This window comes from Eulemur rufifrons, chromosome 5 (assembly GCF_041146395.1).
Source record: "Eulemur rufifrons isolate Redbay chromosome 5, OSU_ERuf_1, whole genome shotgun sequence".
NCBI classification, from domain to species: Eukaryota; Metazoa; Chordata; class Mammalia; order Primates; family Lemuridae; genus Eulemur; species Eulemur rufifrons.
Genome location: NC_090987.1, coordinates 33,514,533 through 33,658,711, shown reverse-complemented (window position 1 = coordinate 33,658,711; position 144,179 = coordinate 33,514,533). Strand labels below are relative to the sequence as shown.

At 36.7% G+C, this 144,179-nt stretch overlaps 1 protein-coding gene across 1 annotated transcript; it reads right to left on the bottom strand.

Moving 5' to 3' along the window:
• Positions 1–54,618: 54,618 nt before the first annotated feature.
• On the bottom strand, positions 54,619–139,052 carry TRAPPC8 (trafficking protein particle complex subunit 8). The gene is made up of 29 exons (XM_069468500.1): positions 138,529–139,052; positions 130,555–130,749; positions 120,025–120,114; positions 119,031–119,205; positions 116,265–116,418; positions 112,737–112,830; positions 111,648–111,904; positions 111,175–111,290; positions 110,314–110,464; positions 108,038–108,138; positions 103,029–103,134; positions 96,097–96,228; positions 90,238–90,462; positions 88,601–88,709; positions 86,625–86,819; positions 86,074–86,204; positions 83,878–83,952; positions 83,011–83,137; positions 80,829–80,983; positions 73,478–73,920; positions 71,711–71,858; positions 69,878–69,974; positions 68,360–68,428; positions 68,211–68,269; positions 65,911–66,084; positions 62,965–63,066; positions 59,720–59,865; positions 56,518–56,607; positions 54,619–55,692 (listed from the first exon to the last, which is right to left on the bottom strand). The coding sequence occupies exons 1-29, from the start codon at positions 138,683–138,685 to the stop codon at positions 55,458–55,460; spliced, it is 4,308 nt and encodes a 1,435-aa protein (XP_069324601.1). The 5' UTR covers positions 138,686–139,052; the 3' UTR covers positions 54,619–55,457.
• Between the last annotated feature and the right edge of the window lie 5,127 nt (positions 139,053–144,179).

Sequence of the window (144,179 nt, the reverse complement as noted above, 5' to 3'; positions counted from 1 at the left end):
ATGGGTGCCTTCCATGGAAAGGAGTGATTGTTAAGCGCCCAGCAGGGTAAATGTAGGAGGCTGCCTTCACCTGCCTGAGGCTTCAGCTGTCTGGGCCCCATGCAGTCACCCCCAGAAGGCTGAAGGAAATCAAGTTTTGGCACATGTGTAACCCAGACCCACAGGGTACCTCAAGCGTTGTGCACACCAGCTGAAACTCAACCGTAGAGAGGAAGTCCGTAAACTCGGCTGTTGAACAGACAGAAGAGTATCCATAATACTAGGGCTCCCTTGAGTTCTAAACAGTGGTTAGTCCTGGGTATCTCTGAGAGATACTTTCCTTATTGACACATATATCCTTATTAAAAAGAAAACAAGAACTCTTACTTGTTACAGTTCAAAATAATTGACTTATGATGACCAAAATAGTCTACCCTCAGTCATTTATTATTTTAAGAAGTCATTTCCTGAACACAATTCTATTTTGATGATATGTATTAGAATCCCAGAACCTAGTAAAAAACAGAACAATAAATAATTATTGAATTAGCGGATTAACACACTCTTAATCTCTTGCATAATTATGTATATTCCTTTGGGTTTAGTGTAACAAGGAGTACAAGTTAGCTCACCTTATCTCGCCCAGAGTATATTATCAAAAGCCAACTGCGTAGGCAAATGACTCATAAAAATAAAAGATAAAATATATAGATGAAAGGTAAGTATGTAATGAAAGTATTCTATCTTATCAAGAATGTTTTATAACTGTGGCCAACAAAAGCAATCCAGGAAATGCAATTATGATACAAAGTAACTTTTAATGAAAAATATTTATAGGCCATTTTCTATCCATTTATTATCATATTTAATGTCATAAGGCTCATAGGATTTTCTCAGTCTGTTCTTTTAGTGACTAAATCATTCTGGGGGAAAAAATTGGTTTCTGAGTTTTAATGGCTTAGTATTGAAGTAAGAAATAGGATTCAGATAAATCCAATAAAGGATTTCTGGAATACCAAGGTCCTCACTTAAGCTAAAGTCTACAAGTTCATAATCACAGGAATGATTTTAAGTTATTATAAAAAGACATGTAAAAGATAAGAACTTTAGTTATATCAGAGCTATCAAAAACAGAGAAAAAAGCCAAAAACTTTCAACCTGAAAAGTATGAATAACACCAATTCACCATGAGGTGAAGGAACGCCCCAGAAATTCAAGCACCTGGCATCATTAGGCAAATTATTAATGTAATCCAACATATTAGGTCAAAGAAAAGAAAATACAGTATCTTTCTTTTTAGAATAGGTGATTGTATACATATACCACAATTTACCCATCCTATTATTTGTTAATGGACATTGTTTTTCAATTTAGGTCAATAATAAATAAAATTAGTACAAACATGCGTGTATATATATGCACTTCTGTTGGTTATATAACTTGTAGTTGAAATTCTAGATTTTATGATGTGTATATTCTCAGCTTTAAGAGATACTGGCAGACAGGTTCCCAGAGTCCCAGAGTCCCAATTTATACTCCCACCGGCAGCATTTGAGAGTTCAAGTTGCTCACATTGTCACACTTACTATAGTCGACCCTATTATTATTGGCATTTCAGGTAGAATGTAGTGACGTCTCATTTTGGTTTCAATTTACATTTTCCTGAGAGCTAATAGGATTGAGCAATTTTTTGTACATTCATTGGCATACAGTGCCTTTTATAGAAGCCAGAAATGCATTGAATACAATTAAACAATTTCTGGTAAAACTCTTCATAAAATAGGGATAAGAGGATATGTTCTTCTTTTGTAAAGAGCTATCTCAAACAAGTTGCATCAACATGATTAATGTAGAATCCTCTCCATTCAAATCATGAAAAGGCAAGAATTAGCTAAAGTACTTGGTTACAAAAATTACGAGGTAAAAGTAGTAGAAAGAAAGTGATAAAGATCATTATTTGTAGGTTACGTGATTACACCCCACACACAAAAAAAGTGTTAACTGGAAAACCCATTGGAACTAACAGAGGAGATTAATAAAGAGCCAATCAAAAAATATATGTACACTTATCTACTTTAGCATGGGAAATATTTAATACATTCCTAGAATTAGAGCTCTAAGAGAACTTAGTTATATGAGGTCCTTTGGTTCCTATGGAGAAGTATTTTAGGCATTGTACTTAAGTGATTGCTGAATCCTCAGTTTATCACATATGGCATGCTATATATCACATACAGCCATGCTATACTGTGGACAAGGAATATTAATGTTATGAAGTATAAGTCACTAAAATAAGGTAGAGGGTGACTTTTTTCCTACCTTTAAGAAAAATTCTATCCACTGCCAACAGAGAAAAGGGGCTAGAACAAATATATTATACATATAGCAAGAGGAAAACGTTACTTATTTTTTTGTTGTTGTTGTTGGAGACAGAGTCTCGTTCTGTTACCCAGGCTAGAGTGCCATGGCGTCAGCCTAGCTCACAGCAACCTCAAACTCCTGGGCTCAAGCGATCCTTCTGCCTCAGCCTCCCGAGTAGCTGGGAGTACAGGCGTGCGCCGCCATGCGCAGCTAATTTTTTCTATATATTTTTAGTTGTCCAGCTAATTTCTTTCTATTTTTAGTAGAGACGGGGTCTCGCTCTTGCTCAAGCTCAAAGGATCCTCCCACCTTGGCCACTCAGAGTGCTAGGATTACAGGCGTGAGCCACCATGCCTGGCAGGAAAACGTCATTAAAGGCGGGACTGGCAGAAGGTGGTTTCCAGTTTAAACTAATGAAATACAAATATCTCTGCCACCTCCCATCCCTGAAATTAACAAAACATCTCCAAAGATGCCAGAAAACACCTAAAACCCTGAGCAATAATACATGAAGAAAGCCTGGGAATATTGTCCCACAGTCAGGGAAAATGTCAGAAGAATATTCCCGCTCAGCACTTTTAGGACAGAGCTGTCAGAGGGAAGAATTCTCTGAAGTAGTGGAACTTCCCAGAGGCAAAACAGCCACTGCCTAGAGAGCCTCTCTTACCTCTCTTGCCTCTTTTGACAATGTGGGAGAGGAAGAGGTGTTCAAGCAGCAGTGCACAGACACACCATTTCTGTAAGAAGCAGGCTATCAATGTGGCATGTGGAGGCTAAACCTTGGAGGACATGCAGCCCAGAGCTGCCAATTTTTATAATCTGAAGAGTAGTGAAAGCTAAATCCGAAGGTAAACATGCTAGAAAACTATATCATATGGAGATTCATTGAAAATCAGCACAACTTCTCCTAATCTGGATTAGAATCATGCCACAAGGCAAAATACCAGGTTTTTTGCATTCAGAGGCAACATCTTGTAATCCAGCTGTTCCTCAGGTGCGCTCCCTGGCCCATACTCCCTAATAGACCAGGAATAACTCCATTCAAAACAGAAATAGTTGAAAAGGAGCCAGGATAAAACACAAAAAGAACAGGAAGAAAAAATATGGCATACAAAAGGTAGATAACCATGTACCAGAAAGATTATACTAAGAATGAGATTAAAACTTCAAAAGAATTTTTACACACACACACACACACACACACACCCCTAGTAGAAGGGCTCAAGAAAGCAGACACAATATGATCTGGCAGAGTTCAGGAATAAAAATGAAAGAAAAGAATAATATTGTCTCAAAAATCATGATTACATGGAGGACAGAAATAAAAAGATAACAGACATTGCTGAAAATATAGTCAGAGATGTGAGATACCAGGCTTGAGAAAACCAAGCAAAGTAAAACGATAGAGAAAAAAATATGGAAGACTGGCAACACTATTCATTATATACACATTTAGTATTGCTGAAGGAGAAAACATAATTAATGCAACAGAAAAAAATTCAGAAATATAATTAAACAACTAAAAAGGAGAGGCTCTATTCAGTATAGATTCTCTCAGCTTCTTTTATTCTTATCAAGTCTTACATTTGATTAATCAAGTGTTATTTCATTGTGTTTTTATCTTTACTGTTTTCTATATTCTATTTCTGTTATTTTATTGATTATCCTCAAATTTTACCATGTGGAGTTAAATTTTTAATATTTTTAAGTAATTCTTAAATTATCAGTGTTTTTTCTCAACAAAAGATCTAGAACAATTTAGCTTCTCCCCAGTCTCCATTCCATATAATTTTCCATGCCTACTATTTTACTTCAATTTGTTTTAAACCCCATCAAGTTGCTTTTCTAAAAAATTGTTGTTGCTGTTTCTTTTAGGATTAATACTTGGATAGATTTTCTAAGATGTTTTACCCATTTTTCTTCTCATTATGGCCTCTTGCATCTGTTGCATTGTGTAGGCTTATTTCCTTCCTTCCTGAAGTAGTTCCTTTACAGTTCTAACAGTAAGGGTCTGCAGGAATTAAACCAAATCATTGCATATACAAATTTGTCTTTATTTTGTCCTCACTACTAAATGATTGTTAGCTTAGTATAGAATTCAAGGTTGACAGTTTTTCCCCCCAGCCTTTAAAAGTATTATGTAATTGTCTTATGGTTGCTATGGCTGCTGTTTGTCTAATTGTCATTCTTTTGTAGATAATTTTTTCTCCATCATGATCACAATTTTTTCTTTTTTCTGATGTTCTGTGGTTTCAATATTATGTTTCCGAATAATGTGTTTTATTTATTCTGGTAAGGATTCAGTGTTATGATGTCTTTCTTAAGTTCTGGAATGTTCTCAGCCATTAGTTCTTTGAATATTGCTTTTTACCCGTGCTCTCTAGGTGCTCCTTCAGGAATTCTGTTTGGCATGTTGGATTGTCCCATTCCTTCTGCCTGTTTTTTACCTTCTTCTTTAATTTTCCATGTCTTCATCTCTGTATGCATCATTCTGTGTTAGATCCTCAACTGTATATTTAATTCAGCTATTGCCTCACTTTGCTATCCTTGTTTTTGATCTTTTCAATGTGTTTACAATGGAAGGGAGGCTTCCCTCTTAAAAACCCAATCTACCATTTTACAAGGAAATTGAAGGCTTAAATCAATAGTATAAATACATATACTCTTTGGTACAGCAATTACTGTTTTTAAAAATCATCCTGCAGTTCTGTTTGTACATATGTGCAAAGATATAAGCACAAGGATATATGTTTGCAGCAATGTTATACATAGGATCATAGGGTAACTGGAAACAACCTAATTGCCACCAAGGACCGGGTAAATAAATTATAACAATGCAATTGAAAATTAGGCTTGCAAAATTATGCTTGTAAAGGGCTAAGGTAGATTTTATGTGAGTTGATAAAGCCTGACATCTAAGCTCCAGATGTGTTCCCATTTGTATCTTTGGGATTCCTGCAGGCAACAGATAGCACAGTCAAGCTGATAATCTGTGTTTTAAAAGGAGACTATAAGTTCTGGGGGAGGTGTGGAGACACCTCTAGAGATAGTATGAGATACTATAACCAGAAAAAGGCCTGAAGAGGTGAAGGAAAGGCACAATTATCAGAACTGGAAGGAGAGGGTAATTGGAGAGAGCCACCAGCAGGACCTCAGGAAGCCGGGCCAAAGTCCCACCTCTCTCTTCTCATCCTTATATCTTCCAACATGAAGCCAGAGGGGAGAGAATCTGAGCAGGGGAAGAAAGGTCTAGAGTGGATACGGAGGGGAAGTGGGAGGTACACAGCACTCTGGTTTTCAAATAATGGGGATATGTTTATACTTATGTACCCAAGAAACTGCATGTGGAGATGCCCTTGGGAAAGTGAAGCATGAGAATTAGGGTCTTTGCAGTATGGGGTGGAAAATCACACTTTCTCTGCATTCTCATTTTTACTGTTAAAGTTTCTTTTTTAAAAAAAATCTTATCCATATATTATTCTTTTGATTAAAAAAAATAGCTTGTGGCAGAATTTCTTTTTTGTTTAGCAGAGCACCTTAGTAATCATCCTAGCTGAAGAGAAGGAGGTCTGAGAAGCAAAGGAGCAAAGAAAAGGGGGAAAAATCAACTCTCTTTTCATAATAAAATTATAATTTGTAGAAGAGTAAGGGACCCAGGAATGGGTAGAAAGTGGGGAGAAGTAAAAGAATTTGAGGAGAGATAAAAGAGATCCAGAAATGATGACAAGCTGAGACCTGCAGAGAAAAAAGACAACAAGGATGACAGATTTCTAAGAACAGACTCTAATCCTCAGTTTTGTATCATGCCAGTCCTTCAGAAGAACCAGCTACTGCCTTGTGTTTGTGGTATGAGGTTAGGGTGGGTGGAAGCGATGAAAGGAACAGGGACTCTGTTTCCTGTTTGGATTGTTTCAGGACTGGGAATCAAGAAGAGCTACGTTAAATAAACACTCCTAAACCAGAAATTGGGACAGAACCTGACTTGAGAAAACATAAGCCCCTAGAACGTCTTCAGCATTACAGGAGAGATGCTGATTTTTGCCATATTTGAGGTCAGAGATCAAACCAGTATTAAGAAAAGAGTGAGCTTAAATAGCTGGAGCTTTGAGCATGCCTGGGGAGCTGTGTGACATATATAGAATTAAAGCATCCAAGGACATATCTGACTCAGGTATTCCTGCAGATGTCTAAGAATCCATATGGAGAAATATGTAAAGCTCTGAGCTCAACTACTTTGCATTGGCTCTTTTGCAAATCAGCAGGGTTAAGAGATTTAAATATTACTTTGAAAGCTAATAGTGCTTTATGATTCAGACAAGGCTATCAGACTTTCTCTAATCATAATAAATCATGTGTCCAAGCCCCAGATTTAAATCCTTCTTTGTTATCTCCATTTTCAACAAAAACAATATTAATGACAACAAAAAAAAGCTAAATGCAAAAAATTGGTCCTAGAACTTTTGCAATAAATGATAAGTCAAAACATCAAGTACAAATAATAATAATTTTACAGATAGTGACCAATCTAAAGAACCTAGAAGGTTTTAAGATATCTAGGAGTAATAGAATTGGTTAGGCAAAATCATTATCTTTTTATGAAAGAGCATAAGAGATCTTTCTTGTATCAAAAAAGGGTCTGGGCCGGGCGCGGTGGCTCACGCCTGTAATCCTAGCACTCTGGGAGGCCGAGGTGGGCGGATCGTTTGAGCTCAGGAGTTCGAGACCAGCCTGAGCAAGAGCGAGACCCCATCTCTACTAAAAATAGAAAGAAATTATATGGACAGCTAAAAATATATATAGAAAAAATTAGCCGGGCATGGTGGTGCATGCCTGTAGTCCCAGCTACTCGGGAGGCTGAGACAGGAGGATCCCTTGAGCTCAGGAGTTTGAGGTTGCTGTGAGCTAGGCTGACGCCACGGCACTCACTCTAGCCTGGGCAACAGAGTGAGACTCTGTCTCAAAAAAAAAAAAAAAAAAAAAAAAAGGGTCTGCATCTATTCTTACTACAACTTTTGTCATGCCTTATTCCAAAGATACAAAATCTTATAAAACAAACAGATGTTTGGACTTGTTTTTCTAAGAGTAATGAGTTCTGTTTTTAAAAAATACAATATGTAGGGTTTGCTCTCTCCTGATCTACAATACATAATTGTGAATTAACCAGTTGGTTTAGGGATGCCAGCAATGGCCATCAAAGAGTTTTTTTTTTTTTTCATATTAAAATTAAACAACCTTGTAACAGCCTCATTTGTACAATACATACAATAGCCAACTAAGATAAGTAGCCTATATTCTTAAGAAAATGAAAAGGCTGACATGATTGATAATTAATTTACAATTTGAGAGATATATAGAGAGAAATGTACATAGGCATACAAAGTTAAATCTATATTGATATAACTCTATATTAATATTTTGTCTACCTACCAAAAGAATTTGGTATGACCTATAATTTTAAAAAGTCACATCTACAATGCAGTGCCAAATCAGCCAAACAAGACAAATAAGGCAAAAGTCAGGTAACAAATATGAAGTCATGTAATAAATATGAAACTATATGAATGTAGTTATTCTCAATTTATAGATAGGAACATACAGTAGAGAGGACTTTTTTACTGCTTTATAAAATATATGTTATTTAGCATATTTAAATATGATCTATTTTCTTAACTCTACCAAATTCAAAAGGATAATAAAAGTACTTACACAATAGGGTATGTTATCTAAAACTTGTATATAAGGCACGGAGAGAACAGCATGTGCTGTCAATGTCATCCTGGGCATTGTTTAACCAGCCCACTCATGGATTACTTAATTATCTAGGGCAACTTTCCTTTGACTTTTATACAGACCTTTTTGTGTGATTTGCATGCAAGAGTTTAGACTCTATCATTTTTATGTTAATTTGTAGGTAGATCCAGTGGAGCTAAAAGTAATTTCTGTAACGGCCTCAAATGTTATAGTTTTTTATTGTCCTATAGAACAATCTTATTCTAACATTCCTCTAAAATACCTATAAACATCCAGTTCCTCAAAATACTCTTTGAATCACTTTGTCATCTTGCTGATTCCCTCATTAATGAGTTAATAAATCTTTAACATGTGTTCTTTCTATATTGGAATGAGAATCATATTTTCAGCTTTTTGAGAATTATATTTAGACAGGTAGTTATGATGGCAAAATTAGAAAACATGTCTAGAACATAGTAAATGCTCAATAAATATTAGAATTTATTAAGTTTCATGCCCTAATTCCTCCAAATTATAAGAAAAAAATGTAGCATTATTCACAGAAGGAATAAATGCACACACGTGTATACAAATGTTTTTGTATATATACATAGATATATTCACATATACATATAGGCAAAATGAGTATATGTATATAATATATAGAGATGTATATATCATATTCATCAAACATTTACTATCAAAAATATCCTATAACTTCTAAAGAATCTCTTTCATATTCCTATGATTGACTATAATATTATCTAGAAAAATATAACATTAATAACCAGAAGTAATATATTCAAGCCCGTTTTGGCTTAGGATCTCAAACTGAAAGAATGAAAACAGACCAAATCAGAAACAGCAATAGCAGTGTCATAAAGATAATTTCCGGAGAATTGTACTAATTCAGTAAGAGAAGCTTATCAAGTGCTCTGTGAGAACTCTGAGACATTAACCATGTTAACATACCTAAATTGCAAGAGTTGTCATTCTATATGCGTCGTTAGGAAACAGGAATGCCTGGTTTAAGTTAGTTTTCATTTCATAAGCACTTCTACCTATGTACTTAATTTTCACAACTGCTGCAAATTGCAAATGTGATTATAATCAATGCAGGTGGATGGGACACTAGACTCCACTGCGCTCTCTCTAGTCGTGTGAACTTTGACATGTCAATTTTTTACCTGTAAAATTTGTGAGCTAGATTAATCTACAATCTTTTTCAGCTCTATCATTCTTAAATTCCATGAAGGAGCATTTTGTTTCATTTTGTAACCGAACCCATTTCAGAAAAAGCACCTTGTTTTCTGAAATGAGCATTCTGCAGCCCTTAAATATATATCCCTGGGCCAAGCATGGTGGTGTGTGCCTATTATACCAGCTATTCAGTAGGCTAAGGTGGAAGGATGGTTTGAGCCCAGAAGTTTAAGACCAGCCTGGGCAATATAGTAAGACCTTGTCTCTTAAAAATTAAATAAAAAAAATTTAAAAATATAGCCTGCTGTAACCTTTTTCATCCAACATGCATCAGATACCATATGTTGCTCTGAAACACAGAGTGCCAAGAGATTTCATCGATTATATGAAGGTGTTAATACTTTAATGGAAATCAATCTGCAAAGACTGATAAGTCAGGAAACGATGTCTCTAGAATATCAGCAATTGAAAACAAGTTGCAGACAAATAGAAAATTGGATTAGGGCAATTAGAAAATTGCCCTAAATCCAATGACAAAGTGTCCTTATAACAGAGAGTAAGACAATGTGAAGACAGAAGCAGAGATTGGAATGATGCACCCACGAGCCAAGCAGTACCAAAGAATGCCAGCAGCTAGGAGACCAGAGCTAGGAGATAGGCGTGGAAAGGACACTCCCTCATAGCCACCAGAGGGAGCCAACCCTGCCAACACTTTGACTTTGGACTTCTGCTTTCTGGCCTCCAGAATTACGAGAGAATAATTTTCTGTTTTAAACCATACAATTTGTGGTAATTTGTCATAGTAGTCCTAGAAAACTAATACATGTTTTGAAAATACAGTTTCCAAAAAATATCAATCTGCTCAGAGTTCCCTGAACACACTGTACATAGGTACACATAATTCCCAATTTTTTTTTTTTTTTTTTTTTTTTTTTGAGACAGTCTGTCTCTGTTGCCTGGGTTAGAGTTCAGTGGTGTGATCATAGCTCACTGCAACCTCAAACTCCTGGGCTCAAGAAAGCTTCCTGCCTCAGCTTCCCAAGTAGCCAGGACTGCAGGCGTGTGTGTGCCACCACACCCAGCTAATATTTTCTGTTTTGGGTACAGAAGGGGTCTTGCTATTGTTCAGGCTGGCCTCGAACTCCTGACCTCAAGCGACGCCCCCACCTCTGCCTCACAGAGTGCTAGAATTATAGGCATGAGCCACTGCACCCAGGCTTAATTCCTGAATCTTTTAAGGATTAGGTGATAATTGGCCTAAACCCTCCTTCCATGACCTATGACAGTCAAAACCTCTCCTCTATGTGTCTGGTGAATTTCCACACTCAAGGTTGGGGCCGCCACACTGAGTTGTACAGACTCTCTGGCTGAAAGACCTTAGGTAGCGCATAGCCTGCAATATACCAGTGCTCTACCCTCAAAGCTATACACTCTGCTATGGGGCTTCAGTGCCTCTTTTTGCACAAAGGTATCACCCAGTCCCAAGGACGTATGTCTTAAAAATTTGTACAGAAATGGCATATTGTCAGCTGTGGTTATGGTAGTTCTCTCTGCCCTCTTGCCACTGGTCCTGGAGTCTCAGCTCTCCCAGGACTGGTATCCACAAATAATTCCAAAACATCAAGCACCTCTTAGATTACTGAAGGTGGGGTAGCACAGAGAATAAATTACATCACATACCACACAATTTTACCATCACGTTCAGTTTTTCATTCATGTTCTCCTCTCCTTTCCAATGTTCCAAAATCCTTATACACAACTCTGCTACTGACACAAGCCACACCACCAACCCTCTCTGTGCCCCCTATGCTGGAGAATAAAAATTTCCTCATCTTGAACTATTTTAAGTCTCTGAAACTTTGAACATGTGACCTCTGTGCTTGGAATCCCCATATCCCTTGTCTACCTGGTAAACCTTGTTTTTCTATTCATCTTTCAAACTCTATTTCAAAATGAAAAGAAAGCGAAGATCATACAATCCTCCAAATTCACCAGTCATTGTATATCTCCTACAGATTAGCCTCTGCTCTCTCCTTCCTCTCTCCAACTGGATAATAACCTCTTTGAGAGCAGAGCCCTCACTACTTGTTTCCACCATCCTGCATTTAGCATATATTCAAATGTTTGTTTTCTAAGCATTTTTCTCATAACCAAATATCCTAAGAGGAATATAGTCATTTAAGTTTATATTCCTGTCATTTTCCAAACATCAATAACATCAAAAAGTCTGACCAGTTCTACTGGCCTCAACTTCTTCTGATGACTTAGACACAGGCTACGGCTGAAAGTCTTTTTCTCATTTACATTTCAGCAATAGTTTGTGGTTGCCACTGTTTGGGGCACTTGTGTTGATACATCTTCTTTCCTTTTGCTTTCTTCACATAGTATCTTTCAGGAAGATCACTTTCACTTACTCCTTCCTAATTCTCGTTTTGTTATGCTCACATTTTACATTCACTGCCCTCTTTTTAAGGACTCTGGTGATGTTATTATACTCCATCTGAATTTGATTTCTTTTTCCATTTCTGGTTCCTTTCCAATTCCAAATTAAGAATGCCACTAGCCAAGGAACAAAGTGTTAATGAGCCTGTCATCTTGACAGGCTCAAAACGCAATTATTTTCTTGTGTGGTTTATTAGATTATGAACAATGAGATTAATGCAGAAAACATGTGAAAGCAGTCTTTTATTTTATTCCCTCCATATAGGCTGCAGCAATTTATTTTTCATTTATTAATAAAAAAGATGCATTTTTTTCTTTGCACTCTTTAGTTCTCACCATTTTCTTTCCAAAATTGATGTTCTTATCTAAATATAAAAATTATGGATCAAATGAAAATAAGTTACTTTCTAAATTTTAAGTTTATTACTAAGTATGGATCCTAAGTGCTTTATACACCTCATTTCATTAGGGACTCACGAGGTGGGTACCATTATTGGCTTCATGTTCCAGATGGAGAAATTGAGTTTTTTAGAGGTGAAGGGACTTGCCCAGATCTGTCCACTTAGGATGGATGGATCCAGCATGCAATCCTGCTCTGACAGAGTTTGAAGCCTCTTTCAAACTCCTGTATTTGCCCTCTTTTTTTAGTCAGTCTGAGAGAGGTACCTTCTAATTCAGAAGTTCTCAACCTTTTTGGCACCAGGGACCATTTTCATGAAAGACAATTTTTCCATGGACCGAGGTAGGGGATGGTTTCGGGATGATTCAACTGTATCGCATTTATTGTGCACTTTATTTCTATTACTATTACATTGTAACATATAACAAAATAATTATACAGCTCACCATAGTTTGGGGACCCCTGTTCTAATTGATATCTATATAAGGTACCCTCTAAGGCCCAAACTGCTGAGGTAAAGTTAGGAGTTTACTCTTTTTTATAAAGGTGAAACTGAAATTTTTTTCTCAAACATACTTTCCCAAAACCAAATGCTTGTGGCAGCCAGGCAGATAAAATACAAGGGTAAAGCAGGCAGTGTATAAAGCAAAACAAAAGCAAAATAACTGCTGATAAACTCAAGTTTATTGGCATCCTGAAGGAGTGTTGACCTGGTGTTGTCAGATATCCTGTTATTTTCAAAAGAAGCCAGAAACTGAAGTGTTCATTTAAAATCTCCCAAGTATTAACTGTTGGTTGGTTGGTTTTTGTAACTGTGCAAACTAAATATGTCTGTGTAGCCCACAAATTGCCAGCTAGTGAGTGACTCTGGTATAGACTGGCCTTGGCCCTTAAAGCACATGTCCACTGTGATAGCCACAGGTCACATGAGACTATTTAAATTTAAATTTTAATTAATATTAAATAAAATTAAAAATTTGATTCTTCAGTTGCACTAGCAATATTTCCGGTGTTCAGTAGTCACATGTGACTTGTGGCTACTATAATGGACAGTCCAGAACATTTCTATTATCACAGAAAGTTCTATCGGACAGCACTGGACTAGAGCAACGAGGAAAATCAGAGCTGTTTTTCTGTCCTCCATTGTGACTCACCAGCTGGTATTATAATGCTAAAATTTCTGCTCTATCGGGACATTACTGACACTTCTCTTCTACCTGATCGGAGAGAGACTGCACAGACAACCCACCTGGCTGGGCTGCGCTATCCCTGAAAACAAGTCAGACCCAGGGCAAGCCTGGGACGCAGGCAAAGCGTGTCTTTAGTATCCCCCACATTCCTGCTCTGGGACTTACAGCCAGGCCACCACCCTCCCCTTTCCACAGAAACCAGGGCCTCATATTCTCTTTGTCCACCCTGGAAAACTTATTTTTAGATCATTCAACTTTATGGTAAAGTGTAAATAATAGAAACTTACCTGAATTTTCTACCCCTGCCTTGGGTGTTTACATTTACAATGTGTAAAATTCTAAGAGTAAAATGTCAAGTCTAGAGGAGACGGTGAAGCAGGATTTTATATTCTCAGAAGAGAAGACCATGATCACCTCCCTGGAGCATCCAAAATCGTGCCATGTAAGCAGTCAGCCCATTTCCCTGGTTTTAAGGCAAGCTCTGCTCAGGATCTGGGTCAGCAGTTTCAAAAGCAAGTTGTTCATGAACATCACCTCTCTAGGGTTGCCAGCTTTAACAAGCAAAAATACAAGACTCCCAGTTAAATTTGAGTTTCAGATAAACAAGGAATAATGTTTTTAGTATAAGTATGTCCCATGTGCTATACAGTATGTATTTTATCTGGAAATGTTAACACCTATGGCCCCCTTTAAAAAGCACTATTTTTTTTGGACCCACTAATTGTCCTGCTTACTCAGGTTTAGGAACCTTGATCATATTTAATTCACCTGCCTCTGGGCAGTGTTCCATTTCTTAGCCAATTTTCCACCTCCTATAAAACTGTCTTTTAAAATGGGATCACAGTCTCCTGTCGTGGAACATCAAGCTACACATGACTGTCGCCTTCATTATGTTATTCGACAGTCACACCACCCTGTGAAGTAAGAAAGGCTAAGAATCTCCCCATTTTGTCAATGAGAAAACTGAGGCTCAGAGACAAAAACATTTTTCAGGTAAAACTGGTCATAACTGGCAAACCTAGGCCTCAAATTCAGGTCTTCTGGGTTCCAATTTCAACGTTTATTCAGCTATTCAGTGCTGTGAGTGAAAGAGGATGGCAGTAATGAGAGAGAGATGAGAATTTCTCATCAAAAGCATGGCTGGCTGGCTACGACTTACACCTCTCGACCCACCAGGCAATTTTGAAGCTGAAAGGGAAGTCCTGGGACCCAGAGTTCAAAAGGCCCCAAGTCCCCAGGAATCTAGGTGTCTGAAAGAGTTCAAACTGGGTAGTGCACTCAGAATAATCTAGAAATTGGCTTTTGGACTGGTAATGGCAGTGACAACAGAGAATGCCTGAAAGGATGTTTTGTGCTAAGAACTGTTGTTAAACTGAATTATGAGCTACTATACCTGTAATTTACCTCAACTACCTAGTTCATGCCCTGGAATTTCCTCACAGTAACATAATGACTATGCCTGATCTGGCTTCATGTGTTGCATTGCAGTGAGCAGGGTCAGAGAAAGGTCACCACTATAAAAGGGGTGAAGTAGGAAGAAACCTTAAAACCTACGCTCTACACAACTATAATCCTAGCAGTCTGGGAAGCCAAGGCGGGAGGATCGCTCAAGCTCAGGTGTTCAAGACCAGCCTGAGCAAGAGTGAGACCCCCGTCTCTACTAAAAATCGAAAAATTAGCCAGGTGTGGTGGTACAAGCCTGTAGCCCCAGCTACTCAAGAGGCTGAGGCAGGCGGATCACTTGAGCCCAGGAATTGGAGGCTGTAGTGAGCTATGATCACACCACTGCACTCTATCCAGAGCGACAGAGTCTCTATCTCAAAAAAAAATTTAAAAAAAAAAAGCAAATTGAACTCCGTTCCTCCCTATCCCCTCCCCCTTTCATATTTTAAAAAACAAACAAAGAAACAAACAAACAAAAACCCTATGTTCTAGGTGCCAGAGGAGAGATAACTAACATGACCCAGGTGAATGCCTGGGGGTGGTGGCCAAAGCTGAGCTGCCCCCAGAACTCATCTCTATAAGCTCTTTGCTGCTGAGAGCGATTCCTTGGAAGTACCTCAAGTCATCACACTTCCACAATCACGAGACATTGGTGTGTTACCAGAATAGATTCTTTCAATTCTAAGAAGTAAAAGTAGTAAACTGAATTTCCAAAAGAATTACAGGAGTTGTAGCATCATCTATCCATTTTAGTACATCTCATGTTTAATATTTTCTATGAGCTATTAATAATTACTGAATCTTGTAATAGCCCTGAATACTGGCACTTGATTAAAAGGTACCCACTGCAGACACTTAAGGCAAGATGTCATGCTCAGCCAGCATAGGATGCACGGGATGACAGCATGTAGGGCACCATGTTGTAACGCAATCAATGTTCTTAATAACTTAACAATCCTTATTAGGCTAGAGCAGAGTAAATGAATTATTATTATAAACCTTTGACTCTCATTAGAAAGGCTTAAATATGGAATCATTCTTGGACTTTAGTAATCTGGAAAACACCTGAACAGTGCTCCTGAATAACATATATTAATACTATCATATTTCTTGGCAAAATGCACCAAATACTCAGCTTTGTCACTCTTTCCTGGTAATGAAATTGAGAACTTTTAAGTATACCAATAGTGTGAGGTACAAGAAGCCTGAAGCATTATTTTCCACATTTGACCATGGGAAAGAACCTAAAAAATTATTTCTCAAGGAAATCTTTTGAGTGAGACTCAAAACATCATGTTATTGCCTTTAATAAAATATCAGATTTGGTAGAAAGAGAGTCCATGAGCTCATGCAGTGATCTAAAATAGTCATCTTACGTGGAACTTACAGGGTTAGAGATTGTGTGACTTCGCGGTTTATTTCCAGACCCATTTACAATAGCAGATGTGCACTTACCAAAATAAAATATTTAAACAACAAATATTTGTTCCTACCCCTAAGTTGAAAGAAAATAGTAAGTGTGTTATCTTTTTTGAGGTCAATTTTTTACTGGATCCGTTCTGGTGTTGTGCCAAGAATAATTCTGATGGTGACGACTTGTCAGCGGGTCTCAGGATTGGCCGTGGAAGTCGCTGGGTAGCAAAGAGCATGCGCACAGGCAAGCGCAAGGTCAGCCATGCGCACAGGCAAGCGCAAGGTCAGCCGTTGGCACCGTCAGGGCGTGACCTGCGGTGTGCGGTAGGACTGCGGGAACCCAGGCAGAAGGGAGAGAGCGGGACTTTAGAAACCTCCAGGCATAGAGGCCCTGATATTTGCTGGAGATAAACAATGGCTTTTATGTTGGCACAGCTCGGGCTTACTTATTACCTCTCCGGCTGTAACACTTATTTTCCTTTTATAAAAATCACTGCCCAGGGTGATCTTGTTTGCTATCGTGGATGCCACTGTTGTGCTGCTGAAGAAGAAAATATATGTTGGGATCCGCTGTAATAGTTTTCCTTCTGACTGTCATTTCTTCTAGAAGCTTGAATCTTCTAGAATCTCAGTCACATGACCTACCTAATACTTCAGATGAAATGCAAATGCTTTATTGTTTAGAACGAGGATGGCAAACAAATGTTGTCTCACATATACATCTCTGTCAGGCTCAACAGGAACAAGTGCCATGAGGGATTAGTGGCTCTGTCGTGGGTATGGGAGGAGAGAGCTGGAATAGGGGCCTGGGATTTGCCTTCCCTGTGTTTAGAGTGAAATCAGACCTGAAGCTAAGGATGCATTTAATGGTGAAATCTCAAGGCATTCTTTTTATAGTGCGGAACAGGAAAACGAAGGAAATGCTCACCAATAATACTCAAGACTTTCTGAAATGTTTTAGCCAAACAACATGACAGAAAAAGCACTAAGAGCTAAAAATACTGAAAAGGCAATGCCAAAAATTATCTTGATTTTCAAATGACATACTGCCTCCCTACAAATCTAGAAGTACAACGAACGACTGTTAGACTGAATGAGTCATGAAGTTAAAACCTGGCACAGCATTGATACAAAGATAATAAAAGGAAAAAAAATGTGGAAAAGACCAGTAAAACTTAATAATAGATGAAACACACGCATCAGAAAACTATTCGTGTGACGCAGCTGAGACTTGTAATCAAAAATATAAACATGAATTTTAAAAACTTAGACAAGAAGTTGCTGCTATGACGGAATACAACAAAGCAGAAACTACAAAAACCCAGTGAAGAGATATAGATAGATAGATAGAGATAGATAGATGATAAATAGGACATGAAGTGGAAGAACTTAAAAGAGAAGCAGAAGAAAAAAATCATTACAGAAACGAAGAATAAATTTAAAGGAGGATAAAATAATAAACAACAAAAAATTTTTAAACACTAAATGGAGATAGAGGAAAATATGGTGAAAATTTTTATAATCTTGGTATGGGAAAGGGCTTCCTTAACATGACTCAAAAAAAGACAAAAACACTAAGGAAAGTATTGATGAATCTGATGATATTAAAATTTACATATTTCTGTTTTTAAAAAATAAATTAAACTCTGGGGAACATTTGAAACACGTGATAAAAGTTGATATTCTTTAGATATGCACACATATATCTTATGAGTTAATAAGAAAAATATAATATCTCAATATTAAAAACAGTCAAAGAATGTGAACAAACAACTCACAAATAAGAAATCCAAATGGCTAGAGAGGATATGAAAAGATGTTCAGTTTCACTAATACACAAAAAAAATGTAAATCAAAACAATGAAAGAGCATAGCAGATAATAGAGTGGCAACATTAAGAAGAAAGTACCCAGTTAGGTAAGAGTGTGGGGAAAAGGACACATACTCAATTGCTATAAATTTATAAAAATGTGCATATTATTTTTCCTAGAAATTATACATCTTAAATTTTCCTAAGGAAATAATAGAATAAATGCAGGAAGATCCATTAACCAGGAGTTGTTTTTTTTTTCAAATGTATTGTTTATAATAGCCAAGAATTAGAAAGAAATATATCAAAAGAGAATTGATAATTGTGCCTATGCTTAACATTATTATTATGCATTTTAAAAATTTTAAAGGAAGAATAAATAAGTAAGGGAACCTCAATACAAAAAGAAGAAGATATGCAAAAACTCAATAATCACATTAAAAGGTGTTCAACAATATAAATCATCAATGAAATGTAAATTAGGCTGGCTGTGGTGGCTCACACCTGTAATGCCAGCACTTGGGGAGGCCAAGGCAGGAGGATTGCTTGAGGCCAGGAGTTGGAGACCAGCCTAGGCAACACAGCAAGACCCTGTTTCTACATTTAAAAAAAAAAAAATTAGCCAGGTGTGGTGGTTTATGCCTGTAGTCCTAGCTACTCTGAGAGGCTAAAGTGGGCTAAGGTAGCAGGATTACTTGAGCCAGGAGTTGGAGGTTGTAGTGAGCTATGATCATTCCACTGCACTTTAGCCTGGGCAATAGAGTGAGACCTTGTCTCTAAAAAAAAAAAAAATAATAATAATCAAAACCACAGTGAATTCACATCCACTAGAATGTCTAAAATCAAATGTACTGAAAATACTAAATGATATGGACTATTAAATGGTACCGCTACTTTGGAAAATTTCTAAGGTTTCTAATAAACATATGAGTACCCTAGAACCAAAAAATCTACTTGTAGATATAAGATCAAGAGAAATGGAAGAATATGTGTACACACAAGTGTGCATAGAAATGTTCATAGCAGTTTTATTCAAAATAACCAAAAAAATGGAAACAATCTAAATGTCCAACATAGGAGAATGGATAAACAAATTGTGATATTGACATACAAAAGAATACTATTTAATCAATTATACCTTAATAAAGCTGTTAAGAAATAAAAGGAAACTATTTAGCAATAAGAAGCAACAAACTTGATGCCAGCAAAAACATGTAGAAATCTGAAATACTTATCAGTAAGAAAAAGAAACAAAAGAATATGTACTTTATAAATCTATTTATGCAAAGATCAAAACATCAAAATAGCAGTTGCCTCTTTGAAGAGAGCCACAGTGTGGAATTTACTGGAAAGAGGCATAGGGAAACTTCTAGGTTATGCAAATATCTGTATCTTGATTTGAGTTGGTCACTTGGGTGTATTTATTTGTGAAAACTTATCAAACTGCGTATGATCTGTACATTTTCTGCATGTAAAATATATACCTCAATAAAGAAAATAAATGGCTATTTAAAAATCATAATTGATGAAATTATGACATTCATATAATGAAATGCTATATGTTTAAAATTATGAATGTAGATCTATATTCATTGACATGGAAATATGCATACAATATATTATTAAATATAAAAGAATCCAAAACAGAATGGAGAATATCATTTTTGTAAAAAAATAATAATAATTTAAATATTTATATAGGTATGGGCAGGGAAAAAAAGCCATATACAAATGAAGCTGCCAAGCTTTTAAAACTGGTTACTAATATTTTATGATGAGTTTAATTATTCAGACAGAAATAATTAAGATATTTTCTCATTTTTAAAAAGTGTACAATTAAAGCATTGCAGCAACATCAAAATAAGACCAAAGTCTAAATTAGTGTTTCTCAACACAGGCAATTTGCCCCCAGGGGACATTTGGCAATGTCTGGAGATATTTTTGGTTGTCTCAACTAGGAGGAAGTGATATTAACGTCTGGTGGGTAGAGGCCAGGGATGCTGCTACACATCTTACAATGCACCGGCCGGCTCCCACAACAAGGAGTCATCCGGCCTAAAATGTTATTAATAGAGCTGAGGTTCAGAAACCCTGGTCTGTCTAAATGGAAGTAAGATAAGACCTGTTTCTAAGACAGAAGTAGTAAGAATATGTAGTGTTGACTTATTTCTTCTGATCAGTCCGTATCAGAAATTTCAAGGAACTATTTCAAACAGTTCAAACGTTGCCTCCCTTTCAGAATCTCCATAAATCCCACTGGCAACCAGCCTCCTACTGCACCGAAAGTTCCCAAAAAGCTGTGTTCTTTCCCTATTTTATATCAGCCGCAAAGAAAGAACATCCAGTTGGTAAGGCATTCAGATTTTTAATTCTTTGACCAAAGAATGAAGAAGGGCACCTTCTCCCTGAACAAAGGGAGATGTGGGAGTTTGCAAAGGTTAAATACAGGCCAGAGGAGGTGTGTAAGCATGTACAGGGGCGAGTTTCAGACACGCAGATGCAGTTCACGTACATGCTTTTTCATACATCACGTGTTCAGAAAATGGTGGTGATTCTGGGGGAGTGATTTTAGTATTATAATGATATGTTAGTGAATTAAAGGTAACTGGAGGTCTCCTGCTCTGGTCTCCACCGGCTTTGCACAGGTCCAGACTTCCTCTGACATCTGGCGGGGGGGGGGGGGGGGGGGGGGGGGGGGGGGGTCACATGGCTATTGGTAACATTTGAGCCATCGGGTGTCCTGCACTTCTAGATAAGGAGACTAAAGAAAAATTGTTAAAGAAAGGAAAGAGAGAAGGAAAAACCTGTTAAAGTTTTTCATCCGCTTTGTCGGGGCCGTCACAGTGACACCAACACAACACTCGCCATATATCTGGAAGGATGGTGCTTTCAGAATCAGCTGTGCAAAGCCACCAAGAGCCAGCCGGACCTCCATGTCACAAGAGGATACCTGTAGAGGTAGAAAGCTCTGGGATGGACATGAAGGGCCATGAGGGTGAGTGTGACATTCCAGTCCCTGCCGCCTCTCTGTTCCTGAGGGAGGAAGCCGCTGCCAGGAAGGGCACTATTTCCCGGAGAAACCAGTTCCCTCCCATTAACCTCTTTGTGGACTCTCATAACCAACTGCTTCCCAGAAAAAAGATCCAAATGTTGGGTTTCTAATAACCAAAGTAGCTTTTTATGAATCCTAGCAAGACGTTACCAAGATAAGGATTTTGGGGAGAGAAATGGTTTTCTATATTCCTTAAGTTCCAATTAATATATGAAGATTCAGGCCTTGCTGACTTCACCGTCAAGCCAGGCCTAGGGAGAGCTACGGCTGTGCTGGGAGGGAGACCTCTGCCGTGTGGGAAGGGTAAAGCTCACATATTCCATTCCCAGAGAAGGTGGGAAGGACAAAAGAGACGAAGGAGCAAAAAGATACATCCCTTCCGGAAACTGCTCCAGGCCACATTCCAGGGGGGAAAAAGCAACGGACACATCTAGACAAATATGAGGGAACCCTGAAGCGAGTTGCTTTCTTCACCATACACAACCTGCGGGAGCTGAGTGCCTCCAGGAAAAGATCATGTTGTATCTGATGGGAAGAAAACCAGGTGAGTGAACCTGAAATACCGCCCCTGCTGCCTTGCTTCTGAGCAGGGTGTGCCGTGGATCCAGGTACTGCCGTGCGCCTGGGAAAAGGCAAAGAGGCACTGAGATGAGTGAGCTTCCTGAGGCCGGGGGTGGAGAAATGTCAAGGGTTTCAAAACTGAGGACAAATGGTGGGACTTTGACTGGGGTGCCATCGCAGCATCCAACACCCCCGGGTATGACCAGTCAGCAATACTTCAGAGGACACCAGGCCCAGAGCAGGAACCAGGGAGAGCCCAGAAGGACGGTCCCCACTTCACGTGGATCAAAAGTCCCTCAATTCCTTGTCACCATGAGGCTCTTGAAGATTTCCCCAACCCCAAATGTATCCAGATGCCATTTTAGGGAAGAGAAAGGGGGAGAGGGAATTTACCTGAAAAAGACTGTGTGAATTGAAAAGGACTGAAATAATCTGAATTAGCGTGTGTGTGTCACCCTGCTCACCTTCACTACCCATGGCATAGGGTCCTCAGGACTAGGATTAGGCCTGTCAACCTAGAAAACAGAGATTCTGCAAAGATAACAAGTTTATTTGGGAGTGCAGAGGGGATTTGCAAATCTGGAATATACCAGGCTTCAGGGACCATAGGAAAATCCAAAGAGGTTGAAGCAAGGGGAACAGTCAAAGGCAAAAGAGAGAAACGTAGATAATTGCCTTGAAACAAAGAGAACATTGGTTACAGGGGCTTATCTCAGGAGTTGATGCCAGCTCATTAGTGGAGACAGCGTGCCAGGCAAGTGTCCTTGTGCATCCGGCCAGCCATCCTGTGACTCATGTAGCACATGCAGTTTGGAAAGTCCTTGGCAAAAGTTCTTGTTACAGGCATACGTGCATAAGAGCCCTTCAGGGAGTCTTTATAATAGTGTCAACTTGTTTAGGCTATGGTGTGCAGTTGTCTGGTTAAACACTAGAGTTGCTGTAAAGGTATTTTGTAGACATGATTAACATCTACAAGCAGGTGACTTTAAGTAAAGCAGATTACCCTCCACAGTGTGGATGGGCCTCATCCAATCAACTGAAGGCATTAAGAATAAAGACTAAGGTTTTCCAGAGCAGAAGGCATTTACCTCCAGACTATAACATAGATATCCTTCCTGAATTTCCAGCCTGCTAACCTGCCTACAAATTTCAGACTCAAGACTACAATATCGACCCTTGCCTGAGTTGCCAACCTTCCGGCCTGCCCTACAGATTTCAGACTTGTCAGTCCTCACAATTGTGTGAGGCAATTCTGTGTGTGTGTGTGGGTGGGTGGGTGTCCTCTTGGTTCTGTTTCTCTGGAGAACACTGATTGATACACTTGGCAATATTTATCAAGATCGCAAAGGCTTATACCCTTTGACTCAGCAATTCTTCGCTAAGAATTTAACACTCAGATGTCCTCATGCATAAGTGAAATTATACGTGTACAAGGTTCTGTAGTACTGCAGAAACAACTAAATGCCCTTTACTGAAGTATTAGTTTAAAAATTATGGTACACATATAGCTAGAATAATTTGCAACCATAAACAAAACAGCACTCTATCTTCTTACATCAAATTTCATCCACGATAATGTTAAGTGAAAAAAACAAGATACAGAATTGGGTGCATGGATACTACCATTTGTATAAAGGGAAGAATGTTAGGGTATTGTGTACACACACATACATGAACACACACACAGTCTCTGGAAGGCTATATACGGAATTGGTAATATTGTGTAGTATTGATTGTTTCTGGGGAATAGAGTATCCTTTTGTAACTGTGGGACTTGGTACCATATATCATGAAAACAGATCAATTGGAAATGAGATTAAAAGGCACACCACGTAACATTTTTGTTAAAGGATGGGAACGCTGAGTGGCTGTTCATATTACAGTGAGTCCTCCTCAGTGGTACTCACAGGTTTGTGATTGCTCTGCTCTCTAGAGGCTGCTTTGAGAAGAGCTTGAGATGAAGGTTTCTGTGACCCCCTCATCAGGAGGCTCCACTTGGTCTAGAAGCACAGGCCAGGAATGGGTGCTCACAGGATGGTTTTCCTCTGGCTACATGCCTTCATTTCATCTGGCAACAGTGGTTCCTATAATTTTGGCAGTCAGTGGCTATTACAGTGGGAAAAATCAGAGCATGAATGAACCACAGCGCTATTGAAATCTCTTTCTTAGAAACAAAATCACATACATTAAAACAGAATTGAGGCCAGGCAATGGTAGCTCACGCCTGTAATCCTAGCACTTTGGGAGGCCGAGGAGGGGAGATCATTTGAGGCTGGGAGTCTGAGACCAGCCTTAGCAAGAGCGAGACCCCATCTTTACAAAAAATACAAAAATTAGCCAGGCATGGTGGGATGCACCTGTAGTCCCAGCTACTCAGGAGGCTGAGGCAGGAAGATCACGTGAGCCCAGGAGTTTGAGGTTGCAATGAGCTACGATGATGCCACTGCACTCTAGCTGGGGTGACAGAGTGATACCGTCTCAAAAAAAATCAACCCAAAGTGGAGTAAAGACTTAAATGTAAAACCTGAAATTGTAAAACTACTAGAAGAAAACATAGGAAAAAAACTCCATGACATTGGTTTGGGCGATGATATTTTGGATATGACTCCAAAAGTACAGGCAAAAAAACAAATATAGGCAAATGATATTGCATCAAACTAAAAAGTTTCTGCACAACAAAGAGAACAATAGAGTGAAAACGCAACCTATGAAATGGGAGAAAAGACTTGAAAACCATACATCTGATAAGGGGTTAATATCCAAAATATATGAGGACTCCAAACAACTTAATAGGAAGAAAACAAATAACCTGATTAAAAAATGAACAAAGGAACTGAAACGTGTTTCCCAAAAGAAGAGGTACAAATAGCCAATAGGTATTTAAAAAGTGCTCAACATCACTAATTATAAGAGAAATGCAAATTAAAACCACAGTGAGATATCACCTCACGCCTGTTAGAATGGCTATTATCAAAAAGACAAAAGATAAGTGTTGGCAAGGGTATACAGAAAAGGGAACTCTTACACACTGTTGGAGGGAATGTAACTTGGTATAGCCATTATGGAATACAATATGGGGGATCCTCAAAAAATTAAAACTAGAACTATCATATGATCCAACAATCCCACTTCTGGCTATATATCCAAAAGGAATGAGATCAGTATATCAAAGAGATATCTTTACTCCAACATTCATTGTAGCAATGTTCATTGTACACACAGAGAACAACTGAACATCACTTTTAATTAGGAATATAGATCAGAATTTTTTTTTTTGAAATAGCAGATCAAATCTATTATACTACCACTAACAGTCAACAGATGCAGGTGAATATTATAGATGATGCCATAAGATAAGAAAGATAAATATTCAGTCTAAATATGGAGAAAAACACTCTGATATCTTCTTCTATTTTGCTTATAAGTGTATTCAGGTTCTTCAAAAGATGGGATCTGAAGATAGCACATATTACGGTCATGTCTTATTACCACAGGTGGTCTCAGAAAGACTGGCCATTGGGTTTTCTCTATTTATGGGGACAGGTGGATATGATCAGAAGAGAACGGGCCAAATGTGTAGGGCCTGCATTGGGAAGACATGCCTTTAAATATAGGAAGTGAAAATCCAGTCCCATGTTTATTTAGCAAAGGTAGCATTGGCCCTCAAATTCGAACTGCTACAGTATACTCTAATTGCTTCATATTAGCTAATTTTGGGAGCAGACTGATGACCAAAGAAAGTTTTATTATAAAGTGATATTTATTAACAGAGCTCCAGGCCCCAAAGTGGAATTTCCAGGGTACCCATAATAGGAGAGAGGGTAACCTAATAATTCTGCCTCTTAATCACATACCTATTTAATCTAAGGTTTTTTTGCAAATTCATTTACTTAAGGAATTAGATCATTCATTGCAATTAATTTGCCAAGGAAAGACAGCCAGCTGCTCAAATTTTCTAACAAATTGAAGACACACTAATTTGTTTGTTTGTTGATATGATTATGTAATTAGCAAAATGGCCTGTTCCTTAGCATGAAAAATTAAGGTCCAAATTATTTCATTATGGCTTATTTCTAAGTTAAATGAAAAGGATAATCTGTGATTCACAAACTAAAAGAAAATCATTGTTAAAAATAGACCATTTGAATTCACAATTTCAAAGATATGGAATCAACCTAAGTGCCTATCAATACAAGAGTGGATACAGAAAATGTGGTATATATATACTATGGAGTACTACTTAGCCATAAAAAGGAATGAAATAATGTCATTCTCGGCAACTTGGATGGAACTAGAGACCATTACCCTAAGTGAAATATCTCAGGTATGGAAAAACAAACACCACATGTTCTCACTAATAAGTAGGAGCTAAACAATGAGTACCCACAGACACAAAAAGACAAAAATACATTGGAAACTAGGAAAGGGGGAGGGTAGAAGGGGAGTGAGGGATGAAAACTTACCTACTGGGTACAATGAACACTGTCCTGGTGACAGGCACACCAAAAGCCCTGACTTCAGCATTATAAAGTGTATCCACGTAACAAAAACTTTCGTACCCCCTTAATATTTTGAAATTTTAAAAAGTAGATCATTTGAACATAGTTTGAAACTTCTAAATGCAGTTTGTGATCTCCACATGGTTCCCACTATTTCTCTCTAACATAGAGCCCACATCCTACTTTATTTTTTGTTTTTCTTTTTCTTTTTTTTTTTTTCTTTCAGAATGTTACAGGGGTACAAACGCTTTGGTTACATATATTGCCTTTGCACCGCCCAAGTCAGAGCTATAAGCGTGCCCATCCCCCAGACGGTGCGCACTGCACCCATTAGGTGTGAATTTACCCATCCCCTCCACCCGCCTCCCACCTGCCGGACACCCTATGAATGTTACTTCTATACCACATCCTACTTTAAATGGTGCTCATCCAGCTGAGACCTCTGTTCTCAGATTGCCTTCCCCCCAGTGTAGGAATCTTGTTTTTAATAGGATAAATTCTCATGAAGACTTTATATCGTATACCCTCTATACACATTACCACTATTTGCAACAGGCTTTCAAGATTCCAGGAAAACGTAAAATAAGTTTAGCTTTATCATTTTCTCATCATTTAAATTTAAAGGAGATTAATGTACAGGAATGATACCTTTTCCTCAGAAGAATACCTTGTGTGCAGTCGGGGAAAGAAGAACACTTATTTTCATGCCCATAAAGAGAAGGAATAGTATTGGAGAATATTTCAAACCTCCTTCAATGCTCCTAACTCCCTGCTTTCCTTGAGACAAAGACAGATTTACTTATTTGAAGATAATGGGGGCAAAGAAGGGGCTCACGTTTGGTTCTTTCTCAGTCTTTGCCCAGGTTTTCTATTTATTCTTTTGCTCACTGTTGAGCCATGAACAGCGAGCTACACAGTGAGCTGCTGTCAGAGGCGGGCCAGGGGGCCCAAAAGTGCAGTGGCTGGGCCTTGGGGCAAGCTGGGATTCTCCATCTGCCTGGAGAAATGAGTCTACACCTCTAATCAGTGGCAGTGGGTGAGAAAGCTCTAGATTTGGGGTAGGACAGAAATATAAGATCTCCAACTTAGCACAGGTCTTATAGTTTGGGAAAATTATTTGATATTGTTCTTTAAGCCTCCTATAACTCCTACATCGATTTTTTTTCAAATTTATTAGAAGGCAAGAAAAGATATAATTATATTTCTTGAGTTGGCATCCTCCTGTCACCAATCATCCACATCATAGCTTTGAAGACTGGATTAAAAGACTACTGGAAATTATTTCTCTGCATTTTACCTTAAATAACATTGGCCAAGGGAGGGGAAAAAAAGATTACCAAAATTCTGAGTAAGCATCTACATTCAACACTAGATGTCACCATCCTGATATTTTGAATTATATATACAACCATTTTTTTCCTAATCTGTTTGATGTTCTTCCTAAAAAATAATAGTAATAAATACCAAATGTTTTACTCCAAATAATCATGAGTCAGATGACTGTTTTTGAATGCTTCTCTTTGCCCACTCGTCTAAGCTCTGAGAACATCAAGTCTGAATTACTGCAACCATGTTGTGATCTAGAATAATGACGCTCAATCTTGGTTACACATTAAAATCACCTGGAGGCTTTTAAAAAATAGGCTGGGCACAGTGGCTCATGCCTATAATCCCAGTACTTTGGGAGGCCAAGGCAGGAGGATTATTTGAGGCCAGGAGTTCAAGATCAGCCTGAGCAACATAGTGAGAACTGTCTTTACAAAAAATAGAAAAAATGAGCCAGGTGTGATGGCATGTGTCTGTAGTTCCAGCTACTTAGGAGGCTGAGGAAGGAAGATTCCTTGAGCCCAGGTGTTTGAGGTTGCAGTGAGCCATGATAACGCCACTCACTGCAAGACCCTTTCTCCAAAAAACAAAATAAAACAAATGCCTGGTGCCTGAGCCTCTCCCAAAGATTCTGATTTAAATAGCAGAAGGTGGAGTCTGAGCAGCAGCATTTGTTTAAAGTTCTTCAGATGATTCGGATGTGAAGCAAAGGTTGAGAGTCTTGGAACTGGTGGTAAATGGCTCCTAACTTAACTATACAACAGAATCACCAGTGAGGCCCCTCCCCGGACCAACAAAAACAAACACTGTTTATTCCTTCCACCACATTCACACTCAGTGAATTTCTGTGACCCAATGTGTGTTTTTTCCCCACACTGACCAATTCTCTAACACCAGCAGGGTGTTCTACAATTCAATTCTGACACTAACTGGAGTTTGTGCGGACACCACAGGTGAAGAGTTGAGTCCCACCGTCCCCCACTTCAGATGCCAATCGCAAGTAGTAGGTCCCCAGGTGACCCACAACTTCTGTCTGATTTGGCTACAAATCAGAGGTTCCCACAACCCCCTTCTTGGGTTCAATAATTTGCTAGAGCAGCTCACAAAACCCAGGAAAGCAGTGTACCTACTACTGCCGATTTATTACACGGGGTATTTTAAAGAATATAAATGAACAGCCACAAGAAGAGATACATAGGGCCCAATCTGGAAGGGTCCCAAGCATAGGAGCTTCTGTCCCCAGGAAGTTGGGGCGCGCCACATTCCCAGCATATTGGTGTTTCACCACCCAGAAGTTCTTCAAACCCCATAGGTCAGGGATTTTTATGGAGGCTTCATCACATAGGCATGATCGATTATTAACTCAATCTTCCTTTCCTGGAGGGGTTGGGGCTGCAAGTTCCGAGCTTCTAATCATGGCTTGGTCTTTCTGGTGACCGACCAGCCCCCATCCAGGCGCCCACCAAGAGTCACTTTGTTAGAACAAAACACACTCCTATCACCCAGGAATTCCAAGGGATTAGGAGCTCTGTGTCAGGAACCGGGGTCAAAGACCAAATATTGGCACAAAAGCTGCACCGAGCACCACTACTGTTCAGGAAATTGCAAGGGTTTTTAGGAGCTCTGCGCTAGGAACGAAGGGCAGAGAACAAATATATACATTTTTCCTGTCATACCTACTCACTCAGAATTTCCATATGAAATGCAGAAATCTGTATTTTTAAATGACCCAACTGAGCTATGGGCCAGCATTTGGGAGTCACCAGACATTCTCCTCTAACAGAGCCTCCATTGATCTCTTCAGACATGCTGTTCACGCCACCTGCTGGATTTCCAATTTAAGCCCCAATCACTTAATATCTAGATAATTCTTACCTCAGAAGAGCAGTTAAGAAAAAATAAATAAATGAATAAAGATTATTCTAATGAGTCTATCTTTTTCCCTCCTTCAATCCGTCTTGAATGCTGCCACAAGATTTGCTCCAAAAATGTGATTTTATACAGGAAAAAAATTGTTAAAGGAAGTTTTTCAGGAAGGTGGAAATTCAGATCCACATGAAGGAATGCATAGCCCCCAAAATAGAAAGTATGATGGCAAATATTAAAGCATTGTTTCTTATTTCCTTTAAGAGATAACTGATCGGCCGGGCGCGTTGGCTCACGCCTGTAATCCTAGCACTCTGGAAGGCCGAGGTGGGTGGATCGTTTGAGCTCGGGAGTTCAAGACCAGCCTGAGCAGAAGTGATACCCCATCTCTACTAAAAATAGAAAGAAATTAACTGGACAACGAAAAGTCTATATAGAAAAAATTAGCCGGGCATGGTGGCGCATGCCTGTAGTTCCAGCTACTCGGGAGGCTGAGGCAGAAGGATTGCTTGAGCCCAGGAGTTTGAGGTTGCTGTGAGCTGGGCTGACGCCACGGCACTGTAGCCCGGGCAACAGAGTGAGACTCTGTCAAAAAAAAATATAAAAAAACCATACTATAAAGCATTTCATACCATAGTTCAATGTTACAAATACAGCATAAATTTTGTGAGCCCAAGCACTAAGAGAAGCATATTTTTATCTAAAATACGTCAATGCTATTTCCCAAGTAATATTCAAGGGTTATAAACCTCCAAAATTACCAGCAAGATTGACTGTGGAATATTAGTCATTAAATTTCTCCATTATAAATGCACTTCATTATTAGATCCCACAATAATTGCTCTATGACATTCTATAATTAAGTGCCACATGGATAATAATACAGAGCCAGTATGTTAGATGTAAATCCTCATGAACACTACTATAATTTCACACCACAGCAACTTAAATTGACATGCAGTTGAAAACAGACTGCAAGTTACTTGAAAAATATAATGATCCCTAACAATGTTCACTTCTTAATAAACTTTGAGAAAAAAGCATGAAATGAAACATCTTCCATTGTTGCCTGGTACATAGTAGTCACTTAATAATGATTAATCACAAACGTATTGAAGCCTCATGCTAGCTAGCTAGCTCTGGCGTCATTTCATTCTTCCTAGAATAGTAATATAAGCGTTTCCTTTTTCTGGGACTAAAATGAATTCTTCAAGCAGGTGACCTAATTTTTTCCTAGTTAACTCCCTTCTTTAGATGTCGAGTAATCACAGGTAATTTGTTTTTTTCAGTTCTGTCTGTAAGTGTAGAACTTTAGGCAACTTTTCTGGGTCTCCTAGATTAAACAAGAAGGCTCAACTGAAAGGTCGTAACTCCAAGCTTTAACATGCTGTATGACTTATGCTATTTTGATAATACCAGTAAGTACCACGCTCATCTACCCTTCTGAGTTCACTCTACCTCTTCCTTCCTCTTCCAAACCTTCATGCTCATGCCCTTTCTTCCCACTTTTCCTCACCCCACATGGATAGAGCTAAAGTTTTAACATATTGTTAGCAGTGCAGATGGGCAAGGCCCTGAGTTCTTCTGGGCATGAGCTCTGAGAAATCACAGATCAGAATTCCTGCTGTGAGTCCTAAGATTATATAGCTGTTATAAAATCAAGAATTTGCTCAGGAGTGATGAAATCATTAATGGGGTGATGGTGGGAGAGGCACAGAAAGAAAAATACCGCATGATCTCACTTATATGTGGAATCTAAAAAATCAGACTCATAGAAACAGAGTAGAATGATGGTTACCAAGGCTGGAGGTGGGGAGATGGGGAATGTTGGTTAAAGGACACAAAATTTCAGTTAGACAAAAGGAATAAGTTCTATTGTACAACATGGTTGATTATATAGTTGATCCTTGAACAATGTGTGGGTTGGCGAACCAATCCCTGGGCAGTTGAAAATCCATGTAGAACTTTTGACTCTCCCAAAACTAAACTACTAATAGCCTTACCAATACCATAAATAGCCAATTAACAGATATTTTGTATATACATATATATATTATATGCTGTATTCTTATCATTAAGCTAGAGAAAAGAAAATGTTATTACGAAAATCATAAGATAAATATATTTACTATTCACTAAGTGGAAGTGGATCATCGTAAAGGTCTCCATTGTCTTCACATTGAATAGGCTGAGGAGGAGGAGGAGGAAGAGGAGGGGTTGGTCTTGCTGTCTCAGGGGAGGCAGACGCAGAAGAAAACCCATATATAAGTGAATCTGCACAGTTCAAACCCTTGTTCAAGAATCAACTGCATAATCACCAAGCTGTGCAATTGATCCTTTGGACTTATTCCTCTTGTCTAACTGAAATTTTCTGTCCTTTAACCAACATCTTCCCAATCCCCTTACCTCCAGCCTTGGTAACTTTGAAAATTGCTGACAGAACATTTTAAATGTTCCCACCACAAAATAAATAAATAAGTTATGAGTTAAAAGATATGTAAATTAGCTTTCATAATGTATAAACATCAAAATATCATGTACATATGATTTTTATTCACAAATTTAAAAAATAAAAATAATTTAAAAAAACAAAAAAGAGGAAGTAAGGCCAGGTATGCTGGCTCACACCTGTAATCCCAGCACTTTAGAAGATTGAGGAGGGAGGATTGCTTGAGGCCAGGAGTTTGAGACCAGCCTGGGCAACATATCAAGACCTTGTCTCTACAAAAAAATTTTAAAAATCAGCCAATGTAATGGCCCACACTTGTAGTACTAGCTACTCGGGAGGCTGAGATGAAAGGATCACTTGAGCCCAGGAGTTGGAGGTTGCTGTGAGCTAGGCTGATGCCACGGCACTCTAGCCAGGGCAACAAAGAGAGACTCTGTTTCAAAAAAACAAAAAAAAAAAAAAAAAGAGAGAGAGAGAGAGAGAATTAATGTGTACACAAGACAGAGAGTAGACATAGAGAATCTAAGAATGGCTGAATTTTTCCACATAAGAGTGAGCATGGAGATACTCAAAGAAGAAATATGGGGAATGGAGAAAGAAGAAAGAGTTTGGCAAAGTGGGTACTGGGGAGTCAAGAGAAGAGCTAGTTTGGTGGCATAAGGGGAGAATGCAGAAAATAGAGAATAAGGCAGGAAAAGGAGTGGATTTGAGAGCTTCTGTGAAGATTGGAACTGAGGGGAGAGTTTTCTAAATATGAGTATTAGAAAGTTTTTGTGTTTCTATATGCATTATACAGTATTAATTCTCTGCTTCCAAATCCTCAAGAAACGTTTGGTAAAGACGCGTGGAGTCTAATTTGTGTTTCTTTTGTATGTATAACCACTCAGAGATTGGCCACCAGGGGGACTGGGGGATCCTTTAAAAACAGTAAGGGGCTGGGGGTGGTGGCTCACGCCTCTAATCCTGGCACTCTGGGAGGCCGAGGCGGGAGGATCATTTGAGCTCAGGAGTTCAAGACCAGCCTGAGCAAGAGGGAGACCCTGTCTCTACTAAAAAAATAGAAATAAATTAACCAGACAACTAAAAATATATAGAAAAAATTAGTCCGGCATGGTGGTGCATGCCTGTAGTCCCAGCTACTCAGGAGGCTGAGACAGAAGGATTGCTTGAGCCCAGGAGTTTGAGGTTGCTGTGAGCTAGGCTGACGCCATGGGACTCTAGCCCAGGCAACAGAGTGAGACTCTGTCTCAAAAAAAAAAAAAAAAAAAGAAAACCCACAACGCATTCATCCAAAGATCCTAAAAATCAACAAATCTCTAGATATTTAATGAGATAGACACTATAAGTGCTTCTCAAATCACATAACCTTCTCTAAGGATACCATGAAGACATGTTCCCAGTCATTTTCCTAAGAAAGTGCCACCGAATTGTTTTTTAATTATTATTTTTTAAAGTTAGCATACAGGTACCAAGAAAAGTGGATTTTAGTGTAATCTTTCCGGAGAACAAAAAAAAAAACATGATATTTAAGAGCACAAAAGCATAGAAGTTGGGAGATCATGGTCAGCCATGCAGACCTTAGAGTACTGTATTTTCTTTAAAAGAAAAAAAGTAGGTAGTGGTAAGGAAAAGATGAATAAAAGGTTTAAAAAAAAAAGTTCTATATACTGAATGGAATTTTTCAGGGGAGAAAGTATCTGGGGTTTTAAGAGGGATAAATTAAAGAACCTTGAAGTCCATTTTGCTCTAGGGCTATCCAGTGTTTTCTGGAGCGAAAGATGTGTATAGTCCACGTATGTGTGTAAGAGATGAAAGGAGACAAAAATAGCCTCCCTCCCAGGGACAGTGGAAGGCTTCAGCCAATAAAGTAGGCCGTAGCACCAGGCTACCTCCCGCGGATGTGCACTGCCTCACTTTGAATGGAGTCAAATGACAACTTACTTGAGATCAAATGACAGCTTCCCTGTCCATCATCCTAAAGCAATCCTCTGGTGGATTGCTCCAGAAGGAATCCTAAACCCCCGGTTGTCTTAAAGCTTTAGTGAAAAGAAATGAAAAGAACATCTCATGGAAAGAGAAGGGAGTCTCCAACCTTCATACTGACTAATTTTGGCAGCAATGACTCTCATCAGAAAGGTTAACTGCTGTGTAGGCAAAGATTAGCACTGTTGGGGGCTAGAAGGATCTCTTTTGTTTTCTTTTGTTTTGCTTTGCTTTTTGCCTAATACTGATGGTGGTTTCTCAGTTTTACCGTAGCCTTTCTGTCAAGACACAGGCAATCAGAATGTCATGAAAAGCAGAATGCCCTGTCTAGTGTTTCTTAAAAAGAGATTCTCATGGCCCCATGACAAAGAGAACATTGCCCCTTCTCCATCCATCTTCCTCACTGCAGTGAAAGCGATCATCTCAGTAACAAATGTGCCCACATTTCCCCTTCCTTAAATCTTTAAATGATTTTCCACCTAAAGGATAAAGATTCCTTATGGTCTGATATTTTCCTACCCTTGGCCCCATCTGCCTTCATATTTCCAAAGGCACCCTCTGTCCCAGCCATAGCAAATATCTTGTGGTCTCCAGAATGAAGAATAAGGTTTTTTTGCCTTCATGCTGTTATTCTCTCTGCTCGGAATGTCCTTTCTTCTGGCCCCTACTGAGCTCCTGGAAGCCTTCCCTAACCCCTCAGTCTAAATGAGGGCCTCTTCACCGCATGACACTCTACGCACACCACAAGTGTGGCACATGTCATACTGTTATACCCACAGTTCACTATGTTTAAGGCTTCTGGGAGACAACGTCTACTTTTAATTCAACTTTGTGTGCCCGAGTCTCAGCACATGGTTAGGTCTTCATGTGCTGAAGAATGTTTTTTTGTTTGTTTGTTTGAGACAGAGTCTCACTCTGTTGCCCGGGCTAGAGTGCCATGGCGTCAGCCTAGCTCACAGCAACCTCTAACTCCTGAGCTCAAGCGATCCTCCTGCCTCAGCCTCCCAAGTAGCTGGGACTACAAGCATGTGCCACCATGCCCAGCTAATTTTTTCTATTTAGATTTTTAGCTGTCCAAATCATTTCTTTCTATTTTTAGTAGAGATGGGGTCTCGCTCTTGCTCAGGCTGGTCTTGAACTCCTGACCTCGAGCCATACGCCCACCTCGGCCTCCCAGAGTGCTAGGATTACAGGCGTGAGCCACCGGGCCTGGCCGACTGAAGAATGTTGATGGCTCCTGTATTACTCATGGGTCTTGGCCGCAAGAGCCAAAAATAGGATTCTAATTGACGCAAGCAAACCTAGGGGTGAGGAGAGGAGAAGAAGGAGAAAGAGGAGGAGGAAGAGATACCAAATAAATAAAAGAAAAGAAAAGAGAAGAGGAAAGAAAGGTGGCAATTGATCAACTTCCAAAGTACTTGTCCAGTTCCCCTCATCTGCACCAATGGGAGCAGCTGTGCGGCCCCCAGAGGGGGACACTTCCTAATGCCCTTCTAGGTCCTGGTGGGTTGTAGGGGTGCTTACTTCTCTCTGCCTTGACTTTTCACTTTACCTTTTCAAAGGTCCTATCTCCAAATATAGTCACATTCTGAGCCACTGTATACAAATTGGGGGAGGGGCACCACTCAGCTCATAAGTTTTTCAGTGACAAAAATGCCACTCAAACTGGCTTGAGCAAAAGAAAAGAATGTGTTGTCTCCCATAACAGAAAAGCTGGTGGAAGCTGGGCTTGGCCGGACGCAGGCTCACAAGATGTCAGCAGGAGCCCTCTGCCTCCTGCCTTTGATTACATTACCTGTGTTGGCTCTCTCCCCATGGTGTAGTGATGGTCAGAAGCAGCTCCAGGTGGACAACCCATTGGTTTGGTGATATCATTTGGCATAGATTCTCTTTACTAATAGTTCCAGGAAAGTCTTGGGGTTCAGACCCATTGGCCTAACTTGTGTCATGTGTCCAACATTGAACCAATCCTTGCCGCCAAGGGCATGAAATTTATCAATTGCCCATGCCTGAAGAGAGGGTGTCAGCTTCGTCCAAACTACATGTGCTCAGATGAGAGGCTGTAACATGTAGAAGGATAACATCACACACTCTGGAGCTTGACTCCTGGGTTCTAATCCATACTGACCAGCTCTGTGACCTTGAGCAAGTTGCTTAACCTCAATTTTCTAAGGTGGGACTGATAGGAAATATGCACACGTATGATAACCCACCTCTGTATTTCTTATTATGCAAGATAACAACATACTTTCTCTTCTTCTAGACCACAAGTCAGAAATTATTTTAACCCAGAATGTCCTTACTGAAAAAAAAGCAATAACTTTGGAACCTTCTGGATGTTACCGCCAGGAGAGGAGAAAGAGAGGAAGAGAAGAAAAAATATATCCATTGGAATGTTTTTGACAGCAAGTAACAGAATACCTGCTAAAGTGGTGTTGCAACAAAAATATTAGTGTCTCACTTACCAAGAAGTCAAGAGCAGGACTGCTCCAGAGGTCAGACAGTCCTAGCAATGTCAGAGCTCTGACTCAACATCTCTGCCACTCTTTTGGCCTTCTCCCCGTGAAATATGGCAGCTGCAGAAAATTCAAACATAATGTCCTCTGATGACATTGTTTGAACTGCAAAGGAAAATAGGTTCCTCTTTGTAACATGCTCTTTTTCAGATGGGAGGAAGACATTTCTTTGGAGTGCCCAGCAGACTTCCCTTCCCTCCCCTTGGTTGCATGCCCACTCGTAGATCAATCACTGGCACGGAGAATGGAATTACTGCATTAGCTGAGACCAGCCTGGGCATATGGCGCTCCAAACAAAATTGGTGTCCTGTTACCAGGAAACAGGAGTAGCAGATGGGGAGGCCACCAATGGTGTCTGCTAATGAAACAGAATAAGAAAAGAAAGGGATGGAGAGAGACATCAAAATGAAAAAGAAAAACAGAGATTATACAAAGGAGGCTGAGGAATGAGACCACACATGCTGCAGGGACCACTCTGTGAAGGAGGTACAGAGTCCTCTCCCTCAGACACTTCTTCCTTACCATCTGTCCTCAATTCCTCAGCAGTGTCAGGGGCTTTATGATTCACACCAAGGGCAGCATAGCACAAGGACGCGGATAAGCCCTGGGCTAGTGCAAGAGCTATCTATGGCTACATAACAAAAATACTCCGAAGTCGAGTGGTTTAAAACAACAGTAAACATTTATTATGTCTCACAATTTCTTGGGCAGGGATTCAGGAGTAGCTTGGCTGAGCAGTTCTAGCTCAAGATGCCTCGAGAAGCTCTGATGTTGGCCAGGGATGCAGTTATCTGGAGGTCCTGTCTCCGAGACGGCTTATTCACATGGGCTGCAAGTCAGTGTCGGCTTTCAGCAGGAGGCCTCAGCTCCCCTCCCCATGGGCTCTCCAGAGGGACACCTAAGTCTCCCTGCAGCCTGTGGCTGACTTCCTCAGCCTGAGCCATACGAGAGAGAGGTAGAAGTGATATCTTTTATGACCTAGCCTTGGAAATTATACATCTCCACTTCCGCCACATTTCATTTATTAGAAGAAAGTATATAAGTCCAGCTCACATTCAAAGGAGGGGGAAAAGCCTATTGAAGAGAGGAATTTTGATGTATATCAACAAATTTGTGGACATATGTTAAAACCACCACAAGCAGCTCCCATTTCAATCCATCATGGACCACTTGGCATCGTCACATTTGGAAGGACTCAGGTTTAACTACCTTATTACCTCCAGTCTGAGACTCCCAGTTTGGCTCCTTCCTCAGTAATTCCATTGTTTCTAAATTGCTCGTTCTTGTATACTACCTTCTCTTTGCTGGAACAGTGCATGGCTACATTTGACCATTCTTTTGAGGTCCCTTCTCTTCCGGAGTAGTTTGAAGTTTATTTATTGATTTTTTTTTTCTTCCTTCCTTCCATCCTTCCTTCCTTCTTTCCTTGATCAATTATCTGCATCCATGCGCTGTGATGGGTACTGTGGAGGATAAAAATATATATAAGACATGCTTAAGAGGTGTTCTGATTTAGAAGTTTTCATTCATAATATCGTAATCCCACTTCTCAGCCAAGCAAATTCACCAAGTATCTGAATCTGGTAAAAATAAGTTCAGGTTTCAAGATATTTATATTATAGTAACACTATGCATTGACAGCATCAAAGCCTATTCTTCCAGAGTGAAAAGTCCTAACAAATTAAGTTCTTTGTAACTTAGTAACAGATACAGACAAAGAGAAAGAAGAGGAAGGGGAAAAATTGAGTTTAGGGATTTTGTGGGGTGCTGCAAGGAGGCTGAAGGAATCCTTGGAAATCAGAAAGGGAAAAAGTTTTCAAACAAGCAGAGAAAACTTCTCTGATTAAAAGAATGTTCTAAGACAGTGTGGTATTGGCAGGAAAATAAACAAATAGATCAATGAAACAGAATAGAGAACCCAGAAATAGATTCGCACAAATGTAGTCAACCGATCTTTAACAATGGAGCAAAGGCAATTCAGTGGAGGATAGTCTTTCCAACAAATGGTGCTGGTATACCTGGACATCCACATGCAAAAAACAAATAAAAATTTTAAAAAAAATCTAGACGCAGACCTTATGCTTTTCACAAAAATTAACTCGAAATGGACAACAGACCTACATGTAAAATGCAAACTATAAAACTAGATCACATAGGAAAAAATCTAAATGACCTTGGATTTGGCAATGATTTCTTAAGATATCAAAAGCATAAAAGGAAAAATTGATAAGTTGGACATCACTAAAATTAAAAATTTCTGTGCAAAAAAAGTGTTAAGAGAATGAAAAAACAAGTCATAGGCTGGAAGCGAATCTTTGCAAAACACATATCTGATAAAGGACTGTTATCCTAAATATATTAAGAACTCTAAAAATTCAACAGTAAGAAAACAAGCAACCCAATTAAAAAATGGGCAAAAATCCTAACAGATACCTCACCAAAGAAGACATACATATGGCAAATAAGCATATGAAAGGATTCCCGACATCCTGTCATTAGGGAATTTCAAATTAAAACAACAATGAGCTGTCACTGCACACCTGTTAGAATGGCCAAAATCCAAAACACTAAACACCAAATGCTGGCAAGAATGTAGAACAGCAGGACCTCCTATTCATTGCTGGTGGGAATGCAAAATGGTATAGCCACTTGAAAGACAGTTAGGCAGTTTCTTACGAAACTAAGCATACTTTTACCATATGATCCAGCAATACTCCTTGGTATTTACTCAGATGAACTAAAAACTTATATCCACAAATAATCTGCACACAAATGTTTATAGCGGCTTTATTCATAATGGCCAAAATTTGGAAGCAATCAACATATCCTTCAGTAGGTGAATGAATGAATAAACTGAGGTACATCTAGACAATGAAATATTATTCAGAGCTAAAAAAAAATATGAGCCATCAAGCCATAAAAAGGCATGAGTGAACTTAGGTGCATATAGCTGAGTTAAAGAAGCCAATCGGAAAAGTCTATATACTATTTCCACTATATGGCATTCTGGAAAAAGCAAAACTAGCTAGGCAATAAAAAGATTAGTGATTCCCAGGAGTTGGTAGAAAGGATGAATAAGTGAAGCACAGAAAATTTGTAGGGCTGTTAAACTACAATATTGTAATGATAAATACACATCAGTATACCTTTGTCAAAACTCATAAATTATACAACACTAGGAACAAACCCCAATGTAAACTATGGACTTTAGTTAACAATAACGTATCAATATTGATTCATCAATTGTAAAAAATCCACAGTGCTGGCCGGGCGGGGGTGGGGGGTGGCTCTCGCCTGTAATCCTAGCACTCTGGGAGGCAGAGGTGGGAGGATCAGTCGAGGTCAGGAGTTCGAGACCACCCTGAGCAAGAGTGAGATCCCCGTCTCTACTAAAAATAGAAAGAAATAACCTGGACAGCTAAAAATATATAGAGAAAAAAATTAGCCGGGCATGGTGGCACATTCCTGTAGTCCCAGCTACTCGGGAGGCTGAGGCAGAAGGATTGCTTGAGCCCAGGAGTTGGAGGTTGCTGTGAGCTAGGCTGATGCCACGGCACTCTAGCCCAGACAACAGAGCGAGATTCTGTCTCAAAAAAAAAAAAAAAAAAAAAATCCACAGTGCCTTAGCAGCAAGAATGTCAAAATCATACCCACACAAAGAGAAAATCTGGATAATAGCTTGTTTTTTTTCACTGTGAAGCAGACACTGGTTTGAATTTGTTGATCTGGGAAAGAGCTCACAAGGCAACCTCATCTAATGTTGCTCAAACTTGTGGCCTGCATAGCAGTCACTTGGGGTGCTTGCTTAAAATGCAGATTCCAGGTTCTGCTTTCGGAATTCTCATTCAGTAGGTCTGGGGTGAGCCCAGGAATATGACTATTTCACAAGCCTCCCCTGTTGGGTAATCGGAGATGCTCTGAGTCACTAGAAACCTTAGAGATCTTTCTAGACAGATCTTCACTGTCTTCTAATTGAAAATATTAAATGTAAATATAAGCAAAACACTTTTCTTCTGACACTTCAAGACTCAGCTCCTCTTAGAGCTAAACAAGTGGTCAAATGGCAGATACTACTTTCCCTGCATGATAGGACTAGGTTTTTGTACCTACCTCGTAAAGAATTTGGATGAAAAATTGCCTAAGAATTCGGCACAACCTCAAAAATAGAAAGAAAAAACACCCCTATAATTTTAGAGCATCTGCTGGGTCTAAAATAGCTTAGGAATGAGCATCACTAGGTGCTTTGCTCTTTAATATTATATATTCTGAGGCAGAGTCTGAAATGAGCAAGCAGAACAAAGAGAAACTGCCTCCATTGTTCACCCTTTACATGGCTGTATTGTAGGCTGGGGCAAGCATGCTGAGTATTTTGCAGATGGGAAAAGGTATATGGATTTACACTGGCATATCTGTGAGAATCCATGTTTGTCCTTGGGAGACACACATGCATGTGCATGTACATACGTGTGTGTGCGTGTGATATAAGAGAGAGATTTACTAGCTGCCCATTGGAAAGTCTGGAAGGATGAAGAGCCATATGTGTGTCTGACGTTGCCATGGAGACCACAAAGGGGAGCAGACTTGAGGCAAAGCCCACAATGGACGGTTGTGTGGAGCTGAGAGTTAGTTGCAAGTGCACCTTGATTTGAGCTGTTCAGATCCCAATATCCCAGCTCCACCCCTCATTGGTGTTGCTAAAGACTAAGTGAGTTAGACTTGGGGGGTTCTCCTGCTAAGGATTTCCATATCCCACAAGTTGCTCGAGATGTTGATGGAGTTCAGGACATGCTATTCCAAAATATGGCACCTTGGCATTTGAGGAAATGGCAAAAGCGAGACAGTCACTCCAATCTTCTCGTGCCCTTCTCTCCTGAAGCAGGCCATAAATATTCTCTGGGCTTCCTCTGAAGTAGATCGTAAGACTCTCAAGTGCTCTAATCCCAGAGGAAATGAATGCCACACAGAGAAAGGACGCAGAGAAGAATCGGATCAAGCAGGCACTAGCTAAGTCCTCCCCAGTTTATTACCATGAGATCATATTCTTTTGAAAGTCGCAGATACCAGGATAATATCACTTTCATCAGACTCAGGCAAAATAGGGCCAGGGGAGCCCTGACGGAGAGGAGGCTTACATGGCTGAGATAAGAACTGTTTCCAAGGACTTTCTAAACGCTTCATGCATCTCCTGCTTTGATAAGGCTTATCACTAGACATCCTTTAGGACTGCAGTAATTCAGATAAGATATTCTTGGAAGAATATTTGCCCAGTAGTGGCATCCTCACCAATGAACTGACAACAATTCTGGCTTTGAACCTCTGGAACCGATGAACTCTGTTTCTAACCAGCTGACATCAATCTCTTTTTGCTAATAAGAGCTCCTCCCACGCCCTACCCTTACCCATCATCGTGATCACCTGGGTTCCAGCCTCACAAAGCCATCAGCAGAGAACCCAGTTAAGCTGTGCCTGGACTTCTGACCCACAGAAACTGTGAGATAATAAAATGAGTGCTGTTCTAAGCCGTTAAATGTGTGGCAATTTGTCGCACAAGAATTCTATGCAGCAACAGAAACCTAAAATATTTACTAAACTTTTTTCCTACCAAATCTAATCTGCTATTAAGCCTAATGAGTGAATTTTTCATTTCAGTTGTGCTTTTCCATTCTATAATTTTTATTTGGTTCTTTATTGTTTTTTCCATTTCTCTGTTTATTAATTAAGGTCATATTTTCTTTCTTTCTTTCTTTTTTTTTTTTTTGAGACAGAATCTCACTCTGTTGCCCTGGCTAGAGTGCTGTGACGTCAGCCTAGCTCACAGCAACCTCAAACTCCTGGGTTCAAGCCATCCTCTTGCCTCAGCCTCCCGAATAGCTGGAACTACAGGCATGTGCCACCATGCCCGGCTAATTTTTTTTTAATATATATATTTTTAGCTATCCAAATCATTTATTTCTATTTTTAGTAGAGATGGGCTCTCGTTCTTGCTCAGGCTGGTCTCGAACTCCTGACCTCAAGCGATCCTCCTGCCTCGGCCTCCCAGAGTGCTAGGATTACAGGCATGAGCCACCACACCCGGCCTGGGCTTAACTCTTAACATTCAAAATGGCAACAGTATAAAACCATGTACTTTAAGAAAATTTAACAGTGAAAATTTGAATTAAATCAACAAATCAGAGAGCTCCTTTTGTACAAAACTTTATCATCAGTTCCATCCAAATAGATTCATTGTTTTGATCATTGCAAATAATTTTAATTTCCAAAATAGCTATTTTTCTGAATGACTAAATATACACATATGTGTATTTTAATGCTACAAACTAGAAAGTGTATATCACACATATTTTCTAATCACAAATGGAGGAAATATAATTTTAATTCCTAATGCTACTGAAGGAAATTAGAAATATTTTGCCCACCCAGGCACAGTGGATCATGCCTGTAATCCCAGCACTTTGGTAGGTTGACAGAGGGATTACTTGAGGCTAGAAGTTCAAGACCAGCCTAGGCAACATAGTGGGACCCCCCCTCATCTCTATAAAAAATTTTAAATATTAGCCTAGGGTGGTGGCAAGCATTGTAGTCTCAGCTACTCAGGAAGCTGAGGCAGGAGAATCCCCTGAGCTAGGAGTTCTAGGCTGCAGTGAGCTATGATCACACCACTGCACTCCAACCTGGGTGACAGAGTGAGAACCTGTCTCAAAAAAAAAAGTTGACATAAAATTCAGAGTTTAATTTTTTTTCAATTAAGGTCAACTTTTCTCTTTCTTTTTTCAATCATATCTTTCCTATCTTATGTCATTCCATCCCAGAAAAAAAAAAAAAAAAAAGAAAGAATTAAAAATAATACAAAATGGGAGAGTTGTGATATTTCTGTCATAAATAAGAGACCAAAAGTAAAGCTATGTTCCTGGCAAGAGTTAAAAATCCTCTATAACATCACACCGTCTTATATGGGGAAAGAGTTCCACTAAATTTGGAACATTTTGAATGCATGCAAAGCCAAAACGGTGAGTAAGAAAAAGGAAATAACAAGCTGTGAACAGGTGTCAGCCTCCCCAGACAGAAAAGTTTGTGTGACTATTGGAACCCTGGAATTGGTTTATCAGTCATTTGAGGACATACAGGATGCAGAACAATCGTCTTTATCTGAAAAGAATTTCTGCTTAGCGTCAGACAATTGTGGCATCAAATCAAGAAAGAAATGTCTAGCACAGACTTTCTGTATATGATGTTACACTAGAGGGTATAAATATGGTTTCTAAGGCTATTCATAGTCCTTGGTTCTTGGTTAGCAATCCTACCAATTTCGTGATGTAACACGTCTTTTTCCTTTCAGATTATACTCTAAGGATAATTTTCCAAGTTACTTGCATTCTTTCTAAAAGTGTTTTGCTACTCTTGACATGACTCAAGAAAGCTTCTCAAATGTTCAAAGGTATCCTCAAGGGACATCTGGTTGCTTTATGTTGGAAGAAGATTCTCCATGAGTCTCTTGCATTTCTGCATGTGTTGTGAGCTGCAGCATTAACTTCCCTTTTGTTTTAAACTATGATTTTCTGGATGTTTGCATAGTAAACAGCCTTGGGAGATAGAGATCTGTCTCCCTCTGAGCTGAGAGCCGGTTACTTCCCACCTAACAAAGTTACTGTTTCCCTCCTCAGTGAAGGTGGAGCAGGTTTGCTTACAGCCCATTATAAAAGATAGTTTATAAATATTTTATAAATCACAGTTTGAATCTGTGTTGCTGCACAATCAACCAGTGAAAGCCCATTGAGACAAATGGATCAATGAAGACTGAAATTTAAACTTCTGTTAAATTTCTCTGTTTTAAAAACAGACTCTCGTTGGTGCTCTTGTTAAGGCCAAGCCTTCACTTAATTCCTGTTCCATGCTGCAGCTTGTAATATTAGCCGTGCTTTGGGGCTCAGGGAAGGGCCTGGGTTGGCCCACAGGTGGTGCAAAGCAGCATGGGAGAAGCTGCGGCCTCAGAGAAGCCTGCCAATGGTGAGAGATGGCCCTGGAAGGCAAGAACAACCAGGATGGACTTAAAGTAGGGCGAGCATCCTGGGGGTAAAGGCTGGTCACAGACTAAACTTTTTAAAAAATGACTCTGGGCTGGGCACAGTGACTCACACTTATAATCCTAGCACTCTGGGAGGCTGAAGTGGGAGGATCGCTTGAGGTCAGGAGTTCAAGACCAGCCTGAGCAAGAGTGAGACCCTGTCTTTAGTCAAAATAGAAAAAGTTAGCCGGTGTCATGGCGTGCACCTGTAGTCCCAGCTACTCAGAAGGCTGGGGCAGGAGGATGGCTGGAGTTCAGGAGTTTGAGGTTGCTGTGAGCTATGATGATGCCAGTGCACTCCAGGCTGGGTGACAGAGTAAGAACCTGTCTCAAAAAGACAAAAATAAAATAAAATAAGCCTGAGAATGAAGAGCTTGTCTATCAGGACTTTGGATTTTCTTTTAAGGAAAATAGGGTTCAAACAAGGGAATAACTTGACCGTATTTGTACTTCAGAAGGATACTCTGGCTGTCATTTGGAAACTAAATTGGAGGTGGAGTAGCTTGAAGGTTAGACCCTTTAGGGAACTTTTGCAGTAAACCAAAACTAATAACCACAGAAGCCCAAACTCTGGTAACAGCAATGGAAAAGGAGAAAAGGAGACGCATTCACGTGACAGGAGATAGTAGCGACAGAATGTGTAGTTAGCTAGCTGTGGAGAGTGAAGAGGGGACGGCGTCAAGGACACGCTTCCGTGTCCTGGCTTTGGTGCTCGGCTGAATGGTAGTGCCGAGTCCTGAGATAAGAAAGTCAGTAGGAATATCAGAGTTGGGGAGAATGAGGACGCGGAGAACAAGTCAAGTCCAAATATCTGTAGAACATGTAAGTCATATCTGGGGCTAAAGCTCAGAGGGAGATTGTGGTTGGAGTTATCAATTTGTGATGGATCGTCACATTCAAAATGGCAGATCTAAGCTTGCATTTAACACATTGACTGCCAAACTAGGGAAAAAAACTTTTTCCTTGGAGTCACGGTGTTTTATTGCAAAAATAGAATAAGAATTTCAAAAACAAAACAATCCTTTCCAATTTAATGAAAAATTTCTTATTTTTTATTGTTTTCTGTGTGTGTGTTATATGCAACTTGAAAAATAGTTCACGTGGCTCCCAAAGTGAAGAGATATGTGAGTTACATATGCTTCCCAAGGCCCCAGGCTCAAAACTAGCATGAGTTAAATACAACTCACATGGCGGTTAATGTGTTAAAAATAATTATAACTGGTAAATGTGTGTTTGCAAAAAGTACCCAATTCCAAGTTCCTATATGGTAGATCTAAACTTACTTTTTAAAATAATTGTAATAGGTAGGTGAGTGTTTGCGTTAAGTGCCCATTTCCAAGTTCCTGTGTACAAGAGCATAGCCATTATTACATTATTGATTATAGTGGTAACAATAGTAATTTATTTTACAAATTGCACCTGAGTTGCAGTTATGCATTTTCTGGGTGACTCAGTACATTAATATGAAATATGCAGCATAAAAATTTAACTGCCAGGCAGATAGTCCTAATTTTTAAAATATTATACTTAACGAAGAGTTTTGAATCTCCCCAAGCTGCAATTCATTTTAGACTAAGAGACATTTCTTAGATTTTAATTAACTTTCCTTGAGTCTGCAATTCTGTTTTTCATAACAGAGGAATAGCTTTCTAAAGAATAGCATTAGGCTTAGCTTTCATTTATTATACAAGAATATTTTAAAAATTCCCTTTATCTTGTTATGCCAGAATCTTTTTTCTATTATACTGCTATATCTTTGCTGTCTTCTTTATTAATTTATCTAGTCCTTGAGCACAGTTCATTTTTAAATGCTTAATGATGCACCCCAAAAATTCAGAAGAAAAGGCATTTTCTTTTCTTTCTTTCTTTTTTTTTTTTTGAGATAGAGTCTCGCTCTGTTGCCTGGGCTAGAGTGCCGCGGTGTCAAGCTCACAGCAACCTCAAACTCTTGGGCTCAAGCAATCCTCCTGCCTCAGCCTCCCAAGTAGCTGGGACTACAGTCATGTGCCACCATGCCCAGCTAATTTTTTTCTATATATATTTTTAGCTGTCTAGATAATTTCTTTCTATTTTTAGTGGAGACGGGTCTCGTTCTTGCTCAGGCTGGTCTCGAACTCCTGACCTCAAGTGATCCTCCCGCCTTAGCCTCCCAAAGTGCTAGGATTACAGGTCTGAGCCACCATGCCCAGCCTGTTTTCCCATTCTTTTAACAGGAAAATAAATTCACATGCAAATAAAAATGTGAATTCAGTTGTAAAAGCTCACTGTCTTTAAAATACATATATAAGGATTATAAATATTTATAATTTATAAAGCGTTACACAAATGTTATATTCAAGCCATTAAAGAACTGTTAATCACAAAATTAATTCAGCTTGTCACATACAAAAACTAATTCAATCAATTCAATTATTCTATTCAACTCAAGAAGAATTTCTAGTGTGTGTCCTGCATTGTTCTAAGTATTAAGGGATAATATGAAGGAAGTGAATCTCATGGTTAATAAAAGAACAAGGCCCAAGTTCACAATCAAAGCCTAGAATCGTGAGCAAAATTGGAAACTTAAAATAGCGCAGTGATTGCTATAGACTGTCAACCTTAAGAGAGTTAGAAAATATGGTTAAATATAGAGTTTATTCGAGCACAAAGTTTGAGGACAGCCACCCAGGAACACAGATTCCAAAGTGCTCCAAAGTAAAGAAGGTCTGGAGGTTATTTCTACAGATAAGATTTGGAAGCATGACAGGTTTCAGCACTTTCCACACAAGGCTAGCACATAATGGAGGTGGTGTTCTTTCCAGGGAAAGGTATATTTAACATTCAATACTGAGGATGTAACAGTCATGGGGTCTTTGGTGCCATCTGGTCTGAGTTATGTGCAAGGTAATACAAGAGGAAACGTCAGCAATCAGGAGGGGAGGATGTCTTATCTCTGGCACCATTTAGTCTTTCTTAATCAATTTACAGAACAAAAACAAGGAGAAAGAGTTAATCTACAATCTGAGAAACAGAAGTTGCAGCTACCAGTTGCAGGTCTCAGCCCACATAGCCACATTTCCTTCTAGGCTCAACATAATTTTTAGGGTTTCAAAAATTATGATTAAGTTTCAATTATTTATTTTTACAAGAGAGAATTGATACGGGCTTATGTTTCATACAGCCATTTGAAAACGCGTCTATTAGAGGGATTAACAAAGGGAATGTTCAAATGGAATTTCAGTAAATCGTATTCAACTGTAATCTCCCTGGGAAGCCATGGTGGAGGATTCCTTGAGGCCAGGTGTTCAAGACAAACCTGAGCAACATAGCAAGACCCCATCTCTACAAAGAAACAAAAAAATAGAAAAATTAGCTGGGCATGGTGGTGCCTTCCTGTAGTCCCAGCTACTCCAGAGGCTGAGGCAAGAGGATCACTTGTGCCCAGGAGTTTGAGGTTGTAGTGAGCTAGGCTGACGCCACTGCACTCCAGCATGGGCAACAGAGCAAGACCCTGTCTCAAAAAAAAAAAAAAATTTTATGTTAAAAATGATAAATATATTGAGCACTTACTACATGTCACTGAGCAAAGGAATTTATGGAATTACGTCATTTGATCCTACAATGATCCAGTGAGATGGGAACTACTGCTGCCACACTACAGATGAAAAAATTCAGGTGGCTTGTTAACTGTCCCAACATCTTATATTTGGAGAGAAGTAAAGCCATGGATTCAAGCCCAGATAGTGTGATTTAGGAGCCATTCATACTCGATCTTCCAAGGCAGTCTTCTTTGCAGAGATGATGACCTATTATTCACAAGGAAACTCTTATGTCCAAAAACATATACCCTTATTTTATTGCTTAGAAAATATAACCTGCCTTTAAATAGTTAAAATAAGTATTTTAAATACACTTGATACATTAATCCCTGTATTGATTTTGAAATTTAAAGGTACCAGAATATGCCACTCCAAAATATGCCACTTTGGCATAAGGATTATTTTAAGTTAAAGGCAACTGAGAACCAGCAGATGCAAAGAAAGCTCTTTACCTCTCCCCAACTGCCCAAAAATAAAGCAAAAAATTTCCCTTTTGCAAAGGATATTTATATTTAATAAAGGAAGTTTCCATTGTGAAGGTGTCTCCATTTCAGGAAGAGAGCTACTCCTGGAGACAGCTCTTACCACCCTAGAGACTCTTATCTGCATAACAAGACAAGCCTATTTGTCATTCATTTCCTCCCCTCTTTCCCAGAACTACTCCCACCCCTGGTCCAAATCCCCTTTTCTTTTGTTTAGCCTATGATGATAGATAAGCCACCTCCTTGGGCCACATTTTTATTTGTGAACTCCCCCACCTCCACCAAGTGTTACCTCACATGATGCTTATTTCAACATTTTAAAGGCCAATGGTACGCACAGCGCTGATGCAAAAGTGCACCCCCACTGCCCTCTAGTGGATATAGTTGGTTTCAGGACTCTCTTGCTAGGTTTTAGCAAAACCTTCCCTAGAAAGCAACGCTCTGTCACTATATTCTGTCCTCTCTTTTCACCTCCTTTATTTTTTGGTCTTGTCCATGTTCCCAAGATACACTGACAATGTCACTCAGTGTTAATGCTAATACAACTCTATTTACAAAAACAGGTATTTATTTAGAAAAACAGCCACCCCATCATTTACATATTGCGGTGGGTTTTGTGCTGCAACAAGAGTTGAGCAGTTGTAACAGAGACTGTATGACCCACAAGGCCTAAAATATTATCTGACATTTTACAGAAAATGTTTGTCAACCTCTAGTCTAGGAACATATCTTAGAATCCAAGGAAATCTCAAAACAATCTTACTCTTTGGAACTATTGTTATAGCCCAACCAAGTTCATTGCCCACTGCTGGAGAGGAAGCCAATATACTGAGACAGAGGTGTTGCAGCAGAGAGAGTTTAATATCACAGGCACCATATGAGGAGACGAGAGGAAAGTCTCAAATCGTCTCCCTGAGAATTTGGTAGAAAGCATTTTTAAAGATAGTTTTGATGGACGAAGGGCTAAGGCAGTTGGATCTGCTAATTGGCTGAGGATGAACTCATAGGGTCGGGAAGTAGAAATTGTCCTCTTGTGCTCAGTTAGTTCCTGGGTGCTGACAGGCAAGCTGGGATTGAATGTCAACCCCAGCCTTAAGTGTTTACCTTAACTAATTGAGCAAAGGAGCTACTAGAAACTCAATTTTTATTTCAAAATCCTTTAAGTAGAAAATTAATCTTTGAACAGGCTGCAGCATCTTAGGGGCATGTGCTTAAAGCACTGGCCTCCCTACCCAGAACTTTTTTTTTTTTTTTTTTTTTTTTTTTTGTTGAGACAGAGTCTCACTCTGTTGCCCGGGCTAGAGTGAGTGCCGTGGCGTCAGCTTAGCTCACAGCAACCTCAGACTCCTCGGCTTAAGCGATCCTATTGCCTCAGCCTCCCGAGTAGCTGGGACTACAGGCATGCGCCACTATGCCCGGCTAATTTTTTCTATATAGATTTTTTTAGTTGTCCATATAATGTCTTTCTATTTTTAGTAGAGACGGGGTCTCGCTCAGGCTGGTCTCGAACTCCTGACCTTGAGCAATCCACCCGCCTCGGCCTCCCAGAGTGCTAGGATTACAGGCGTGAGCCACCGCGCCCGGCCCCTACCCAGAACTTTTAAAGAATAACATTTCTGTGATATGCCTGACAAGTTAATAAAAAGAAACCTTACAAAAATCTGCAGCTAACTAGACACAAAGTGTTTCTCAGGCTTTCTGGAGCAATGTTTCTCAAAGTGTGGTGTGCAGCTCCTCTCTTTAGAATTGGGGTTTATTGGCCGAGACTAGCCTGAGCAAGAGCGAGACCCCGTCTCTACTAAAAAATAGAAAGAAATTATCTGGACAACTAAAATATATATATAGAAAAAAATTAGCCGGGCATGGTGGCGCATGCCTGTAGTCCCAGCTACTCAGGAGGCTGAGGCAGTAGGATCGCTTAAGCCCAGGAGTTTGAGTTGCTGTGAGCTAGGCTGATGCCACGGCACTCTAGTCTGGGCAACAGAGCGAGACTTTGTCAAAAAAAAAAAAAAAAGAATTGGGGCTTATTAAAATCCCAAGATTTAAAAACAACTCACAAAAATAACAAGAAATTAACAACAAAATCAAGATTTCTCCCCCATACCAGACTGACAAAATTGTTTTTTTAATGAGGTAGAACCTCTGGAATCACATTTTTAATAACTACCCTAATGTTTATGCTCATACCTTTTAAGAATCACTGCCCTACAAGGTTCTAAAAGATTCCATAAGATACCTTAGCTCTTGGCTAACTGAAATGTAGATGTCAGAACACTTTTTCATGATCTATGCTCAGAGGTGTGCTGATGAATGTTAATCAAATTATTCTCCAGGAAAAAAAAAAAAGCTTTTAAACTGATAAAGTCTGTATAGCACACAATTTACAAGTACTCTTTTTTTTTTTATTCTTATCACTAAGCTTGAAGGTATACAAGTACTCTTTATTATAAATTACATGTAGCCAATTCTCAGAGTGCTTTCTTTGATTTTTTGCTGAGCTCTTATATAGATAACCAACCTATGTTGCAACTGAAGTGAGAATAACTCCAGTATAAATGTTGGCTGACATTTTTGTTTACTCTAAGGAGGAAGAGGAAAGTGAGAAGACACATGGCGGATCTTCACTAGTTCATCAATGACATGGGCAACTTCTTTGCTGACTTGGATAGCAGTTTTCAGCTACTGGAGGAATATTTCCTCAACTGTTTGTGCTAATCACAATGTAATAGCTATTAATACAAACAACAAACATGAAACTTAAGTTTAATATATTCTTTTGGGGGGGTGGGGGAGACAGAGTCTCGCTCTGTGTTGCCTGGCCCAGAGTGCAGTGGTGTCATCGTAGCTCTCTGCAACCTCAAACTCCTATAGGCATGTGCCACCATGCCCAGCTAATTTTTCTGTTTTGTAGTGACAGGGTCTTGCTATGTTGCTCAGGTTGGTCTTGAACTCCTGGCCTCAAGGGATCCTCCCGCGCTGGCCTCCCAAAGTGCTAGGATTACAGGAGTGAGCCACCATCATGCTGGCCTAATATGCATTATTAACATTTTCTCCATCACTTTCTTAGGCGTAAACAACAAAAATCAGTAAAGCCCTGGTGTGTAGCATTTACTGATTCCCTGAGGCAAATATTCCCACTATAGTAAATTCAAGCTACCAGTAAGATGTCATTGAATGCAGAGTCAGGCAGAGATAAGCAATACTACACCATTATGTAGTATTTCCACCATACAGAAACAACAGACACACATAACCTCAGGAGTACCTATAGGTAATAGTGAAATATTTATGAAGTGATGAATTTTGAATATTTGTTACCTTTGCTTATACTATGTTCACAGTTGTAAATTTATAAAGTTTAATTTTTTGTTAGTGTCTGTGTTTAACAACTGGCTCAAAGAATTCCTGAAAATTTAATGATCAGCTGAGTGATGTTCGCATGCTCCAGGATACCACTGTGATAATAATTTCTCCTAATTTCTCTTCTCCAGACTTTCTTATAAGCCCATGGTCCTAAACTTTCAAGAAGGAATACTTCGGCCCACACCCCCTGAGATGCAGGGCAGGAGTTGGGAAGCCCCAGACCCACGGAAGATCCAGACGCACGAGCAGCAGTTGCAGAGCAGCACAGACTGGCAACCTCTCTCTCAGGAAGAGTTGTTCTGTGTACAGGTGTGGAATCTTTAGTCTTCTTGAACCTGGAAAACAAGGCCTTTTGATCTCTCCTCACTTTGGTGCAGTCTCCCCCTATCCCCAGGTTGCTGGGATTCAGACTGGAACCATGTGAGCCAATGGCACGGGGCCCCACCTGCTCCAGCCTTGGCTGAGCCGGGCTCCCGCAGCCCCTGCCACCCACTACCACACCCTGTCCTCCTTCTCCAATTTCTAAGGGGCTTGCCTTTCAAACACCCTCACTCTATCTGCAGCAGGGCTGTGTTAAAATTCCTTACAGTTCTTTCTTGAAGCCAAGTGTCCACTCTCTAGGTAAAAAGGAATTTTGAAACCAGACTTTCTAATCAACAGATACTAACATTCTTCAAAGGATTTCAGATTTTTAAATATATCCTGGTGGAATGTTTATTGAATTGACATACCACTCATATGCACAAAACACACTCATTTTTAACACTGTCCTGAATACTCAAGTCTCAGATGTGCCCCTTCCTGCTACCCAAGTATTAATTAATTGTACACTTACACTCCAGCATAATTAACTGAAGTAGGTAAGGAACTGAGGAAAACTGCTGGAGCTGGTAAAGCTGGTATCTATCACAACTTAAAAGACAAAACAGAAACATATGGGGGGAGAGGGGCTGGCATGCAAACCTCTCCTGAGGTGAAAATCTATAGCCCGGTAATCTTGGGAGCAAGCGATGGAAAATTATGAAAACAGTGTTGACCTTGAGCAAAATTATGACATGGGCTAAGTTTTTCTTTAACATCCTGTCACTTCCTCCGGTAGATCCCTGTCCCCACTCCTGCTCCTCCCACCAGCACTCCTCGCGGCCCTTGTAAGCACGTTTTTGTGTTCTACTCATTTAAAGCCGCCTTCTTACAAGCTGCCTCGCAAATCTTACATTTAAAAGATTGATCAGGGTGCAATTAGGGTACTATAGGCATTTGCATGTTAATGGAGACTTCTGAAAATCAGGCCCAAGGGTATGAATCTTAAACAGAAAAATTCCAGGTCCAGATGAAAGTTCTTTGGGCTGCAAAGCCTCCAAATATTTAATACTGCACTACATAGCCAATCTATAAGGTAATTTCTGTTCAGAGACATTTTCTTAGCTGCAGGAGGAATGGACCCTGTTCCTTGCTATTCCCACAAGGCCCCCTGCAAAGCCTCAAATGCCTTGCCTGCCACCAGTGCTCAGATCTACCAGATCCCTTGATTAAATACTTTTATATTTACAGTAGACAGTCTCTTTCTCTAGAGGGGATTTCAGCTCACCCTTCAGCCTTCTGCTCTCTTATCTCTTTTCCAGTCTTTCCGGGTTCCTGTCTTTTCCGCTGCCACTCTCTACAAACACTTTGCAGTGGTAGAAGCTTGAGATAGTCTGTCACAATTGAGTGAATTTTCCATTTACAGAAAATTTGTAGTTAGTGTTCTCTTTCTGATTATGCTAAAAGTATGAGTTAGGTGTAGTTTCATTTGCTCTTATCGTTGATTTGTATATTTTTTTGGAGAATGAATGGAAAGACTTAGATTTAGGTAGCTGCCATTATCCTAGGGCCACCTGGAAGTGAACTCTCTAGTTTTATTTGAAAATATCTTTGTTTTGTTTCCATTCCTGAAGGGTAGTCTCACTGAATTTGGAACTCTGACTCAGCTGTTTTCTTACAAGCTTTTGAAGATATTCCACTAAGTTCTGGCTCCCATTATTTTTGTGAAGAAGTCAGCTATCAGTTAATTATTCCTACGTTAAAGTTGTCTTCTGGATTCCAGACTGTTTCCCCCTTTGTCTCGAATTTTCAGCAGTTTCATTATGATGCATCTGGATGTGTTTATTTTTATTTCTATTGCTTGGAATTTACTGAACTTATTGAACCTGTAACTTAATGTCCACCTCCCCCTTTTCTAGGACTCAAATGTAAGACTTTCTTACTGAATCCAGTAATTCCCTCACCTGATGTCTATTTTCCACCCGTTCTCTCTCTTTGCTTCCATTTAGATTATTTCTCCTGACCTATACTTCTTGTCTTGAAAGTATGTCAAATATTGGGCTCTGTCACTCAGCTGCTTCTTCCTAAGTGAGCAAACAAAACACTCCCAAGGCAAAGTAGTCCCAAACAATGCTGGCCTCAGCTCTCTGGACTCTCTTCTCCTGTACTTTGGTCCGCTAAAGGCTAACTATATTGGTAACACTTGGTTTTTAGGAAAACATTTTCTTGTATTTTGTTCAGACTTTTTACTTTTAGCAGAAAGGCTAAATTGCCTCATCTGCCATAAGCAGTATTGGAATCTGCAACATGGTTATTTACAACAGCTTCAATAAGCTTTCATCTTCCCTTCTACTAAGATATAAATGGGTTATCCAGTTGTGTGGCCGGGCATCAGACATGACATAAAGACAAAATTCATTTGCTCATGTATAATGAGGCCAATAAAAAACTTCAAGAATAAAAACTGTATTTCACTTTTGGAAACAATGACAATAAACCTTTTTCAGGCAATTGGGCTAGTATTCGCTATAATAATATGGTTGGCATTCATTTTAAATAAAGAATACATGAAGTCCTCAGAAAACCAGGTTGTAAAAAAGGCACGTAATAAATCTATACAGTGAATAGCATGTCTTTATTCTATTTACAGTACATTTGTTATAAATATAATACATTTTTGAAAAGCTTATTTTTAATTAACTTGAGTAGATTTATATTTTAAACAGGTCAACTCAATTGTTAAAGTTATATAATAAAGAATATGATAATTTTTAATGACAAAAATCTTAATTGTGAAATAGTGCACTCTATACTGAGATGAATGAGGAAAAAAAAGTCAAACTCCTTTCAAAACTATATTCAAAGCATCAGAAAAAATTTTTTTCTTTTTACAAAGTTATGTATAAGCCATAGGGGCCACCAGATACTGAAATATGAAGACTCTATAACCAAAGTTCAAAACTGATTTTAGAGAATTGTGTGAAACAGGACAGGAGAATTTGTATTTAACACTCTATAGAACTTCACAGTAAAGCTGGAATTTATAGACTAATGGCTTAACAGGAGTATCGCCAAAAAGGCCTTTCCTTCCTCAAAATCATCTCCTAATATTCATATACCATTGACAAATTGTAACAGCAGACTTAGACGTTGTTTTTTAAGACGGGGCTTAATAAGGTGCATGGGTATGTTGAAATTCTGTATTATGAGCATGTAAATTATTATCAGGGTTTAAAGAAACACAAAAAAAAAAAAAAAAAGAAGAAGAAGAAGAATGTAAGTATTCTCAGTCCAACGTGCTTTGCATCATCAACAAAACGACAAGTCAAAAGTATTTTGCAGTGGTCAGATACCAACCTCCAGTAGCAAGTTAGGTATTTCAAATACTGATGTAAAACCCATTCAGCAAAATTAAACTGATTCTTGTGATTTCAGTACAAACTTGCAAGTTGTCACACATTATTGATGATGATCAGGGCAGGCATGGAGTTCTGTTGACTTGTTTCAAACACTGTAACTTGGTCTGATAACTTGGCAAATACCCTAGGAGTTCCAAGGTTATAAACACCTGTATGAACAAAGCATGCTTTCAGTTGCAAACTCTGAATCTCCTGGCTTTTCAGCTGAAGTTTATATTGCGTTTGTCCAAGCCATGTGAATGATCCATGGATTTCCAATGCTTCTGGACTAAGGGAACAGGAAAACGGTAAGTTGCAGAATTTTTTTCCCACAGTCCCATTAACATTTCCCTTTCATTCAGCAAATCTATTTCTAGGAATTATTTTATGAAACCAACTGTTTAATAACAACATTATTACCATTCCTATAACAGCTAACATTTATTAACAGTTACTATTTCCTAGGCACAATGCTAAGAATGTATCATCTCATTTAATGCCCACTAACAACAGTTAGTAAATGATGGAACCTGATTTCAAACCTGAGCTTTTAACCCTTTGGTTATCTATATATTAAAAAAATGTGTGTACAAAAATGCTTATAATATTGAAACTGTTTATAATATTGAAAAATGGAAAACAACCCAGTACATACCCTCCAATAAGGCATTAGTTAATTAGTTTATGATACACATAATCATATATATAATGTGTTTGAATTTGAGAGAGCTGCCCCATATCCTGTTTGGGCTGTCATACAATAATACTCACTAGATGCTTTATACTATTTTCCTAAAAATTTTAAAATTTCTGAATTCCAGAAAGCATCTGACTATCAGATGTAGCAGTACAAACCTGGATTTCTTCTTTTTGTTAAGCATTATTCTATAATCTGGGATTATTCTATAATCTGGGGAAAATCTTTTAATATTTAATACCTCTATAATACCTCTATAAGACTTTTTAAACACAAAACAAAAAAATCAGGGCATGCTTGAGTAAACTTTCTTATCCATGTTAGGTAATTATTTGCATAATTTCAAAACATTAAATTGCTCTCAAATCACTTTAAACCTTAAACTACAAAATAACCTTGTACTCAATAAATCTTTACCTTGTTGTTTTATGCCGAAGATCAACTATTACATCTACGTCAGCCTTAGAACAATTGGAAAGTAAAAGGGTGACTGGTACTAAACAAAGGCTATGGAAGAAAAATAAAAACAGTTAACTGTGTTGGTTTTTTCTCCTTAAAAACAATTTTCTTGAAAATAACACTTAAGACCATCTAACAGAGAGCACAAGCTCCTGAAAAGCAATCAAATTTAAGAAGGAAAAAAAATCAAGTTCCAAAATCACTCAAGACAAATTATTTTATAAATAAAAAATAAACTATATTAATACAATGACTCAGTACTAAATATCAGAATATATACAATACACAAATCAATTTTATTTCCATTTATTATGATAAATCTTAAAAAAAAACTCAAGTGTTGCTAGATCCTTATTTCCCAAAATCAAAAACAAAATAATCTCAACTTAGGTCAATGAAGAAAAAGTAAATCATGAAAATGCTAACTTATCATATTGTCTTTATGTTTATAAAAATTACTCAATTTTGAGAATTTGGCTAAGATTGACATTTGTTTTTCTACTGAATTTGCATAATGTCATGTTTTGGAGAACATGGGGATTATTTCTATACACCAGGTTATGAGGAAAGCCCTTTCAAGTGGACTCATGCTCTGGTACCCTAGATTCTGATATCACTTTATGTATAGGAAAAAGGACAGGCAATGAGAGAACATGTGAACAAGGTGGTATGGATTTCAAATCAAGAACATACTGTATCTAACAAGATATACTGTTAGACTCTTTGATTCTGTAAAATTAAATTGAAAAAAAAAAAATAAAAATAAAAAATAAATAAAAAAAAAAAAAAAAGAAAGAAATGATCCTAGTAGTCTTTGAAAAAAAAAAAAAAAAAAAAAAAGAATATAAGAAATGAACATAACCCATGTACAAATGAAGCCTGGTTACATACTATTATTTATATTTTACTCTATAAACAAAAAGAACAAAGACGGTAAAAAAGAAAAACTGTAATCTGATAAGCTCACACAAAATAAATTTTAAATTCTGCTCAAATAATATATTTTATGCTTTCAGAAAGTTTATATCCTCTTACTGAGAAATACTTTCTAAACAATGCTGCATATAACACAGATTTCACTAAACAAAAACCAAGATGAATTCAAAAACATATTCAGGGTTGTGTTGCTGCTCTATACTAACCTACCCGACAAACTTCTCACATGGCAAGAAGGGCAAAAAAGACTACTGGGTAGGTTTCCAGTTTAAAGTATCTCATTAAGTTAAATTCCAATAGCATAATTTGTAGCTCAAAGCTAAAACTCAGGAGCTTAGGCTATTTCTGTTTCCGTTTGATGCTCAAATATCAAATTCCCCATGCCTTATCTAAATGCCTCTAGTAGAGGAAAAAATAAGAACATTGCGTGTCTCCTGGTCCAAAATTAATCCTCAGTCCAATGAATAAGCACTATGATCTTAAGTCTCTGTTAAGACTTTTTTTTTTTTTTTTTTTTTTTTTTTTGAGACAGTCTCGCTCTATTGCTCGGGCTAGAGTGCTGTGGTGGCAGCCTAGCTCACAGAAACCTCAAACTCCTAGGCTCAAGGGATCCTCCTGTCTCAGCCTACAGGTATGCACCACCACGCCTGGCTTTTTTTTTTTTTTTTTTTTTGGTTGCCTGGCTAATTTCTTTCTATTTTTTCAGTAGAGACGGGTCTCTCGCTCTTGCTGAGGCTGGTCTCAAATTCCTGAGCTCAAGCAATCCTCTCGCCTCGGCCTCCCAGAGTGCTAGGATTACAGGTGCAAGCTACCATGACCAGCCTCTGTTAAGGTCTTAATTTTGCCCAGCAATCTTGTGCATCCTCAGCCAGCATCTTCTCATTCTTCTCAGTAGTTATTCTAAAATTTAACTTTTTTCAAATTCTCTACCCTTTGCTACCATATCTCTTAGATTACTTTTGAGTAGTTAACCTTGCTTCTATAAATACCTACTAAAATGGAGGCACTTTAACAAGCATAAACTTGCTAAAATTTCTCCCTACTTTCTTCTTTCCCTGTTTCAATAGTAAGAAAGTAACTCCTTTAGTTGAAACCTAGTAGTGTCATTCTTTACTGTATTTTCCCATCTATTAAGGATTCAGTTACTCTCCCATCATTTCCCTAAAGACCACAAACATATCTTAGCTAGTAAGAAAACAATAATGAACAGATACTCCCTGATCCCTGTTCTTAGCCCAGCTTCTTGAAAGGGTGGTCAACACAGTATCTTTACTTCCTCATCTCCTATTCTCCCCTCAACCTATGTCATGATTCTACCACCCACATTGTGACATTCTTCTCAAAAATCATGAATGGCCTCCTTGTTGTCATATCTGATGAGCTTCTGGGCCATTTACTATTTGAGCTTTCTGCAGCATTTTAAACTGTTAACCACTTTTCTTGAACTGTTCTCACTCAACCTTTGAGATACTACTTTCTTCTCATTGGTCTTTTCATACTAATTCTTTAATTGCTCCTTTTCTATCAGCACTCTTCATGGGCTCCTTTTTCCTGAGCTTATCTCTCAGAGATCACTGTTCTGCAGGTCACTATTCTCCCTTTTATTCTATTCCATCCCATCCCCACCCCTACCCAGGGTGATTTCACCAAAATTCATACCTTCAAGTATCATTTACAGACTGGTTCTAATAGACTTTTCACCATCTTTTCTTATATGGAGACTATAAACTGGCACCTAATTTAGTGTCACCTAATTTAGAACTTCTTATTTTTAGAACTTTATATATTCGAGTTATTTATCAAAATTACAAATACATCATTCCCCATAAAGTTTAGCACTTAGTAAATCTCAAGTACATGATGCAGTCTAAACTTGAACTATTACATGAATCCATATTGTAGTCATACCTTAGGTTTAATTTCTGTGTTTAAAGCAAAACCAAAATATGTTTTTTTCCTTGTTTTTGACTTAACAATAAACCTGTTCATCAAAAAGAAACTTTTGGCTACTCAGAAGTGGCTTAAGGCAATATTCATTTTTAACCACAGCTGCAAAATATACAGTAATCATAATAAAGGTTAAATTACTTAGAGTAATTTCTATAGACTCAGTATAATCTAAATTTCTCCTTCAATATTTGGGTTAATGTCACTGCCTACATAAATAAGTAAATGTATGTCTGTGAGTGTGTTACAGAAAAATTAAAAAAAATGAAGCTCAAACCTTTTCTGATGAAATGGATGATTAAATGATTCTGGGTAGTGAAGACTCGTTTTAATGAGATTAGAAAGCTGCTCTACAGATGGTCTTGAGGAAACTGTAGTGTTTTCTGGCCTGAAAAATTTTAATAGTTCCATTTCTGGTGGCTCCTGAGAAAAGAAAAGGAAAAAATATGTGACAATAAAAATCATTCCCTTATTTAAAAAGCACAGTGTATACAAACAAAAGTTAAAACCAGTAAAGTTAATATAGGGCATGAACAGTACTTTTTCTGCTGTTAATAACTGCTATCACTTGCAATATAACAGGATAAAGAAATCAGGATCTAGAATCATTTATTCATTCCCTAGTTACTATGTGCTGGAGTTAGACTTGATTTCCAGCAACATATTAGCTCTGTGGTCTCGAGTAAGTTACTTAATACTTTAAGGCTTCATTTCCTTTTACATAAAAGGGGGTTTGTAACAGCAATAATTTCGAAGGTTGTTGTGATTCTCATCTGGTAATACTGCTTAGGACTTAGGGCTGCAGACATTCAATTGTATAGCATGTTTTAATAGTTAAACATCTAAAATTGCCTTAAGGTTTTATTTTAAAAATATAGGACTGGGTTTTATATAGTGCCTCAGCTATATTAGCTAAAGATTAATATGCACATAAAGTCTTAATATAGCCAGTGTCAGAAATATTGTAAATATTTCAATACATACTAATCTTACCATCTAAATGAAAATGGAGAAACATCCCATTTCTACTATTATTTTCTTTCTTAGATATTTCTTCTCCATTTTCCCTCACCACCCAGGAGAAGTCTAATTTTGACCTATACCAGGCATTGGCAAACTATAGCTCCTAGGCCAAATACAGCCTGACTCCTGTTTTTGTAAAGAAAGTTTTATTGGGCTCCAAATCTATTATTAACAGTATAATGAAACTGCCTGATTTCCCAAACTTAGCTAATCATATAAAGAGAATACATTTCAAAAGTGACATACAGAGAAATACAAGGGATGCGCCACATACAGTAAGTATATAAAATGGGAATATAACAAGAGTAAATTTTAGCATGTCCATTCCTCAGACAGCGCGTATCGCACTCATCATGGGGGGATGGGCGGGACATGGGCAATATATATAACCTGAACTTTTGTACCCCCATGATAAGCTGAAAAAAACCAAAACAAAACAAAACAAAACAAGAGTAAATTTTATAGAAAAATCCTGTTTCATTTTTTCTTTCTTTTCTTTTTCTTTTTTTTTTTTTGAGACAGAGTCTCACTCTGTCGCCCTGGGAAGAGTGTAGTGGCATCATCATAGCTCACTGCAACCTCAAACTACTGGGCTCAAGTGATCCTCTTGCCTCAGCCTCCCGAGTAGCTAGGACTACAGGTGCATGCCACCATGCCCAGCCGATTTTTCTACTTTTTGTAGAGACAGAGTTTTGCTCTTGCTCAGGCCGGTCTTGAATTCTCAACCTCAAGCAATCCTCCTGCCTTGGCCTCCCAGATCACAAGGATTACAGGTGTGAGCCACTGTGCCCAGCTGTTTCAGTTTCTAAATGCTGTCTTGCCATTGTTTCAGATGTTCCAGATTGTCAAAAGCTTATGATATTTAAGACTAAAACTCAGGATTTTTATATTAATTATAAGGAGAAAAATAATTTTCTTAAAATTAAGCATAGATTTGGGGTTAAATTTGGTATTTTCATTAAACCTAATGGAAAATTATCATTACGTAAGCATCAAATTAAAAACTGATTCAAGTTACACAATCACCAACGGATGCTAAAACTAGTATACTTAAGTTTGATAAGAAACCATTCACATAGTATAAAATTATCTCTCCCCAAATTATTTATTATTTTGAAAGGAAAAACTGTAACTTTACGGTGGAGAAACATGGTACCACCTTAGTCAAATGATCCATGACTAACAATTGGACAAATTAATACCATGTGCCTTCTGATATAACACAATGAGGATATAATACCACCTATGTAGTACTGCCGCCAAAATGTATAACCTTAATCTAATCATAAGGAGACATGAGAAGGGCCCAGACGTATTATTCTACAAAATAACTGGCCCACGTTCTTAAAAATGTAAATGCCATAATTGACACACAAAAGAGGCTAAGAAACTGTTCCAGATGAACAGAGACTAAAGAGACATGACAATTAAATGCACTGCATGACCCTGAACTGGATCCTTGACAGAAAATAAAAAACAGTTATAAGGATATAATTTAAACCTTTGATGGCATCTGAATATGGACTGTATATAAGAGTATTGTATCAACGTTAAACTTCCTGAAAGTGATAACTGTTATAAACACAATATAGGGTCACCGTTTGAATTACTGGACTAAATTTTGCTTCAATTTTGTTGATATATGCTATCATAATTTTTTGGTAAGATTAAATAGTATTTTAGGAAAAATAAGAAAGCATATTAAATACTATTAGCAGCTGCTGCACAACTCCAGAGCCATCTTTAGCATTCTATGATATGGCTCCTGGAGTTCTGCAATGATGTTCTGTTATAATAAATAGGAAAATACAGTGATATGTATTCCTTGCTCTTAATCAAATCAATTCTTTTCACAACTCTGAATTCTAGATTAAATACAGAATATATCTTAGGAAACCCCAAGATCATAAATTACATCTTAATACTCTTCTAAAGGTGCTAATGAATTTTAAAATCAAGTTATGTCTATTTCTTTTTTTTTTTTTTTTTTTAGACAGAGTCTCACTCTGTTGCCCAGGCTAGAGTGCCGTGGCATCAGCCTAGCTCACAGCAACCTCAAACTTCTGGGCTCAAGCAATCCTCCTGCCTCAGCCTCCCAAGTAGCTGGGACTACAGGCATGCACCACCATGCCTGACTCATTTTATATATATATATACATATATATATATATATATATATATATATATTTTTAGTTGTCCAGCTAATTTCTTTCTATTTTTAGTAGAGACAGGGTCTTGCTCTTGCTCAGGCTGGTCTTGAACTCCTGAGCTCAAACGATCCACCCGCCTCAGCCTCCCAGAGTGCTAGGATTACAGGCATGAGCCACTGCGCCCGGCCAATTTATGTCTATTTCTAATTCTAATCAGTCTTTTGTCACCAACCCGTGACCCAAACACCAATATAAAAGCATGAACAAACCAGCCCCCTTCAAAAACACAAAATCAAAAAAAAAACCCCACAAGTTCACAAGAAAGCTCCAAAGCAAACTATGTTATTACCTGTTTCTGAGGATATGAAAAGGCTTCTTTTCCTATAGTGCGAAGAATAACATGATGCTGACCTTCCAAAATAAGCTGTTTACTGTCTTCCACAACATATGCCTAAAAAATACAAAACACAAAAATGTTACCCTGTTTGGCAGTAACCTCAAAAGCAACCAACCTAATATTTGATGGAAGATAGAACTATTATGGCAAATATCTATCAATTATCAACACTCCTGGCCATGACAGCATTTGTTTTTATTAATTCATTCAATCAGTAAAGTATCTGTCCAAAAAAAAAATGGGGTTTGCCTCAATATTATAGTTGGCCTGCATATTTGAGACACACTTTGAAATCTTTTCCAGTTTTCTCTAAAATTCTTAAGAAACTACTTCAAAACAACTGTGCCATAATACAAGCTTTTCTCTTTATTGAACCACCAATACACAAACAAAATTTTTGCTTCTGAAATTGCCTAGGATTTATCACATAGCAGAGCAAAATCAGTGAGTACAATCATAATCCTGAAAGTGGAAATGTTATATCCTTGGAGACCTTAAATATAAATACATGTGCTTTTAAAAAGGCCTTTTCTTCCAATATAGTAAGCTGATTTCATCTATATTGAAACACTGGTTTCACTTTACGATAACTCTTTTTTCTCTTGAATTGCTTCTGTCCTAGAAAAAATATAAACTATAAATGGCTCTGATTTACTGTTATTATAACATTATGCATATACATAGGCTTAATTTTTTTGACATGCCCAATATTTTTATTATTAGATTCAAAAGACATAAAATTACTCAGTTAAAGTGCGATAAAAGTTTCTAAATGCTTACTTTCAATTTCTGTACTTATCATGGACCAGTGCTGCACTAAGGCATAGGACAGTAGAGGACCTGCTCAGCATCCGTATTTGCAGAACTCAGAAAGGGAGGTTCAGTTAAACACCTGATGGGTTGATCTTTAATCAAGAGAGGATGAGAGCTGACAGATGAGGTCCTGAAACATGTCAGATGTCTTTTCCGACGATCCCATGGGATTGAGCAACAGTCACCCATAGCCATGGCTAATTCTATGAGGCATCCTCCTTCCTGCACAAAGGCTTAGATTTGCTTATTTATTTACTTTTTATAGACGAAGTCTCGCTATGTCGCCCAGGCTTGAGGACAGTGGCGCAATTACATGTTGCCACAACTTCAAACTCCTGGGCTCGGGCAATAAAGCTTAGATTATAAAAATACAATCTTTATTTTTGGTTAAGATTGGTTAGGAGTTGTACTATGCTCCTTTCTCAACTATTTTTTTCACAAAAAATGTTGTACAAGCTCTTAGGAATAAAATATGATTCAGGAGAAAACTAAGAGTTCGATGCTTCTTGTGCTTCTACTTTACAACTTAAATTACTTTTCAAGTTTTCTTTAATTCAGTGGATCATTTTTGTATTATCTAGAACTCTCACTGAAGAAAATCTACTGGTCATTTTTTCCTCTTAAGTAAATTATAAATTTATCATGATACTAGACACCATCAAACTTAATATCTCATTCTTTAATCTACTCAAACTTCCATTTTCCAGCCAAGAAGCATCACAATCTTAGTTCGTTTTCCTCTTTGTATGTTTAATGATACTAGTAGTGGGCTTTTGTTCAAACCATTTTTTAAAAGGTAGCAATTTGCCCTTTAACAAAGGTTACTGTGAAAAACAATAAATAAATAAATAAAGTGAGTTTAACTGAAAAAAAAAAAAAAAAAACACAAAGGTTACTGTGGACTTAGCAATGAGTATAGAATGCAGGATACTTTACTCATAATCTTGTCTCAGAATATTTTGGATTGTCACAGTGCATGAACCTGTGGAGTGACAGGCACAAATGCCAAGGGTATATTTTACACTTATTTAATGGATGGTGGTTTAAATTAACAGGCAATGCTGTTGAGCCTGAAAATACGATCCTCTTGATTCTAAGCTTTAAGAGCATTTGATTTCAAGCTAACAATGTGTAACTGATCTTTTTAACATAAAACACCTTCTATAATTAACAAAAGTATCAATTTACTTAAAGCACAATTTCATCTAAAACTCACAAAATCAAAACCTTGTCACGTAGTTCAAGTGAATATAATTTTTAAAAAATAGGTAATACATGCATATGATACAAAAGAGTATACTGTAAATAATAAGAATACTCTGTATTACATAGTTCAGTTAACTTTAGGGAAGACTAGCCTAAACCATCTCATTCTGGTCTGTCATGTATAAACTTTATTTGGATTTGATTTTTAAAAACAAGGTAAAATAGTATGTTTAAATAATCTGGAAAAACTGAACACAGACCAACAATTAGATAATTTTATTAAAGAATTATTATTAATTTGGTTGGGAGACATAACAACACTGTGGGATTATGTTAAACAAAAAAGTCTTCATCTGCTGGAAGTTCACACGGAAGCATTTATAGATGAAATATGTCATTTAAAAAATACTAAGGCAAAAAAATGAAGATAAAAATTTAAAAGAAAACAAAGGGAGGAAAGGTAAACGGACTATATGAAAATATGAATAACCAGAGATTAATGGCTGTTGGAGCCTGAGTAATGGGCACCTAGAGCTTCATGCTGCTATTATTCCTTCTTTGGAGTATTTGGAAATGCCTGTAATAGTTTAATATCACCTTTCATGGACCTTACTATGTCCACAATATTCTCACTAACACATAGAAGTAAGAGTTACACACAAAAGAAACTTACCTAATTTGAATTCTTCTATTAGGCAAAAAAAACAAAAAAAACAACCTCATCATGGAAGAGTTTTTAAAAAGTTATAAAACAACCTCTATACCAAAACTGGAAAAGTTAAGCAAAAAAAAAAAAATGTAAATAGTAATATACATCCGCTCTTCAGCTTAAGAATAAAATATCTGTGACACTAACTGAAATAATTTAGTGACACATACCTTCCATAATATGATGATATTCAAATCCACCTCACTGCACTTTTGAATCAATCTCACAGCATCTTCTATTGACTGTTTTTCTGCATGTACAGACAACTGAGCTTGTGGTTTTTTCAACTCAGAAGATAAACTTCGATAAAAGAAGTCTGCGCATGGGCTTGCTGAACTTATTATCTGTTAAAAGAAAATCACTTGTCTACATAAACGTTTTTAATTATGTTCTATTAAAACTTATTTTGTATCACTCATTTATAGTTCCAATTAAATATATCCTGCCAAAATTTACATTTCTATAAATTATATATACCCAAAAGGCTTATTCAATAATTTCTTATAAATGCAGTTATATACAAGGCCACTTGAACATCTAAAAGATTTCATATAAATTACCACAATTCTTAAAGCTGTCACTCCAAAAATAATTAATCTATACTCCTACGACATTACTTTGACCTTCCAAGTACCCAGAGAGGATGAATAGCTATCTCAAAGAAAACAAATAAAAAATAAAATGTTGAAATATTTTACTATTAAAATAACAGAAGCATTTCTCATTCAAATATTTAGAACACTAGGCAATATTCAATGAAACAATGCAAATGGAATTACTGGCATTATTAACTTGGCTTTTATACTTGAAGGAGGGAGCATAACAAAAAAATTTTAAATGAACTAAGAATTATAGGATTTCCCTTAATGGAATATCATGCTTCATAGTAAAAGCTCTATATTTATGGTTTCCTGTACTAAAGGATATATACTATTATGTAAATGTTAAGCTTCAAGTTATTAAATAAATATTAAATATTAATAAATATATATATTTTCCCATTATGAGCAAACTTTTTCTAGTAAAACATTATCCCCATAGTTTTTTTCATTAATCTGTAGTGCTTGGTAAGTTCTATTTATTTAACCAGATTCACAAAAATGGAAAATGTCTTTGTTTCTGCCTTCTTCAGTGCTCTTATACAAAATTATTCAACAATAAAATACAATAAAAATTACAACATTAATGTAATTTAGGGGTCCTGCTGGTGTTTTTAAGATTTTAAATTTTTTAAAAGAAAGGGAAAAAAAAAAAAAAACCACTGAATCTTGAAAACTAAATTCATCCATTCAGGAAGCATAGTTTACCTCTAAAAGTAATGCATGTTTTGGAATTATTGGGCTTTTGGAGCCCTGAGATATTCCTAAATAACTGTTTACTCGAATGGTAAAAAGATAGTCACAAAGAATGAGTCAGATGAAAGCAAATGATAAGAGAAGTACGAAAATATAAGCATGTTTGGAATTATCAAGGAGAAGAGTATAAAGAAGAAATCATCCAGCCAGGCAAGTAGTGCACGCCTGTAATCTCAGCTACTCAGGAGGCCGAGGCAGGAGGATCTCTTAAGCCCAGGAGTTTGAATCCAGCCTGGGCAACATAGCGAGACTCAGTCTTAAAAAAAGAAAAAGAAAAGAAAAGAAAAAAGAAATCATCTCACTAAAAGCACACAATTACATGAAATTTTACACCCTATGTTCAGTATTTTTCAAAGCAGGTCCCCAGATCACCTCTTTAGATTCAGATTATCTGCAGAACTAGTTTGAAATGCATATTCCCAAACTACATCCAGAGCTTTAGGAGTGGGGAGGTAAAGTCTGTATTTTTACAAAATCCTCTAGTTCCTTGGTATTCAAAATTATGGTCTGCAGACTAATAACCTCAGCCTCACCTAGGAGCTTATAACATTTTAGAACCTCCAGTTCCACCCTACTCCTATTCAATCAGCATTTGCATTTTAACAAGATCCCCAGTGACATGTATGTACCTTTTTTGAAAGTTTAGAAACCACTGTTCTAGGTGATTCTTATTAATTATGACTAGGTTATCACTGCCCTAGACAATATCTTTAAAATTAAAATTATGTATCTAGCTTATTATTTGGGTCTCAGAACCATAATATGATATGCCAAAATCCAGGAGGTTATCATCAGTATGTTCCACTGTGACAACTTTCCCTAACAGGAGGTTTCCCTCATAGAATCATGCTTTTTTTGTAATCCCAAGGACTATATTTATTTCACGTGATATTCTCAAAAGAAAGGTAATTTTAAATAACTAATTAAAATGGCATAGTCCATAAGCATTTTTGGTTTGTTTGCAGTACTGAAGGCAGGTGGCAAAACCTAACAAACTTGAGATGTTCATCCTCCAAGGAGCTTGGGGATTACTGAAGTAAGACTTTTGCCAAAACAGCCACAAATTCAAGAACTATGACTTTTAAAATCAAGCAATACTGTGTTTACTTGCATACCTGTTCATTTCCAAAGATGATATCTGCAAAGGTATATTTTTCTGAGGACTGTGTAGCAGCTAAAAAACAGGGGAAAACAAACTAATCATATCACTGACATAAAATATAAAATGACCATTTAATCAAGTATGAAAGTAAAATGAGGTTACCTTCTTTTTCCTTACATCTTATTGCTTTGAAGCAAAACTTTCCCTTCTCCCTACTAGCAAGTTTGGCATCTAAAAAGAAAAGGGAAAATTTCAAAAATGTTTTTCAGTGATGACATGATAAAACCTAATTCATTATTTAGATTTCCTTAGTCAAACTGGAAAAGAATTCAGAATTATAAATAATGTTTAATTAAAAACATCTTTGCATTCATCTTAATTTTGTGACTCTTCACTAACCTCTTAAAAAGAAAATATTCAACTTTCTCAAAATACATATCTATATGTGCATATGTATATATTCGTACATACGACATTTCAGATAAACAGAAAAGTTTGAAAGATCAGAACTTGAAGGCTAGGGAGCCCACAATCCCACCACTCTATCATTTCTTCATTTCCTTCCAGTACTTTTTCTTATGTATGATTTATGACAGTATTATTACATGGACATACTCTGCTATGGTACATTTTCCCAATATTGGAGGTACTTTTAAAATGCTACTTTAAGTATGTTTTCTGGATCACAAAAAAGTCTACCGGAGTTGTGGCATAATTTACATTAAAGCTATGTTGAATTTTTCCTTACTAAACATAAGCTTGCAAAAAGCTTCTCTGAATAGGTGGATTTTCCATATTTCAAATTAATTCCTTTGTATAAATTCCCAAAATAATCATTAATGAATGTGAAAGTAAGACTTTAAACTTTTTTTTTTTTCTTTTGAGAAAAGGTCTCACTCTGTCACCCAAGATAGAATACAGTGGCATCATCATAGCACACTGCAACCTCAAACTCCCGGGCTCAAGCGATCCTCCTGCCTCAGCCTCCCAAGTAGCTGGGACTACAGGCATGCGCTAGCATGCCCAGCTAATTTTTCTACTTTTTGTAGACAGTGGGGTCTCGCTCTTGCTCAGGCTATAAACATTTTTACTTGTTTTGAAATATGTTGCACAATTATTTTCCAGAGAGTATACTTTTGCTGGTTGCATCCCAGTATCATAACCACTAGGCACTGTCATATTACCGGCAGCATAATAAATTGATAGAAATATTCAGGAAAATAATTTCTCAATATGTATCACAAGTGCACACATTCTTTTATTTGAATGTTACATAAACATGAAAATTCACAGAAAAGCCAGTTGGTATATAGATATGGATATACACAGAAAATCCACCAACCAGTGGTGAAAGAAACAAAGAGAAATTTCTATATTCTAGTCTGTATATTTCTGTATTGTTTGAATTTGACAGTAATCATGTACTCAGGCACTGATTTTACAAATGAAAAACAAAAAAATACAAGTAGAAAAGATGTGGAAGGGAACAAAATGATGCAAAATTCAACTGGATCACAACAGGTAATTTGATATATAATCATGTGAACTAATGTGAAAGCACAATTTAATGCTTAAAGAGTCAATTCTAAGAAAGGAAATAATTTTATATTCTGGCACTATTCTTAAGAAAATCAAGCAATGAAGACATCAGAATTTATAATGAAGGAAAAAGGCACGAACCTTTGTTTTCAGAGAGATTTACAGATTTCTGTAACTTCCAGTGTTTGCTACTACTTGATACTTGTACTATATGGAATTCCTTAACACCTGCTTCACTCTGTCAAAAAAAGATAAGACAGTCTTTCAGAAATTAGAAACAGTAAATTAGAATACTCCAATGAGAATAAAATTGAGATACTGCTACGAAAGTCAATATAAATTAACAGAAGATAAATTTTTATTTTGATATAAAGTAACAATAATACATTTCAAAAAGTTTAAGTTACTTAAACCCCTTTCTAAACATTCTTAAAACAGAGAAGTCAACATTTTTCCCAAGAAGTATTTTTGACTATAATGCACAGCCAGTAGTAAATTTTAAAATACTAAAAGGCATTCAGTTATTAAATTCTATCATAATGAGTTATAGATCAAAAATTACTTGTCAATTTTTAATCAAAACTGTGGCATTTTCCTTTTGTCTCTTCTCGTCTTTCTGAGATATCTCATTCCCATTAAGGCAAAAAATAAGCAACAAAAAAACTCACAAACCAGAATCCCAATATATGGTCAATCCCCATGAAGTTATTTAAATAGCATATAACTTACTTTTTTATTCTCCTGAATAAGTGCTAATTTAAAATTTGAAATTATGGGAGGTAATCTATGGGCATACACAGGCACAAGAGATGTAAATAAAGGACACTGGAAATCAAGAAGAGGGGAGGAGGGAAGGAGTAGAGGGGTAAAACCCTACCTATCAGGTACAATGAACACTATTCAGGTGATGGGCACACACTAAAAGCCTCGATTTAAGCGTTATAAAAGGTATCCATGTAACAAAAACATTTGTACCCCCTTAATATTTTGAAATAAAAAAACATGAAATCATTAAAATTTTCGTATTAATTATTGATTTTTTAAAAGATCACCAAAGTATCAGCACATTAACCCTAAATATCCTACAAGTTAAAAGTGGATTAATAAGTAACATTTCAATTAAGTATCTGAGTCATTCTGAGACTAAGGTCCTATTTTAATCATGAAATCACATTACCTTCTTCAAGAATATTCATTTTTATATTGGAGTAAAAAACAGAAATGGCAGGCTGGGCGCAGTGGCTCACGCCTGTAATTCTAGCACTCTGGGAGGCCGAGGCAGGAGGATCATTTCAGCTCAGGAGCTCGAGACCAGCCTGAGCAAGAGCAAGACCCCGTCTCTACTAAAAATAGAAGGAAATTAGCTGGACAACTAAAAATATATAGAAACAATTAGCCAGGCATGGTGGCACATGCCTGTAGTCCCAACTACTTCGGAGACTGAGGCAGTAGGATTGCTTGAGCCCAGGCGTTTGAGATCACTGTGAGCTAGGCTGATGCCACGGCACTCTAGCCCAGGCAACAGAGTGAGACTCTGTCTCAAAAAAAAAAAAGAAATAGCAATATTTTGGAAATTCCTTATATAAAGAAAATAGTATTATCAGAAATGTCTAAGTGAGGGGTTACCAAGTTAACACTGAATGTGAAATCCTAACAGAACCTCTTAAATTTAATCACATCAATAGATTATTTTCAATGGTGAGACTTCTAGAAAGCACTTTATGAGATCTCTTTTAAATTGAATTACTGGTATATGGGACTATATATCACATAAATGTCTAACATATTAATATCAGCAGATCCTTTTATTTGGAGAGACTGAGGGACACGATTACAAAGCTAAAGGAGGATTAAGAACATTCTTAAAATTCATAACTTATGCTGTTTTGTGGAGGGAAAAACAACCCATTACTAAAAACAAAAGACACGCTTCAAATGTAATTAAAAACAAAATTCAATTTTAAACCAACTTACAGTATTGGTATTTTCCACATCCACAAAGACTAGCATATTGCCTCCTCTGCCTTCTTCATCTTCAAGAGAATTACTTCTGCAGACAGTGGCTCGTGCATTCAAAGACCGGCTGGTACAAATAACTGCAGTGTGTCTTAGTATTCTGTGACTGAAGAAGCAAAAAAAAAAAGCAAATTTAATCTAAGAGCTTCTCCCTATGTTGTGATTCTGTTTCCAAATACAGATTTTAAAAACTGATCACTCTCGGGACCAAAAACCAAAAAATATATTAAGTAAAATTAATGTAGTTAGCCTAACTTCAATTCAATTATTTCTCCTCAATTTAGAAGAAAATTATTAGTCTCTCTAACTTTTTCTCTACTCATCAAATTCATTTATATAACATATAAAAATAATTTTCATATAGTAAAGTTCCAATTATGCCTCTTTTCTGATAGTGGTTTTGAAGTTCCTGAATGACTACCAAACAAAATTTAAACTTTATCCCAAAACTGAAGCCTAGAAGAAAAATTCAAACTTTAACCTGTCATTCAAAGCTCTTCCCATATAGTTTTGTATTTCAAAGATTTCTTTGACTTTACTTCTTTGTCTTCTTCTTCTTCTTCTTTTTTTTTGAGGCAGGGTCTTGCTCTGTCTCCTGGGCTAGAGTGGTGCAGTGGCATCATCATAGCTCACTGCAACCTCAAATTCCTGGGCTCAAACGATCTTCCTGCCTCAGCCTCCCGAGTACCTGGGACTATAGGCAGGTATGTGCCACCAAGCCTGGCTAATTTACCTATTTTTTATAGAGACAGGATCTTGCTCTTGTTCAGGCTGGTCTGAAACTCCTGGCCTCAAGCCTCGGCCTCCCAAAGTGCCAGGATTACAAGTGTGAGCCACTGTACCCGGCCTTCCTTTGGAGTTCTAATGAGCCCAAGAGGCAGACATTAGCTCCAAATCCTGAAATCTTTACCCTCGTGGAAACTCATTTCACCACTATCACACTCCACAAAGCCTTCCCTGATTGTCTTGGAATCTCCCTATCATCTTTTTAAGGAGAATTAACATTTACTGAGGACCTAAAAGGTAGCCATACTAACAAATATCTCATTTTGTCCTCACAGTTTTACAAGATATTTTAAATATTCCAGTAAGTAAAATAAATGTAGCACAATTATTCCTAGTTAATTTTAGAAAAATGACAATGGGGCTACTACAAATAAAATATTCTGCTGTGCAATATATGGGTCACAGATCCTGGTATGAGCCAGTTAGGTTTGACTTCTTCAGTGATAACCTATTATAACACCAACCTAAATCATCTATTCTGAAAATACATAAATTTTTTGCATATATTCTTGGAGGCAAGGAAAGATGCCAGGGAAAAGAGAAGGTAAAATTAAAAAAAAAAAAATGTTCTTAAAAAAGGATGACTGGGATGATAGTAGGCAGGTTGTCTTTATGTAAAAATGATACCCTGTTTTAGTAAGTGGTACCTGTTAATTTCAATTTGTGATAACTTTGGCCATAGGACTTAGCTGTATCAAAGAATCATGAAGTTTATATGTAGAAGCAGCTTAAAAAATGTGTAGTTAAATTTTTTCCACTTTTGGATACCTAGAACTTAAAGTTCTATTCGGGACAACCTCAGATATAAATATCATGCGTAATCTGGAAAGGGGTAATTTCTTAATAATGATATATACTAGCAAATGTCAAAATGTTTATCTGAATATGTACACATATATTAAACAGAGGTTAAATCAAAAAGGTTTTTATAGTACCCACCGTATTTTAGGCTGCTTTTTGACACTTTCATAGTAAAACAAAAAGTTAATTTCATGGACACCTTCTTCATCTGGCCCACGTAACCACATTGGTAGCTGCACTGAAGCTCCAGGAAGAAGAACAGTGTCAGGAAGGGGAACAGAAATCACCTCTGGTTGACTTCCTATGCCAATGCCAAAGTCTACAGAAGAAGCTGATGATATGAGTGCTGTACACAAAGAGGTAGAATCTGTCACAACAGTCTTGTAAGCACTACAGTTCTCAGAAGCTGAGGGACTTAGTGGTGTTAGAACAGCAGTATTGCCACCAAAAGTAAAGAACTCCGGACGTTTAGAAACAACCTTCAATCCAGTAAGAGGACATTTGCTGACATTGACAAATTCTACATATGCTTTTCGGATTTCTCCACAGAGGAGCCCTGTAGGAAAATGTATAAAGAACACCTGCATTGGAGGGAAAAAATATTATTATATTATCTGTTAAAAAATTCTGAACCTCTAATGAATAACACTTTAAGATGCTGTATTTCTTTACTAAAGTTTTACAATTATTTCATTAATTCTCTTTGCTACTTCCTTGAGTATGTCACAATTAACAACTCCATTTAGAAAATATGACAAGACAGAGACCAGACTCTGCCACTCAGTAGTAGATTCTGGGGTTAAAAATTAAAGGTAAACTTTCAATAACAAGAGGAATAACATGTCAAAACTTTTATAACTTTGTAGATTATGACCAAGAAAAGGTACACATAATTTAACACGGCTATATGAATTATCAGTCTTATAACCATTATCATTAACTTACATAATTTTAAAATCTAAAAAGCTCCAAACAAACTCAGGCTTTTAGTAACTCATGTGAGGGCAAAACCTAATATGAATAATGGAGGCATTTTATAGCCTTTTCCATTTAGTGTGCTATATTCATACAGTTCATTCAGAAGATATTAATGTGTTTGATTACCAGGTGCTGACACAAACCAACAGGAATTACATAATACTTCATACACATTCCTTAAAAAATTTTGTTTAAAACTGACTTCCAACACACATCTGGCCTCAGATTTCAGATAAGGGATGTGGACCTGTACTAAAAAGGTAGAAATTTGGGCTAATGAAAACATACAGTACATTATTTACATTTAAAAGATCCTTAAGTATAAATGCCATGACTACACTGACATCTAAGGAGGAATATAAACATAACAATAAATATGAGGAAAAATGTTCTAATAAAGTTACAGCTGATGGTTGCAGAAGGTTTATGAAACTATAGTGAAAATATCTGTATTTTTGAATCTAAATGTGAGTTGGACTTCCTCATGGCCACAAATTCTTAAGGAATCAGATAAAATATGGGGACATCAGAAGCTTTAAAGATGAATGTGAGAAAACAAGGGATTAGCGTATTAATAGAAATCCAAAACACAGATTTAAGACGACAAAAAAATAAACTAGGCATAGCGTTACATTGAAGATACTGACTCTTGTCAAATAAGCCTACTCAAATAAGCTAAAACTTGTGGAGGAATATTAATTTTGAGATGCTACATCCAAAACACCTGTATTAGTAACAAGTGATATGAAGTGTTTAGTATGTAAAGACACACTAATATACACAGAGACACCTACATACCATCAAGAAAGCTACAGCACTGGTAAGATGAGAGGTCTGATAGAATAAGGAAAAGACCAGTGATAGGGTAATCACTCTGTGATTCTCCTTGTGCACATGGTACACAAACCTCTTTCTCTCATTAATCTGCCTTAATTGTAAACTAATCTTTCAGCAAACCTTCTGGAGTAAGGGAGAAATTTCCCTTCACTGCCACAAGGCATGTGGACAATAAGTTACCACTGGAGATAAGTAGAGGGAGAATTTAATTCTGACTGAGGTGATCACAGAGGGCTTCCACAAGGTGATTCATAAACATTTTTGGAAATGAGAGAGAACTATCAGATTGTCTAGTTCAATGACATCGTTTTACAGATGTAAAGACTGCCATAGTCATATATACAGCTGGTAGTAAAACGGGGCACTCATCCCTAGGCTCTCTCTCCTCTTTCCACTCCATCATGTTATTTCTGTCTTCAAGTTTTTCCCAAGCACAAGTGAGGGGTTTGTTTGAGTCATGATTTAGGAATGGGGTAATGGGAAAGAGTCCTTTAGCACAATTGGAGTTCACTTACTCCTTCAATGGAGGCTTTAATCTCTCTACTTTCAAAACAAGAGAAATCTTTTCTGAGGCAAAATTTATAGAGGTTAAGAAGAGAAATCCAACTGCCTTAACGTGGGGATGGTACAAAATGAACTAGAAGCAAGAGATGTAAATTTGTACATTTTCTGGAAAGAAATTTAGCCTGAAAATCTTCAAACATCTTACTCTGTCACAATCCATAAGGAAAAAAAGTGCCAAAGATTTATATACATAAATGCTCAAAACATTATTTATAAAACAAAAATTGAAAATTATCTACATGTTTGATTAGAATGTTAAGATTTTAAACAAAAAAAGGCCAGAAATATTACATGTATTAGGCCAGGCATGGTAATTCAGGCCTGTAATCCCAGCACTTTGGGAGGCCGAGGCGGGAAGATCACTTAGGGCCAGGAGTTTGAGGTTACAGTGAGCTATGATCATGCCATTGCACTCCAGCCTGGGCAACAAAGGGAGACCCTATCTAAAAAAAAAAAAGTAAAACAAAAAAAAAAAGACAGGACCAGTGATAATCACTATGTGCAAGATCACATGTAATGTATCTTCAAAATACAGGTTTAATTAAATATATCATGTTGACTCTTTGAGAAGAACAAGTACACTTGGCCTTTATTTTAAATGCACAGTTGCTGAGAGTAATTTTAAACAGCTAATATTTGTGATGGCTTCAAATTTAAATGGAAAACAAGACTAAGAACCCAGCAAACTCACTTCTAGTTTATCCTAAAGATATACATGTGTGAGTATAAAATGACATGCATAAGGTTATTCATTATGGCTTTATCTGTAACAGAAAATGACTGGACACAAATGAAATGGTCTGGCTGAATAAATTATGGCACATATATACAACACAGTGCCTGTGCAGGGGAAACTGAAGGGGTTTGCTCTTCTCTCTGCTTCTCTACGTGTTAAAATTTTCCTAACAAAAAGTAACAAATGAAGAAAAAGTTTTAAGGTAACATCATTTTCTCCAATCGAACTTAAGAATAAAATATTTCTAATCCACAATTTCTAATAAGTATATACAGCTCATAGCTCACTGTTTGTTTTCAGTATGCTACACACATAGTATATATATGACTCATTATCTTCTCTCAATGAGTTTCAGTAACTTTCACTATCACCCTTGTTTTGCTAAATACATATTATAAATTATTTCAGCAGACACTGTAGATGGATAACCTCTTTCACTATTCCCTTAAACATCTCAAATTCCATGCAATATTTATGACATAAGATATCAGGAATAGGAATATTCCATTAATATGAATTTTTCACCAATGTCTACCATTGTTTGTTCAAATATATTATAATAGAAGGTCTTTTAACTGACTTCCATCATACCACCTTGTTGAATTAACCAACTTCTCTCCATTCTCTTACTAGAAAATACTGACTGATGTTTATGGAAATGAACATTAGTGGCTTTAGGCTTTCTAAAATGCCTACCTTATTCTTCTTTTTAAGGGTCACTATTTGTTCCCAAATTTGTTTATACAAATTAAGTATTATGTAAACTGTTTCCACCTATACCTGAAAATATAGCTTTTATCTATAGATAAAAATCTAGGCATATACTTATGCGGATGTGGTTTAATGCATGAAAAGACAAAATGAAACTTGTATTAAGAAATCCATATCAACACTCATAGAAAAAGGTCTCTGCTCTAAATCTACCCCCCATGGTGAATCAATGTATATCTGTAGGCTTTAATTTTTTTTTTTTTTTTTTTTTTTTGAGACAAGAGTCTCACTTTGTCGCCCCGGGTAGAGTGCAGTGTGTCATAGCTCACTGTAACCTCGAACTCCTGGGCTCAAGTGATCCTCCTGCCTCAGCTTCCTGAGTAGGGGGGACTACAGGGATGTACCACCATGCCTGGCTCATTTTTCTATTTTTAGTAGAGACAGGGTATCACTCTTGCTCAGGCTGGTCTTAAACTGCTGAGCTCAAGAGATGCTCCTGCCTCAACCTCCCAGAGTACTAGGATTAAAGGCATATGCCACCATGCCCAGCCCTGTATGCTTTAAATTAAAGTAAAATATTTATGGTATAGATTCACTTTACAAGCTTCTTTTATCAACCAAACATAAGTTGTTATTATATAGAAAAGAGGTTCTCTGCTCTAAAATACCCTGTTCAAAGACAACTGCATTTATAACAATAAAATTTTTCTAAAACTATGACATGCAAGGAATAAAATTAAATAATAGAACTAGCAATATAAAAAATAAGATGAATGTAAATTTAACAGACTACTGAGTTCAACAGATTTAAAAATCAAAGATATCATGTGGTTCAACTTTCCTCATTTTATAAGTGAAAAAACTTTCCAAGGCCAGATAATTAGGAATGAGGTTTAGACAGCCTAAAAGTAAAGCTCTGTCCTGAACAATGTTATTTGAGAAGCAATACCTTTAAAAACCATTTGTACAATTAACTATCTTAATGATTGAAGAATATTTAAACGACATAGTTTAATAAAAATTATAAACTGGCAAAACTATTAAAAACACCGTATTTTGGTATCCACTGATTTATTTTGACAACTTTAACCACATGGATCAGAATCTTCCCTTTTGAATGTAAGTTCTAGCAAATTCTTAGATATAAAATTCTAAATGAAATGTTAGTTAACTTCTAAATGATAATGGTGAATTCAAAATAACATTTGAATCCTAACTCATTTTACTTCATCTTCAGCGTTTTAATTTCTAGCTATAGCAATACAATTCTAATCAAAATTATTATTGTGGGAATTTGACAAGCTTGGACAAAAATGGCACAAGTATAAGAAAAAAGAAAAAAATTAAAGATTATGAAAGAAACTTGGCTTGCCAGATTTAAAAAACATGATAAAGCAATAGAATAAAATTGATACAGAGAGAAATGAGTAAATATTATCAGACAGAGTAGGTAACTAGGTAACATCCAAAAAACAGGCATGGATACTTTCAACAAATTAGTACAACAGAAAGATGACATAATGAGTTGCTCATATTCTATTAATGATACTGGGACTAGAAACCAAGTTTGATCCTTACCCCTTGACATTCAGAAGAGTATATTCTTGACTTTAAAAAACAAACAGTAAAAAATAAAACTGTGGCTGGGCGCAGTGACTCACACCTGTAATCCTAGCATTCTGGGAGGCCAAGGTGAGAGGATTGCTTGAGCCTAGGAGTTTGAGGTTGCTGTGAGCTAGGCTGACGCCACAGCACCCTAGCCCGGGCAACAGAGCAAGACTCTGGCTCAAAAAAGTAACTAAATAAACAGATAAATAAAACTGTACAAGTTTTGACTAAGAATGTCTCTGTGAGGAAATATAAAACTTAGATGCAACAAAGTAAAAGAGTATCAGAAATGACTTCATACAGGTTAAAAACCTCAACATGGTAAAAGATACCAAATCAAAGTTAAAATATATATAAAATATTTATCAACCAGAAATTGGCAGTCAGGTCAGTCCATAACTTTTCTATTTGACCTACAGAATTCTTCATAAATGCAATATAATTAAGCAAGTATCAGACCTTGGCAGAATACATGCAGCTCAGCAATACCGTCCCAACACACACCACCCATCACCACTCTCATGAGTATGCTACCTATCCTGCCACTATAGGTATAGGGATTACTACCCATAAAAACTTCTCAATGAAAAAAAGGGAAATAACACCCAACTAAAAGGGTATGAACAGGCAGTCATGTGGACGTACAGAAAGAAAACATATGGGCAAGAAACACATGAAGATTGATCAACATTATCAGTTAACAGAGAAATGTAAGTAAAAACAAGGTCATTTTCCACCAATCTGAAAAAAGTTAAAAACCAGTATGATCAAGATGTGAGCCACTCTCACTCTGAAGAAAAGTACAAATTATTATAGTCTTGCTGAAGGTATTATAATTTTGTAGTACATTGAAAGTCTTAAAATTCGTATACCCTCCTTTTCACCCAGTCATTCCATTTTAAAAGTTTAGTCCAATCTAGAACATGGACAAAATATATACATAATGATGTTTACAGCAGAGTTGTCTGTAATGATAAAAAACTAGAACCACACCCATTAATAGACACAGCACGAAAATATATGACAGTTATCTCCAAATAAAGGATATGCAACCGTTAAAAAAGAATTCTTACTGAATGAAAATAAAGACTGACTTATGTTGTTAGAGACAAAAAACAGGTCACAGGATAAAATATGTGTAGTATGATTCCACTTATACTTATTAAAACTATATATAAGTGCACAATGAAAGGTCTGAAAAGATAAACACTAATTTGATACCCCTGGCACCTTTTGGAGGTAGGCTGCTATGCTTGTAACTCCCCTACTAACAAAACTTGAGGATGCAGGAGGAAGGGCCTCCTCCCAGTGTTCATCCTTATACAACATCACCCTGTGTTTGTCGTGCCTCAGAGATAGAAACTTGATCCAAGGTGAGCGAGATTTCTCTTCTAGAAACTTGAAATTTGAAGTGGCACAAAGAATAGGAGTTGTTGGACTAGGGTCATTTCCAAAGCAATGCTTTCTAGAGGTTTAAAAACATTGTCTCCTAAATTCCCTGGAGCTTCCTCTTTTTTGAGACTTCTTGTTCTGTAATACTTGAGTTTCCATGAGATATTCCATTGTCCTTCAACTAAATAATACATTTTCTCTTTCTCTGGTTATGCTACGTGGTATCAGTTTCTATCTTTTGCAACTAAAAGACCTTTAACTCATATGGTATGAGATTAGAATAGGGTAGGATAAGAAGAGGGCAAGGGGACTATTGCTTTTTATTCATATACTTCTATATTGCTTACATTTTTGCAAGCATGCATTCACATATTATTTTTATAAATTACAAAAAAGAGTCACTGATTTTAATAATAACCAAAGTGTTCTTTAGAAGTATTTCCCCAATTTCTATTAATATTTCATAACCTGACTGTCACTTAATGCCAATTTTCATGATTGTCTTACTTTTATAAATTAGATCTATTTAACACTAGCTTAATAATAATTTAGAAGTATAATTCAATGTAGTAGCACAACTCAAATTCTAAAATTAATTTACTCAAAATATCATCTGGCCATGTAGATAAATTTAAGTCCATGAAATTTTAAACAGTGAAATACCTCCAACAGTGGCATTTCTTCAGTGATTACGGGATCTAAACGTCGATCAGGACCATATTTAATTGACGTTTTCTCTTCTTTTGTGTTGTTCAGTCGAGGACCTTGAATTTCTAAATCCTGTTTCCCTCGGACTGACATACTCAAGGAATATTTTCCTGGGGAAAAAAAAAAAAAATTAATGCCCTAAAATAATTTGGTATATTAACTACATCCATTCCACGTGAATGTATGAATATTGTTATGTTTCAGATTATTTCTAGAAAAATTCTAGACAATTTTTGATTAACATGGTTAATTGAAGAATTAAATATACTTTAATTCCATGTTTATTAACACCTGTGGTATGCTGCTTAGTTTCCCATTTTGTTTTATATTTACTTACTTTGCAAAAAGGACTTCAGTGAATAGGGAAGTCCTTTGAAACCTGCATTTAACGATATGCCTATTAACCAAAAAGGCCAGACAGAACAGCTATCTTGGGCCCAACAATTTGATTTAGGCCATGAGAAGAGATATCTATTTTCAAAGGAAAAAACAATTGAAAACAACAAACGTGAACTTTTCACTTTTACTCATATTCAAATATGTACATTAATTTTAATTACTTATGGAATATAAATACTACATCTTCTCAAGAGACTGCACAAAGAAAAGAAAATAAATTATAGGTAGTTTTCTTAAAATTAAATTTATTTAATATTCATGTGAGATTTTTCCCCAAAGCTTCCATGCAGTGCATGTATGTGTGAAAGAAAGCTAGGGTATATACAACTCTCTTTCCTGCAGGACTACTCAGGGCCTTTAATGTGCTGAAAGTTACTGTGATGGTCCCAGACCAGATATATAATGTAGCTTCCTTTGACCCAAATCCCTTTTGGCATTTTACACAATCATGAACTACATAAGAACATCAGGAAAACTCTGCTTACTAGATGGGATATATTTTAATAGTTAATTTAGAGCCTCTCACCACTAATATCATACTATAACAAATTATTATAGTAATGCATATATTTGGTACCTTAAATGAAACTAGCTATATTTTATTGACAACCATAACTTTGTGGTACTAGATTAAGATCCTAGTTACGCACAAGTGGCAAAAGAAAGGTGCTTCAAAAAGCTCTTAGTATCCAGTTATCTTGCTTTAAAAATACAATAAATTAGCAGGATTCTTTATAAATAAACCTTGTCTTGTACTTGTCAACCAAGAAATACAAACATAGTACTAAAATGCAGAATACCATACTCAATTTAGTGCAACTTTTTTTTATAATTCTTTTAATTCTTATGGATTCATTCTACTTGTTTATTTTTTAAATTTTGTACCGAATTATCCTAGATACCCAGGCAAACAGAAATATTAAATTGAAGGTTAAAAGAACCAATAAATATTCCAAGTGGTCCCAGATTTCCCAATAGTATTAATCAGCTTTTATAAATGCTAAATTCATGTTTGTCAAGGAGTATTCAGATTATTTGTCAGAAAATAAGACATATCTACTAAAAGGAAGGATTAAAAGTAGGGGGGTTTTATAGCAAACTCCCTCCCTAGCATCTTGTCAACTTAAACTCAAATAACTACACATAACAATTACAAGGAAATGTTAAATCTTGATGGGTTCCCTGAGTTTTTTTTAAAAGGAAATTATGTTAAATATGCATGTCTTATAGTTTTATTCTTCAAAAAATTATAGAACATACTATATAGGGCATCAAGAATATCAGCTTAACACTAAAACCCTACTCTTTTTACAGGCCAGAAGACAGAATTTAAGGTGTTTCATATTCAATGATGTGAAAACACTGGTCTTTAATTTGTTCTATGTTTTATAAAAAAAAAAGTTTTAAAAAACAGAATATAATAAGATGGTTTTATATTAGTATTAGATATCTCAATCAATAGAATTTATTTCATTAGGATTTACTAAATTTGGAAAAATACATAAGGTAGAGCCTAAGAATTATCAAAAGAAAATACACTGGAAGGGAATAAGTTATTTATTTTTGATGCTTTGGCAAAGGTTAAAATAATCTAAATTGTCATTCTTACATATGACTAAATGCCTTTACCTAAAGGCACATTTAACCTATTTAGAAAAGACTTCATTTTCGTTCATTTTATTCTATGGAATGATTTAAGAATTAGTTTTCTGATTATTTAGCAATGCTATAGCTTTACCTGTGTGACATCCAGGAAGAGCACCAATGCCATCTACTGTCATGGAGCCCTGAATAGTGCCAAGATTATAAACAACTCCCAGAATATGCAGCTCCCCTATGTGATGGGGAAAGAGCTTTAGTCTTGCCTGTGGAGATATTTAAGTTACTCTTATTATGTTTTCATAGTATCTTCAATAGTGCAATACCTAAATTCTGTAATCTTGCAGAAATATAAACTCATGACCTAAACCAGCTACTTTTTCTTATTGAAAAGCATCTTCTTCAAAAGAAAATCTCTACATTCAACTATAAGCCTGGACCCTCAACAATACTTTGACATCATTATAGCTCACTATAACCTCAAACTCCTGGGCACAATTGATCCTCCTGCCTCAGCCTCTTGAATAACTGGGACTACAGATACGTGCCACTATGCTCAGCTGAGTTTTTAAAATTTTTCTGTAGAGACAGGGGTCTCACTATCGCCCAGGCTGGTCTTAAAGTCCTGGCTTCATGCAATACTCCCATCTCACTCCCAAAGTGCCAGGACTACAAGAATGAGCCACTGCAACTAGCCAACAATACTTTTAATAAAAATCAAAATATTTTGGTCAAATAAATATCATGTGAAATTATCACACACTGACTTCAAAAAGAAAGCAAAAACTTTTCACCAGTTTTCTTAGGAAATTAACAAATCAAAGACCAATGCAAACCTACTTTCCCCACCAATTTCCTCCTGAGCAATACTGGTTTCCTAACCTTTCAAATTTTAGTTCTTAAGAAAACCAGAATATCAAACAAATGATAAATTAAGATACTTTTTCAATTTGTTTTCAGCTTACTGTTAGAAAGGCGTAAGACAGAAAAATGATAAAACAATTACCACTTTTGATTCTTCACTATTAATTAAGAATTCTGAAATAACTTCAGTTCCAATCATTTCAGGTTCACCTGTAACCTAAAAATAAATTATTTTATAAAATATACATTCTAATGAATAAAATAAATTGTTAACATGCCTCTATACCAATATTTAGAAACAACACTAATTAAAGTTAGCATTTACTAGGTTCTTACTATGTGCTAAACATTATGCAAAATACTTTATTTCTACACCTGGAGTATAGCCAGGCTGTAGTAGACACTGTATTTTTCTCATTTTGTTCAGCAGAACTCAACTAAGGAGAATAAGTGATCTATTCAAAGATGCAGCTGCCAAGAGGATAAAACTCCAAAAGAAAAACTTCAGCTGCTCATAGTCAATAACGGCCAAAATGGTCTTTTAATTTAATCTTGCAGTAAGAGCACACTTCTCCATTTTTTGCTCCAACTAGTCTCTTTTTCAAACTGGCCAATTACACATAAAAAAGGTAATGGTAGCCTAGGTGTGATGCAGAAAAGACAGGCAGACAATAGGAGGATGAGAGAGAAAAAAAGGCCTGCTTCCCCCAAAGCAATAACATTTGTAAGATAAGAGACTACGGCAACGGCAACGCAGAGCTAACTGGCTCATTCTGGAGGTAAACTGGGTCCTCATAAACACTATTTTACATTTACCCATGAAATTATTTGACACAAAAAATAAAAACTACACCCCCCTAATTTTCAGTTCAGCATCTTAGTCCATCACCAGTAGAAGCTCATGAAGAAATCCAAAAAGTTTGAAATTTATAGGAAAAAGTATAACTATTTATTTTAAAAAATACCGCATTATATACAATGGAAATATTTCACTTAACTTTAAACCTCCTTAAAAATTTAGTATATTGAACACACTAATACACTTAAAAGGCTAAAAAATCTTTTAAAAATCCTTTTCCAAGTTTAACAGTTCATACTCTTCTAATCTGCATTCCAGGCATCTAAAAGATATTAGAAAAATTGCAGATGTTGCCAAAATTTAAGTTAGAATAGAGCCTGGGAAATCTCAATCATTCAAACTATTAACAAGAAATATAAATAATTACAAAATGTCTTCAATGAATGTAATAAGCAAGACTTTAAATAAAGCAATCTTTAAAAAATCCAAAGATGTCAGCACCAAAATGTTGGGGTATTTCTCCGTTCCAAAATAATTTCTTAGCGCATTATTAAAGCTTTTAGCAAGATAGTATAAAAAAGTAAAAGTTACATAATAGATACTGGTGAATAATAATTTAGAAGATAAAAACATGTGTTTGTCCAAGTTTTTTCTCTTATAATCAACTGGGTAACAAAACTATTTATTCAGATTACTTCTGCTTCAAAAATAACTACCTTAAATGTTATAAATAAAGGGCTTATACAGATAAGGAAACAAAAAGATAAACATATATGAAGGTCGTGAATAGACAATTCTCAAAGGAGGAAACATAAATATAACAGCTTCAACTTCACTAGCAAGTAATGAAATGGAAAATTAAATAGTAAGATGGCATTTTTTATGTAGCAAATCAAAAGTCTTTTCTGTAAATAATATTTCTTAATTTGCAAAGATAAGATATCCAATCTCATATGCTGCAGATGAAGAGCTACCTTTTGTGAAACCAACAGGGCATCAAAATACTTATTCCCTAAAATCATCTCACTTCATGCCTAGGAATCTTTCCTACAGAAATAATCTGAAGGATAAAAAGGTTTGCACAAAAATATTCACCACAAAATAAATGTGATAGTAAACAAATGGAAACCTTCAAAACAACTATCGATAGAATAGCTTATGAATCAACCACATGATGGAATATTATCTAACCATAAAAATTAAGACATTTTAACATTATAATATGCATATAAAACAACAAAGAATGGAAAAAGCAACATACAGTATGAGGGAAAAACATAAATGAAAATGATTGGAAAGGTACACAGCAAAATGTTTAAGTGGCTATTTTTAAATATTGAGAAGACAGATGGTTTTACTCTTATTCCTTATGTTTTTCTGTATTTTCAATTCTTAACAAGCACATATCATGATTTTTATTATAAATAAGAAAAAATAAGCCAAAAAAGAGTTAAGTATAGCTCACTGCACAGAAGTTGAAATTTTATTAGTACATCTGTTATACTGAAACATGATTACAAATACCTTTTAATAACTTACTAGTTCTTTAACTTCTTCATTATCCTTTCCACTGAAATCTTTAGGCTGAAACTTCCAAAGCAACGACAAATCAGTCAACAAAAGTGGAACCTTCAGAGGGTTTCTAAAAGCCACTTCCACTGTAATTGGTTCTATAAAAAACAGGCCTAAATTAATAACTTTAATAAACCTCACACCTTATCCTAAGCTTCAATTTTCTAAACAGGACTTGCTTTCATAGCTCTACATTTCTGCCTAGACTCTCCTTTATCACCCTACGAATGTGCACTTACTCAGAATTCTGTTTAAAAATTAGCTCATCTAGAGGACTTCCCCAATTTCTCTGTACTAGAGAATGTTATTTTCTCTCCTCTATTCCAACATTACACTGCAAATGTCTGTATTAGAGGCCCCATTGTTTGGTTTTGTAAATGTAGCTCAGTAAATATTGAGTTAATTTATCTTTGTATCCTCAGCCTCCAGTAACATGCGGCATACAGTAAGTTATCTTGAATGTGCTGTAAGTAAAAGAAGCAAGCAAAAAAACATAAATAAAAATTCAAGTACATCACCTTCTACAACTGCAAGTGGAAATCTTGAGTTATCTGAATAACTGTTCAAACAGTATTGCGTGGGATGAAAATTGGATGGAATTATTCCTTTGTTAACCACAGCCACAACTTGTTCCTCAAGTTCTCGCCACTGTTGAGATGATTCAGAATCATATTCTTGATCAAGATTAACATGAGTAGCTGCTTGCTTTTCACCTAAAGAAAAATCATCACAATTAAATACATGTTTATCAATACCTGCCCTCAAATAAATTTATTTTAAATAAAGATCTAAGGTATCCAAATGTATACATATTCACTCCTGCCTACTTTCAATTCTCAGAGTGAAAAATATCCTAGCCTAACTGGAATTTTGCTTATAATACTGATGTTCTTTCCCTCCCAACTCTGAAAGAATGCATTCTCCCTAGCTTCCACAATCTTTATTTTTTTAGCCCAGATTGGAGAAATTATACAATTTTTATATAAAATATTTCAAACACACAGAAAAAGCAGGGAGACTAATATAAAAAATATTTGTATACTAAAATTTAACAAATGTCAACTTTTATCCTATGACCCTAAATATTTTTTATAAAATGAACATTACAGAGTTGATGTCCTCTCTGTAACCCTCCCTACTCTTAATACTTTCTTTCATGCCCACTGGCACCACTTCTTCCTAGAGCTATTCCAAAGTTGAAGTGTAACATTTTCATCCATACTTTTTATTTTACCAGAAGTATATACATAAACAATGAATAGAATGATTTGTGTGTTTGAAATTTATACTGTAACTGACTTTCCTCACTCAACATCATGTTGCGGAACATGTACAATCAATTCACTCATGTCCTGCAGCATGAATCCACTATGTGAATATACCAATTATACGATTTGATTCTTTCTCTATTAGGAATTTTAGTTGTTTCACTTCTTTGTTATTAAAAAGAATGCTGCTATAAACATGGTAAATTTTTTTTTTTTGAGACAGAGTCTCACCGCTATTGCCCGGGCTAGAGTGCTGTGGCGTCAGCCTAGCTCATAGCAACCTCAAACTCCTGGGCTCAAGCAATCCTTCTGGCTCAGCCTCCCCAGCAGCAGGGACTACAGGCATGCGCCACCATGCCTGGCTAATTTTTTCTATACATTTTTAGTTGTCCAGCTAATATCTACTTTTTTTTTTTTTTTTTTTTTTTTTTTTTAAGTAGAGACAGGGTCTCGCTCTTGCTCAGGCTGGTCTCGAACTCCTGACCTCAAGCAATTCTCCTGCCTCGGCCTCCCAGAGTGCTAGGATTACAGGCCTGAGCCACCGCGCCCAGCCGGTAAATATTTGTTAACCCTAAATCAGATCTGAAGGAGAAACATACTGATTAAGCTCAAATATAAGAATGTTTACAATTACAGAGTTTACTTTAACATGCATCAAGAACCTTAATATATTTACACTTTTGGTCCAGTGCTGCCATTGTAGGGCTCAAACCTAAAAAGATAATCCTAGATTTTTAAAAAGTCTTATAACAAGAATAGCAGAACACTAGTAACCATTCTCTGCTTCTATGTTTGAAAATTTCCATAATAAAAAAGTTTTATTCACAAAGATGCCCATCACAATATTATTTTATATAAACAAAAAGATGGAAACAATCTACCTATATAATAAGTAAATGTTAAAGTATTTTATATGCATTGACTGGAACATCTTACAAATATTAAAAATGTTTGTCAAGATTATATAATACCATGAGCACTTTTTATGTGAGAACAGCTGCTGCAATTACAACAGTTTTGTTTTTATTGTTTTAAGCTTTTAAGATTGAAAGGAACAACACTGAAGTATTGATGGCAGGAAAACAGGTGAAGTGGTATACAGTTATTTATTTTCAAATATTCAACCATACATCGTTTTTTAAATGGAGAAAGGAAAAAAAAAAAAAACTAAAAAAAAAAAAAAAAAAGTCATTAGGTAACTAGGCCAAATAAAACTTTTTACTAACCATCTGCTGGTCGTCTATCATGGCCAAAGAAAACCCGTGTTGCTGAACTGTTAATATACGGTAAAGGAAGCTGTGGTAAAGGACCATCTGGTGAGAGCTGACTTACATTCTGGGGGAAATATAAAAGCAAACAAAAAATAGTTCTTTAGAAAACCATATTTTCTTCATATATGCTTCCTCATTTTTAAAAGCACAAGGTATTAAAAACATGTTAAGTAAGAATATTAAGATACATATTTACTAGTTTTATTTAATACATCAGAGTCATAAAATTTTAAGGCTGAGAAGAACTTTAGATATCATTTATTCTACCTCAAGAGAATCTTCCTAAGTACTTACCACAATAACATTTAGAAGTTTAACATTCAGAGAACTAATTAGCTGAATAAAGCTGTGACTCATTACAGCATACTATCTGCCAAAATTCTAACTCATATAATTTTAAATTAATAAAGTCTAATGGATGGATACAATATTCACTATTCACAGGCCTTGGGAAAAAAAATTACAACTTCCCATATTTTCTATAAAACAATGCTTTATATTTTCTATCCTCCTACCTCAGTGAAATATTCTTTCTGTTAATTTTTCTGAATTACACCAAAATAGCTTGTATAGCTTGTGTGCTTCCCATAGAACCATACCTCCTCATCTTTTATAAGGAAAAGAATGTATGTCTCCAAAGGATGGTAGGAGGACCCACTTAAAACAAATTATAAAATTGGTTGTGCTCCTGTAAAAATATGATAAAGAAATAGTCCAGAAAACTTGTGGCATTTTTTTTTTTAAGATTCCAAGAACAGCCACAAATCAAATTTTTATTGAAATATTAAACAGACAGAGTCGCATTCTTTTGCCCAGACTGGAGTGCAGTGGTACCATCATAGCCCATTGCAACCTCAAACTCCTGGGCTCAAGTAATCTTCCCACCGCAGCCTCCCGAGTAGCTGGTACTACAGGCACATGCCACCATGCCTGGCTAATTCTTGTATTTTATTTTATTTATTTATTTTTTTTTTGAGACAGAGTCTCACTCTGTTGCCCAGGCTAGAGTGAGTGCCGTGGCATCAGCCTAGCTCACAGCAACCTCAAACTCCTGAGCTCAAGCGATCCTCCTGTCTCAGCCTCCTGAGTAGCTGGGACTACAGGCATGCACCACCATGCCCGGCTAATTTTTTCTATATATATATTTTAGCTGTCCATATAATTTCTTTCTATTCTTAGTAGAGATGGGGTCTCGCTCTTGCTCAGGCTGGTCTCGAACTCCTGAGCTCAAACGATCCGCCCACCTCGGCCTCCCAGGGTGCTAGGATTACAGGCGTGAACCACTGCGCCCGGCCTAATTTTTGTATTTTTTGTAGCAATGAGGTCTCCCAATGTTGCTCAGGCTGGTCTCAAACTCATGGCCTCAAGTAATCCTCCTGCCTCAGCCTCCCAAAGTGCTGGGATTACAGGAGTTAGCCACCATGCCTGGCCAAAATTCTGTGACCAAGAAGCCTAGCCTGCCACGATGTTATTATGACAGATAGTTACACATATTCTAATAAATCCATTTTAGTAGACTGCTAGAAGATGGTAATGCATATGCTTTCTGCTGAAATACAATTTTAATTTCTCCCCTGAAAATAAGTGTTCACCTTGTAAACATAAAGATATTCTCTGAGGAAGGCCCCTTGTTGAGCAGCAGATTGTTTACTTTCATTGATTAAAATATGCCTAAAAGCAGAAACAGCATTGTCCAGTTGCCTAAGAGTATAGGACTGGCGCCCAATAGTGAAGTTAATGTGATCTTCTGCAAGAGACCAGCCTTTTCCTTTGTAAACTTGCATGGCTTGACAATAGCAACGTAAAGCATGCTTTTTCTGTAAGAAAAGAGATAAAACAAAGTGTTATAATCCAAATTTTCCCTGGACTAGAAAAAATAAATATACACATATACAAATCAAGTAGCTGGTTCCTCCTCTAACAGAGACTTGGATGATGAGGAAAGTGAAACTAACATTTATGAATTATAAATGGAATATCTTATAGATTTAAGTTTCCTGAGCTATCCAAAGTGTGTTTGTGTTTGTGTGCGTGTGTGTTTTTACAGTGGGGGAGGGAGAGAAGGAGAAGCAAGGGAAAGGGAACCCAGACTGTCTGGATATCTCCCCCCTATTTCTCTGAGCAGCATCTTAAAAAACATCCACTTCAGAGGCTCACCTCTCAATGTGGCTTTATATACCTCAAATTCTTTCTAGAAAAAGGCAGAGTATATATAAACAAAGAATTTTCAACATCTAAATGGGCAGATTTCGCTAATATTATGCAAAAATGTTCTCACACTTTAACTAGAAGCATGCTATGTTTTCAACGAATTTTTTCCTATCAAGTAAAATAATAAACACTTCTGTCAACTTTTTTCTCTCAGATACAAAGACTTGTGTTGAATTTATGTGGCCTCATATGTTGTATGTAACAAAGTACAGATTACATGATAAATTACATAAGTCAACTCTTTTTCTATATCAAAAATTCACATATTGGTCCAGCCATGCTAACCCCAAGCTGCCTGCCCGCTACAAATCACTGGCCAGTGCTGTGACCACCAAGTGGTTATGTCTCACATCGTTCAGATAAATCAGTAGGCTAGGACAGCAGCACAGTGAGCACTGCCAAGGCATGACATGGCAGAGTTCCCTGCCAGCATCAGGTGTTATCATGGCTTTCTATTTAAGGTGCTGTCTGCAAGTGTCAAGATGTACTTCCTGTTGTTCAGTGCATCTACTGCAGGACTGAGAACAGTAAGAGATTAAAAACAATATGATATATATGAAATACATTCAGAATGGAAAATCACAAGTAATGCCAAAACCTCATAAGGACTGCAATAAGACTGCAACATTTATGGCATTGTCACCAGTGTACAAAAGAGGTACATAAAAAGACAATTATTACACGTTCTCACTTATATGTGGGAGCTAAAAAAGTGAATCTCATGAAGATGGAGAGTAGACTCGTGGTTACCAGAGGCTGGGGGTGGGGGAGCAATGAAAAGAAGTTGATTAATAGGTACAAATATACAGTTTGATAGAAATAAGACCTAGTGTTAGACAGATCAGTAGGGTGACTGTAGTTTACAATAATCCATCGTACATTTCAAAATAGCTAGAAGAGAAGAATTCAAATGGTTCCAGCATAAAGACAAATATTTAAGGTGCACTTACTTGACCTTTACAAACTGTATGAATGTATTAAATTATGTCATATATCCTGAAAATAGGTATATTTATTATATATCAATTAAAAAAACAGAGAGACACACAGACCACCACTCTTGTAGCAGTGCAAGCAGTAGTATGACAGAAAAGATGACCAAAAGGGGGGAAATAGGAAAGTCATGTTGACCATACACACTAAACAAAGTACATCCTATAGAAAACCAAAAAAGCAGAAAATGCATGAAAGCAGTTATCGAATGTCAGTCACCAAGAAGATAGATAATAGAGTGGGTAGCAGCCATTGTAACAACCAGAAAAGACGTCCCATATCTTTACATTAAAATAAAATCCCAGGAAGTACATGTTCTCAGCTTTTGCCTGAGGCTATTGCTTCCCGGCCTGCAGGCTGCAACCCTTTCTTATGTATGTATGTATGTATGTATGTGTGTGTATAAAAATAAATAAATCCTACCCAGAGAAAAAGGTCCATGTTTCAGTCAATCACAATTAACAGAGAGCTCGTCTCCATGTCTGGCTCTGGACTCACTAGGTACTTACCACTCCACCAACACTACTCAACTAATGGAAGACATGGACACTCTGAAGAAGATGCTCCATCAAAACAATCAAATGATTTTAGAAAAACGAAATAGGATTACAAAATTGAAAGCTGATTTCCAATACCAGGAATCTCAAATGAGAGCCGGAATTAACCAGATAGGAAAAACCCAAAAGAAGCGAAGGGCAATTGCAGTCAAAAAACCAGCAGGTCCTGAAACAAGCCAGAACCTGCTTTGTCCAAAGGCAAGAAGTACAAGAAATCAGAAATAATGACTTTGTGAAAAACCATTTGGGAATTTCCAGAGTAGTAGCATACAGAGTCATGGATTAGAGTTAGAGGCTTGGTTGTTAGCTTTTAACTGAGATCTGTTTTATGAAATCTAATTTGTTTATGGTCATCCCTTTTTATAACCACTGCATCGGGCTGAATGGAAATACCCAGTGTGTGCTAAAACTGCATATGTGAGTATATGGCATAAGTGTGTATATATATTCTTATATATATATACACATTTTTAAACAACTCTTTAGTTTGTTTGGTAGTGATAGACTTTGGCATTCTTTTCTTTTGCCCACTGCTTCATCCTATCACAACCACAAGCAGATATTCAGTGTTAATTACATATCATTGCCACCCTATGAACTCAGACAACCTCCACCTTAAAAAAATGGGATTTGGTACCAAAATACTCATTGTCCTCCAAAGGGGAGGCTACAAACTTTGTACCAGGTATAGTCAGAATTGTCTCTGTAGGTTGTTTTTTAAAGAAATGTTTTCTTGATTAAGGGATAATGAAATCAAATCAAAATAATCTCTGCCACTTCATAACATGCAATGAGTATATATTATTTTCTTCTGTGATATTCCTACAAAGATACCCAATTTGAATTTCAACATGAGGAAGATTTCAGAGAACCTTAATTTGAGGGACACTCTACAAAAATAATTGGCCTGTAATCCTCAAAAGTGCAGAAGTCATGAAGTCAAAGGATCCTTTGACTAAAAAAGGACAAAGGATCCTATGTCCTTCGATAAAGAACATTTAAGGGATAACTGTCAAAACCTGAATGGGGTTCGAGGATTACACAGTAGCACTGTATCAATGCCAATTTCTTGATTGTGATGGCTGTATTACAGTCATATAAGAGAAAGTTCTTGTTTCTAGGAAATAAGAAACATATCCTGAAGTATTTGGGAGTAAGAGGGCACCAAGTAAAACAACTTAACTCTCTCTCAAATGTCTTGGGTAAACAAAAATTTCTGGGCTGGTCCAATGGTAGTGGGTTATCAGAACTTATTAACATCAGTGTCACTAAAGTTGGTATCCAACCCCCCAACAGCTAAATTTTACTGGCTAAAAAAAAGAAACAAAAATTTCTGAACTGTACTTGCAACTTTTCTAGAAGTCTGAGATTGTTTCAAAATAATTTTTAAGTGATATTTCTTGGAGGAAAAAAATCCTAATCTCTACTTAGCATTTAGTAAAGGAATACAGACGGTCTTAAAACTGACAGATATATAGAAACAACTAAATGTGTCTAAGTGTCAAGTTCAATGCATTTTTAAAGACTTTTTGGAAAAATAACTAAAGAGGTAACAAGGTTTTAAAATCTGCCTTTTTGACACATAAAACTAATCATTGCATGATGTAAAAAAAATAAAAAATAAAAATAAAGTCTGCCCTTTAAAGAAAGAACAAAAAGAATGATTGTCCAATCAAATCACATTACCCTTCCCGAGCACTTCCCTAATTTTTTTTTAAACTGACTTTAAACTTTCATGCCAGTTCTCTTTTTAAATGTCCTTTACTTGCTGATATTCTTAATGGGAAAAAATTGAACTATAAAAAATTTCTGGGGCAAAATAAGCAATTCAGCATGAACTGTCAAAGAAAGAGAGAACTAGGAGAAATGGCATTACTATATAATCTCCTCTCTCATCCCTACCAACACACCCCTGATTTTAATGGAAATGTCATGAAAAGTTGGTGCTTTTCAGAAACAACTTAGCCTTAGAATTTTATGTGTTCTATATGTCCTATCTTCTAAGGAAGATACTGTTCTTGACCAATTTCAATAGTATGTATAATGTATTGACTTTTCCAATAGATCTGCATGTCTAGTCATATTCTCAGGTTTCTACGTAATGTACTATTTTTGAAAGAGCTTTCTTGGGTTTGGGAATGTACAGAGTGGTCATGAAATAGCAAACCCAGCTACCCTGAATCATTAACTCCACAGGGTAACTACAGTTAGAAGATGATTATGAGGCCAGGTAGCAAGTGTATCTCAACTTACCACAAATGTAGCATTTTTAACTTGTTAGGCATTTCCTAGAAGCAATATGCCTTATAATTTGGGACGGTAAACACTCGCAGCTGTTTCCAATTTCAATGACATTCCCATTCTTACAAATAAAACCGTGCACAAAAGTGGAGAAAGATGTGAAAAAATGACGACTTATTTTCAATAAGAGACAATGGACCATTCTGCTTTCTTTCAAGCAGAAGAAACCTCATGCTTAATACATTTTGCCATTTTTTGAATAGAAAACTTTTAAGCAGAGATAAACAGCAGGCTAGCATGCTTCAGATGCACTTGCACTTACTATGGAAAAAAAGCTGTGAAAATAGTAGTTACGGTTTTTAACATTTTTTTCAACTTTAGAGCCTGAGAAATTCTAATTCATGGAGTGTATCAATTATTATAAAAGACATTTAACTTTATAGAAGTATTTATAGGTTTTCTTTAATGTAAAGCAATTCCACATATTTTCTAACTTTCCACAAGTTCCAAAAATAGAGGGAGGAACCCAATTTTGTAACGTTGGTTTTTTAAAAAATTATGGTATTTTTACATGAAATTGAGGCTAATTTTTGAACATCTTTACTTCTTTGTACCTATTTCAGGTATCTTTGAAATAGGTACAAAGAAAGTACAAAACAATGGCATGTTTTGGTTAGCAAAGACTTATAAAATGTAGGTATATTCATATAAATTCATATTAACTACATTTAAAAAAAATCCTCATACTCCTCTACTAGATCAAAAGCTCCCTAAAACCATAATAATTTTATGGGTATATGTTCAGCTGCTAGGATAGTCTCCAAAATGCAGGATGATTATTCAGTCTACATTTCTATTTAAATGTATAGTAAATCACTACCTCCCTGCTGCTACTTGCAGCCTCCAGCAAAGAAAAGCTCTCTCCAACTACTGCTTATAAGGAAAACTGGGGCTGGAGAAATCTCTCTAAATCAATAAAGATCCCAGAAACACAACTGCTTCCAGAGACACGAAAGAGAAGATTTCTATACATTAAATATTTAGTGAATATCAATATAAAACGCTCTGAGAAACAAAAGAAGATCAGAGCTAACGTGGAGAAGAGTTTATCCCTACTTGAATACATACAGTCTATCTGGCCCTTCCATATATATGATTTGGTTTAACCTCACAAAAATTTGGATAAAATCACAAATTTTATAAATAAAAAAACTGTGGCTCAAAGAAGTAACTTGACCAAACTCGAGTTTTGAGTAGAAGATCAAGATTTAAACCCAGAGTTATCTAAATCCAAACTTCATGCCTTTACCAATGTAACACACTGCCTCAGAACAAAATTTATTTTAGTTTTTAGGATTAATTTTAAATCATAAAAAAGTAACAAATGACATGCATTTATAAAACAAATAAATAAATAACAACTTTTCATTGTAAAGAAAATGCACTCACCTGACCTGCTTTACTAAACCGATGGCCTGCCAGTATCATATGAAATGCATATTTTCTGACCATAGGACTCTTCATGTTTATAAAGCAATGTGCTGCCTGTTCCAAAAGAAGTGCACTTCGAAGATCAGAATCCTATTCAATGTTTAAAAGAAAAAAAAGTTTCACAAAATTAAAAGTAAAAAAAATAGTGAAAAAATATTTACTTTCTTAATATATAGCATATCCAATGTTTAACTTAGAATTTATGAGGGCAGAGATCAGGAGCAAACCAATCTTGATTCTTTCTTCCAAGAAACAATAATTTTTTTTTAAAAAAGTCTTAAAAATCCTCTACCATGAAATATTTTGCTTTTCATAAAAACCAAGTATCTGGTTATGATATGTACCATGTAACAAATCTCTGAAGCAATTCCTTCTCAAATGGCAAAAAGGTATATAAACTATTAATTTAATACAGGCATAGTGATTAAAGATGAACCAGAAAACACAGGGGATAGAAAAAAACAGATTTACACCAATTTAATTTCTTCTGGAAAATGATCTGTTAGCATGTTTCCATCCATCAAAGAAAAAAAGAAAGATAAAACAGAATGTGCATAGATTATAAAATAATCTAATCTACTATTATATTCTCTGTAAAGTTTTACTGTATTTAAAGGAATCCTCAATTTTTGCTGTAATTCAAGAGGACCAAATCAACCACTTTTCATTAAAAATTTCAGAAGGCTTCCCCTTCAAAGATAATCTTTTCACCTGTTATTACTTTAGCAAACAGTACAATGCAAATTAGTTTCCACTTCAACAGACCCTCAGAACACAGCATCTACAAAAACCACATACTACATTTACATCATCATCCATAAGGACAACCTTTCAACTGAAAGAGTCATCACTTTTCAAATAACAGAAAGTACTGAGGTTGCTGATTAAGTATCAACAACATTTTCACCAAAACTTTCTCTAGGTTTTCAACTATTCTCAAGCTGAACTTACCATGCCCTTCCATGTGTTCTGCTGCCATTATTTTCCCCAGGGAAAGTTGAAAACAGAAAACATTGACTTTAAATGCAATAATTTCAACAAATCATAGTTATATCAAAAAGTGTTCATAGACCACTGATTATTATAAACTATCTCTGCAGCAATCACAAAATTATACTGGAGCTCAAACACATCTGAGGAAATCATCTAGAAAGCATTCAGTAAATGGCAGCTATATTAACTATTTCAAACCTCTCATGACAAAAACTAAATGATCAGTAATGAGTGGTTCTTAACCAAGAGTTTCCATCAGAATCATTTGGGAGAGCTTGGAGCTTACTTTTCTATTTTTTAGAAAAATATTTCTTTTAAAAATTATTTAAATAATACAGACTCTTTAAAAACCAAACAAACAGAGCCAGGAACTGTGGTGCATGCCTATAATCCTGTCACTTTGGGAGGCCAAGGTGGGAGAACTGCTTGAGGCCAGGTGTTTGAGACCAGCATGAGCAAGAGTGAGACCCCATCTCTACAAATAGAAAAAAGGGGCGTGGTGGCACACGCCTATAGTCCCAGCTAGTCCAGAGGCCAAGGCAGGAGGATCACCTGAGCCCTGGAGTTTGAGGTTGCAGTGAGCTATGATGATGCCACTGCACAAAAGCCCAGGCAACAGGGCAAGACTCTGTCTCAAAGAAAAAAAAAAAGAAAAAAGAAAGAGAGAAAGAAAGAAAATTTGAAGAAAAAAGTGAATGTCTTTCTTTCCCATCTCATGCTTGATTTCGTTTGCCAAACATAACTACTGTTTCCAGCTTGGTGTGTTGGTTACTCCTCTCTCTGCTCCTCCCTCTATACATACACACACACACACATATACATATATACATACACACATATATTAATATGTACACATGTATGTATGTGCTTACATGCCTAATACATATGAATTTAAAAAATACACATACTTTTTTATACATAAGTGATATTATACTGTCTTGCTTTTTTCACTTAATATCATAGACACCTACGACATCTATATTTCTCATTTCTTTTAAAGCTATATTATATCCTATTATATTAAAGTTACTACAACTTATTCACATGGTCTCCAATTGATTAAATATTGTTTCATATTTTTGTTACTACATAAAATGCTTTGATAGTATTTTTCTAAAAACATTTTAGAATAATTATTCAAACATTTTTATTAGACAAATTTCTAGAAGTAGAACTGTTAAGTTAATGAAAGCTATGTATATACTACTTCAAATTCAATTGCTACAAAAAAGTATTTCCTATATTCTCATCAAAAGAGAATGAGAGTGCATGTGTTCCACTCTACTCAGACAAAAAATCTTTTCTTCAGTTTTTACCTAATAAAATAAAAATGATAACTTATTCCTTCACATATATTTCTTTAATAGTAAGGCTGTTAATCTTTTCATAGGTTTAGGGGACCTCTCTACTTTCTCTGTGAATTGCCTGTTTATCCTCTTTTGTGAATGGTTTTCTGTGATTTTCTGGTTTGTAAGAGCCCTTTGTATATGCAGTATTAGTCCTTTGTCATACATTTTGCAAATAGTGCTTCCCAGTTTTGACATGAAAGAGTTTATTCTTTTGTAGTCCAGCATACTGTCTTTGACTTTACAGCTTCAAGATACCGCATTAAACTAGAAAGGATATTATTCCTAGATTTTAAAAAATGCTCTCTTAGCAATTTTCTTCTAGGTATACATATGTATGTATATGTATACATACGTATTTGCATCGTACTGGTTTTTCTTATTAATCAAGGTATAACATATTATCATGTCATGAAAAATGTAGGAATTCAATCCCATGGCAGGTTAGATGTCACAATACCATTTAGTGAATAACCTAGCTCTCTCCACTGATTTTAAATACCTTAATCATATGCAGTATTTAAATTCCCATTATAGTCCATTAGCCAACTAGTCTTACCACTGAAAACAGTTTTAATGTCTGCAGCCCCATATTTTAATATCTAGAACTGGTAATTCCCCCTAACAATTTCTTCTATTTCAGAATTTCACTTAGACTTCTCAAAAGAGTCTCAGTTTTTTGCTTTAAGTCCTATAAATGTTTTATGTTTATTCTTAGCATGCATGTGTGTGTGCACACACACAGCATAAATATATGTATTTCTAAATTGCCTATGACGTTCCATTAAACTGCAAAATTTGGGTGGGCAGCAATCCTGGACATTCTTTCTAATTGAGATACGAATATACCCTGGGTATCTTTGATGGTTTGTAAATGATTCTAATGTACAATCTAGTTGAGAACCAGCCCAATAAACCCTCAGCATTCTTAAAGGTAACACTCAAGGACTGACCAATTCAGGATAGATCTGGAAATCCATGGCATGTATTAATTTAGCTGAAACAAAATTTTGACTCTGGCATGCAACAGACTGTTGACTAAGTATCAGTTTCTAGAGGTAAATGCCGTTTTCATATCTCACTGCAACTTTATTCATTAGACTCTATCTTTTGTTGTGACACCCAAAGTGGAAAAACATTGCTTTGTGGTAAAAAAAAAAAAAAAATAGCCCTGAAAAGAATGACAACTGTTAATCAGTGTTGTTGGAAGAGAAACAAAAGGATTTTAAAAAGTGATGGTTTTATCCAGAAAGGAGAGGCTTTCAATGAACTAGAGAATAAAATTGTAATATATTAGTAGTTCATACCTATAACAAGTCTGTTATGTATGTTCTATAAGGAACTAAGGAAAAAAAAAAATCTGTGATACCACTTCAGCAAGAACTCCAGGCTATAGAATTTTTGCTCACAACCAAGAGATAATTTTAACAAAAGCTGAAAAGGCAACAATAACTTAAAAATATGAGGACATATATAGGAAAAAAAAAAAAATAACCTGAGGCTGAGACCTCAATAAATACTTCAAGCCGGGCGTGGTGGCTCACGCCTGTAATCCTAGCACTCTGGGAGGCTGAGGCGGGTGGATCGCTCAAGGTCAGGAGTTTGAGACCAGTCTGAGCAAGAGTGAGACCCCGTCTCTACTAAAAATAGAAAGAAATTATATGGACAACTAAAAATATATATAGAAAAATTAGCCAGGCATAGTGGCGCATGCCTGTAGTCCCAGCTACTCAGGAGGCTGAGGCAGTAGGATCGCTTAAGCAGAGGAGTCTGAGGTTGCTGTGAGCTAGGCTGACGCCACGGCACTCACTCTAGCCTGGGCAACAAAGTGAGACTCTGTCTCAAAAAAAAGAAAAAAAAAAAAAAATACTTCAATAAAAACATAGCTGAAACAGGCACCAGTTGCAGCTACTTAACTGAATCAAATTTCAAACAAAGAAAGGGACTAAGATTTTAAGATTTCTTCCTTGCATGATTGTGAAGTTAATACAAAAGGTGCTATCAGCTGATAAATTTCCCATAGGAACAGTTCCTCCCAAGCTGAAGAAACTTATTAAAAAAACCACTGTTAGTAGCCCTAGAAACTGATGTAACATATTTAAATGCAGCAACAGACAAAATAGGTTGTAAGACCAAAATAAGTGTTCAACACAGAAACAGACACAAGTGGAGATGTTTTAAGCACCAAATTCAGTTATATCTTATGTAGTGATAAATATGGTATGTTTTATCATTAAGCTGTGTTTGCTCTGTCATTCTGAGAATCCCAGGGCATAAAACAAGATTAAGAGCCACCTGACCATAAATGTGCAGTCCCCAAATTATCAAAGCACAACTCTTTTCCCTTGGGCCTCATAACTGTTTTTGACTATAATGGTATAAGCAAAAATCTGGGAAACACAATTCATGAATGTCAAGAGTATGTAACACAGTTCTTTGTCTTCAAGACCAGTGCGCTTTTCATGATATCATAATGCCTTTCCATTTAACAAAATACATACAATAAATGCAAATTATTGGTTAAGTTTTAACATAATTTTATACACATTATGCCCAGCAATCATTACTTTTGAGTTATCGTGAAGATATTTATGAAAAGTATAGCAGAAAAGGCAATTGAGAATCACAATTTCTGGGTAGATGCACCTACCTCCCACCCCCAAGGCAGTAAATGACAATGACATATTGTCTAGACTTTCATGACAAAATAAATTCTTCAGAATTGAGAAAGGTAAGTAAAAACAAAGATTCAGAAATAATGTAAGAATGATTTAAAAAAATATAACAAGGTTATAATGCAGACAGAAAACTTTGCTCTGAAGAAATTTTATTCATGTATGGGGACAGAATGGCAAGTAAAAGCATTTAAGCAAGGAGAAAAAAAAGAAATTTTATTCAAGCTCCTGAACCATAAATATTTTTAAACTCACTGATAACCCTTAGGTTGAAAACACAGCAACACATTCAAACGCAAGTTAAGATTATTTATTGTAATAGACAAGAGCTACACACTCAAGAACCTATATCCAGCTCTAACAAATAGTTTATAACTGCCATCTGTTCATATTAGTTGGTTGGTGTCCATGCAATAACAATTATTAAACATTTTAAATATAACCCCTGAGCCTAACTAGTTAGATCTTACAGAAACCACTGTAGAAGAATGGTTCACAGCTCACTCAACATTATTATAGAGCATCTACCATGTGCCATGCATAGTGTTAGGTAGGCACTGGGGATAAAAATGTAGAAAGCTAGTTTTCTGCCCTCAAGGAGTTAACGGCTTAAACATATTTTCTAATGCAATATAATATAACAAGTCAGGTTTTACAGCATTATATGAGGGAGAACAGAGATAAGGGGTTATTGTGAAAAAACTACCTGAAGTACCCAAGTGGTATCAGGACTAATAAATAAAGAGAAACAAGACAAAAAGGGCCACAGCCCAAGAGAAAAAATATTAAGGAAATGAACTAGAAGAGGAGGAGGAGTTAAAAAATTTAAACAACAAAATAAAGAGAGATAAGTAAACTAGTTGGAGACAAGAAAAGAAAATATATTTAAGAGGTTGGAAAAAAAAATCATACCTCCACCCCCACAATTGTGTTACTGATCAGGATAGGAGAATATAGGAGTATCTCAAGCAGTTTCTGCCTTGAGCAAATGAAGAGCCAGCTGGTGAAAACATAATTTAAGATCAAAATATATCAGGTAAGAAATGTTACGAGTCTATCAATGTTAATTTAAGATGCCTTGGAAACACTGAAGTAGATAAATCTAAAAGATCAAGGAAAGGTCAGGGTTAGAGACACATTTGAGAGTGAGAATCATGACAGTGAACAAGATCACCCCAAAGGTGGGTACAACAAAAACTGCATGATCCAGGGATTTAAACCCTAGGGTAATTTAACACTTAAGGGGCAAACAAAAGAGCTGTCTGATTTTGTTCTTGAGTATTCATCTAAAAAATGTGTCATTAACCACACCTATAAAGGAATTACTACCATTCTTTTTTTTTTTTGGAATTACTACCATTCTTTACAAGCCTGTAGTCAATGCAACTCAATAATGTCCGTTGTAAAACCTTCAACAGAAACCATTAATGGATTACTTTTTCTCCCTCTTGAAATATTCATAATTTTTTTAAATGCTTAAGATTTTCTTAAAAAGTTCATACTAGCTGAAAACGAGATTAAAAATTCCCCTGATTATTCTTTTTAAGAATGAGTTTTATATTAGGAACAATGGACAAGCATTTTTTAAAAATACTGTTATGCACAAGACAGAACCTAAGTCATAAAAGATGCACAATACATGTTTGTGGTTAATAAAAATGAAATAAATACAGACTTAAAATACGTAAATAAAATCAATTCAATCTATAAATTACAGTTAAAATTAGTTCAACAAAAAAATAAAATAGCCATGTTGTAAATTCCCAAAGACATTTCCCCCTAATTTTATGTTTTGTATACCCTCCCAAGAAAAAGAAACACCTTTTTAAAAAAATGAACAATACTAATTATAGTAAATACTACACAGTTTCAGTACCTCACTGGTCAACCGTATTAGAAGAGCTGCAGCCTCAGAATATTTGCTTTGGCTTTTTAAAATTTCAGCACTAAGTAATACACATCTTTCAGCCAATACCATATTCCTAAAGAAAAAAAGACAAGATAATATAATGAGCACTATAATAATGCCTTAGCACTGTGGTCCCCAACACTCCGGCTGTGGACTGGTACCAGTCTGTGGCCTCTTAGGAACTGTGCCACACAACAGGAGGTAAGCGGTGGGTGAAGATCACCATAGATCGCGTCACTGCCTGAGCTCCGCCTTCTGTCAGATCAGCAACAGCATTAGATTCTCATAAGAGTGTAAATCCTACTATAAACTGTGAATGTAAGAGATCTAGGTTGTGTGCTTCTTATGAGAATCTAATGTCTGATGATCTGAGGTGGAGCTGAGGTGGTGATGCTAGCACTAGGGAACAGCTGCAAATACAGATTACCATTAGCAGAGGTTTGACTGCTGACTGCACAATAAATCAATAAACATAAGATGCTTGAATTGTCCCGAAACCATCCCCCACCCACCCATCTGTGGAAAAACTGTCTTCCATGAAACCAGTCCCTGGTGCCAAAAAAGTTGGGGATCACTACCTTAGCACATCAAAGTTAACATGTATTCAGCAAAAGATTCTAATTACAGTTTTCAAGTACAGTTGTTCTTTGGTATTGTGGAGGCCTGATTCCAGAATCCCTGGGACACTAAAATCCAAGGATGCTCAAGTCCCTTATATAAAATGGCATGGTATTTGCATACAGCCTACGCAATTCTCCTATATACTTTAAATCACCTCTAGGTTACTTAAAATACCTAATATGATGTAAATATCATGTAAATAGTTTTATTTTATTCATTTGTATTTTTTTGTTGTATTGTTATTATTGATTGTTGTGTTTTCTTCCCTTAATATTTTTTATGTGCAGTTACTTAAATCCACGGATGCAGAACTCATGGATACAGAGAACCAACTGTATAAAGAAACAATGATTTAAAAAGAAATTTTCAAAGAATTCTCATAATCCATCACAGCTTTTTATCATCATATTATTTCACAGTAACAACACAACAAAGTCTTATTTCCTGGCCAGGCACGGTGGCTCACGCCTGTAATCCTAGCACTCTGGGAGGTCGAGGCGGAAGGATGGTTTGAGCTCAGAGTTCCAGACCAGCCTGAGCAAGAGCGAGACCCCATCTCTACTAAAAAAATAGAAAGAAATTATCTGGGCAACTAAAAATATATAGAAAAAATTAGCCGGGCATGGTGGCGCATGCCTACAGTCCCGGCTACTCAGGAGGCTGAGACAGAAGGATTGCTTGAGCCCAGGAGTTTGAGGTTGCTGTGAGCTAGGCTGACGCCATGGCACTCTACCCCAGGCAACAGAGCAAGACTCTGTCTCAAAAAAAAAAAAGTCATATTTCCTGTACACAGAAAAGCTAGAACTCAACTAGTTCCAGCAAATAAAATTGCTCGGAACAGAAAGAAATATAAACATTTCACCCATACTTCTTTCTCCTACTTCACTGCAAACTCTGGTTCTGTATGTTTCATTTTACTGGCTACTTTTAGGAATATTTAAGCATTTTCCCTCTGGCAGTACTATTAAGATATTTCAAGTGGAGGTGGCATAGAGCCAGTGCTGTCTGACTTATTCCTGATACAAATTTCCTTTCTAAAAACACACTAACAGTTGATTTTTCTTTGTGGACTTCTATATCAGCAATCTAGAATTAGATTATTATTCTTGAAAATAATGAAAATACATGAAAACATTCTTACTGTGAAATTACAAGATGGAATCCTTTTATTGGGAAACAGCAGCAAAAGTTTTTCTTCTTACTTTCTAATCCTTATAGTATCAAAACATCACTTGGCTTTCAAATTATAACCTAAGCTTGCTAACTTGAACTCACTGTGGAAGGCCATTCTCAACAATAACATTTTAAAAATACAATTTACTACTTTCAAAAATTACTGTAGTGATGCGTTATAAACTTTCTATAAATCATAGTTTTTCTTAGTATTTGTGAATACCTAAGATTGTTTTAATGAACACAAAAGACTAACTCCTATTTACCAGCACCTACTCATAGGTTTAGTTCTTCAACATTTTTCTTAAGCAAATTTTATAAACTCCCCTTAAATCTTAACACTATCATTTTGCTTATTTGTGTTTGATTCCTAACCTATTTTCCCACATAGTCAATTACTAAGTCATAGGCTACAAGTCCAGGATTTATTAATCTGTTTATTCAAGCAATATTTAAAAAAATCATTTGCGTCAGGCACAGAAGTAATTCCAAGGATTGAGGTATTCCTAGGACACAATCTGTACCTTAAAAGCAGAAACTGATGCAAGAAAGAATGAACACAGAACAAATGACTTTTATCATGATTTGGGGAGAGAAAGGAGAGAAGGATGACTTCATAAAAGAAAAAACATTTAAGAAAGTCCTTTTAGATAAACAGGATCTCATCGATTAAAAAGTAGGAGCATGGCATTCTAAAAAAAGGGCATTACAAAAGTAAAATATTGTGTTTCTGTATTTTAAGAAAATTTACTTACATTTGAGGAGAGTTTTTAAAAACTGACATTTATAATTGATGCAGTGTTTCTGATTTATCCCAAATTATCTATTAAATTCTTTTTTTTTTTTTTTTTTTGGAGACAGAGTCTCACTCTGTTGCCCAGGCTAGAGTGAGTGCCGTGGCGTCAGCCTAGCTCACAGCAACCTCAAATTCCTGAGCTCAAGCGATCCTCCTGTCTCAGCCTCCCGAGTAGCTGGGACTACAGGCATGCGCCACCATGCCCGGCTAATTTTTTCTATATATATTTTTAGCTGTCCATATAATTTCTTTCTATTTTTAGTAGAGATGGGGTCTCGCTCTTGCTCAGGCTGGTCTCGAACTCCTGAGCTCAAACGATCCGCCCACCTCAGCCTCCCAGAGTGCTAGGATTACAGGCGTGAGCCACCGCGCCCGGCCTTAAATTCTTGATAATCTTACCAATTATGGTAACTTAGAGTGAAGATTATATGGTAAATAATGTGTTAACAGTAATTATGTATTTAGAAAAAGCAAATGAGGTGTGCTGTTGTGGACAGGAGGACAAAACTGGATTGCCAAAATTGATTTGCCTATCTGGATCATTAGGTATTATCCCTTTTCTTTTGCAGCATTCTGTGTGCCCCTCTCCAAAAATTCTGAGCTTCACAAGGACAAGGAAGATCTTTTCAGAGAAAGAATATTCAAACTTTTTGAAACTTTTAGTATTCTAGCTTCCTCGGTACTTCACTCTCCTAGTTCTTCTACCTTTTGAATCTCTCGCTTTTTTGTTTTTTTTGAGATAGAGTCTCACTGTCACCCTGGGTAGAGTGCAATGGGGTCATCACAGCTCACAGCAACCTCAAACTCCTGGGCTCAAGTGATCCTCCTGCTTCAGCTTCTTGAGTAGCTGTTATGTGCCACCACATCCAGCTAATTTTTCTATTTTTTGTAGAGACAGGGTCTCACTCTTGCTCAAGCTGGTGTTGAACTCCTGGCCTCAAGCAATTCTCCTGCCTAGGCCCTCCCAAAGTGCTAGGATTACAGGCGTGAGTCACCGTGCCCGGCCTGAACATCCTTTTCGGTCTCCTTCAATGGTTCCTCTTTCATAGGAGGCTATAGCTCCTAAAAAGAATCTCTATAAATACACTTTTGAATAGATGATAAAAGTGTAAGAAGTAGTATCTTATACCAGCTCCACCATCTATTAGCTATATATCCTTGAGAAAGTTAAACTTTTTAAGCTTCACTTTCCTCATCTGTAAAACCATTTCACAGGTTTGCTGTGAAGATTAAATGAGTGTGTAAATTACTTGAGGTGTAGTGGCAAATGCTAAACACTCAATAAATGTTATTAATAATTAGTGTTTTATTAATAATGTTGTTGTAAACATTGCTATTATGACTACAACTTCTAATTCAACATTATAGGGGTCAAAATTGCCTCTACCTTTGTCTTCCAATGCCCCTATTCTACAATAGAAAAGTTAGATTAACCTTTCAGAAAAATAACTTTTATGTCAAGGCACTACTTAAAGGCTAAGTAATTTCCCATTTACTAGTACTTAAAAATCTTAACTACAGCTTCTTTGTTCTATTTTTTAAAGAGACATAGCCAGTCTGGATTGAAACTCCTGGGCTCAAGGGACCCTTCTGCCTCATCCTGGGATGACACGCGCTCACCACCTCACCAGCTTATATTAAGTACAGCTTAACAATAATAATAAAATACGACAATTATCGTTCTTCACATGAATGTATCTCAAACCTTCTTTTCAAATATATCTCCCACTACTTTCCATATACACAAACCCTCCAACCTAGCCAGGGCTCTATTCCCTGTGACCAGTAATGCTACATCTGAAACATTATTCCTGCCAATCACTATTTCTGAAACACCTCCATGGATATCAAATCTCAAACACCTTTCTTTAAAGGCCTATTCATCAAACATCCCATGTAATCTCCCCTGACCACTTTGGGACCCGTTCATAGTCTCCTTATAGGTGGTGAGTTCTAACTCCTATGCTATAGAGTTCCAATAGAACTCACTATAAATACTAAACACTTCCCATTTTTCCCCTGGACTATTATTTAACTCTTTGTGTTTTGCCCATTTAACAAGTAAAATTCAAAATGGCTAATTCCTGGCTTGACAGTAGTTATGGTCAGAAATGTCCCCATAATACAAATATCCCTCAGTGTAACATATAACTTCAACATTACATATAACAAATTTCTAACCACTAATCCAAACAAAACAGAAAAGAAAAAGAGATGTAATATAAAACACTACTTAAAAAAAAAAATCACCTCAACTTGCCTCTGACTATATTTACTTGATTTGGGAGTTTAAGCATGAAAAATAAAGAACTATTTATATCTATTAACAATATAAATGTCAAATTACCCTCTAAATAGGTAGAATATAAATATCATAGTCACCTACTTGCAGATATCCCTATATGTCTGAATTGCTGTATCCATGTAATGAGCAGGGTATGGCCTAGGTGCTCCTGGTTGAAGAAAAGCTGACACTGCTGCCATTTCCTAAGGGAAAAGACATAATTTATAGTATTTGAAAAGGAAGAATATTCTTATAACTTAGCATTCAGGAAGCCTAAAAATTGGAATGACATCTGTTGTTGCAGTAGTTTTTTTTTTTTACTAGATACTTATGTATAAATTTCATAGCCTAATGCAGACTTAAAAAATATATTTATATGCTTTTCATCTTAAAATTCTCTAGTTGAATTCCAAAGTCTTCCCATTCAGTACTTCAATGAGATTTCCAAAAAAACCTAGTAAACACTTTGGGTTGTGGTACATATGTATTATACTACCAAGTGAGCCTGGCTTAAGATTTCTTTTACTACCTCCTCCTGGTCTTTCCTAACCTTCAGTTGAGTATAGAATAAACCAACGACAAGATCATATGGAGAGAACAAAATAAAGTACATCTCTTTCCAACTTATTGGTATCAACAATATGAAAACAGAGCTCACAAGAGTCTGCACTGTCAATATACTCTGCTCATTACCTAGTTTATATCCTGTATCACATAGAAGGTAAAAGACCATTTCTTAGACCTCTTATTACCATAAATTTTCTATGTCAAATTTCATTTTGAAAATGCATTCTATTGTCCATGCCCAGGACCTTAGTTAATAATTCAAATAATATACAGTAGCGTTAAAGGGTTTAGAAATGAAGATTAAAATGCAGTTTCTGGTTCTCTTAGCAAAATATCCTACTACATCTACACTTGTGTTCTCATATAAACCAAGATTTAATAAAAATTTAGCTAGAAATAAACTGGAAACCATCATAAACTGGGTGGAAGGGAAGGACAGGAACCATTAATGTCACAATCTCAATACCTACTTCTAGGACAAATAAATGTATTTCTTTGCAACATTTTTCAAAACAGGGGAAAAAGTAATTATCTAAAAACTGAAATGTGATTAAAGACTTTAACCTGACAGACCGTAAGTGTCATGATAATATGAACCCTATCTGTTTTGGAATATGTCTGTATCCTCAGCACCCAGCACAGTATCTGCTCCAAAATTCATTAAATGAGTAGAATAAAAATCATAATATACATGTGACAAAATAGTGTATAGCTCTGCAACATCATGTTTTAACTCTCTTATATTTTAACTACTGTACATACTGAATATACATACAATTCTATGTTGTACAAAAATATACTGAACATATGGTATAATTATTGTACAAAAATACATATTTACCATCTATGTACTATATATACTACATATAAATACATTAATAAAAAATGTACTGGGAAAAAATCCTGCTAGAAAACTATGCCCCAAATTTTAAGTGATTTTTCAATTTAGCAGTAATATTAAATCAATATTAAGCATTAATATTGCAGTGAATATTAAATCAATATACAAACAAAACTAACATAATTTCTATAGACACAGTGAGAACATTCAGAATGATCACCCCAAGTAACTACACAATCTTCAATAATCAACCATTCAATTTTTTCTTATATTCTATAATAATGGATTAATACATTTTATGAAGATTATCATCAAGGACTAGAGTAATCTATTCAACCTTCAGTTAATTATGACAGATTAAATACAAAAAAATTTAAATAATTCCTATTATTGGTTTCGCTATCACATATATTTTACCTTTTTAGTTAACATAACTAAATATCTTCTATAATTTTCACCTAAAAAGGTACTACGCAGTACAGTCCATTCTACTACAAAACATTTTTACCTTTTACAAGTGAGAAAACTGAGGCTGAGAAATATTCAATAACTTGCCTAAGATGAGAGACTGTCTCACACCAAAGTACATGTTCTTCATCAATATAAAGTCTTATATCAAGCAACTTAAAAATATATTTCCAATATATTTCCAAGTTCTAAAAGCATCTTCTAAAAACCACATTATATTTAGACTACAATGAAAAATGAAATTCAAATTAAAGTTTGAAAACTCATGCAAAATTAAAAGGCACTAATCAAAATTAAGAAATCAACCCTGATACATGATCATCTTTTAATGAACTAGTTTGAGGGAAATCCATTAATTCAGCATAAATGAATTCAAAATCTATAAAGCACTGTATGCTCTTGGAGTACAACTTTACCCCTAGAGATTGTCTGCCATTAAGAGAAATTTCTAAATTATTTACAGTAATAGAAACAAGGAATTATAATACTACAGAATACCAACCAAGGCACCAGCTGCATAAAGCATTGCTTGATCGTTAAGAAAATCTTTCTTTGCAGTATGATAGCAACTGTAAGCCAAATCATAATGTTGCACCAAAAAACATAAGTCAGCCATTTTCCTGATTTGAAGCTCTGGTGCTTCTGGTGGATACCTGCAGATACAAAATAAACAAAACTATTTATAATTTATGACCCCCCCCAAATCATTAAAATTATAAAATCTATAACAAGCTGACACGTTCTTCCAGAACATGAAGAAAACGGACCCTGTTTTATATGAATTCTACCTCTAACAAGAGTGTCTATTTCATAAAAATATTTGGAGATATAAAGCGATTTTATGTATTTATAGCCCTGGGAACTTCTCAACAGCAGGCAAGCATTTTTCTCCATGACCAAATTATGAAGTTAACAGTTAATTCTAGGTGACTCACTTATACACAACCAGGAAAAAAAATTTTAAATCCTAAATGGATTAATTCTATTTTCCCTTAACACAGGATTTTGTATAAAACACAATTTGCTAGATACATGCCATGTCTTAGAATCACTAAACCATTACATTTTAGATATAGAGGAGTTATTAATGAATACCTAATCTAACTTCATCTTTTTATAAATAGGGACACAGACTCAAAGTAAAGTGACTTTCCCATTTATCTTGTTTATTTTTAGATATCTAATTACTCTGTTTTTTAAAACATTAATATAATTTACTTACAGTCATTGTTCTTATTTACCTGAGTTTTGATTAATATGAAACTGAGAAACCACAGAGATAATTATTTTTGGCAGGATATCATATAGTCAAGCACCAGACAGAGTTAAATACAGAAAAAAAAAATTATAATATTTTACTCACAGCAACCCAGATGTATTTTTCAGCTCATTAATGCTCTTTTCTGGAACTTTACTGCCACTAAACCATTTTTTAGTTGCAGAAAACAGAGATCGACTCAAACCTTTTCTTGATATTAGCTAAGAAAAAATATTAAATATGTTGACAAATATAAAGAATTTAATATTTTTCTTTTACATAAAAAAGAAAAAATTTTTAAATAACTAAAAAGCTTTAATAGCGAGCAAATGTTCATTTTAATAACACTAACTGAAAGAAAACTATTTTTAATATAGAGGCAAAATCTTAGAGAAAACAAATAAGCCTCTTCTAGAGTTGAATAGACTTTTCATCACTGATAATTTTAGGAAGTCCTAATATTGGTCTATCTTAAAATAAAAACACTTCATATACTTTAAATAACTTATACTACTATAGTCTTAAATTTACTATTTACTTAAATTTTCAAAATATTAATCCAAACAAGTAAGTCTTACCTGATCATTTAATTGCCGAATCGTTTTCTCTATATGTGGCAAAAGTCCCCGAAATGTGAACTCTTGTATAAACTGTCGAATTCTATCATGATCAGTAAGTGTTAAACATGCACCATGAATTATTCCAGTATTTCCTTTCTTTGTTTCGTGTAATGACGAAGCAGATTTTACGTGATCTGGGCCATCAATACTGTTAGAAGGATCGCTTGATTGGTCCAATTGAAGTGGATGGGCTCTAAAGTTATTTGGTAAGCCATCTACTGAGAAACAGATCTTTCTTTTACTCTCAGAATGCAATAGAAAACTGTGATAATACTACCATACTGCTAAGGAAAAAAGAATACTAGAACGCTTTATCTTCTGTATATCTTAGAATATCTTAAAAGTCTAAGGTAAAATAACATTCTCTACCACAAATTAAAAGGCTTATTTTGTTACATGTAACAGAAATTTAAAAATTCATGTAAATCAGGAAATGAAGAAAAGTACAGTTTTTAAATAATATAATTACTTTTAAATAGCACAACTAAGCCCTAAGAAAAATTATAACAAAAAAATTTTAGAGCTATCATTACCAAAACTGTAATTTAAAATACAGACATAACGTTCTCAAAATCATGTGAATCTGGAAACAATTAATGCAGTGCATCACATCTTCCCTTACTTTCTACAAAAATTTTTAAAAAGAAATCTGATACAGTACTTTTATTTTTTTTTATTTCATTAGATTTAGGGATACAAGTGATTTTTGGTTACATGGATGAATCGTATAGTAGTGATGTCTGAGTTTTTAGTGTACCCATCACCCAAATAGTGTACACTGCACCCAATAAATAGGTAGTTTTTCTTCCCTTTACCCCCTTTCTTCTCATCCAATCCCCTCTGATACAGTACTTTCACAAAACAAATTTTTAAATGTCAAAAATAATCAAACTCAAATAGCTCAGTAAAATCTTAAGAAAAACTAACCTGCCCATTATCTGTTTGTATTATGAAATTTTCCCTCATGTTTTATCTACAAAGGTTAGCATGCTTTGACAAGAGAGCATATTTTCAATCAAGAGAGAAATTTAGAGAAAATATCAAGACCTTTGACTTCGTTATCTAATCCATCCAATGAAAGCAAGTTACTATCAGAATTCTTATTTGAAGTTATAGTACAAGGGCCATCTTCATATGAGTCCTATCAAAATAAAATAAAAAAGCATTATCAGTTATTTAATCATATTTAAGAAACCACCAAATCCATCAAAACTATGAATGCTCTGCTAACTATTAGCCTCATTTATTTTCTATAGTGAGATTCTTCTAGTCCTTCAAATTCTTAATTTCTTCTATGGCCCTTACTCCATCACTCTACCTACTACAGTCTTTCTTGTCCTTTCTTTTTTTTTGAAGATTTCCAACCTTAACTCTTTAGTTTTTTTTCTCTTTTTTATTATTATGGGTTCATAATAGCTTTCCATCTTTATAGGGCACGTGTGATGTTTTGATAGAGGCATACAATGTAAATTAATCAAATCAGGGTAATTTAGGTATCCATCACCTCAAGCATTTATTGTTTGTTTTAGGAACATTCCAATTCCACTCTTTCAGTTATGATTATACACACCTACTATATTCTTAAATCCCTTTTCACACTCAATCTATTACTCTAATTCTTCTGAATTCAAAGTATCTGTTTATCTATTTATATGATATGTGATACACATATATACATATATGCATATACATAGGTATTCATTTGAGCGCATGCATATGCCTATGTATCTTAAGTAAGGAATAACAAAAAAAGAGATGGCTCAGGTGGAAAGAAAAAGAGGGACAGGTATGAAATCTTCTGGGTCACAGACATAGTATTAGCAGGTTGGAGTGAATTCTGAACATGCTGAATGAACTGTTTTGAAAAAATATCCAATGTAGGCCGGGCGCGGTGGCTCACGCCTGTAATCCTAGCACTCTGGGAGGCCGAGGTGGGCGGATCGTTTGAGCTCAGAAGTTCGAGACTAGCCTGAGCAAGAGCGAGACCCCATCTCTACTAAAAATAGAAAGAAATTATATGGACAGCTAAAAATATATATAAAAAAAAAAAAATTAGCCGGGCATGGTGGTGCATGCCTGTAGTCCCAGCTACTCAGGAGGCTGAGACAGGAGGATCGCTTGAACTCAGGAGTTTGAGGTTGCTGTGAGCTAGGCTAACGCCACGGCACTCACTCTAGCCTGGGCAACAGAGTGAGACTCTGTCTCAAAAAAAAAAAAAAAAAGAAAGAAAAAATATCCAATGCAATGTTTATTTGTGCAAAGGCACTGTTTTCTCAGTTAACAAGGAAAACAAACTAAAAATACCGAGACTACTCCACAAGACCAGCAAATACGAGGTATTATTCTGAGTATCATGCTTTGAGCGAAATATATAAACTAGAACTTAAGAAGAAAATGACCAGTACAGGGAAGTGTGAAACCACCCCTTGAGAAATAGCTGCAGAAACTAGATATATTTAAGACAGGTGCAGTGGCTCATGCCCATAAATCCCAGCACTTTGGGAAGCTGAGGTGGGAGCATTGCTTGAAGCCAGGAGTTGGACACCAGCCTAGGCAATAGTGAGACTCCTTCTCTACAAAAACTAACAGAAATTAGCTGGGCATGGTGGCATGTGCCTGTAATCCTAGGTAATTGGGAGGCTGAGGCAGGAGGATTGCTTGAGCTCAGGAGTTTCAGGTTTCAATGAGCGAGGATCACACTACTGCACTCCAGCCTGCATGACAGAGTGAAACCCTGTTTAAAAAAAAAAAAAAAAACTAGGTATTTTTAGCCTGGAAAAATATAAAAGGGGACATGAGAACTAACCCTGTATATTTTTTAAGTTGTTATCATGGCAAACTTACATGGTCCCCCGCAAAGGACCAATGCGTACAAGCAAAGGGAGAAAACTTTTGGTTGATCCTCAAACTGATCAGACATGAAATGGGTCACTTAAGGAGATAGCAAGTACTGTCACTAGATGATGTCATTCATAGGTTCAAAAAACAAGGGTTGGATTAGATAACCTTTAAACTATTCTCCAACCTTGGGCTTCTAGGATTCTAACTTATAGAATTTCTGATCTCTCTCTCTTCCGTTAAAATTTCTCAAACTGTCCAATCTATGTTCCCTTTCACAACCTTAGATGGCTGGACTCTAAATTGAACTTTTCAGTACTGTTCCTATTCTTAGTATGGCTCTGAAAGACCATTTTAAAAATTAAAACTCCTTCACAGCCAACTGTTTTTTTGCTCAGAGACAGGTCTGCAGCATTATTTTAAAGAAAGTCAGCAGTCAACTCAATATTAAGGTCAGTAAAATACCAGGATAGCACTATATCTAGATTAAAAATTCCATATATAAGACAGAAAAATAAGGCAGGCTGGGCTCAGTGGCTCACACCTATAATCCTAGCACTCTGGGAGGCCGAGGAGGGAGGATCACTTGAGGTCAGGAGTTTGAGACCAGCCCCAGCAAAAGCAAGACCTGGTCTCTACTAAAAATAGAAAAAATTAGCCTCTACTAAAAAGAATAGGAAAAATTAGCCGGGCATGGTGGTGCACGCCTATAGTCCCACCTACTCGGGAGGCTGAGGCAAGAGGATAGCTTGTGCCCAGGAGTTTGAGGTTGTTGTGAGCTAGGCTGATGCCACTGCACGCTAGCCCGGGTAACAGAGCGAGACTCTGTCTCCAAAAAAAAAAAAGAAAGGAAAAAAAAAAAGAAAAAGAAGGCAAATAAACATATTAAACAATATTTATATCAGATCAAAAATTATAACTTGATTATAATTGGTATTTTTTTAAATATCATATAAAGAATACATAACATAGCTTGACAGTACAAAATGTAAGTATGTTTTCCATATAAAAACTCCTCCTTCTAAACAAAAAGTAGTTAGCTCTTGATTATCTGAACTAGGCTTAGGAATTGGCATTTCATTACTACTAAGTGGCTCACTACTGTACCTTAGAAATTTGATGGAACGTGAAACCTTACACCCACCTGCTTCAGCCAACAGACAATAATTAACATAGTCTAGGACTCCAGGTTAAGAAAGGAGTAAGTAAGGAAGAAATAACACTTCCTGAAAGTTCACAAGGAAGATAAATCAAAGGAAAGGTACAGAAAAAAACTCCTGCCCACCTAAGAAGTATGAGCTCCAAAAGGCAGGTAGGTATAAGAATATGTTGAAAATGTAGGAAAGCAACCCCAGAGTATGGGGCAATAAAGAATTGACTGTAAGCATTCATAACAAATTAAATGGACAAGTCAGAAATTCTATTCTCTACATGGATAGCCAATCTAATTCAATTCTTAATGTGTGATTCACTTCATCTTTTAAGAAAAAGATCAATTAACATTGACATTATATAACTGAAAGGAATATACATAAGACATTTTAGTCAGATAAAAATAGCTTTTGAAGCACCAATTAAAGAGCTTACAGTTGATGGATCAAAATTGGCCAGATTCCACAAAATTAATATTACACTAGTTAAATCAAGATATAAAAAATTCTACAGTGATACTATTATAAAACTGAAATACATCTTTTGTGGTTTGCTTCTTCTTTTTTTTTTTTTTTTTACATATACCTGGTTTTGAATACTATTTTTCTGGAGATACTGACTCCAAGGATCAGGTATCTGTTCATCTGATGCTCGATTAGATGCTCGAGAATTAATTTTAAGTAAATAGCAACCCTGAGTTCCATATTTCTGTTTCATTTCTTCATAAATTGATTCAGCTCTAAAATAAAAAATGGAAAAAAGTTTGTAGTAAATGGGAGCAGAACTTAAGCAATAATAGATAATAGGTAACAGTAAATTAGAGGATAAAATAATTTTAAAAATTAGAACAAAAATCACTATCTCAATTGAAATTTAGCTAGCTTGGATATCACCTGAAAGCAGAGTTAACCAAAATGTGTTCAATGGAATAAAATTCTACAACATACTCCTATACTGTATTCAAAGAGAGAAGTGTGGTGGTCAAAATAGTTTGGGGAATCACAGTAAACAAAACCAGTCAAGAAAGACCAGAAGCAGTGGCTCATTCCTGTAATCCTAGCGTTCTGGGAGGTCTAAGCGGGAGGATCACTTGAGCTCAGGAATTGGAGACAAGCCTGAGCAAGAGTGAGACCCCATCTCTACTAAAAATAGAAAAATGAGCCAGGCGTCACGGCACTCGCCTCTCCTGGGGAGGCTGAGGCATGAGGATCGCTTGAGCCTAGGAATTGGAGGTTACAGTGAACTATGATGACACCACTGCACTCCACCCTGGGCAACAGAGCAAGACTTTGTCTCCCAAAAAAAAAAAAAAAAAATACATTTTCTTTACAGCAAACTATCTCTAAGCTTTCCATTTGCTAATGTGCATTGTGAATTTCCAAGGAGCAGCCTCAAACTTAAGGAACTCTTCCTCTCAAAGATGGAAACTAACTGCTTTCAGGAAACAGGACTTTGGGAAATCATGTCTTAGAGAACATTTATCAATAAACATAAGAGATAAAACAGAAAAGTGCAGCACCAAAAACTTACAAAACACACTTCAAAGGGGAAAAAAAAAGAGAAAACAGAACAAAAGTAGCCAAGGTATTTACTTCATAAAATCCACCATTTTTTATTGCAAACTTTATAGCAGCTGGATCCATAAGCTCAGATGCAACAGATCTCAGAAGCAACAAAAACATTCTAAGCTCCATACTTTAAGACAAATAAACTTGGGCCGGGAGTGGTGGTTCATGCCTTTAATCCTGGCACTCTGGGAGGCCAAGGCTGGAGGATAGCTTGAAGTCAGGAGTTCAGACCAGCCTGAGCAAGAGTGACACCCTGTCTCTATTAAATATTGAAAAAATTAGCCAGGTATAGTGGCACGCGCCTGCAGTCCCAGCTACTCGGGAGGCTGAGGCAGGAGGATCACCTGAGCCCAGGAGTTTGAGATTGCTGTGAGCTAGGCTGACACCACGGCACTCTACTCAGGGCAATGGAGTTAGACTCTGTCTCAAAAAAAAAAAGATAAAACTTGTTAGTTGATGGGAGATAATTTAAATAAGATAGCCTAGGAAGTAAACAGTACAAACTATGGAAAATGAAATTTTGGTTCACAGAGCTAACCTAAGTTTAAATGTTTATTTTTCTTCAAGCCAATCAGCAACCTGGTACAAACAAACAAAAAACTACCTGGAAAGTCATAAAGCACATTCAAATGAAAATGCTAATACAATGCAAATAAGCCTATTAAACAGCTAAATCATGTTACACATAAGGCCGAATACATAAAGGTTATATAGTTATATAAAATTTATATAAATATAGATAGAAATCATGCGAGTGTGTGTGTATGTGTACTCATGGATTATTTTACCAATGCTAATGCTAAACATAAGAACCATTAATCTAATACTTGAATTATCATTTAAATATCCTAGTTATAATTATTCAATATGGAAGACATTCCACATTCAGTTGACAGATATTAATTTTAGTAGTCAGTTCAAATTATTTCTATTTATAAAATACACTTTATCCAACTGGCTAAAGACATTTCAAAACATCCTAAAGATTAGTAATCCTCACAATAATTTTTTTGTTTCTACATAGGAAAATTTATAAAAAAGATGACAGTTTGTACTCAGAACAAGAGTGGGAAATAATTAAATTACATATCCTAAATGCCATTGAGATATCAGAATAACAATCTGAAACAAAAGATTAATTTGATTCACACTTTAAACCAAAAGCCAAAATAAACTCCAAAGCTGTAAAAGTAGAAGAATTGCTTTTTAATGTTCATCTTATTTTTCAAGAATTTATTTTTAAAGGCAAACTATTCACGTATCACAAAGATAAAAGTACTGCAAACCACTAATAACAAATATTAAAGGGAACATAAATTTCTGTATGTTTTTAAGACTGTGAAAAATATCAAGACCCGAAACATACTGTGATGAGAATGAACAGTGAAAAAACAAGCGCCTGTTAAGCAACAGTCAGGTAGTGAAAGTTAGAGGAAAACTGGGAAGGAGAAAAGAAAAAAAAGAGGGAAATAACCTTATATAAAATAAGAAACAACTGCTAACATCTACAGGAGTAAAATGAGAAGCGTTTTTGTACAATGTGACCACATAAGAAAAATATATTGAAAACAAAGTTGAAGTAAGTATATGAAATCTAACATAAAATGACTTAGCTGTTGAATTTAAGTCCAGAATAAAAGATAAAGTTAAATGCTCTATTAATAAATTCATATGTAAAACTGTTTACTTTCTCATACAAAAAATAAATTCAAACAACCCAAATCCATATTAATGTTAAATCATTTAACAGGACAAAATTTTAAATTAACAAAGTAAAACTTACCTCTGTTCATCTCCTGCACTTACATCATGTAAAAGTACATAATACTTAAGAGTATTTGGTATAAACCACTTAGGGTAGGAATAATCACTGTTGTGCTGAATTCGATGTTGCTCTTGTGACAACTTTGAAAACTGTTCCACAGGTTCAGCTTCACTAGACGATGCTACCAACATACCTTGTAAACCATATTATTAAGGTAATTATCACTTATTACTCAATGATAAATATCCTATTAAGATAAACTTTACAGAGATATTTTCTGAGCTAAAAAAAATCTAAATTCATAGGTTTTCACTGCAAGCACAAAATAATTTCTGTAACAGTCCAAAGTAATTCAAGGTTCTAAATCTTACGGAATTTTTGTTGAGTTTTTATATCATTTACTTATTTGACCAAAAATCCATGAAAATAAAAATGGATAATATCGAAGTTGTACAACTATCAACACAATGAGGAATTCTGCTGAATCTTGCTCCTTTCCATTCCATCTCAGTGCAGTTTCACAATCTATCCCACCTCTTAACTTTTCCCTGTAACCTTATTAAGGAAGTTTAAAAGCCACAATCATCAAAGGATGATAATTTCCACAAAATGATTACTAGAAATGTGGAAAATTGTTCTTAAATATGAGCGTTAGGATAAGCAATTAAATTTGAGGTAATCAGTGAAAGCAGTTAACACTGACCATTCACAATATCTCCTTAAAAATTAGGTTTAAAACTTATTAAGCAGAAATATTCAAGCGAGGGGGCCAAGGAAAATAATAAGCAAGCCCTGAGCTGTCTTATTTTATAATCAAAAATTAGTTTATTACAGCAGTCCTGTATCTAGAATGCCACTTAATAAAACAACAACAAAAGCTTGATGCATCCTCAATAAAAATTAATTTCTCCTTTCTCTATATCCTCAACAATTTTGCCTTCATTTAACTATTTCTGGGATTAATAACTTTCACAATATTTGATTTTAAGAGAACATCAAGGTCAAAGGATACATGCTAAATAGTGGTTCAGAAATTCATGATCTGATGCTGGCATCGACTGAAGAAAGGTCTCTCTATAAGACTCAAACCATGGAGTAGTAGCTAAAATTAACAATATATAAAACAATATATTAAAATTCCTCAACAGAATCAGTTTACAAAGACAAAATTTCAAATCCATATTCCTAAAAGAAAGATAATTTTCAATAGTAAACAAGCATTTTTCACTTATGCTTTCAGATGTGTGTGTATATAGAGTGTATACAGTATATACACACACATACATCTTTTAAGCCATTCACAAGAATATACTCATACATGGAAGTATATATATTTGCAAAAATAAAACTGAGTTATTCCCAAACTTGCACAGTAGTCCCACAACCTACTTACCTATTAATGCTCTAAATATTACCTAATATAAAGATTACTTCTTTAGAATTGAAGTTTTGTGCCCCCGCCACTGGTCGTACTGCCACAGTAGATCCTTTTCAGAAATAACACTTCAAAACAGTGGTTCTCAACTAAGTATGATTTTATAGATCCTTTTCAGAAATAACACTTCAAAACAGTGGTTCTCAACTAAGTATGATTTTGACCCCCAGGAAACATCTGGCAATGTCTGGAGATATTTTTGGTTATCAGAACTGGGGGAGGGGCGAGTGTGCTACTGGCATCTAGGGAAAGAAGTCAGGAATAATGCAAAACATCCCACAATACACAGTAGAAGACACCTCCCCACAACAAAAAATTGTCTGGCTCCAAATATCAATAGTGGTATGGTTGACAAATCTTACTTTGTAATTTGATTACTTGAGTATGACCTAAGAAAGCCTCTTTAAATGGAATTTCAAAACATACTTAATTTAACCTTATAATAAAATTCAAAGAAGTATATTTTCATTTTTTGTATAAATGTATATAATGTGATTCTTAAAATGTCAATTCTCTCTAGATCCATACCAAGCATTTTATATCACAACTATTATTTTTCATTTGAACTTAGTCATTTACTAGGTTTGAAGCAGATTATCTAAATCACAATTTTACTAAAAGGACATTCTATTTCTAGCTGTTTGTGCTGATTTCCAAATCTTATATCCTTTTTGTTTTCATCTTAATCACTTAAAACACAGCAAATATATTCTTTCTGCTTATGTTATAATACCACATTAAACAATTAGAAAGTTGGTAGAAAAAAGCCATTCATTCATCTTGACCAAATAGCATATCTAACCTATCTAGCCAAATATCCAAAAAATTTAATTCCAACAAATGTCTCATGAGAATGACCCATATATTACTGAGCTATTACTGGAACAATTTCATGTTGGTTGCTATAAAAGAAGAAAAACAGTCCCAGAAAATATTAAAATCTATACGAAAAACAGCCAAAATAGAAGAATAAATGAGACAGACTAATATCTACTACAACGGGAAACCAATTTTCCTCACCAACCAGTAACATAACCCTACTCCCCACATCAGTCAAAATTAGTTTCTGTCTGGAAAGTTCATGTATATTTTCACTTAGTAACAATGATAAAAAAAGAAAATAAATACATTATGAAAAAAGGTTTGTTTCATGGTGGGGGTTGGGAGTTCTGAATAAATAAAGTAGATCTTCAAAATAGCAATTCTTTGCAAAACTACCTATAACAATACAGAAAGACTAGAAAATGCACAAGTCAATCAGGAGGGAAGTGGTTAAATAAATTATGGCCCATCTAGTAAACGTATACACCATGCAACTGCAAGAGAAAGGGGAAAATCTCTATATATTACTATGAAGTGCTCTCTCAGATACATTGTTAAGTGTAAAAAAGCAACAGCAGAAGAAGTAGAAGAAAGCAGAAAAATGAACTTTTGTGTAAGAAAGAAAATATAAAGACCCATACACATATTTGTTTATATTTTCAAAGATAAATAACAGAAGGATAAATCTAATACATTTAATTATCTATAAGGGAAAGAAGAGAGGAGATGAGGGGACATGAATGCAGGCTAAATCTCTGTATCTTGCTTTATAGTTCTGCCTTTGGAACTATGTAAATTAAAAATCAAATCAAATCAAAAAGAAAGCAAAATATACACACATAGAGACATATACAAGTTTTTTGGTTTTTTTTTTTCTGTTTTTTTTTTTTGAGATTGAGACAGGGTCTCACTGGAGTGCAGGGTTATGATCATCGCTCACTGTAACCTCTAACTCCTGGGTTCAGCGATCCTCCCACGTGAGCCTTCCAAGTAGCTAGATGCAGGCATGTGCAAACACACCTAGCTAATTTTTGTAAAAAATTTTCTTTAGAGACAGAGTCTTGCTATGTTGTCCAAACTGCTTTAGTTTTATATTTGTCTTGAGGCAAACAGCCTCCCAAAGTGCTGGGATTATAGGTATAAGCCACTTTACCCAGCATATAAGTTATTAAATTGAAATAACTTTCCAAATACTGGTGGTGCAAGACACTGCATACTTAGCTAAGGATATGAGGAAAAAAGGAAAAATTTAAAAATATATACAGCAGAAATGGGTTTTATCCTTCTTATGGGTCACACTCAAGTTGATAAGTTTTCCCTTCAGTGATGTATTTACTTGAAAGGCTAAATTGGAAGTCCTCCTTCAATTTTGTTAAATGCTAATAAATCAAGGACACCCTACTATTTTTTTCTTTTTCCAGAAAGTAGCGGGAAAATGGTAACTTTTAAAATTTTTATGGTAATAGAAGACTTTAAAACTCTTTCCTTAAAAATTCTCTTTTATTAGGTCATTAAATATGAAATGTCCAATTTTGACATTATAATAAAGTTTAGTTTATTATCTCTCAAACAAGCAGCAGCACAATTAATCAAAGTATGCACCTAAACTAGTGACACAGTTTTGCCATCTTAATGGTAGCTTGTTTATGCCAGCAGCGAAGCAGCCTGGAGAGTGAGTGGCAATGAAATCGAGAAAAGCATTTTCCACAGCTTGTTGTGAATTGAATATTTTCCTTGCGAGAAGTGGTCCAAAGCCTGGAAGAAGTGGTGGTCCACTGGTGCAAGGTCTGGTGAATATGGTGGATGACAGAGAGTTTCCAAGTTCAGGCTTTGTAGTTTGAGCAGTGTTGTGTGTGCAACATGTGGTCTAGCACTGTCTTGCAAGAGGATTGGCCTGTCTCTATTGGCCAATCTCGGCTGCTTAATTGCAAATTGCAAGCATCCTCATCATTTCGTCCAATTAGTTGCAGTAGACATCCGCTGTAATTGACTAACCAGATTTCATGAAGTCGTAGTAGATAATACCAGTGCTAGACCATCAAACAGACATCATTAACTTTTTCTGATGAATATTTGGTTTTGAACTGTGTTTCGGCACTTCATCTTTATCCAACCATGTGCCAAATGCTTACAATTGTCAAAAAGAATCCATTTTTCATCACATGTAACAATATGGTATAAAAATGATTCGCCTTTATGTCATGACAGCAAAGAGGCAAGCTTCCAGACAATTTCTCTTCTGATGCTTGATTAGTTCACCCAGAGCCCATCTGTCAAGCTTCTTTACCTTGCTGATTTGTTTCAAATCAGCTGGAATAGCAATGTCAAACCTTGCTGCTAACTCATGCATAGGTTGAGATGGATTTGCTTTCTCTACAGCTTTCAGCTCATCATTATCCACATTGGTCTCAGGTCACCCCCGTGGCTCATTTTCAAGATTAAAATCACAAGAATGGAACTTCTCAAACCATCAACATATCGTGTTCATTAGCTACATCCTTCCCAAACACTTTGTTGATATTTTGAACGGTCTGTGCTGCATTTGTTCCACAACAGAACTCATATTCTAAAATAACTTTAATTTTTGACTTATCCACGGTTTTATAAAAATTGCTATAAAAAAAATTTTTGAAAGATAATCACAAGCCAAACCATACATTTGAAAGAATGAGTATGTACCTTCACAATAAAAATAAAACAAGAGATGTCAAAGTGAAATGTCAGAGATATCAATTGTCAAACTTAGCACTTAAGGAAATTGGACATTTCATACTTAATAACCCAATACTTATTTTGGGATAAAATCACTATTTTGCTCATACCCCTTTCCATCTCTACAAGTTCTTTGTTTGGAACTGAAACAGCAACCATGCTACTAAAGCATGCTACTAAAAGTTTCCCCAAGCAGAATGTACTTTGTCTTGGTAAGGAAGGATAATATGTTCTTCCTTCTTATTAAAATAAGATGCACCCCAAACTATATACTATTCAAAGATGATGCCTGGATTTAGCAAATGTTGTAAATCAAGAGTAAACAGAATAGATAAAAGGTGAAAAAGCATCAAAAGAACTCCCTCATTTTAGAAAAATTAGACAAACATGTTAATTGGATAAATGCAAAATAGCTGATTGGCAAACAAGATAACAGGCAAGGAGTAGAGGGAGAACAATCTGGAAAACTGATACCACCACAAGAAACACCTGTGTATGATGAAGATTCTTTCAATTCCATCAATGTGTCTTTCCAATGACTGTACCAAAGAATACTAGCTTTGACTGATCTGATGAAGAAAATATGGCACTGTTAAGCTAGGGGGGTTATGACGTAGATATCTTTTTTTTTTTTTTTTTTTGAGACAGAGTCTCACTTTGTTGCCCAGGCTAGAGTGAGTACCGTGGCGTCAGCCTAGCTCACAGCAACCTCAAACTCCTGGGCTCAAGGGATCCTCCTGTCTCAGCCTCCCGAGTAGTTGGGACTACAGGCAGGCACCACCATACCCGGCTAATTTTTTTCTATATATATATTTTTAGCTGTCCATATAATTTCTTTCTATTTTTAGTAGAGATGGGGTCTCGCTCTTGCTCAGGCTGGTCTCGAACTCCTGAGCTCAAATGATCCGCCCACCTCGGCCTCCCAAAGTGCTAGGATTACAGGCGTGAGCCACCGCGCCCGGCCATGACGTAGATATCTTAACATCTATTTCTTAAACAGAACAGATGAAAGTATGCTGACTCACATTAATGGTAAAAATCAGAAACATACTCCTGGACATCTAGAGACTTAATATCTTATTAAAATGGATAAAATCACTTTTTTATAGTCTCCAAAGAGTATTGTTCTGTTATAATAGAATTTTACTAAAATAAATTCAGTACTTTGTATCTCATTCCCAGACTTCAAAGCCAACATAAAAATAAAGCTTAAAGGAGGTGCCTTATTGTAGTAGGGGAAGAAGCTGAAGAAATTGTTTTCTTCTGGTATGTAGTTTATCCTAACCACTTGGGATTCTTTTAAAAATCTGCCTAAAGAGTTCAGCTATAGTAATGCCTTCACCTGCTTTTCAAGGCAAATAGCACTGCATCCTCCCTTACATGGACATACTAGCAGGGACCTGAGAATATAAGTAATATAATTAGAGAAAATAATTTCTTACAACCAAATCATGACTATATTGTTCCTACAGACTACATACCAAACCACTTTAATAGACTGATTAAAAATATAAATTAAATAAGGCCCCCTAGGATACAGATAGCTAGACAGTATATGTGAGAATCCTTCTCTGAAGAAATCATATGGCCCCCAAGAAAAAAAGTGTAAGTATTAATAATAAAAACTGTGCAACCCTCAAGCCTAGTCATAGCCTTACCAACCAATAAAGAAGTCCACTGATAGGCTTTTCTTTTATGCCCACTCAGTGTTTTAATGCCTCCATTTGAAATAGAAAACAATGACACAGGCTCACCAAACATTTGAGGAAAGTTTTCCAACATGAAAAAAAGACCAAACAAACAAAATAAAAATAATAATGGAAGAAAAGGCACAGGATAGAAGAAAATTTAAAAACAACAAGAAGCCAACAACAGTTTACTAATATCCTCAGAGTTAAGATACTACAACATAAAACAAGATCTGCATGGCAAAAAAAGGAAAATCCAGGTAACAGAAAAATGTCTTGGGGGGGCGGGTATGGGCAATATATATATAACCTGAACTTTTGTACCCCCATAATAAGCTGAAATAAATAAATAAATAAATAAAGTATATGGGCCAGTGCAGAATGCTAACCTTGGCACAAAAAAAAAAAAAAAAAAGAAGTCTCAAGAAAAAAAAAAAGAAGGAGGCGGCCAGACATAGTGGCTCACATCTGTAATCCCAGCACTTTGGGAGGCCAAAGTGGGAAGATCACTTGAGGTAGTTCAAGAAAAGCCTTAGCAACAAAGTGAGACCCCATTTCTACAAAAAACAGAAAAATCAGCCAGGTATGATGGCACGCACCTATAGTCCCAGCTACTCAGGAAGATCACTTGAGCCCAGGAGTTGGAGATTGCAGTGAGCTATGCTGACACCCCTGCACTCCAGCCTGGGCAACAGAGCGAGACCCTGTCTCAAAAACACAAAAAAAGAGAATAAACATTTAAATTTCAATAGCAGAGTCAGAAGATGAAACCAAGGACAGTCATACCCAGAAAGTAAAACAAAAACACAGAAATGGACATTAGAAAAAAAGATAAGAATATTAGAGGATCAACTCAGGAAGTTCTACATTGAACTAATAATAGTTTCTGAAAGAACAGGGAAAATGATGGGGAAGAAATTAAAAGAAAGAAGAAAATTAACTTTGCAGGACTAAAGAGTATACATGACCAGACTGTCAAAAGAAGCTACTCAGTAATATGAGGGAAAATGGAGTTATAACAGGTCCAACATGAAATTTCAAAGTAGCAGGGATAAAGAGCTTCTAAAAATTGGAGGGACAGGGGTGATATGTATCATAATAGCTTTCAGCTTTTTAAGAGAAATACTTGAAGCTAGAAGAAAGTGGATCAATTCAGAGGGAAATGATTTCTAACTAATAACATAAACAGTCAAACTATCAATCAAGTATATAAAACAAGAACATTTTAAGACATTAATTTCTCAAAAATTTTATTTTTCATGCAGCTTCTCTCAGGAAACTACTGGAGATGTCCTTCAGCAAATCAAGGAAATATAAAAAAGATGTGAATAAAAGACTACAAAAAAGAGAAAGGAAGGAAATGCCCACGATGACAGCTGTGGAGCAGGCCCTGGAGAATAACCAGTTCATCATGGAATAAAATAGTGTTTCTCAACACATAATTTTCCCCCAATGAGTGTTTTTAGACTTTTTTCCTGATCACTTTCTCCCACCACCAAAAAACCTTTTTAAATGATACCACAGGTATATTGTGTATCTATTTATGTACCATGACCCTGTGGAGAGCCACAAACCATTATATATTATATCTAAGATATTTTGCCCTCCAGGGCCAATTTTCACCTCATTGGGGGAATGATATCATCCCCACTGAGAATGCATGGAGTAGAAAGAGAGAAGATTTCTGGAAAGGAATCTTGATAAGTGAGTTATTTGATAAATTAATCTGTTAAGTAGAAAATCCTATTGAAGTTTGAGAGACTAGCAAGAGATACAAGGAATTTCGAGCAAAATGTTTTTTTTTTTTTTTGAGACAGAGTCTCACTGTGTTGCCCAGGCTAGAGTGCCGTGGCGTCAGCCCAGCTCACAGCAACCTCAAACTCCTGAGCTCAAGCGATCCTCTATCTCAGCCTCCCGAGTAGCTGGGACTACAGGCATGCGCCACCATGCCCGGCTAATTTTTTCTATATATATTTTTAGCTGTCCATATAATTTCTTTCTATTTTTAGTAGAGATGGGGTCTCGCTCTTGCTCAGGCTGGTCTCGAACTCCTGAGCTCAAACGATCCGCCCACCTCGGCCTCCCAGAGTGCTGGGATTACAGGCGTGAGCCACCGCGCCCGGCCGAGCAAAATGTTTTTTAAAAGACAATTACTAACTCCTATAAAAACATACTGTACAAGAAAGCCCAATAAATGGCTCAGCAGTGAAGAAGTTAAGAATATTTAGTCATAATATTATAACAGTGAATATTAACCAGAAATTATGAGATAGGGAAAAGGGAGGGGAGTAATTAAGCTAAATCCTTATCAAACATAATGAGACATCAATAAATAAAATGAAAAACTTATTAAGCCATAGAGAAGCATATAAAAATATTACTTAGAAACACATAAAAAATACCAGAGGAAAACACTAAAATAATTGGTAGGGTGGGGGCAGGGAGCAGATCACTGTTGTTTTTTCCTTGCAAGTCTTTTCAGTATTATGTCTATGTGCATATTTTATATCATTTTGATAAATTAAATTTTTTAAAAGTAAAAGATATATGGGCTTTGGAGGTTAACAAAATACTTGCATTATAAAAAGAGATACTTTTTTTTTTAATACGATAGGTAACCCTTCTCTAGGTCCCCTTGGTACTCTGGCATACCAGTTACGCCACATGTCTATTATAGTGTACTATGATTATAATGTATTATAATTAGAATGTACTATAAGTACTGATTAACACGTTTGTCCCCCTACCAGACTGTGAACTCATAAAGTATGTCTTATTAATCTTTATATCTCAATGCAAAGCATACAGCAGATAAATATCTGTTGCATGAATAACAAAAATATTAAGATCCTATAAAACAGAATCACAGGATTAGAGGTCTGAGAAAAGCCTTAAGAAAGAATCTAATCAAATTTTCTTATCAAGACAGAAACATTCTCAGAAACACAAAGTGACTTATTCAAGTTATCTGATTAACTAATGGCTATGGAAGTATTAAAAACTTGGATACTCTATCATTTGATTAATTACCCTTCACACTACAACACTAATGACAGGAAAATAAGAGTTCAAATTCCATTACTTTCTCAGAGAAACATCCAAATTTTTGCCTCATATTGAAAACATATGCCAGGAACTACTCTAATGTGTACTATATCCTGAAATTCAGATTCTTTTGATTGGTAACGGTAATCATAATGTTCTAAACTTAAAATTATCAACTTAACCTATCTTGTTGGAATTAAAATTAATGGCAAAGAATGAAGAAAAATTATAGAACATTTAAACAAAATAATTCTGCAAATATTTCTAACTATACAACTCAGAAAAAACCAACTAAGTTTGTGACCTAAAATATGCCCCTTAAGTTCTCTGCATATGTTTAGCAAAATCTTTACGCAATTAGGAGGTATTAAAGTAGTATAGCATAAAGTATATGGCCAAAAAGATTATTTTATTAGGCTGCTAAAACATAGTAATTAGATGATGTACCTTTTTTTTTTTTTTTTTTTTTTTTTGAGACAGAGTCTCACTCTGTTGCCCAGGCTACAGTACTGTGGTGTCAGCCTAGCTCACAGCAATCTCAAACTCCTGGGCTCAAGTGATCCTCCTGCCTCAGCCTCCTGAGTAGCTGGGACTACAGGCATACACTCCCACGGCCAGCTAATTTTTTGTTTCTTAGTTGCCTGGCTAATGTTTTCTAATTTTAGTAGAGATGGGGTCTTGCTCTTGCTCAGGCTGGTCTCGAACTCCAGACCTCAAGAGACCCTCCCGCCTTGGCCTCCAGAGTGCTAGGATTACAGGCATGAGCCACCATGCCCGGCCCAGATGATGTACATTTAATCTTTTCCCTCTAAAAAAACCTACCCCATGTCCTTCAATTAGTTAAGACTTTTGAATATTATCAAAGAGTTACACCAAATACTTCTTTTTTTTTTTTAAGAGACAGAATCTCCCTCTGTCACCCAGGCTGGAATGCAGCAGCCCAACCATAGCTGACTGCAACCTCCAACTGCCGGGCTCAAGCGACCCTCCCACTTTATTTATTTATTTATTTTAATTTTTTTTTTTTTTTTTTTTTTGAGACAGAGTCTCACTCTGTTGCCCAGGCTAGGGTACCATGGCGTCAGCCTAGCTCACAGCAACCTCAAACTTCTGGGCTCAAGCAATCCTTTTGCCTCAGCCTCCCGAGTAGCTGGGACTACAGGCATGCGCCATCATGCCCGGCCAACCCTCCCACTTTAGCCTCCTGAATAGCTTAGACTACAGGCGTGCACCACCATGCCCAGCTAAATTTTTTTTTTTGTAGAGACAGGGTCTCACCATGTTGTCCAGACTGGTCTCAAACTCCTGGCCTCAAGCAATCCTCCCTTCAGGTTCCCAAAGTGCTGGGATTATAGGCATGGGCCATCACACCCTGCCTGCTAACTCCCTTTACATATTAATATATAATTTCACCTACCAGTCTTTTTATGAAAACATTTACCATTCAAACCAGATTAAGAAGCACTCATAAAAGATTATATATTTATATATATTTTATAAACACTTCCTCCACTTAACACCAAGCAAGATAAAAATACAATAAACTTAATGCTTTTTAATTAATTATATTGCTTATGTCACAAAAGAATATGTCATTTTTTATCTGCTGTTCTTTCATTCAACAAATATTTATTACGTGCATGTTCTACATATTATTTTAGGTACCAGAATAAAATAAAGAGCCAAAGTTCCTGGGACTGTTTTTCAACACTGCATTCCCATGCTGTAGCATTCAGTAAGCATTTAAATATTTGTTGCACGATCTCCCAAGTCTAACAATTACTTTCTCAAACAAAAAAAAAAATTTTCATTAAAAAAAAAAATAAACCTTGTTACATACCACTGATGTTAAGGTCATAATCTCCTGCCGTAATCACATTAGCTACTAATCCTTCTGCAGGCTGACTGCCAGAAACAACATCATTCAAAAGCTTCCGAATGGCTCCAGGCTGAGGTGGCTGGGTGATAATGTTGCTTACTGCTATCTTCAAATTTTTAATTATGTGAAGTTGATTATTAGGATCTCTCATATGAACTTTAAAAAAAAAAAAAGAAAAGAAAAACTTAATGTTAATTCTATACAATGCACAATAACCTCAAATTGGGTTAATGGTTTACACACAAAAAGGATGCTCACATCAGAAACCAGAAATTCCAAATGGAACATTCTTCCAGAAATATAACTGGTTTACAACATTCCCTCATATTCCAAAAGGGCTAGCCAGACAATCTACGAACCATAAGATTCCTTCCTCTCACACAATGCTACTGCTCACAATTTCCCTACTGGAATTCCTTTCCTTTCTACTATGTTTGGAGTTTGCAGAAATCAGCCATCATCCATACCGAATCTCTAATTCTCGCTTCACACTAAGGCTGGTCCACAGCGTAAGGTCTGTGGTATCAATACTAAAAACAGTAAAGGGAAAGAAAGGGGAATTAAACGCTGCACGTGGGCTTCCTTCCACTTTCCCTAGTCTTCTGCTCGCATTCTCAGCCTCTATTTCACTATCATAAAAATCAATGCCCATGCTGGTGTGGGATGTTGATGGGGGGATGCTGTGCATCTGTGGGGGTATGGGGTATGTGGGAACTCTCTGTACTTTCTACTCAATTTTGCTGTGAGCCTAAAACTGGTCTTAAAAATGGTCTACTTAAGGCCAGGCGTGATGGCTCATGCCTGTAATCCTAGCACTCTGGGAGGCCGAGATGGGAGGATCCTTTGAGTTCAGGAATTCAAGACCAGCCTGAGCAAGAGCGAGGCCCTGTCTCTACGAAAAGTAGAAAGAAATTAGCTGAACAACTGAAAATATATAGAAAAAAAAAGTAGCCGGCCATGGTGGCGCATGCCTATAGTCCCAGTTACTTGGAAGGCTGAGGCAGAAAGATCACTTGAGCCTAGGAGTTTGAGGTTGCTATGAGCTAGGCTGACGCCACAGCACTCTAGCCTGGGCAAAAGAGTGAGACTCTGTCTCGGGGAAAAAAAAATAGTCTACTTAAAAAAAAAAAAAAAAATCAACGCCCAGATTGCTTCTCCTAGCCCAGTACCTCCTTTTTCTACCCTGCTATAGTCCTTGCTTCAGTGTGAGATTTATAACCAGTAGCTCAGAGCTTCAGGACAGAGAATAGGTTCTGAGGTGATTGTAGCAAAAAGACAGTGTCTACAGTCTGCTATAGGAAATGTGTGCATATATTTTTTCATATAAATATAATCAGACAAGATGATTAATTTCCACAGCAGTATTAAAAGCGGTCCATTATAATGAAGTGCCCAGCTTCTGGAGTCAAACCTTAATTTAAATCCCAATCCATCACTTATCAATTGGGTTATCCTGAACAACTTTTTAACTTTTCTGTGTTTCAAATTCCTCATCTGTGACATGTCATTAATACCTACTTCACAGGTTTAAGGATTTAGGTGAGATACTTTAAGTGTAAAGCACTGAGCACCATGTTTGACAGTAAATGATGGAAGGGCTATTAGCAGCAGCTGGTACAACATCACCTACTCCAACTGCATCATGGGTCATCATACATAAATAAGAGGCAACTTTGGATAACTGGTTCTGGGTATCTACCCACAAAAAAAAAATGATACTTTGTTTTCAATGGAAAATGTTTGATATCAAAATTCAGACCTGCCTATATTTTGAATAAAGTATCCAAAAAGACTTTCCAAATTTCTTATGTGTACTCTCTGACTTCTAAAATTTTTAATTAAAAAACCTAAGTCTCAGAAATATTTTAAAAATACTGTATATAGCACAAACATATACACTTGTCAATATAAATTATGTACAAAAAGTAAACATGTAAATTCCATCATAGTGGTTGCCTACATGAAGGAAGGAAGGAAAAGGGACTAAGGAAAGGAACTTCAACCGTATCTGTGTTTGATTTCTTTTAAGAGAAAAAGATAAAAAGCAAATGAGACAGAGGGTTAATATTTGTTAGTTCTGGGTAGTGGCGAGCTGGATGTTTCTTGTATTCTCTGCATTCTTCTGTAATTGTTATGTTTTCTAATTTAAATAAACACACACATGCCTCTCTCTATAGTTAAACTTCCCAGCTGGTCTAATTACGTGAAGAGAAACCCCCCCCCCAAAATAATAATAAGACAATACTATGGTACATTTCTGTTATCTTTAGGAACAGGCTGCACAAGTATTTTCCTTAAAGTTGGTCATAACTGTCAAATAACGTAAGTAGATGTGTGTGTATTCAACCTCTCTTTGGCTAATAACCTTTGAGTGTTCTTAAGTGTTAATACAAAATGATATTCTAGTTTTGTCCAATATTCAGGGTGAGTTTATCCTGAATATTGGGCAAAACTAGAATATCCTTTTTATAAATTCAGAAATGAGTTATTAGGTGTGGTAGCCAGCCTCTGAAATGGTCCCCAACAATTCCTATTTTCTAGTATTCACACTTTTGAGTGTGAATATTCACTCAGAGTGTGAATATTTTTCAGAGAGTATCTAATACGTCTAGTGCTCTATGAAATGTATTTTGAAAATAATGATTATATTTTATGCATTTAGTTAGCATACAAAACTTTATAAAGAAAACCTCAATTGCTAAAAAAATCATAACTTGCATAAAAATGACACAAACATGTATATCTAAATTTTGAAAAACAGACTTGAATGTTATTCAAAGTTTAGTACTTGAAAACCTTGGAGATTAATTACATACTTACACCAACATGGAATTAAGATTGATGAAATATTTCTAACTAAAAGATATTTAAGAAAACTAAAGGCATTAAGTGTCCTTCAAAAGATATTTCCTAATCTAATTTGCCAGTTTCAATAGAAACCATGCAAGATTTACATAAAAATATCATTCTATTCTTATCTTTTTAATCCCTTAAATAAACTTAATCAATTTCAAGATGATAATGATATATATGCCACATACTTTCAAAAGTTAGTGTTCACGTGAAATTTTTTTTTTTTTAGACAGTCTCGCTCTGTCACCTGGGAAGAGTGTAGTGGCATAATTATAGCTCACTACAACCTCAAACTCCTGGGCTCAAGTGATCCTCTTGCCTCAGCCACCGGAGTAGCTGGGACTACAGGCATGCGCCACATTTGGCTAACACTTGGCTAATTTTTCTACTTGTAGTAGAGATGGAGTCTTGCTCTTGCTCAGGCTGGTATGGAAATCCTGAGCTCAAGCAATCCTCCGGCCTTGGCCTCCCAGAATGCCTTAGATTATAGGTGTGAGCCACTGCGTCTGGTGAAATTTTCTTGAAACTTATAAAATGTTTAAACAATATGTTGAAACACTGTTTAGAATTACCAAATAACTATCACTAAGCAAAAACAATACGGCTTGATAAATTAATACCACCACCACTACTCTTTGAAATAAACAGCCAGTGGAAATTCTTCAAGAAGTATTGGGATCACAAAATTTGTGTCAAACAATAAATACTTAAGTCTCCAATATATATCAAGTATAACAATCAGAGAATATGTATAACAACCATTTTAAACAATGTAATAAATACTTTTCAGGTTTTAAAAATGTGTCCAGGCCGGGCGCGGTGGCTCACGCCTGTAATCCTAGCACTCTGGGAGGCCGAGGCGGGTGGATTGCTCAAGGTCAGGAGTTCGAGACCAGCCTGAGCGAGACCCCGTCTCTACTAAAAATAGAAAGACATTATATGGACACCTAAAAATCTATATAGAAAAAATTAGCCGGGCATAGTGGCGCATGCCTGTAGTCCCAGCTACTCGGGAGGCTGAGGCAGTAGGATCGCTTGAGCTCAGGAGTTTGAGGTTGCTGTGAGCTAAGCTGACGCCACGGCACTCACTCTAGCCTGGGCAACAAAGTGAGACTCTGTCTCAACAAAAAAAAAAAAAAAAAAAAAAAAAAAAAAAAAAAAAATGTGTCTAAGGAACCTAAAATTGCCTAATACATTCACTTTTTTCTTTTCTAATTTTTTTTTTTTTTTTTTTTTTTTGAGACAGAGTCTCACTCTGTTGCCAGGGCTAGAGTGCCATGGCGTCAGCCTAGCTCACAGTAACCTCAAACTCCTGGGCTCAAGCAATCCTTCTGCTTCAGCCTCCTGAGTAGCTGGGACTACAGGCATGTGCCACCATGCCCGTCTAATTTTTTTCTATATGTTTTTAGTTGTCCAGCTAATTTCTTTCTATTTTTTTAGTAGAGATGGGGTCTTGCTCTTGCTCAGGCTGGTCTCGAACTCCTGAGCTCAAATGATCCTCCCGCTTCAGCCTCCCAGAGTGCTAGGATTACAGGCATGAGCCACCACGCCCAGCCTGCCTAATACATTCATACGTCAAGTCTAAGCTCTATTTTCAAGGTCCTACACATGAATAGTACTTAAATTTGTTCTTCCACCCACCCCTCTCTTCAGTATAGGTTTAAATCATGCGTTTTTCTACTGAAACCTACAAATAAGTCTTCTGAAAATACTTGGTACTATACTTGACACTACTTGGTATCTCAACAGTCAACGTAAATTTTTACCCTAAATAACAGCATACCTGCAGGCCAGAAATGGAGTCCAGTCATTTTCTAACATTCCTTTTTCCTTCTAAGGAAATTTTTTAGTTTGTTTTAGTTAATCATATTCTTAAATTACATTGCCTGAAGTGATACGCTCAGGCTTCACTGCCTGAAGAAAGCTATCTCTGTAAAGAACCCCAAAATGCATTTACCAGCAAAACAACTAAATCAAGCGAGCTATGACGATACCACTGCACTCCACCCTGAGCAACAGAGCAAGACTCTGCTCCCCCCAAAAAAGAATAATAATGCTAACACCCAATACCTACTTTACATAGCATGCATTCATTCATTCATCTATTTTTGGAGACAAGGTCTGGCTCTGTGGCCCAGACTGGAGTGCAGTGGCCTAATCACACATAGCTCACTGCAGCCTGGAACTCCTGGGCGATCCTCCCACCTATTCTTAGAGCTGGGACTACAGGCGCACTTTACCATGCTGGGCTAATTTCTGTTTTGTAGGGACGGGGTTTTGCTACGTTGTTCAGTCTGGTCTTGAACTCCTGGACTCAAATGATCCTCCCACCTTGGCCTCCCAAAGTTCTTGGATTACAGGCATAGCCCAGCCTAGGTTTTCCCTTTCAGTGCTTATTAAATCCTATGTTATTGTCATTTTAAATTTGAGAACATTGAGGCATACAAATGTTAACTTGCCCACAGTCTTTTATCTGGGAAAGATTTAAAAACAGGCAAAGTGACTTAAGATATTGTGTTCTTAATCACTAAGTCATCTACCTCCTGACAATATTTAGAATTACTTATTTACACTAGAGAGCAATAATATCCAAAAGAAATATAATGTAAAACACATGTATAATTAAAAATTTTTAGTAGCCACATTAAAAAAGTAAAAAGAAACAAGTGAAATGTTTGTTATTTAAGCCAATATTTCCAAAATGTTACCATTTCAATATGTAATCAATATAAAAATACTAATGACATATTTTACATTCTTTTTTATTTCTAAGTCTTTGAAATTTGTGTGCATTTTACACTGACACCTCAATTTGGACTAGAAATATTTCAATTGCTCTACAGCCATACGTAATTGATATTTACTGTACTGGACAGTGCAGGCTCATTATCAGTACATTTCTAATCTTCCTCCGCAGACTGGATAACATTTAGGGAAGGAGTATAATGAGTTGGCCATTACTGGATAGGTAGACAGCTGGTAGAAAGGAAGAGGGTGATCATTCCCTATTAAAGAGAGGGATACGGTTAGAATTGTACAGGCAAAAGGTATAAATTATGATTGAGTGATGGGGGGACAGTCAGGAAAACTCTCCCTAATGGGGTGTGGAATAGTAATGCTTGGATAAGGGAGGATCCTGAATTCTACGAAGCGGATTTAGGATTTCATACTTAATGGTAAATGTGAGGTAGTCATAGATTCCTGAGCAGTATGAAATTCTAGGAAATTCATGAGTTGTGTGGTAAGGATAAACAGGAGTTGATGTAAATTTTAAAGTTTAAGATGATTAAGACATGGACTAGGGTGGTAGCATTAGAAATTTGGCCACCGCACCTGGCCTATTATTCTATTAACAAAGCAGAAAAGAGCACACACATTAAAGTCAAACTAGCTCTTCAGTGTTTGGTTGTTTGGGTTTTTTCTTTTAAGAATTTAAGAATGGGCCAGGCGCGGTGGCTCACGCCTGCAATCCTAGCACTCTGGGAGGCCGAGGTGGGCGGATTGTTTGAGCTCAGGAGTTCGAGACCAGCCTGAGCAAGAGCGAGACCCCATCTCTACTAAAAATAGAAAGAAATTATATGGACAGCTAAAAATATATATAGAAAAAATTAGCCGGCATGGTGGTGCATGCCTGTAGTCCCAGCTACTCGGGAGGCTGAGACAGGAGGATCGCTTGAGCTCAGGAGTTTGAGGTTGCTGTGAGCTAGGCTGACGCCACGGCACTCACTCTAGCCTGGGCAACAGAGTGAGACTCTTGTCTCCAAAAAAAAAAAAATAAAATAAAATAAAGAATTTAAGAATGTAGGCCCGGTATAGTGGCTCACGCCTGTAATCCCAGCACTTGGGAGACTAAGGTCAGGAGTTCCAGACTAGCCTGGACAACATACTGAGACTCTACAAAAAATTTAAAAATTAGCCAGGCATGGTGGTGCATGCCTGTAGTCCCAGCTACTCAGAAGGCTTTTCAAGGTTACAGTGAGCTATCATCAGGCCACTGCACTCCACCCTGGGTGGCAGAGGGAGACCCTGTCTCTAAAAAGAAACAGAATGTAGGGCACTTTTTGTTCTTGTTGATTTAGTACAGCACTGATGGCTAAGGTACAGGCGGAAAGGCTGAAGAAAACCAAGAGTTTCCAAATTTTGGTTTTTTTTGGACAGCTCCCTCTTTAAATACAAAAGCAAATTTGTAATGGAGCTATCTCCCTAAGAACACCTGTGGCATGTAAATACATGAATTTATGGTACAGCACTTATTTTTCTGTGGATAAGTCATCATAACCAAAGAAACATCACAGTCGTTTTGCTTGACACAGATTTATAATAGAACCCCTCATTTTATACAGACCTTAACAAAAAACTTTACTACGTTTGCAAGATATTGACTAAACCATACTTGAAGTTCTATTGAGTTTATTTTTCCTTAATAAAAAATTCAAAGCTGGAGAAAACAGGTAATTCCTCAATAAAAGACACATTTCTCTGATTAAATCCCTGAGAAACCAAATTTTAAAACTTTTCCATCCCTATAAATTTAGATAATTCCAAATATCTAGGTTATGCAAAATACTGTATACCTAAGTAAAATAGCTGAAACAGTGATTTAGATTGAGAGAAGCCTCAACGCCAGAAGAATGTAATATTTAAGACAACTCTGAAAGTTCAGTTTAACACCTAGGGGAAGATGACAGGTCTTCCTTACTCTTAGACCTCGTCAGTCTAGGAGGCAGCATCTTCCCACCAACCAGCCTTGCAACTTCCTAATTCCTTCCCTGTTGCCGCTGAGAACAGTCTCAACTCCCTTCTTCGGGACTCGCTTTTTTCTTTATACCGATTACTTAACGACCTGGCTTGTCCGAGGAAAAAAGTAAGTGCCTAGAGAAACTAGAGGTTAAGACCGCTCCATCTTGACAACCTCAGTCAGGGCCCCTCCTCCAGCCGCCACCGGAGTGCCCACAATCCCAGACGCCACTCTACCGGCTCCTGGACGTAAACACCGCCCTTCTCGCCCCTGGCCGCCCGCAACTTCCTTCTCCCGGCCACGGCTTTGCGGGAGCCCAGTGAAAAAGAGAGGATATCACATACCCTCGGAAGTGAGACGAGAGAAGGGCTTAAGGAGCTCCGCGAAGCTGAGGTGATTGAGACGGGTGAGCCGCTCGGCTTCGTCGCTACACAGCGCGGCGACACAGGGGACGAAGGAGTCTGGGATTAGCTCCTGCACTGATTGTACACACTGGGCCATCGCCGCGGCAGAGGCGGCGGCGGCGGCGGCGCCCGCCCTCCAACCCACCCTCAGAGTTGATCCTGTCGCAGCAGCAGCTACCGCCGCCGCCCGGCGGCCTAGCCCGGCCGGGCGGGGCCCCGCACTGGAACCTAGAGACGAGTAGAAGGAACAGACGCCGCCGCCTCAGCTCCCAAGAGCACACAGCACAGCCCCCCTCCCTGTCACCGCCGCTCCTCAGCGCTCGCCCCCGCGTCCTCGCATTCCACCCTGATAGGTGGAGACGGCGACAATCGCCACTTAGCCCTTCGGACGGCAAATCCTTGGTCACTGCCCGACCGGAACCGCCATGTTGAGGCCGAACTCTGACCGACCGGCAGTACTACTCCCGGCAGCCCCCGCGCGCGCCCATCACGTGACTGTGTTAAAGGAGGCGGTAGGGATGGGGGAAGAGAGCTGAGGAAAGGGAAGTGGAGAGCGACGGAAGCCGGTTTGGAGGCTGTAGCCGGAAGTGCTGTGCGAATGCCCCCCAACTGGGCGGGGCTGGGGAGGGGCTACGGTGCTGTGGGCGGAGCCAGGCGAGGGAGGCTAGCTACTGCGGGTTGTGCCAGGTTCTCACGCTCCTACTGGGCAAAGCAGAGCCAGGTGCTACCCGCAAGCGAGCAGACGGGCACTGGCGATAGGTGCTGTCACAGTGACAGAGGCGCTCGCTCACTTTCCACATAGGCCAGGCTTTTTAGGCGCCCCAAATACGCTCCCTGGCTGCTGTGGACAACTGATGTGGCTGTTCGCACTGCTTCCTGTCTATTCGTTCTGCTTTTCCCACGCTGCTGATGGAGCCGCAAAGGACACCTGCCCACGGAAGAAGGTGTGCTGCCTGCCAGGTGCTTGGGGGTTTCGCTGAGGCTGACCTGAACAGTCCATGTATCTTTTGAACACAACCATGCTTTTAGAAACGCACTGCCACTTATGCGGACTCAACCAGTGAACAGAATGTATATGCTGTTGTGGGTGCTGCAACTAACACGAATGTAGGGGGAAACTCCTGCGCTGCTGCATTTTTGTTAGTATCGAGGAAGGGGTGTGCCTGCAGACCTCCGCGTTGTTCATCCGCAGCCTCTTCCTTTCTCCACTCTGCGTGTGTTTATTTTATAGGGGTGGAGGTACGGGAAGCCAGTATTTATGTACTGTGTGGCGTCCTGAACTGGCTTCCATTCTAGTTTTCATTTTTATGGATTGTTCCTGTAAAGAAGTAGAAGTGAATAAAAAGAATTTTACTATTGTGCCACCCAGTTGTTTGAATTCCTTCTGAGTTGTATACCGGAAATTTAAAATGTAAGGGAGGGAAAAAAATGCACTTTTAAGTTTGTTTATCTGCCTGTTTACTTTTTTTTCTTTTCTTTTTCTTTTTTTCCTTTTATTTTATTTTTTGAGACAGAGCCTCACTCTGTTGCACTGGATAGAGTGCAGTGGCGTCATCATAGCTCACTGCATCCTCCAACTCCTGGGCTCAGGTGATCCTCCTACCTCAGCCTCCCAAGTAGCTGGGAATACAGGTGCGCGCCATTTTCTATTTTTGGTAAAGACGGGGTCCCGCTCTTGCTCAGGCTGGTCTTGAACTCCTGAGCTCAAGCGATCCTTTTGCCTCAGCCTCCCAGAGTGCTAGGATTACAGGTGTCAGTCATACAGTCACAGGGCCAACCCCTATTTCCTTTTTTTTTTTTTTTTTTTTGTAGAGGTAGGACCTCCCTATTGTTGCCCAAGCTGGTCTTGAACTCCTAGCCTCAAACAATCCTCCCAAATCGGCCCCGCAAAGTGCTGAGATTACAGAAGTGAGCCACTGTGCCTGGTGAAAAATGCACTACTCTTATCGTGGTTTTATGGTGTGTTAATTAAGGAGGTTTCCCTAACATCAGTGTCTCAAATTGTATGATTTTTTTGGCACACTGAGGTTTTTAGCATGGTAAGAATTTATGACAGGTGAGAGGTATGCCTCGCTAATGTAAATTAAGAAATACAAAGTAGGAAATGACAATAGGACATAATGATATGATGCCTTGGCCACAGAATAAGTTAGAAAAGATAGCATGTGCAAGTTAAGGATCCGGAAATTCATTTCCTTAAAGCTATCTATGCCTGAGCACCTCTTGGAAATTATTCTTATATCCCCAGGGGTACACATAATCCCCTTCTGAATGCTTCTGATCTTAATCCCTTACCCTTTATAATGTGAGAATCTCTTATAATTGAGTGTGACTCAAGTTGTAAGATTTATTTATTTTGTAACAGGACTCCTAAATGCAAACATACTACTTTGTCTGGTACTCAACTAAAAATAAAAGTTAAAAAGGCAATTTATTTTTGTTGAAAGTAAAACTAGCTGTTTAGACTCTTTGAGAAGGACTTTCAAGAGTAATTTAGCCTAAATGGATTTTTTGAGATATAATTCATACACCATAAAATTCACCCTTTAAATAAGTGTTCAATTCAGTGGGTTTTAGTATATTCAGAAAGTCATGCAACCATTACTGTTATCTAATTCCAAAACATTTTCTTCAGCCCAAAAAGAAGCCTGGTACCTATTAGGAATTACTTGACATACCCCACCAACCCCTGCAAATCACTAATCTACTTTCTGTCTGTATAGACTTACCTATTCTGGGCATTTTATATAAGTGGAATATGCAATATATGGCCTTTGTGTCTGCCTTCTTTCACTTAGCAAAATGTTTTCAAGGTTCATACATATTGTAATGTGAATCAGTATTTCATTCCTTTTTATGGCAGAGTCTAAATAGGTTTTGTTTTATGCATTGACACTGCAATCTAACACCACATCCATACACAGTGTTTCTAGTGAGTAACCACTGTAAAAATCTATTACTTTCCCAGTGTATCGTGGTGTTTTTTTTGTTTGTTTGTTTGTTTGTTTTGAGACGGGGTCTTGCTCTTGCTCAGGCCGATCTCGAACTCCTGAGCTCAAATCATCCACCCGCCTCGGCCTCCCAAGTGCTAGGATTACAGGCGTGAGCCACTGAGCCCGGCCTTCCTTTTGACAAGGTACTATTTGAACTGTGGATATCCCTTAAAGGAGATATTACCTGTGGCCATAGTAGCAGACCTTTTGGTCAGGATCATTTCAATGTCAAAACAAAACAAATTAAACTTATACTAACTTCAGCAAAGAAGGTACTTTAATGACTCATCTAACTGTAGGTAAAGGTGGGATAAAACTCACAGGAAAAAGGGAAGAGCTGCAAGCATAAGGGATTCAGGGACCAAAATCCAGGACTCATCACTAGCAGGACTTTTTTCTTCTGTCTCTCATCTCTAATTCTGTTTGGCTTCATTGTTCAAGAAGCTTCTCTCCACATGGTAGGGTCTGCACACATTCCCAATTATCCTCTCAGCTTAACAAATCAAGCGGAAATGGAAGGATCAATATATCAATCCCAGGTCATTCCTTTTAAAAATGGGATGGAGATTTTCCTATAAATGCCTCTGATTTATCCTGCTTGTATCACATGCCTTTCTCTGAGCCAACCAATTTCCAGGGGGGCGGGTAATATTACTGGACAGAATGGGTCATATATTTCCACTCCTATAGGAAGGGAGATAGGATCTATGACTAGAAAAATGGGAACAGAAAAGCTTATTGGACAAATAAAAACAATACCCATCATATACCACAAAGTACCCGTTAGCTTCTCAGCATCCACACATACTCTTCTTCTCACATTCCAAGAATGCCACTACCCAGTAATTATCCCCTTTAAAATTGAAATAGACTCACCTTGTACCCAAAAACAAGCAAAAATCACATCTAGTCACCACACCCAGTTCCAAACCCAAGGATCTCTGAATGATGTGTGCTCTTCTTGGTCAGGTCTTCATGGCCCTATTACCAAAGGCTAAAGTTTAAATGAAAACAACCCCAGTCAACAGTGGAGGAATATAGGAAAATCTCCATCCCATTTTTAAAAGGAAAGACCATTTACAATGATCACTGGACAAGAACAGCAAAAATTTATACTCCAGTCAGTGGAATGAATCTCATGTTCAGTCAAACTGATCTGCCTGCTAGGAGGCAGATCCTCCAAGGCCATTCCTAAGAGAGATGAGAAAGGTAGAGGAAGAATGTTCTCTTAAAGCCTGCACCCAGTTTTTGTTCACAAAATTATAAGGACTTGGGAATTACCTCAGAGAATTTTCTAGGATGTGTGGGTACAAAATCAATAAGGGACACATGTTCTTTCCAGTTTGTTGGTCTACCATCTTCTAAAATGTCCTCATCTGCAGGATTTAAGCTGAGTCACTGCCACATCTGCTTTCTAGCCTGCAGAAATAGGGAAAAGAGAATGGTAAAGCACAAGTCTAATGGTTTAAAGTCAAATCATAGAAATGCCATTCAACAATTTCACTCACATCCCACTGGCCTCAACGAGTCTCATGGTCATCTTATATTTATCTGTAAAATAGGCTGTAAAACATAGTTTCAAGGGTTCTGTTGCTAAATGAAGAGGAGAATGAATATGGGATAACAGATAGAGGTCTCCACCACATTTTATTAGGAATGAGGTACCCAGTATTGTATGGGGTCTAGGCTATCACACTACTCTGTTTCTCTGACTTGCATCACATGCCCTTTGGACAATTCACCTGTCCAGTAAAAGTGAGGTGCTATGATTGCCCAGGCTGGGTCATCTGCCAGCTCTCAAGGCCAAGAGGACAGGGTCTGTCTCCAAGAGAGGAGAAGCTTGCTGGACAAAATAACAACAATAGCACAACCAATTAAGAACCTCTTTTCCCAGTAATGAAGATGAGATCCAGCTTCTTTCTCTCCCCAAACAGAAGAATCCCATCGAGTTTATGCTATGCAATGGTCTTATACTTTGATATCCTGCTATCAAATGTTTTGGGGTTGTTTTATTTTGTATGTATGATATTGTCAGTCTCACTGATGGCTGGTGCTGTCAAGTTTAAAGAATATAGACACTGAAGTCAGAGAAATCTGGATTCAAAAGCAGCTCTTCCACTTGTGAATAAAAATCCTATCACCATTACTGATCACCATGCATCCAGTACGGTGCTATGCCTACATTGTCTACTACTGCTTCTCACCTGAACCCTAAAAAGTGTATATGTTGCCAATTCTCAGATGTAGAAATGCAGATGCACAGACCAAAGGTAATAAGCACTGAAGCCAGAAACAGAACAAACTCAGTTTAACCCTTAGAGCCTTGATCACTAGGATAAATTGCTTTTCCGTGTAAGTTTCCTTGTTTTGAAAGACCTACAAAATTTTAGTTTCCAATAGTATATAACATTTTAGCAAGAAATCTGTTACTTTAGACAAGCTATTTATCTTTTCTGAGACTTGCATTCTTTAAGCTTAGAAAGTTGGGACCATAATAGATTTATTGTATTCATTTCAATGTGAAGATCGGAGTCTATCATTCATTCCACTATTATTAAATTTCACTTATTTCAACAGCAGATGGTGCTATTGAGTATT

Coding starts and splice junctions, on each gene's coding strand:
- TRAPPC8 (XM_069468500.1), bottom strand. CDS start 138,685: ATGGCCCAGTGTGTACAATCAGTGCAGGAGCTAATCCCAGACTCCTTC. Junction 120,115..130,554: donor TTATGACCTTAACATCAGTG/GTATGTAACAAG, acceptor TGTTAATTTTAG/CTACTACTCCATGGTTTGAG. Junction 111,291..111,647: donor TTCGGCAATTAAATGATCAG/GTAAGACTTACT, acceptor ATTTTTTCTTAG/CTAATATCAAGAAAAGGTTT.